General features: G+C 41.0%; 4 protein-coding genes and 1 long non-coding RNA gene across 7 annotated transcripts; 2 read left to right on the top strand and 3 right to left on the bottom strand.

The window, feature by feature from the left end:
- Nucleotides 1–34687: 34687 nt before the first annotated feature.
- On the bottom strand, nt 34688–47617 carry SULT6B1 (sulfotransferase family 6B member 1). Of its 3 annotated transcripts, none has more exons than XM_069852507.1 (8): nt 46865–47617; nt 46194–46277; nt 38750–38862; nt 38410–38499; nt 37391–37517; nt 36622–36716; nt 36206–36362; nt 34688–35252 (listed from the first exon to the last, which is right to left on the bottom strand). In XM_069852507.1, exons 1-8 carry the CDS (start codon nt 46944–46946, stop codon nt 35122–35124), a joined length of 879 nt encoding a protein of 292 aa, XP_069708608.1. In that variant the 5' UTR covers nt 46947–47617; the 3' UTR covers nt 34688–35121. The 3 variants fall into 3 exon arrangements, with proteins under 3 accessions (XP_069708608.1, XP_069708609.1, XP_069708607.1); XM_069852508.1 differs by having other exon boundaries at nt 46194–46299; nt 46865–46942; XM_069852506.1 differs by lacking the exon at nt 46865–47617 and having other exon boundaries at nt 46194–46847.
- Nucleotides 47618–47942: 325 nt separating this feature from the next.
- On the top strand, nt 47943–50406 carry LOC138718198 (uncharacterized). Its single transcript, XR_011337022.1, has 4 exons — nt 47943–48055; nt 49806–49850; nt 50107–50203; nt 50307–50406. It is a non-coding gene; the product is annotated as an uncharacterized lncRNA (long non-coding RNA).
- CEBPZ (CCAAT enhancer binding protein zeta) lies at nt 50205–67126 on the bottom strand. The gene is made up of 16 exons (XM_069852498.1): nt 66953–67126; nt 65097–66616; nt 63822–64053; nt 62681–62855; nt 61930–62018; nt 61372–61425; nt 60567–60669; nt 59614–59682; nt 57261–57327; nt 55773–55873; nt 54317–54377; nt 53052–53251; nt 51929–51994; nt 51395–51456; nt 51227–51308; nt 50205–50407 (listed from the first exon to the last, which is right to left on the bottom strand). The coding sequence occupies exons 1-16, from the start codon at nt 67121–67123 to the stop codon at nt 50268–50270; spliced, it is 3192 nt and encodes a 1063-aa protein (XP_069708599.1). The 5' UTR covers nt 67124–67126; the 3' UTR covers nt 50205–50267.
- Nucleotides 67127–67403: 277 nt separating this feature from the next.
- On the top strand, nt 67404–75154 carry NDUFAF7 (NADH:ubiquinone oxidoreductase complex assembly factor 7). Its single transcript, XM_069852496.1, has 9 exons — nt 67404–67636; nt 67726–67806; nt 70004–70114; nt 71104–71314; nt 71790–71848; nt 72591–72704; nt 73530–73673; nt 74005–74178; nt 74558–75154. The coding sequence occupies exons 1-9, from the start codon at nt 67505–67507 to the stop codon at nt 74768–74770; spliced, it is 1239 nt and encodes a 412-aa protein (XP_069708597.1). The 5' UTR covers nt 67404–67504; the 3' UTR covers nt 74771–75154.
- A 263-nt stretch (nt 75155–75417) lies between these two features.
- On the bottom strand, nt 75418–117221 carry PRKD3 (protein kinase D3). Its single transcript, XM_069852495.1, has 18 exons — nt 116188–117221; nt 103828–103966; nt 102032–102163; nt 101168–101325; nt 99423–99612; nt 97840–97917; nt 96127–96310; nt 94491–94614; nt 92220–92297; nt 90315–90591; nt 87110–87162; nt 86689–86761; nt 83640–83746; nt 82892–83053; nt 82319–82417; nt 80548–80815; nt 79206–79291; nt 75418–78352 (listed from the first exon to the last, which is right to left on the bottom strand). Exons 1-18 carry the CDS (start codon nt 116476–116478, stop codon nt 78179–78181), a joined length of 2673 nt encoding a protein of 890 aa, XP_069708596.1. The 5' UTR covers nt 116479–117221; the 3' UTR covers nt 75418–78178.
- Nucleotides 117222–130253: the final 13032 nt, after the last annotated feature.

A 130253-nucleotide genomic window follows, 5' to 3' on the forward strand; every position in this document is an offset into this window, starting at 1 on the left:
TTGAGTTCCTCCAGGTTTTTTGGATGAGCACAATCTAGCCTTGTTGATTTGTTGCTGTTAATTTTAACAATTTATTCTACAACCTCCTACAGCCACTTCTGTTTTAGAAAGACTTTCTCAAGGGTAACCCACAGGAAGGGCTACCCAGTGTTCCCCTGGCAGGGGAAATCTCTCACAGGCTATTCCATAGAGAACAACAATGCAAGGAATTAATGACATTTCCTTGCATTTGACTTAACAAGTTTAAGTATGCCTCTTATACCTCAATCATCCTTTACTACTACACATACACTGGCAGGGTTTATGCTCCTTATGCATTTGAGGAAGCATGCTAATTATTATAGAAGTGTGGATCCCTCTTAGTAGTCAATATGACAAAATCAAAAACTAAGTACTTTACTGAGATTTGTTAGGACTTTTTTCTTCCTTCAAGCATAACTTCAACTTCTTGACATTTTCTTAATTCTGATAACCTCTGGTTTGGGAAAAATAAATCATCCTAACTTCCCACAATCTCTTCTAATGGGTAAAATGCCCTTAAGTAGCCTTAAAGCCAGTTTAGTGGTAACATGCTCCCTCATTTTATACAATTACTTTTCTCCACATTGAGGACAACTGCAATGCATTTTTTTTTTGGCCTCCTTTGCCCTAACAAGGATGCTGAACCAAGTACAAAACATTACAGTCTTCATCACTGTTTGCAGAATCCAGGACCCACTCATCACTTGGAATTCAATCCAAGCATACCCACACACCTTGCTTGCTTGCTAATTAATTGCTCCATGAATAAGCCATAAATGAGGACCTCAACACTCAATGTCTAGATGACATCTTGTCACCTTCACCCACCTGACAAGGGGGAAACAAAAGACTCCCATTACTGCTCTTTTTCTTGTCCCTTGCAGGCTTTCTATTTTCCAAATGCACTGTGCTGGCTGTTGCATCCTTCATAGAATTTACACCCCACATAAAATTCCTTTTCCTAGTAGGCATTAGCAACCACAGCACATTCCTTCTTAGAAGCTGACTACCTCCCCAGACGATTTATTGTGTTAATGATGCATGTCATGATCAACAATGTAACGATGGACATCCATTCATACTGTAAATAGAAACAAAGGTAACGGAACTCTACAGTAACAACGGAGAGGCCATTAACAGAAATGAAGGCTTGACTACGATGCCAGCCAAAACTGACAAAACAAGTAAAAAGGACAGTGGAAAAAGGACACAGGTGAAAATAACCCATGACTAGATTCATCCTGTTACCTTAGTATTTCATATGGTCTCACTGTGTTCATAATTCCAGTCAGTGGAAGGTCCGTAATAATGTAAGTCAGAAAAACCCAGGAATTCCCAAAAAGTCACGGAGGCTTACTTACAAGAAAAATCCCCACACTCCCCCACACCAACAAGCTCTGATGCAATGGGACACCAGCAAGCTTGAGTTTTAGCTCAGCATGGTTGCTATCTATCTCTGTTAAGACTTTACCAGCTGGACCAGAACTTCAGTGTGGACTCCATTAGGACTATTAGTATTTACTATTAGTATTTCATGAAAAAATACACCTACCAGGAATATGTAAAGAAGATACTGTAAGACTGCTTCATACACTGTGTAATTTGCATATTTCCTGGTGCCATGCTGTTTGAATCTGCTCCTGTTCTGCCACAGAAGTGGTAGTGCAGCTTCACTATTCAACTGGAAAAAAAATTCAGCTTCAAGTCAGTGGGAATAGGATTGTCCCTCATTTTTGTACTTTTGAGCAACACCACTGAAAAAAACAAAGTTGTTATACTCTATTACATGATGAAATAAAGTTAACTTTCTTCTCCGTGGTACACTGGAAAGCATTGCATAACAGTACTTTTTGTATCTTGAAAGCAAGAGTTACTTTCAAGAGGGCAATCTGCATTTAGGAAGGAACATAGGAATTAACAGAATAATAGGAATTATCACGAGACCTCTGGTTCAACCATCCTGTATCCTGACAGCACCAAATTCTACAGAGGAATGTTGTAGAAGCCTCACAGTAGGAAAATATGGGATAATGAAGACCTTACAAGTCTCATGTCTTAAAAGTAAACTACATCAATCAGTTCTTTATTATGTGCTTCAAAATTCTCTTTGATTACAGAGGTGCATTTTTCATCAATGGAAACCAATTCAGTAAGGCCATGCATGCATTCTCTTACTGTACACCATAAAAAAAGTTTTTAAAGCATTTCTAGACCTAATTCATAGTGTGGTAATGACTGAACAATAGCTCTTCCTCAACAGCCTATTGCATGGGAGTTGCAGAAAAGGTGAATTTACTTTTATGTAAGTCCTCATTGATTACAAGTTTTGAGGTATTTGCTTTGTTTTACTGCTTTTTTGAGCCCTGCTGAACACCACATATCCATCACTCTCAGCATATCCATGAAGTATAACAACCCTAACAGACAGGCTACATTAACTTCAGATTGCCTTATGCTCAGGGAAAAAAAACTGAAGTAAAAGAAAACTCTCTCTGCAGGTAATCTTTAACTAATATTATTTAGATACCCTATGGTTTTGAAAATGCAAAACTTCCTCTAGGAATTAATTTGTAGACAAAACATACCCAACTGCCAAGTGACCAAGACTAAGGCATGCTGAGTTTCCTTACTATCTTCACCAGAATCCGTGGCAGGATTTTTCAGCTCTATCTGAAGCAGCCTTAATTTTATTCTACCAACATCCTTACTAGACCAGCCATGAATAAAATCTGTGATATTACCATATAAAATGCCTGTCCCCAAGTCATAGCGCACATAGTCTTTCAGAACACATTTCTTTTATTACCTGAAAGAATTGTTAGCACCCAACAGCTCTTGAGTTATGCCAGCTTGGCTGACAAGGCTTAAGTCAATTTACTGCAGAAAATGCAGTATAAACAAAAACAAATCCTCTAACAATGACAATACCAAAGTCAGGGCCATTTTGCATCGTTTTCATTTATCTCTTTCAGCCTGCACTTTCCAAATTTACTTACAAATAAAATTAGATTAGACTTAAGAGATCAAAGAGAACTTTGTTGCTGGACAGATGTAGGCTAATTGGCAATGCCTTGACCCCCACAAGGGTCTGCAGTCAGCACAGTACATAAACAGCTATTACAGTTAATGGGTTGGTTCTAATTGCAACTATTTTCCCCAAACACCATGCTAAAAATATGCCCCAAGATGACAGAATGTGCTGCTTAGTCATTCACTCAAGACTTGGCATTGAGGAAATCTCACAGAGTGCTTGTAGTAGGGACTAAAGCACAGAACTGTGACATGATCCGTTAAAACTGAAAGATAGCAAATACAGGCAAGGGAGCACATTAAACAGCAGCTGACATTGCTTCTTCCTTTAAACTTCTGCCTCCACAGATGCCACAGATTTCTGGATAGAATCTGCCTCTGTACAGACAATCACTTTCTCATCATCTCCTTGCTCCTGCAGAGTATTAATTTTCAGAAACACTACATTAAGAAACTAACTTATTCGTAAGAAGACTTGAAACTCCAACGTTCCTGCTTACATCCCATCTATTGAAGTCAATAACAAACCAGAGCATGAATTAACCACTAGCCACATGGGAAGCAGAAACCATCATCCTTCCCATCACACCAGTCATCACTAAGTTGCTTAAATCTTTCCCTGGATCAAAAAGTACTGATCAGTGGCAGAAACAGGTTTTCACAGGATGAACCACTAGGATCATCATGACATGGACTCCTTTACTCATTGTAGATGGGAGATGAAGCATCACAAGAGCAGAATGAAGAGTTCAGATTTATCCCTAATGTAATAAGTCTACATATCATAATTTTCAGCCTGATCAGAGTACCAGCCTCTCCGCAGACCGCAGAGCAGACTTATTTGTGTTGTGACTTTTTCCTGTGCAACTTTATTTTAAAAGAACAAGAACACAGACCACATTTGTGACAGCTGTATGAGTCCTACAAAACCTTTCAGGAACCAGAGAATAAAATGGTGTCAAACACCAGGTATTCATCAACATGAAGCTAGAAACAAGATTTAGCCTTTAAAGTTAAAATTTTCAGGTTATTGGTGATATACTAAGACACTTGGCACAGATTTCAGGCACTGTAGGTATTTTTTAAGGCAACAAAGCAAGATAAGCAGCTAGTAATCAAATTATTATCAAAAATGAAATATCTAGAAATGCAGAAGAATTTCCTTCCACCAAACAAAGATTTTCATCTTCCGAGGATGCATACAAACTACTCAAGGCTAAAAGGGGTTCAGTGAGATTAGAAGGGATTAATTTCTTTGATTTGAACAACAATACTCACAGTAGGGTAGCAAAACTTCTTCCTAATCTTCTCCTGAAGTTAAAATACCAGAGAACACAATTTTCCCCCAAAATATGCAGGTATTCAGACTGTTCTAAATGTCCTGATGTTTGAATACAGAGCAACTGGATCTTTCAGTCAACCTGCTTAGACAATGACAAGAGCACTTCTATTTCACACACCTCCTTATATATTTCTTTTCAGCAGCAAACATGCCATATTTCAATACAGTCATAATTTTGCTCTGCAAGCTAAAATCTGAAGTAAACAGCTCAAGCTCAGAGGCAAAAACTGATACTAAATTTGAAATCTAGTAGCTAAGCTCTTGCCATGGGCCCATCCATCTTCCATGATCAAGAGACAATTCCTACCAATTTCTCTGTGGGTGGCTGAGAGACAGTATAAGATTGTGACAAGACATGCTATTCTTTTTTCCTCAGGCTTATATATGCCATGGTTTCAAACATAGAAAGCAATCATCCTATAGGATTCTTCATTAGAAGAAAGCTGACACTTATTTCAAATTGTAAATGCTGCAGGGCTTTCCCCTCCCCCTACAATAAAAATATGAAGTCTCTGTGAAAATCTATAAAAATAATATAGAACTTTTTTCTCCCCATGGCAATTTTAGATTAGTAAATTGTCTTTATTGCAAGAATGTGAGTTATGCACGTATTCCTTTTCAGTTTAAATTTTACAGGCTCCCTCTATCACATGGGAAGGACAGGTCCAAAATCCAGGGCTGAGGATCCTGTTAAGTGTCAAAGTAACTAAAAGCAATGATGGGCCATTCAACGAAGTCCCTGTGAACTTCAGCGCTGTTCACTCCACAACAAACGTAACTTACTACAGTAAGCAGTAAGTAGATACTGCACCAGCAAAATCCTAGGACTTTAGGTTAGTTACTGGATTTCTCAAACAGTGACAAACTTCATGGCCTTTCTCCAGCATCTCCAAGGGAGCAGGGACTAGTTCCAAAAAATAACCACCACATGGGGACACAGTACAGGTAAACACTTCATCAGTAGCAGGCTCAATTTGGAGGGAAAGATCCTAAAGAGATGCACTCCCCAGCAACACCATAACGCATGCATTAGCTGACATTTAAAATACACTGGTTGAATTCCAATCTAAGCCAGATACGTGTCCAAAGACCTCCCCAGGGAGGCTGCTTTTTCCCTTGCACTGCCCATTGCTGGAGGTGGGAATTGAAAGTTGAAATTGCTGCTGCACAGCAAGGTAGCTGGCACTGTTCCCTACCCAAGCTGGGTCTGGGTTTTGCTTACAGCCTTCTCTCAGCTCTGTGTCCCCCACCCTTGCTCCCTAACCACTGCACCAGGCTTGTGCTGCTCAAGACACCCACCCAGCTTTTGTTCAAGCCTGTGATACTCCACAGGTGTGGAAAGTCAGGTTGCTTTATTCAATGCTTTATTAACAGATCTAAGAGCCTTAGCTGGCCAGACCACTTTACATGATATCTTTAGAATCAAAATAACAACCACATATGTATTAGCTTTGTGGCATTAAGCTTATTCAAGGCTTAGACACATCATTTAAAGAGCACAAAGCTTAAAAAATTAGCAGGTTTCTGTCACTTTATAATTCCAGAATCAGTCTAACAGATCAGAATCATTTTATCTTAAAAGATTGCATGTTTTGCCTGACAACCAGGATACTAAGTTTCATATTTGCAGGATTTCAAATGACTGAACCCAAGTCTCCCAAATCAGGCAACATAGAAGTTGATGGGCTCCAGCACAGACTTGTATTTAGCAGCTCCAGTTCCTCGCTGGAGTATCAAAAGGGCACTGGAAGATAGCATGCTTATCGAGCAATGCATTTTCTTCCTCAGCATGCAAGGTTATTCTTAACAGGTAAAACGTGAAGCAGAAGGAACACAATCAGCACAGCATCTTGCCTTTTAAAATGTGTAAAATTATAATAGTACTGGAAGACCAGAGTGTGGCAAATCCTTATGCAAAGTTAATTGAACTTCAGTACCAGGCAGCTGCTTTGTCTAATGATCTGTTTAATATAAACTATATTTCTTGTCAAGGATGCTCCATTTTGTTTATTTGTTTAAATCATAAATCAGACAGAATGACTAAGATGATGGTAGGTCTGTAGGTAATAGCTCTGTAAATAACATTTTGTCCTCTTGCTCTAGCTTCTCTCCCATCTCCTGCCTTAGCATACAAAAGCTCACAAGAGTAGCTTGTATTTTACTTAAATGCCATCTGTAATTAGTCAAGATGATGTTCTGGGAGGTTGACACAAGGCAACTGAAGAAGTTTTTTTATTTATTTCCTGCTCATGGTTGCTGGGTAAGAGCTACAAATGTCAAACAGATGGGTTGTTGGCTTCCTTATTTTGAAGGGTTTTACCAACTTGAAAGATCAAGGGTATTAAATTATTTCCCAATCCCAAACTTTCCCTACAGCTGAGTTGGCGTAAAGACATTCAGTGAGCAGGTTCTCTTATTTAGAAAAGACTACATGCAAACAAACTATACAGAGGTATACATACACAAGATCATCCTACACGGCTGGGAACAAAATTCCACAATAGTGACACCAAGGCTAAATTTGGCCCAGAGTCTCTACATACAGTGCTGAATCTTTCTTCCACTAGTAGTTCATTCAAACGTTTCACAGCTTTATTTTATTGCTGGTATTCCAAGCTTTATATCAGCCCAGAATCTTGTGGGTGGGGAGAAGTGATCAATACAAGCAAAATGCTGATCCTGTCTTCAGAGCTACCTGTAGAGGGAATAGGTCGTTGCTGGCAACGCAGGTATTTCAATGAGCTGAAGAAATCCTCTGTGAGCTTCTGACTTAACAACCTTTCTCACCTTGCATTTTCAAAGGAACTAATTTGGCACAGCATAAAATGTTAATTTCCCAGGTGTTTCCTTAGTGGGAAGCCATGACTTTTCTCTTAATTTAAAAAGATCTCAGGCTCCAAATTGTAACTTTTTTTTAATTTTTAAAAGAAGCCAGGGAGAAAGGAGTGTCACTTACAATTAGGCAGCAAAGCCAAAGTCACAGATGGGTGACCTCCACTGTAGTAAAAGCCCAACGTTCACATCAAGCAATAAATGATAGGAACCTTATGAACTCAGGAAACAGTAATGAAACTGAAGCCCACCACCATTTTTCCCATAACCTCAAGGTTTACAGTCAATTCCTCACAAATCTGGTATTATGCTCTCAGCTACAATTTCTTGTTCTTCTCTGATGATATGACAGGCTCAAGAAAACCCCAGATGCATGGTGAGCCTTCCCTGTACAACCCTGATCAAAGCAAAGGCCAACTTGTGCCTCTCCTTCCTCCTGAGCACATGGCAGCTGCAGGCTGGCAGGGGTGAGTTGGCTGCAGGACACCCTCTGTACCATCTCCCTACCCCAGATGGAAAAAAGCACATGCTTCAAAAAGTCCCTTAAAATAAACATAGGCTTCAAACAAATCTCTCCCAAGCATACTTCAGTTGCCACAGTCTCCCATCCCACTAATATGCTTCATGAGAAATGCCTCTCAAGGGAAAAAAATCTGCAGAAGTAGCCTCGATGCACACAAAAACTGAAGATGGGACTTTCAGCAGGTCCTTTGCACATTTAAGTCAGTATGGCTCTTTTAGGTCTGTGCCGTTTGCCTCAGAAAACAATAAGCTGTATACCATTTCTACTATTACTCCACTGTTATTCCTCATTTTTAGTGAAATAATGTCCCCTCAAAAGAGGGGTCTTCAGATTTCGAGGCTGATGTGGCAGGAAGAAGCGTGCACAAAAAATAAATTGGAGAGAAGACAGGAGAAAAAAAACACAGGAGGGAGGGAAAGAAGAGTGAAAGAGCATAAGAATCAGCTACTTGATTATGCTTCTGGAGAAACTGCTCTAGTAAGCACAACAACTCGATGTTACTTATTTGTATCTTATCACATCCATGTCAGCATTGCCTAATTTATTATATACTTGAATAGCCATATTTGTATTAGTCTCTGCTCCGTACTATCAACACTGCTTGCAAAACACAGGCTACAGCATTTCTCTCATACATCAGCACCACCAATAGCCAGAAAAGAGAAAACAAATTCTGGTTCTGAAGCATAAAGTAGGGCTAACATTTATATACAGCAGAACAAAGGCAGCTGGAGTTCATTTTTCTCACCTTTCAAGACAAAACTGCAGAACTGGCTTTGTTATTCATCTGGACAAGATGGCAGGGACATCACTAAGGAAACATGATGAGAATGCTGCAAGATGCTATCTTACCCCATTGAGTTCTTCCAGGAGGAAGTAAAATGAATTGTACTTGCAAAGAGCACAAGCATTTCAATTTGTGCAAAAAGCTTCAGAGCTGAAGGACCCAGTCCCATCCTCTCTCTGCAGCGTGGCCAACAGGCACTGCAGACACCACATCAAAGCAGAACTAGGCCTTGAAAGAAGTACCAGTGCTGCTGAAAGCTGAAGACCAGTGAGGGAGAAGGAAAGAGGGGAGCAAAGTTCATTGCCACAACAGGCTTTCTGGTACTCAGGCATGGTCCAAACACTGCTTAAATAACTGCTCAGCTCATTGAGGCCCATCATAGAGGGGGCTGGGGGGATCCTAGGACTCATAAGTTGACAATCCCCCCGTAAAAAACCTGACCCCCAATGGAAAATACCAGAACTGAAGCCCTTTATTTATCCTTAAAAGGGCTGGAACAGTCTCCAGGTCATTCCTTTTCTGTTCCACTTAGTTACTAGACATGGTTCCTTGAATCACTAATACACCACTTAAGATTAATGGTTAATTTTAAATGCTTCAGTTATGGATGTGAGCCACTCCCTACACAAAACCAGTCTCTGGTTTTATACAGCGCTGACAGAACAAGGATCAAAGATGCATTTAACAGATATTACCATTGCCTTTGTGGCAGGAAATGTTGCAAGAATCTGGGGTTTGGAGATCTGTTCCAGGGGTTCAAGAAATTTCAGAGAACTAAATTTTGTAAGCGAGAAAGGCTACGCTAAGAAGAAAAGCAAATGTAAACTCCTTCCCCTGTTTTCAGCAGAAATGAACAGTAGGCTGCTCTCTCACTCAGAGAAACACCAGGCCAGCCACATCTGTAAACTATTGACCCAAAAATCAGTTGTCTGTCTTCCTCTCAAGGTCTTACAGAAGTGTCTGTGCCATCTAGCTACTTCACTTCTAGAAGTACAGAGAGGGAGAACCTTCAAACCCAGCCCTGCATTTCTTAGACGCTCAAAAGTTTCCATAACCCTGAGGCACCAGCTCCACAACTCCTAGGTGTCTTGAAGAACATAAGGGGATTTTTTTTTTCTACTGAGCTAAAAAACAAAGGTTGGCATAATTCCTCTCCAGAGAGTCACTTGCTGGTAGTCGTTATCAGCTTTTAATACTGAGCCTCTTTAAGTCTCCAGGTAAATGCAGAGTCACATTAGTTCCATTTTATGGATGAAAAGCAGTCAAAGATGTTAACCTCAACACGAGCAGGGAGTCTGAAACAGCCAAGGTACAACACAAATCTCTTGACACCTACCCACATGCTGCTCCTTTCTATGACCACAACCTAATGTCCCTTCATTAGAGTCACAGAGGAAGCAAAATGCTACAATATATCTAAGCTTCTATAGAGGTAAAGGACAAAGACCCCTGTGGCTTAGCGTACAATAATAATCAGTACTGCTTTCCACAGTCCACTTGCAAGAAACCACTTCTGCAACTGATTTCATGTCTCAAATTTGCCTCTGCATTTTGTCAATCACAGAAGCCTATTTCATGCTGGGACAATCAGGTAATGTTATCAATTTCACTGCTAATGAGCACTGAGGAACAGAACATAGTTTTCAGTAGGTACAAATAAAATTGTTAGGCACTGTTTGTGTTCACTTAACAGGGAAAAACAGTTACATATCCTTCCCTTTGAGGCAGGCACCTGTGTCCAGGAATGACACCACCAGTATCAGCAGGTCCTCTGAATGTCATAATTTCCTAGAGCTAGTTCAGCCATCCTTCCAAATCAGGAGAAACACCACTGTTGCCAGGGCAGGTATATTGTAGTGAAAACTAAACAGGCAAGATCCACATGTGGATATTAGGGCTTCCCTGGAATAAAAGTTTTGTGAGGAGAGATGACAACTGGGCTCCTAAGTGAAGTCAGCTACCTTGAGGCATTTGATTCAGCAACGTGCAACAGCAAGATAAAAGACTTTAAGGACATGCTGGCTTCCTGCTTTTGAAATGTATTTGTGCATTCAGCTGGCAAAGGTAATGGTAGGTGATGTTAGAAGGTCACACTTGAATTCCTATGCACGTTTCAAAAGCAATTCATTCTAAAAAATATATATTTTTAAAATTTTTAACAGGTTCAAAAGGCCTGATCCTAGTCCTGTTAGTGTCTGGGGAAATTTTGTCAATTTTGTCACAAGAAAAGATTAACTAGAGAGGGGAAGGCAAGAAGTTAGGTATCTGTAATCCAGCTACATTCCCATGTAACACACTCCAAACAAGCACATGCTCTGCAACACGAAACAGGATAGTGTGACATAGCATCCTCTTCACTAGGAAGGGGGGGTCCATCCATCAGAGTCAGTGTCAGGTAGCCCCAAAACCATCACTGATCTGCCTTCACTAGCAGGTTCATGGTCTCAGAGTCACTACCCAACTAGAAAATTCAGAAAAGTTTAATGCACACTGGGATATTCTCCTATGCAACCCCTGGGTAACCATGTCCTCTCACATGACGTGGTATATAAGAGATGTTCCCACAGAAGGGGGTCATTTTTGGACCAGAAAGCAAGGAGAATTGTGGTCCTTCTACCAAAAGGAAACTAAAATGCAGAGATTAAGCAATCCATCCAGTCACGCAGCAAGCCCGTGGAAGATCACAAAGATGAAAACACATTACTTTTGTCCCTTCTAATACCTTAACACATAAGCAGCTGAGTGGCAGTTTTCAATAAGGGGGAAGTGATGAGAAGAAAAAAAAAAGAGAAAGAAAAAAGAAATCAGACCTGATGCCTATGCCAACAAATGCCCACTACTACTCTTTCTTGCTTATAACAACCAGCATCGTCTACATCCTTCTCAGTATAAAAGACTATGCACTTTCTTACTCAAACTATTTAATGTTTTCTATCCTTGTGCGATCCCACAGACTTCAGGGAAATGCTCCATTTGATGTAAATCTTCAGATGGAAACAAAAATGGTCCCCACGGAGAGATAACCCCTTCTTCTATCTGCATCTATCAAGTTTGACTCATGACAGAATTATGACCCTAAAATAACATTTTAATAAGCGTTTACATGCTACCACTCCCCAAAGACTAGGCTGATAAAATTCTTCCTCGGAACAAATTACGCTTCAAGACAAGGCTACCCTCGGCGGATGCAGCTGTGAAAAATCAGGACAGAGCTGGACTCTTCTTCGACAAACGCGGGCTCCTCCTTGTGGATGTCTGAAAAAATCGCATGCTTTGCACGTATTCCATGGAAGAAACTGAAGTTACGTGTCAGTGTGCTTGGATTTTCCACGACCTACGCTAGTTACATTAAAAAGATGTGAATACATTGGCATGTCTTGCCTCCTTCTCCCGCCCGTCCTTCTGGTGGGACAAGGCAGGACTGATCTCCATGGAAATTTCCCTTACTGTGGGATTCGGGATCAGAAAGCATTTGAAAGGTAACGCCACAGCAGCTGTTCAGTATTATCTTGTGCTACGAGACTGTGAAGTGGACAAGATCAGACGTTGCCTTTTCAAGTGTACAGATGAGAAAACACATGGAGACACATACCTCAAGATCTGAGGGAGATAGTGTCTTGGTGTACTACATTCCACCCTACACATTTCAGACCAGTTACTACTTGTCCCAGACCACGGCAGCAGCAATGAAACAGAATGAAAGTGAATAGAGATTTAAAATCTTGCCCTTTTCATCCTAACATCCAAAAAAAAGAATGCTGCTTCTGCTGATAAAAGCTCTTCAGCTTGGCAGAGATAAGAGGAAAGATTAAGTCCACGTCACCATTACTAGAACTGCAGTTCAGCTTTTGAAAACTCCACGTCAAGACTTCAGACTACTGCTACCAGTAAATATTTCCACAGCCGCCCTGAAAACAGTAGGCACCTCAAGCACATCTCTTTGAGCTACCCAGCATGCAACTCTAGCCAAAGCAATACACTTAGAGTCACAGTATAGACCACTGTCGCACGACTATTCACTGGAGCATCAAACACTTTAGTTGTCTATGTTTCGGGAATGAAAAGAGCTCAAGAGAACAATCCTCCCACTTTCAACCACATCATATAGTTCATTCAAGAAAAGCATCAATTAAGTTTCTCTTGCTTGCGCTGTACCTATCAGAAGCTCGTCTAGACCTCCATGTTCTGATGGGAGATGACATTTTCCAGCCAGAATGTATGCCTAATGTACATCCACTTGCCCTTTTTCTCCCATGGGTTTTTAGGTTCTCTCTCCTCCTCTCCTGTCATTGTCACCTCTGAACAGTCAGCCTCCCAGTCTTCATTTTGCTGGTTATGCTAACATCTGTCCTAATCTGCATTGATCTCCCTTGAACATAGGGTGAACAGAACTATCAATTTTTTTTTATTTATATATATATATATACACACGCACACACACACATATATATGAGGACATTAAAATTTCTGGAGCTTTAATTTATCCCCATCTTCAGTGTGAATAACTTATCGGAAAGATCCTACACTTACTTTTGATACCAGGATGTCACAGATATATATATACACACCGATGTACACACGTGGTCTTTCCTCAGTCCAAAATCTACAACGTGCAAAAGAAATTCTTGTAAACATGGTGAATCTGGAACAAACAGCTGCATGTCTCTGGGGCTGCTGTCCTCATGAAAGTAATTAAAATCATTTTACAACATTCATCTGCTACTGTATAAGCAGCAAATATTTTCCTCTTCTGCTGTTGGTGAGGTTTGTTATTCTGGTTAGCCTTCAACATTCATACTGTATTTAGAGGAATATATTTCTTTAACACATATATCTTCAATCTCATTTTGATCTGTTTTACTTAAGAAGTAATGTTCCCTGACTTCACTAGTGATTTCTGAAACCTACTCCTCTAATAGAATCTATTTGGAGTGCATAAATATTCTATGTCCTCATCTCTGGGAACTGCATTAGTAGGAGCTAAAGAAACCTCAGGGACAGACTTTTGCCCCCAGCAAGTTTCCTTTTGGAACTACCAGTGATGTTCACCAGAACCTCTGACCAAAAGTGCCCATAACTCTACAACAGAGATCTTGGTGCACACCTGATCTCTCATCCCTCCAGCTCACACCTTCCAGGAAATCCAAATTATCTGCTTTCAGAACAATGCCTGTGTTGTAAGACAACATTTGCTCTTTCTGTCACAAACAGTATCTTACACTATCACATCAGAATTTCAGTCTGAAGTGCATCATGTTCATGTTTAACTCATTTACCCGTACAGAATCTAGAGAGCACTTTTCTCTAAAAAAGTCACGAGAAAAATCATAAATCAACCACAATACGGGCAAAACTGCATCAGTGCACAGAGTCACCATCTCAAAAAAATTTTTAAAGTACCTTTATTCACAATTCAGCCACTACCCTAAGGAGGAGCAAGCATAGCAGCTCCGCGTTGGTGCGGAATGGCCTGTACTCAGACTACTCGAGAGTGATTAACAAGAGGTCTCTAAATAGTTATTTTATTTCTGACATGGTTGTGTAACCTGCAGTGATAACTTATTATTTCATCCTACAGGCTTATGGAAATATTCCCCCTTGGCTAAATAACTTGAGATAGAAAACCTTGAGAAAAAAAGATCATTTAATCTGCTGATTTTAACAAATAAACAAAAAGCTTGCAATAGGAAGATTAGAGAGGCCCTTTCAGCTATGTAATGTTGCCATCTAGTGATCATCTTTAGATGTTAACGCACAAAAGGGCCCATCTGGCTGTCTTTAAATCTCCCTGCCTGAATCACAAGGGAACCTCACACCTGCACCAAAAGTCAGTAAAATCAATTTGTAAGAGCGTTGGGCATTGGAGACGCATCTTTTCCACATATGCAGCATATATGTATACGCACAGCAAATGGATACAGACCACTCTTGGCTCCTAATCCATCAAACAAAAAGGTTTTGTTTATCCTACTTAAGGCTCTAAATTAATGGCAACCTATAAGGACAAGAATAAAAGCAGAAATTAGCTGCAAGTAAACAGTGAGGGGGTAACCACTGGAAAACAAAGTTTTCAAGCACTTATTCCGCAGTCAGACTGAAACCTCAGTAGATAATCATTCATTACGATTACCCTCTGATAAAGGGCAGTTTTCCACAGCAGGAATAATACAGATACTCAAGACATCAAAAAAGGGAGGAGGGGAAGAACAGTGGGCAACAATAACAAAAGGCACCAACTGGAGAAAAACAAACACAGGAACGCCTTTAAGGATGAAAGCACACCGGGATCCACTCAATATGAGCAGCTTTGAAATACCTGGCAGTACCAGCACTGGGCAGTCTGAAAGGCAATATTTGTGTGGTACTGGTTGTGCATCTGCATCACAGGATGTTTTGAAAGGCATGATAATGATGATTTTTATCTACCAGTCTGCCTATGTCTGACTCAGATGGTGGTCAGTGGAGGAGGTTGCTGGAGTTTGGGAAAATCCAGATAGGCCACTTAAATTTACTGCTAATCTAAAATTCTGCTGTGCCTGGGCAAAGAGCAAGTCTAACTAGTTTCACAGGGAGAAAACAAAAGGAACCACCGACTTAAGTGCCTCCCCTGGCAAACCCTGAGCTTGCACATAACACTTTCTTTCAATTAAAAAAAAAAAGTTAGAGTTAAAAAGTGTCATTCAAAAACTGGAGTGGAAGAGAGCTGGACAGTAAAGCTTGACTTCTGACCATTCAACATTGTTTAAAATACCATGGCAGGAGTCAGGACTAGAAAGGCAAACAAGCAAATTAGAGACAAGTCTGAATCATCAAAATTAATAGTCAAGAAGAAAGGCAGAAAGTGAGCACAATAGTGCAATGATATAGACAAAACAATGAAAAGTTGTTTATCTGATGTCTCATTATTCTTGACTATTTGACAAGGCAATTACTGTCAACATTTTGCACTTTCCTATGTCTCCAGGAGACAAAGTTTAATTTTTCATCCTTTTGAGAAAGCTCATTACAACAAAACGTCAATAATAACTAATGAGCCATTTGTAAACAGCAGAAAAACACATTCATAGGGTCAGTTGCATGTGCATACAGCTCCTTCTGCACAAGCTTCTTATTTGCTATCCTCCCTTCACATAATTTGAGCACTTATAGAGAAAGCATAAGTATTCTTCAGAAATAAATAAATAAATACAAACCAAAAGTAAAATAACCTGTGGAAGAAAGATTACCATCTGTCTGCCTTTTTAACAAAGACATGCTGAAAAAATCTGTAATTATCACCTGAGAAGATGCACGCTGCCAGCAAAAGCTAAGTAGTCTTCAAGAAGACAGCACAGCAACAGCTGTAGATACCTGTGTTTCTCTCCCTTCATTCCAAGTATAAAATTCTCATGAAAAGATTACCCAAACACAGATAATGAGCTGATGAAAGTGTATTGTCTATTTCCCCTGACCTAGGATAAAACTTAATTTAGAACAGACTTAAAGAGTTATCCTCTTTCTGTACTTTTTTCTGCTTCTCTGAATACTGTTCTCTTGCTAGCATTTTGAGTTAAATTTTTTAATGCATTTTGGTGCTGTAAGAGAAAGATTCAGCAAACTAGCAAGCACCATTGCCTAAGAGCTTAATCCAAAATACACAAGGATTGACTATATTTTTTCTCACTGCCTACTCCTTCTGAGCACAGAGCACACTAGAACTTTTTTCAACTGCACTTTAACCATTACATGCTTCCTTTTTAATTCTCAGAGCTGCATGGACTCTTTCTTCTAAGACGATTTTTCAGACAAACCAAGTCCATATTTTGGATTCAGCACTAACTAAAATGCAACCAGAAAATACAGACCAGAAGCCAAGCCTGCCTCCTCACAGATACATACCTCAATCACTAAACCACAAACATACAGTCCTGGGACAGAACTTCAAAGGCAACATACTATGTTAAGTAGCAACATTACCCCTCCTCCAAGTGCAATTCAAAAGAAATCGGTCACACAAAACTGTTCTGTTTCCTACATAGACCCACTCCATGAGCACTTGCAGGACCAAGTGGTCCACGAGCCAGAAGCAGAACAACATTTCTGTGCCCTTGGGGAACTTCAATCAAGCAAAGATATCCCCCGTGTAAGTTAGAAGCCTCCAGGATTTAAACAGCAGCTAAGCAAAGCTCTGAGTCATAATTTAGGATTCAAGGACATAAATTTATCCTAAATCCAAACTCAAGCACATAAATTTCAACTTGGCCTTGTCCCTACCACGTCTCCATACAATGAACCTTGAGCTGTATGGGAGGTTCCTAAAGCCTGTGGGACCACTAACCCTGTAACCGCAGTCATAAGTTCAAGTAGGATAACGGAGAAGAGATGAAACTAAAACAGCCACGCAGAAGGAAAACAAAGCCATTCATGTGCAAAAGGCATTCCTCTACAGCAAGTCTGCAAAACTGCATGCCTCAAAATTGCTTCTCTTGCTCCAACAAGCCTGCTATGTAGATAGATGGATAGAGAACCTCTGAATGATCTTTTGTACATGTGATAGTGCTTCACAGATTTTACGGCCATCCAACAATACTCTTTTTAATTCTGTAATTGGCTCTGCTAAATTTCTCACAACCATTTTTGTTCTCTGTCTCTCCAGAGAGTTAAAAGGATTTAGACTTCAACTCAGGAGAGAAATTACACCTCTAATTAGACCAGGTGTGTCTAGGACTGCATTCCCCAGGAAACCTAAACAATCTTACTTTCATTTTACAAATTTATAAATCATTAGGATGCAAAACCTGTAAATAGGAATTAGTCAAAAGCTTAAAACCATACTGAAATACTAGGAATAAGGGCATACTTCCCACTCTGAAAACATCCCACAAAGTATTAAATTCTCAATCCAAAGCTCAGCAGAATTAGTGAAAAGAGACCCATAAGGGTTTTGGATCAAACCTGGAACCCTGCAGGCATACAGCATTTAGCCAGACAGAGCTGCCCTGGCTTGACAGAAACAGCTCCAGAGCAGTAGATTAGCCTACAAAATGAGCTTTCCAAGGCCCATGTAGAGGCTTCGCCTAAAGGATGAGAGCATGAATAAAGCTGGACCTGTGGTGCTAAGTGCTTCTGAACAAGAAACAGTCTGCCTGCAGCTCAGAGAAAATTAAAGTGTAAAAGAAGAAACAATTTGCTTATGGTCACACAGCAGAATCAGAATTACTAAGCGTTGTCTGAATCAATTTCTTGTGGCTCATCTCCTAAGCTCAAGCTCCGCCTGCTGCATTGGAACATTTTGTGCTTTACCCAGCCTCTCTGGATAAAGCTACAGGTGTAGAGAAAAGCAGGTTCCCTAACACCCACCCACCCCCCACACACATCCACTCCCGAGATAAACAGGAATCAAACTCACTCTTCGCAAGAAAGAAAAGGTTATCCTGATAGCTCTCCTGAGCAGACAGATCTGTGGAGAGAGGTTACCCACGTACAAATCAAAAACCTTCAAAGGACAGTGCTGATCATATCTTAAAGAGTATTTCTACACTATTAAATTGGATTGCTTGACTATCCAAGAAAAAACACCCATGGAAATCAAGCAAATGGTATTTTATTTTATGGTATTTCATCTATAAGGATGAAACCCACACGCATTTGTCAGTTAAGCATCCACCAATCTTCCCTCTCATAGAGCAAATTCTGGCAAGCCAGTAATTTAAAAAAAAAAAAAAAAAAAAAAGAAAAAAGGCATTCATCATCCTGAACACATGAAGGTTTAAAAGGGATGCTGTGTCTGCCTTATACTGGATCTACTAAAAGTTACACATGGAAAACAGCTACATACAGTGTACACCTCCAAAGGGGAATTAACGTTTCTAACACTGATTCAGAGTGTATGCAGTTTTCCCTAGGACCTGTTTCCACTCAAATCTTCTCCATGGACAAAGCAACCATAACAGCTAGCAGGCATCTCAAAACATCAAAGCAAAGAAATACTAAAGAAAAGTGACTTTGAGAATCACATGACAGCTAAAGAGAAGCAAGTATCACTTATATTAGTGAAAGGAATAGAGCTGAGTAAAATGAGACTTGGATCCTAGTATTTTAGACAGATTTAGATACACAGAAGAAAATACTGTTAAAAGCCAGTTTTCAGGCTCTATTTCATATTTTTCCAATAATGCAAACAAACAGGAAAACAAATCTCTCATTAAAAAAAATTCAATGCTTCAAGTTGATAGTAGCTGTTATCTCTTCTTCATGCAGTAGCTTCAGCTAACAATACTACCTTTCCTCAACTTATCAAGCTTTTAATAAATGATACTCAGTATGGAATTCAAGGCTGTAGCCATGCTACAATTCTCAGATTTCTTTCTTTCTTAGAAAAAAAAGTAATTACCAGAAATTGATGAAGCGTTGTTTATGTGGTTCAATTTTAAAAACAACTCAAAGCAGATATTTTCATTGCTATCCGTCATCTTCTGCATTAGCCACTGAGATTAGTGCAGACAAAGCACAGCCTCTAGTCCACCTTTCCAGTTTATTACTTACAGGAGATAAACCGTTTAACTGAAAGTAGTGAATTTTTAAACTTCTCCTAAGAGTAGGACTTTGGTCTAGTAGCTATATATAATGATTTTTTTTCCTTTCCAGATTACAAGCTATAATTCTGTAATTCAATTCTGTCAAACACACGGGGAGCATAAGTGGTTCTACAACACCACAGAAGACTTTATATGATCCTTTTACACGTAAAAATCAGATCCCCCGCAGAAGTGGTTCTCAAGATATTTTTATATATATATATATATATGTGTGTGTGTGTTTGTGTGTATATACATACGAACCTTTTGCTTTCTAGCAAGAATCTAGTTAGATCATTCCACTGCAATTCCAGGTACATACATCTGGAAAGCAAAGATGGCTGCAACACAGGTCACAAAATAAATCAATTGGATCTTTACGCAAGCCTGAGATTGCCTTCTGCTCTTTGGCCTCCAGAGTTAGGTGGTGTGGGACTATGGAATTTGCCCGGCATTTGCCAAGCTTTACTGCAGTGGCCTGCCAAAGTTCCAGTTTCCAATACCAGCATTACTAAGCTTCTAAATAAAACAATGGAGCTATGAAAAAAAACCAAAAACCCATAGATGAGGGGAAAAGCAAAGAAAGTCTGTAGTGCCTTTTCAGGTGTGGATACCTTAAAATGCCATTATGGAAGCTCAAACCCATTTGCAGGTTTTCCATAAACACTTAAGGTGGTGATCTCATTCCAGGAGAGGCAGCATCAAAGTCTTAAATAAAACTGCACTGACAAATATAAAGAAAACTCCTTCAAGAACTGAGGAGGTGTAACATACAACTGCTTGTGGAGTATACGTGCTGTTATTGCATACCACAACACAGCACAACAGTGAAGACCTTCACACAGAAATGCACAGAGGCTGCCTGTATGTGCGCCTCTTCTTTGCTACCCAAGAATATTTTGGATTAGCATGTAACATACTGCCTACTTCCTCAGCTGTGGGCTCATAAGCAGCGATCTGCTCCTGTTCAGAGAAGCCACGTGACAGAGCTATAAGGAGAGCCCATGAATGAGCAGCTCAACTGAGGACAGTCCCTGATTTTAAAACCTCTGGCAGCATGCAGTATGGTGGCTTTTCCACAAAAGGCTGGCAGAGGGTGAACGTGTCCTCAATATAGGTTCAACAGACAGAAGTGTTACAGCCTTCTTGGATCAGGAACACAGCCTGACAAAGTCACAAGGCCAGCAACTTAACAAAGGCCCGCTGGTGGTTCTTTGGCTCTTCATGTGAGGGTACCTTTAAAAAAACCAAAACACCTCCTCTTACTTTTATAGGTCATTGTGAACTGCCTAGAAATACTGGACTTCAATACAAATCCCTAATCTTCTAATTACTCCGCAGATTTAGGAAGAAAAATATTCCAAATTCAGCTTCCTACACCTTTCCACTGTACAACAAAGAGGCATCACTCTTCTTGAAGGGTGAAGGTCTCATCTGAGGGTCAAGTCATGTAGTGCACTCATGTAGAGGACACAACCACCAACTTCACCTTGCTCAGCATAGTTCATACAGGGAAACAACTCTGAATTTGACAGCCTTCTAGTGGTAGCCCTGTACTGCATCATCTTCAAATTACAGTCCACACTGGAGGTAAACAGAGGGGAGGAGGGCAAGGACTGACCCTGCAATCAAAATTAAGGTTGCAGCCTGTCATTAGCACTCTCAAGAGTTCATTATATCCCACACAATCCACAGAAAAATATATACATGCATTCTCTATTCTGTTACATATATTTGCAAATGCATAACCAAAACACTTTCCAGTGTTTACCATTTCACATTGTGTCAGAAGGCAGAAGTACTTGACAAAGCACTGTGAGGTACATAAAAGTTTTTTGTACTGGTCAATAAATATATAAAAATAAACACTGGAGTTCAGTTACACTTCATTCCAAAAGTTCACCAAGGCTTTTAAACTGCTCCAGCAAATGAACTGTTCTTGGGATCTTTTTCTTGCCCAAACAAAAAAAATTAAATACCACCCAAACATCATTCTATAGCAATGTTTTGTAATCCTTGACTTTTGGCAGTGCACATGAAGCCTGTGTCAAAACTACATTTGAGCCCAGAGCAAAAGCTGACACATTAAGCCACAAGAACAGCAAATATTTTTACAAGCTCACAAAGCAACTGCATAAGCAATCTGAAGAGAAGAACCACCTGTACTTGACTTAAGGAAGGACAACTAGGATTATATAAGCTATATAAACAAATGCAACTGTATATGAACTGTTTCACTACTATGTATCATCTGATCTTTATCACAGTAAACTGTTAGGGGTTAGACTGAAACTTTTATCAGGAAGAATGCTCGCCAGCAGGTCTTGTAAATCCCTCAAAACCTAGACTAACCTGATTCCAGGTGTAGCCCTGTAGGGGCAACTCCTGTATTTCTGAAGGACAGCAAAAAGAAAAGATACCTTCTGAAGATAAATAACAGAACCATGAACATTCGGTCTCACGCAGTATTAGATGTCATTCAAAAGGGCAATTTCTTCATTAGATCAGGCAATAGTTTTACCCTAAATTTCAGCCTAAAATGTACTGTACTTTGTGTCTTTGCTACACAAATCAGCAGAAGTCAAACTTATTTTCTGAGCAGCTAACACACAGGTGACAGCATAGAGCATAAATTTTTGCTTTGCACTGTGGCATGTATGTTAAGTATAAAAAAACATCACTGGACGTGGATCTTGGCATCTCATGCAGCAGGGCTGAGAAAAAATGTCTTAGAATAATCCAGCTGAAGAAAGAGGAAAGAAGGAAGTCTTTGCGTCTTCTTAGTTATGTTGTAGTTTCACTTAGACAGCTGAGAAGGCAGAGGATAGCTGTTGTGCCAAGCTCCGTGGGGTAGATGGCACCCCTCAGCCTTTGAACCTGGGGATTTTTTCCCCTTCCACCCACACTCATTAATGTTCCATGATGCTCCTTGTGAAAGATGCTTGCAAGATAATATGTATTTATATATAAAACCATCTCTGTATTTATCAGGTAAGAAAAACTATCAGCCTGCACTGGCAGAGTGGCTCTTGACAAACTGGGGCCCAAATCCGAATCCTAACTACAAACATGCTTTGTTAGAATGAGCATGGTTAAAAGTCTGTGTTTACATTTTTCAGCTGGTCGTATTATCTAAAACAGGACTAATCCCAGATACAAATATACCCACATTTTAAGGAATTCAGTGTTTGGACTCCTCCTAATTAGAGATCCAGGGTGTTACAATTCAGGTAACACTAAATCACAGGCAGAACATACTTTTAAAAACTAATGGTATAACTTTGTTTTGATAGGTCAGCAATGCCTTGTATGCAGACAATATTTTGCTGAAATATTATGAGAAACAAGAGGAATTCCTTCAAAACAAGCCTGTGGCCTTCACCCTGCTGTAGGCAGCCATCCCTGGACAAAAAGCAGCAGTGACCACTTCCATCCTGATCCCATCAGAACAGCTTGAGCTCTCCAAGATTAAAGAGCCCAGAGCAAAGGTGAGAAAGAAAAAAAGGCAGTATCAGCTTTAAAGTTGTCTCTGCAACAATCTCCTGCAGAACTTTGGGGTTAACCCACCCTAGAACCACTCAGTTATCCAGAGGGAATATTTTTTAATTATTTCAGATAAAGCAGAGTGGTGGATGAAGGGTGAGTGAGATCATGACTAATGGATTTAACCCAAAAAGAGTCTCAATATAAAAATACTCTTATAATGCAAGGAGAACTCTCATGTGGTCTATGGAGGACCTTAAACTAAGCTTGTTCTCACAATGTTTTTCTGAATAGGGATTGATTTAAACAAGTGCTTTCTCTTAAAGCAGGGTCTTAAGTAGTAGAGAAATCAATAGAAGCATTTACCAGGTAAAGGTAGAAATCAGTTATTTTTAATTCAAAATAAACACTGGGCAAACTAGGTTCAGAGTACATGCTTCTACACAAGCCATATTAAGATTTGTAGTGGAAAGTTGTGCAATATAATTCACTAAATCTTAGCAAAATCTTTCAACACCAGTATAAATCCTAAAATCCCCTTATAACTAAAATGTTGACAAATTTCATTAGCAGCAATATAAAAAAAAACCCACAGTAAGCTCAGAGCTGGAAATAGACTGTTATTTAGCTGGTCAGTAAACATTAACTGCAGCAGCTTCAGCTTTTGTTTAGGGAGTAGTAGAACCAATAACAAAAGCTTACAAGAGAAATAATCCGGTACAAATTGTTTCCTCAATGTACTTTTGTATAAAAACAGCAGTAACTACATACAGAAGCCTTTAATACATACCGTCTTGAAACAACATGCAACTTACGGTGAGAGGAAGTCTTCTGCAGCATAAAGAAATTGGTTATGAAGGTCCTATATTCTTAACTCACAGCCACAAACTCACTACCTCCACCCACCTCTCATTTAGTCCTCCTACCTCTTCCACTTCTTCATCTCACTGCTCCCTTCTGCATCCCTTCTGAAGTAGGTGGTTCATGATAATTAACAAATCTCTGACACCTGCAGGTAGCAGCATTAAGCTCACCTCCACCACCAGGCCTTCCCTAGAGGACCAGAGGCAAATAGGGCTTGTGTTGTTGAACATATTCCCTAGAAAGAATAGTGGGAATAAAAAAGAACTTCAGGAGGTGAGAACTGGGATGCTGATGCTCCTAGGGCTATTGCATACCAAGATTTCCATGTAATGCTGGCACATCTTGAAGCTCTTTAATCTCTTCCCTCCAGAGGAGCTGCAGACGCAGTACAGGCTAGAAATGATGCTGTCTTCTGGTTTGAGCTAAAGTAGATTCAAGTTTCTAACTTCAGCTAGCCTCATCTGAGTAACTTCATTTTCTGAAAGTTAACTACATGTTTTTCAGACAATGTTTATCTCTAGAAGTGATAACACAGGACATTGGTGTGCAGAAAAGCCATTGCTTACACTTAGTCAAGTTGGTGAAATACTGTAAGTGAAAGGAGAGGAAAAGGGTTGCACCTGCAAGGAGGGGCAGCCAGGACAGGTGATCTCAATCTGACTAACAGAGTATTTCGTCCCATATACACCACACTCAGGCTAAAACTCAGGAATCACAAGGGTTGCTCTATTTTCTTCAATGGCTGATGTCCAGTGAGGACCTTGTCTGTCTCTCTGCCCCAGTCCTGGATCCACATGTTCCTGAATGCAGTTCCTGAGTTCAGTTCCCTCCTGCCACTGAGTCCAGCCTAGGACCAGCTTGCTCTGCTGCAACATCTGTTGTGATGCAGTCACTGGGAGCAGTGGGGGGACAGTAATTTCCTACATTTTGGGGTTTGTGTGGGTTTTTTTCTTATCAATAGTATTTTTTATTATTATTGTTATTACATTAAAGATGTTTTAGTTTCCAGCTGACATGTCTTTTTTTTTTTCCTCTCATTTCCTTTTCCTTGCAGGATTGAGCAAGGATGGGAATTGGGACCACTACAACCGCTCATGTTATACTGCCAATTAGACTGGGCAGGGGCTAAACTGTGACACACTATAAACTAGATTTTACCAACCTCATAGAATAGTTAGGGTTGGAAGGGACCTTAAAGGTCATCTTGTTCCAACCACCCTGCCATAGGCAGGGACATCTCACTAGTTCAGGTTACCCAAGGCCCCATCTAACCTGGCCTTGAACACCTCCAGGGATGGGGCAGCCACAGCTTCCCTGGGAAACCTGTTCCAGTGTCTCACCACTCTCCTGGTTAAGAAATTCTTCCTAATGTCTAGTCTGAATCTGCCCCCCTCCAGTTTATGACCATTCCCCCTCGTCCCATCACTATAAGCCTTTAGGAATAGTCCCTCTCCAGCTTTCTTGTAGGCCCCTTTCAGTTACTGGAAGGTCTCTATAAGATCTTCTTGCAGCCTTCTCTTCTCCAGGCTGAACAAGCCCAACTCTCTCAGCTTGTCCTCATATGGAAATTGCTCCAGTGCCCTGATCATCTTTGTAGCCCTCCTCTGGACTTGTTCCAACAGTTCTATATCCTTCTTACGCTGAGGATTCCAGAACTGGACACAGTACTCCAGATGAGGTCTCACAAGAGAGGAACAGGGGGGCAGAATCGCTTCCCTCGACCTGCTGGCCACGCTTCCTTTGATACAGCCCAGGATATGGTTGGCCTTATGGCCTGTGAGCAAACACCGCCAGCTCATTTTGAGCTTCTTATTGACCAGCACCCCCAAGTCCTTCTCTTCAGGGCAGCTCTCAATCATGTCATCCCCCATCGTGTAATGAAATTGGGGATTGCCCCGACCCAGGTGTAGGATCTTGCACTTGGCCTTGTTGAACTTCATGAGGATCTCACAGCCCGACTTCTCCAGACTGTCCAGGTCCCTCTGGATGACATCCCACTCTTCTGGTGTGGCAACTGCACCACTCAGCTTGGTGTCATCTGCAAACTTGCTGAGGGTGCATTCAATCTTGCTGTCAATGTCATTGATAAAGATATTAAACAGCACCAAGTCCCAGTATGGACCCATGAGGGGCACACTTGTCACAGATCTCCATCTGGACTTTGAGCCATTGACAACTACTCTCTGAATACGAACATCCAACCAGTTTCTTATCCACCAAACCATTCACCCATCAAATCCATATCTTTCTAATTTAGAGAAAAGGAAGTTGTGGGAGACCGTGTCAAATGATTTACAGAAGTCTAGATAGATCACATCCGTCAGTTTACCCGTGTCCACTGCTGCAGTTACCCCATCACAGAAAGCCACTAAGTTAGTCATACAGGATTTGCCCCTGGTGAAGCCCTCCTGGCTGCCATTAATCACCTCCATGTCCTCCGTGTGCTTTAGCATAGCTTCTAGGAGGTTCTGTTCCATGATCTTCTCAGGCACAGTGGTGAGGCTGGCAGGTTGGTAGTTCTCAGGTTCGTCTTTTCTACCCTTTTCAAAAATGGGCACAATGTCACCCTTCTTCCAGTCACCAGGGACTTCTGATTGCCATGACTTTTCAAATATCATGGAGAGTGGCTTGGCAACCACATCTGCCAATTCCCTCAGGATTCTGGGATGCATCTAAATTTCTTCTCCTTCTAGGCACCAGTGCCAAGGTGCCACCAAACGCAAAACACTTCTTTCCCTGTGTTTTTTGTGCTGTCTTAGGTGTGTCCATGCTGACATTGAACTGCTGGGACAAGGCAGCAGTAAAGCCGTACAGCGCTGTCACACACATGCCAGAACAGGTATCTTCAGACACGGGTTAGGATGCAGCACAGGCAAGTCACACAGGAGGACAGTTGGACAAAAAAAGTACAAATAGAAAAATGGGTTGTACAGAATTTTTAGCAACCCTCAGCTACCTTTTCCCATTTATCTGTCAGAGATTTCTCTTTTTCAAACTGCTCCAGCCTTTCTGCTTTCCCATTTATTTACCTGCAGTCCTTTTGCTTGTCCTGAGAGACAGGGAGGGGATGGAGGCAGACAGGGTACTGCTCTCGTATCCAGTGAGGATAGGACAGACAAGATGAGGAATTTGCTCAGATAAATGTTACACTAAGGGCAGAAATTTCCATTTGACCTGGGGATTATACTGTTTTCATGCCCATATGACCATGTATTTTTGTTCTCCAATGTCTAAACCTGCCAGAATCAGCAGATGGACATTCACCAACCTCCCTGAGGACTTCACATGCCTGCCTGAAGTGTATTCATAGGATTGTTCTCCGCACCAGGCACAGCAGCAGCTATTTCCATTCAAGAAATAAAGCACAATGCAGAGTTCAGCAATTAATGTACTATTGCAGAATACAAGAGACCAGTAACTTCCCTCTTCTCAAGCTTCAGTCCCTCACTTCCCATCTCAATGCCATGTACATTGGTCAAGTCAGTGTTATGTTCCTTCTGCCTTGCACAATTAATTTTGATTGTTTTAAGTTAAGTGCAATAGCTTCAGCAGGAGAGTGGCTGAAGCCCCCATACATCACAGGAACTTACAACTTGGCACTTCCATTCTGTTTCTGGAGACACAGGTTTGACCCCTCCAGCTGCAGAAGAATTGAACATAGGGATATGATCCAACCAGAAGGTGGTCCCATAGAGACAAAAACAGGTCACTGGCATCATCACTCTGGTTAAACAAGCAGAAAGGGCCAGTCCCTGCTGCATTTTTGTTTTGTGGGGTTAGAGGAAACAGGGAATAGAAGGAATCAATTTCTGACCTGCACAAAGGATCCGCCTGAAGGAACGCAAGACAATTTTTTTAAGAGAAACCAGTGTAAAGAACAAATGAGAAATCTAGTACATTCCTTGTATCCTGTAACCACTGACAGTACCTAGATGCTGATGGCTTCATTCCCAGGACTATTGCCTTGAGGTAAGAACTGATGAAATTATGTACAACTAAAGAGATTTTACTGTCCCTCAGGATTTTCCATGTATTTCAGCATCTCTCTCTTGCAGTAGTGCAAAAATATATTGGGCTTTTTGTTTTTACTCTGCACAGAGAAATGGGTTGTTGCAATGCAAACACCAATCTGACATTGACAGGGCAAGATCATGCCATGTTTTGCTGAAGGGCATTTTGAAAGGTCTTTCCCAGTGCCAGACCCTCAGCAACCCAACCGTGTTCCCATGGCTCAAAACAAGAGCACAATGTGAATTCCCTCCTGCTTCCCAGTAGAAAAGGAGCTGGAGCATTTTCCAGTACACATGGGAGAGCACTTAAGAGGTCAAAACATCCCCACTGGACTGATGCCAATGCCACAATAAGCAGCTGTTTCTAAGGAGAACATTTGTCCAAGAGCAGAAAGTAGCATTGTTCTTATATTTAATCTCAAGATAACATTTAGGGTCCAAAGAAGGAAAAAATAAGGGGTTTTTTCTGTAACAATCCCCACCATCCTGCTACAGTCTCCAAAGGTAAATGCAGGTCTAAATTTTCTCCCTATCCCCAAATTAGCTCCTAATTAGAGAATTAATTGTGTGACAGTTTCATGCAAACAATCTTACAGGGTAAAGAAGAATAAGTTGGCTACAAAGATGTCAAGCACATATCCTCATAAGATGGTTCACTCATATTTAAGGGGACAAAACTCTGAATTCATTTTACTGAATATATGGCAAATTATTCACATCATCATAATTAACATAATTCAAATTATAATGGATTTCTTCAAAAGGAGACTGCTGGAGTAATTACATAAGGCATTCTAAAAGGAAACAACTGAAAATTACAGATATTATTTTATGCAAATACCATAGTTGTAGTTTTCTAAAGAATTCCATTGTGAACTGAATTGTCCATTTCTAATGCTATGAATAATTGCATACTCATTTATTTCTAATAACCTATTATTTTGTGCAATTACTTTTGTCCTTCTAAATGCTACAAAGCCATTTAGAAAGACCACCCATAAGACAACTTATCAATTATCCTTATAAACCTTCGTATTGCTTTGGATTAGTTACATGCACAATTAAATGCCAAGTAATTATTATGCTCATACAAGTTAGCAAAAATCTGTGAACCCCAGCAATATTTCATTTAATTCTAAACAATTGTTTCTAAAAGGAAAGAAAATATATATAATCATCCTAGAATACAATCAAATTACATTCAGGTTTACCATTAAAAAGATTAGTGAGTGCATGTATCAATATTTAAATATGCAAATAACAGCCATTTTGCAGACCACCCCCAAAACAAACTCGTTCACTGCCTTACTCTTCTGCTGCACTGATACTGCAGCCACTCACACATGCACCCCACAGTACACCCATAAGCAGCCCCAGGTGAGACCTCTCCTTGAATCCTGTGTTCATTTCTGGGCCCCTCACCACAAGAAGGATGTTGAGGCTCTGGAGTGAGCCCAGAGAAGAGCAATGAAGCAGGTGAGGGGGCTGGAGAACAGGCCTTATGAGGAACGGCTGGGAGAGCTGGGGTTGCTTAGCCTGGAGAAGAGGAGGCTGAGAGGAGACCTCATTGCTCTCTATAATTTCTCTCTATAACTACCTGAAAGGAGGTTGTAAAGAGGAGGGAGCTGGCCTCTTCTTCCAAGTGACAGGGGACAGGACAAGAGGGAATGGCCTCAAGCTCCACCAGGGGAGTTTCAGGCTGGACATTAGGAAAAAATTGTTCACGGAAAGGGTCATTGGACACTGGCACAGGCTGCCCAGGGAGGTGGTTGATTCACCTTCCCTGGAGGTGTTTAAAAGACGGGTGGACGAGGTTCTGAGGGGCATGGTTTAGTGTTTGATAGGAATGGTTGGATTTGATGATCCAATGGGTCTTTTCCAACCTGGTGATTCTATGATTCTATGATTTACCCCCCATGATCACCTTGGGATACACTTGACATTGCATTTAGCCACTGGGCCACAATTAGGCTCAAGGCTGGCAATTTAGATTACTCAAGCCTGTTACATCCGCACCGTAAGACCTGGCTTTCCTCTGGGTCACACTGCTGAGCACCAGTGCTGCTCAGAGGGGCTGTGCTCAGGCTCTCAGCCAGCAAACAGGTCTGGGGCCCATCATGGTCCACAACAGTGGAGGAATACCCATTCTTGCTGGCACAGTCACACGGGCCAAGAGGCTACCACTGTGTCACATATACTGACTGCCATATCACCACTGCCTGTGCAGAATGAGGCAGCCCTCTGCCTGGTACCCCTGCCGCCTTTATACTAGAGAAGCCAAAGATGCCCTGGCTTCCTTAACCATAGAAAGGGCACCTGGCAGCACCCATCTTCAATCCACCACTTGCTTAAAGGTGGGTCTGGCTACACAGATAAAATGTACTGCCAGCTGGACACCCATTCACAGACACTGGCAAAGACTGTGACGGTCAGTGCACGGCTTCCATGCCTTCAGAGAGTCAAGCCCTGCACTACTTGGCCAGGCAGCTCCTACCTGCCCGCAGACAGAGATGATGGCACAGTCAAGATACCAGCCTGCAACCCCTTGCCTGACAGCATGAAAAGCCCAAGTATTTATTCTTCCATGTTCATTGAGAAAATCGGTCAATATGGGCTTTCAGTGAAAACAGAAGCAATGTAGAAAGACCGTGACAGCACCAAAAAGTGGCAAGGAGAAAACAGAGTTGGCATATGCCCTCCAGAGCCCAGGGAATAATGCACAAGCTTCTAAGTGCAAGCCAATGCACTCTCTCCATCCCACAAGGAGTCAGTCAGGGCAGCTTCCCGGGGGCAGGGAGGGCATAACTATAGCACCCCAGAGTCAACACACAAGAACTGCTTGCTATGGAGAGCCACTTGGCCTAACCATAGATCTAAACAAACCATACACGTGCTCTGACAGCCACCCTGAGGAACGCAACTTGAGAGCAGCCAATCTACAGACCAAGCAGCCCTGCTTGGGAAGTTGACAACATCCCCCATACAGTGAAGTAGGAGACATAAAGCACCCAAAGTTCAAAGCTCATGGTGCCCCGCACTCTGAATGGGGGCAGCAGAGAGAGGTTAGACATCACTGCAGATAACTGCTAGAAAGGCTTCCAAAATGCAGCATATCTGAAAACTCACCTTCCCCCTCCTCAGCAGTAGGCAGAGACAGGGATCTGGAACACAGCACCTGAGGGTATTTCTTGGGCTTTGGCATCTGCCTATCCCTTTAGCTCCCAGCAATTAGTAGGTGCTTTTGCGTCAAAGCAGCCCCTCCACAGATGACTTTCCTTGGTTCATCAGCATCCACCTCCACTGCTGTGCCACCAAAAGGCTCCATCACTATTGTACCCAAGCTAATACTGTCTTGTCTCTTCCTTTACCCTCAGTGATTTTGACTCATTTCTGGACTTCGAGCACTTTTCCTTCTGAAGCAAATGCAGGCTTTTTCTGTTACTGTTATTCTAGAGAGTCTGTCATGCCAGCTTTGTATTTACAGCAATTAGTAATGACATTTATTCTACTCCATTATGTGGTTGTCTTTCTATATTAATGCATTTTTCATCTCTTCAGTGCCCTTGGGCTTTCAGTATACAATTAATTTGTAGACAAAGCACTTGTATGGCCCTATACTGCAAACCATTCAAAATACTGGCAATGAAAAATGCAACACAAGAGAGACCTAGAGGGCCAATACTACGCCATAGAAACTTTGCAATCACCCATATATAAAATGCACTCTCCTTCTCTTGTGCTTCAGATGATTGCTTATTTAAACCAGCAGTAACAAGGGCAGAAGGCGTGGGGAGGCATAAAATGGCCTGCAAATGCAATCAAGTGCCACAGAGACATTCACATTTAATAACTGCAGAAGACTATTGTCCTGCTCACTCCTCCACCGTGAATCATAGAATCATTCAGTTGCAAAAGACTTCTGAGATCATCAAGTCTAACCATACCTGTCCATTACTAAATCATATCCCTAAGCACTTCATCTGCTTGTCTTTTAAATACCTCCAGGGATGGGGACTCAACCATATGCCCCGGGTAGCCTGTTCCAGTGCCCAATAAACCTTTCAGTGAAGAATTTTTTTCGTAATGTTTAATCTGAGCCTCCCCTGGCACAGCTTGAGGCCATTCCCTCTCATCCTATCACCTACCACTTGAGAGAAGAGACCAGCACCCACCTCACTACAGCCTCCTTTCAGATAGTTGTAGACAGTCTCCCCTCAGCCTACTTTCTCTAGGCTAAACAACTGCATTTCTCTCAGCCACTCCTCACAAGAATTGTTCTCCAGTCCGTTCACCAGCTTCACTGCTCTCCTCTGGACACACTCCAGGACCTCCATGTAGTTCTTGTAGTGAGGGGCTCAAAGCTGAACACAGTATTCAAGGTGCAGCCTCACTAGTGCAGAGTACAGGGGGATGATCATTTCCCTAGTCCTGCTGGCCACACCATTTCGGATACATGCCAGGATGCTGTTAGTCTTCCTGGCCACCTGGGCACACCGCCAGCTCATGTTCAGCCAGCTGATGATCACCACCCCCAGGTCCTTTTCCACCAGGCAGATTTCCAGCCACTCTTCACCAAGCCTGTAACTTTGCATGGGGTTGTTGTGACCCAACTGCAGTACCCAACTGCAGTACCCAACATTGAATTCTGTTCAACTTCATGCAATTTACCTGCACCCACCAATCCAGATCCAAGGAGAAAACAGGGTGGATTGTGCTGGGTGACCAGAAAAAAAACCCAGAAAATTGTAGTCAGCATACTTGCCCAAATAATGAAAAAGACCAGCCTGGTCACCTGCAGAAGTTATTCTGATCACTCTCTGTGTCTGAAGAAAAGAAATGAGGAAAACGGAAGAATATAAATGCTCCGGTTTTTGTTGTTTGTTGGGGGTTTTTTTAAATGTTTTTGGGGACATGTGGCTAATGCCTAAGATTACCTTGTGTTTCTTTTTTTCCTCTGAATGTAAATGCATTGCCTATGGAAGTATCAGATATACACAATAATGAAACTATAACTTATTTACCTGCTGGGGGAACACTAATGAGTGTTCAACTAATGAAAATTGCTTCAGTAGCTTGTAAAATGCAAACCAGCAGGGAACTCACTGGAGAACCCACAAGCATAAGTCAATAAGCTGATATTATTCATAAGTATACAAGCCTCCCAAGACATCAGTTTCCCAGCCCCTTGTAATTTCCTGACTGCTCCTGACTACCTCATGTTTTAAGCAAAGTCAAAGACTAATTTTTTATCCTCCTCTAGCCTCTAAATTTTTTGCAGGAGCCAAATGATCATACCTTTCCATTCAGATAATTACACAGCTAATACTTTGCATTATCCCATCTAAAAGTACTACAAAGTGTGATAGCAATATAGGACAATTGTATCTATGACCATAAACATCTGAATGTAAATGGTATTTTACCAGAGTCCTCTGACAATGCACTCACACACAGCACTGGTACAAGATACTCTCATTCATAATGTCGGTGTCCTCTATTTCTCTCCTTTGCATCAATCCCAGCAATACTAATACCCATAACAATCACTGTCTAGTCTCATTTTAACTTTTCCAGTGTACATTGCCAAGCTCTACCATGTGTTAAGAGTAAAACAGAAGGTGCTAATCCCCACCAAAGGGGATCATTTAGCCAAAATTCAGATCAAAGTGTTAGGATTTTAACAAAAAAGCCCATTAGAACCAAGTCCAGGCATTTGCTGTTAGGACAAGATTGTGATGACAGTATTTCATGTCCCCCTTCATTATAAATCCATTTGGCATCCTTTCTAATACCCAGCTACCCTCAGAAAAGAATTATTTGATGTTCCTGTGAATGTCATATGTGCCTTGTACTTTTACTGCACTTCTGTTGTAATTAAACATTAATTATATTTCCAATTAATGTACTGCATAATACGCTGCACAATGCTACAATATGAAATCCTCACATTTTGTAAATGAGAAAATTGAGCTCAGCTCTGTCTCCTTCGATCCCATTTTACTTTCATTATAATTCAATACCAGAATTCTTTTCCTTTTTTGTTTGGGTTATTGACACCCTGAACACACATATGGGAGCCATGTCTCACATACAAAAGATACGTTTATGCTTACCTTTTCCAAGAAGACCTCCAATTTCTCTTTTTCAGTATCATTTTAATATACTTTCCTGCCTTATGATTGTTACTGAACAGCTCATAAGGGAAATGCATATGGCAAAAGTACTAATAGAGCAACATTTACCAATTACCATAAATACCTACAACTGCTAGAAAATTGTAAGTGTGAAGTAGGCTACTCATACAGAAAAGAATGAGATCAAAACTGCAGTCAGGGAGTGAAAAAAAACTCATTTTAAAACCTGAATGATCCAAGATATTCCTTAAATGTATGTCAACAATACCATTTAAGGTTTTACTACTGAGTTCCATAATAAATAGAAAAGTATGAAAGGGAAAATATATATGAAGTATAAAATATATAAGTGGAAAATATACATCCAAAATTGCTTCCGATATGTATGATTGAATGAATATATGGCCAGTGATTTTCCACAATGAGGAGGTTTGTTGTTTTTTTTTTCTGTTAGGTTTGAATCTTGTTCAGTTTAGGTGCTGTCGACAGCTGCAATCATTGTGGGCTATTGGACTTGACCTACAATGCTACCATCCACATCCTCGCTCTGAGATCACATACACTACTGTTAGGCATAAAATAACCCAGGCAAATCCAGAAAACCCAGGCAAAGGCTCCATTTCCAGAGTTATACAAGCAGTACACTTCCTTTTCTCATGTCTAAAAAGCCTCTTCTCCCAAACAAGTCAATCAGATGGTTACTAACCCCACTGCCTCGATACTAGAAAGAAGTGACTTCCCCCCATTCCTGCCTAGGCAGGAGGTCCTCCATGTGCTTCCTCCACATACAAAACAGGGCAGGTGCTTAGGTGACCCAACAATCACAAGGACAAAGCCTGGTGTTCTCAACATACGTTTCCAATTTCTCCCATGGGTAACCCTGTGTTGAGGTTAAGCAACAAAGCAAGCCACCACCAGGAGGGGAACTCCAGCCTCCCTGAACAAGTTCTGTCCAAGGCAATTCTTTCAATTGCTCGGGATGTGATCTCAGACTAACAAAGGAAAGTTATTATTGCAAAATGAGGGAGAAAATTTCAACCAGAGTTCCTTTGATTTTTTCACACGTTTATCAGCACACAGAAAATGGCAAAAGACAATTACAAGACCTTATGAAATTTCACTTTGCATTATGTCATTAAAAATACACATGAATACTATGAACTTAGAAATTAAGAATCAAAATGACACTTGGTGGATTGTTCTAAAAAATGTCAGGAAAATCAGTTTCAACATACTTAATACATTTCCAGTGATTTCAGCAGGCTTAACTACTGCGTATATATTCCATACAGGATTCAACCAGGTAACATGAAATCATAGCTAATGAACAGTGTTAAAAAACACACCATTTAAGAGACTACAGTGAAGCCAATGATAGTAACTGCACCAGCAAGGACTGCTTGTGTAAGTTACAACAGCAGAAACAGGTTTGCAAATTGCCTGGATTTTCAAAATTTTTAAATCAGATATTGCCCTGGTCTATGTTTTATTTCATAAAAGTGAATGAAAAGCAGCCTGAGATTTTTCTGTAAAAGAAATTCAGGCCTTGCAGTACACATCATATTTTAACTTCGCTCCCAACTTTGTTCCTTCTAAGCACTCTTTGAATTTGGCATCCATTTCCTGGTTCTGAGCTTCAGTGAAAAGACTTTTCCAGTCTCCAACAACACCTGGAATATAAAGAAAAATAAAACATTACCCTTGACTGGAAGGACCAAGGAGTATGATTTAAAGCAACAAACCTACCTTGTCCCTCTTATTATCATATCTCAGGATAATCCATTTTTTCTTTTCTTTTTTCTTTGTCCTGCAAGAAAAGAATCCCTGACCCAAGAATATACTCATATATTTGCCTTGTGCTTGGTGTTCTCAACAGAATGTGAATATAAAGTAAACATAGGAAGCTACTGGTCTGCCTTCATAGCTTTCAGCATGTGTCTTGTACAGCTGCAGAAGACTGTAAAAGACAACCAGCAGTTGTGAAACCAACCCAGAAAGTTCAAAGACGTGGCTTTTAACTGTAAGAGCTTTGTGTACTGCAACCAGACACTGTCAAAAGCTACAGTCTACCTTTAATCTAGATTTTGTAGAGTCCACTGTGAGGTTGTCTGAGTCTATAGCTCTAGCTTGATCCATGGCTAAAAGACACAGCTCAGTCTCTGGAGTGTCCACATTCCATGTGTTGACTGAGGTTATATAGAAAACCTAAGAAATCTGTGGAGGCACTCTGTAGACCAAGTGCCAGTCTATCCCCAGTACTCACAGAAATCAAAAGAAATCTTTTTTTGTTTTAATTGCTATTTACTGCATACCATGACTGAACATAACTACCTGTAGAGCACTTCTGCCAATAACATTACATAGGGCTTTACTGGCCCTTGTGATGAAATCAAGTGACAGCGTCCTGAAGCATAGTCAGTGTTTACTAAACTAAAAAAACCCTTCAAAATTATATATAAAGATGAACCATCTACTGATCCAAATTCCTGTCTGCCTAAGATGCAGCGCTACTAAGTTACAGTCGGACTTCATGATCTCGAAGGTCTTTTCCACTTTTCCAACCTAGGGATTCTATGATTCTATGATACTATTCACCACCCTAGCAAAATACAAACAAATTTACCTTTACGGAAAAGATTTGAGCCAACAACACCATGAGTCTCATGAGCCTTTTCCTTCACTGCCTGGAAAGTGGCGTTCTCTGCAATGCACTGGATCTCCTCTGCTGTTGGGGAGAATCCAAAGATTTCAGCTATCTGCTTTACACTGGCAGTCAGGTCCTGAAAACAATACAGTTAAAAGGAGACATGCAATACTCTTCTAAAAAAGGAGTTACCCACTTGGGATGTACATTGCCATCATCTATTAACAATATATACTTCCCCTCACAATATGCTTTCTTCATTACACTGGAGGTCAGCTTTTATATAGCCAGACTCAACTTGATTTTTCTCTTTCAGAAACCCGTGCTTACTGCTGTTAAATTCAGCAGATTTCAAGGAATGTGTTTTGCACCTCAGTACACAGCATCTGCTTTACCTCTTTCAGGTCTTCATATGTTATGACCATAATATTCTCATCTTCAATGTGTTTGTTCCAGATGACTGCACGATCAAAATAGGATCCCCAGCCGACTGTAAAGAAGAGAAAAAAAGCATCAGTGTGACCTTATTTTCTTACAGGGTACTTGTCTCCCTCTGAATGAAGAACTGGCCTCTGTTACCCATCTGTTATGTCCATGCAAACAAACGGAACAGCCTGTCCTTTCCATCCTACCATACTGTACAAAAGAATGATGGAGGCTTCCTCTGGACTTTTGTAAGTAAATGGTTTCCACACAAAAAAAGAATTTAGCTATATGCTCACCCTCTGTTACTCTATTGTCATTTAAACAACTCTTAGGAGTTAAAGCCAGACATCAGTCTACATCTAAAATCTGGGTTACTAAAGAGGTATTTGGCCTCATGTTCAGAAACAGTAAAGACAACAAATGGTCATTTCATTGATACTTTGGATCTGCAGCATTTGTTCCTTCACTAAGCGGCAGAATATTGACCCAATGCCATTGTCAAGCTGCCACGCAATTCCCTCACCCTTACTTGGAAGAGCAAAATACCCAGAAGCAAAGCATCTTTTGGATCTTCTCCCCATTCTGGTATTTAGATGCCTCCTTCATCATGACGTATGGCCATCAGTAAACTAATTATGACACAGCTGTTTTCCCACAGGCCCCATTTAATCGGGTTTAGGTTGTTTGGTTTTTTTTTTCTGTTGCTTCTTCAGCTACATTCAGTAACTATAACAATACCTTTCCCATTCATGAATTCTGAGAAGAACTCATCCCAGGAGCTGTAGCTGGGGACGTTTGGCACATTGTTGTGGAAATGGAAAAACGAAACAGCTGTATCTTTAGGGTTTTGAAACAGCACTAGTATCTGGAGTGGGAGAAATAGATCAACAATTTTACATCACTTATTTCCCTTGGCAACCAAAGTGAGCGTATAACCAAACATTCTGCAGCCAATAACATACTGGGGGCTATAAAATGTTTTATTAGTTAAGGTATGGAGAACAAATTTATAACATGACCATAATAAAGAACTTGTTACTACTTCTAAGATTTGCTTATGTCATGAAGCAAATGTAGAAAGAAGCAACTGGAAAAACTGTAATATTGTCATTGAATACTACTCCTTAGCTACCTAAGACCTGGGAAATTGTAAGGACAATTTGCCAACCTCCTGCTAGGAAAAGCTCTGTTAGACTTTCCTTCAGGAAACTGCAGCTGTTACAACTATCTCCCATTTTTCAAAGCAAGGCAATAACGTTCTTGCAATCCTAAGAGACTGTAAACCTCAGAGGCGCATAAACACTTCTGAAAACACATAATAAACATCTTTTTTTTTTCAGTTGTTATACATATTTTTCCTGTCTCATTCAGGAAAAAACACCGATGAAACACGGAAAAAATCCTCACCCTGTAACAGATTATTTCCATCATCTGTGGCACATCTCCTAAGTGCTATGTATCCACCAAGCACATACTAAAGTTTTTGCATGGAGACAGTTGATGTCCCAAAGATACTGCTGCCACATTCATTCCCAATGTGGTCACGCACGGAAAAGAAAAGCATAAAAACCTAAAGTGTGACACTGCGCCCATTTCCGAGCAGCCTCTAGATCTGTTCTTGTTTGTGTTAACTACAGCTGCTTTCCCCCAGTGCCACCCATTTGGGCGCAAGAAAAGAGTGTAGCCCCAAAATTACTCTTGCATGCTGGTACTGTCAGAGAGATGAGGCTCGTTCTTGGGAAAAGAAAAAAGCCCACCTTGGCTTTGTTCTTGAAAATTGACCTGGGGAGGTAGTCATAATTCAGATGTATTGCCAAAATCCTTGGAGATGGAATGTGCTTCATCCTCTTCAGAAACAAAAAAAGAACCATAAGTGAGAAGTAGTTTATTACATCGATGCGACAATGATCTGTGAGAGTTTCCTATGTGAAACAGTCCCTAATCAAAAGGCATTAGTCACCCAAGATTATATTTTCTCCTCTCTCAGGAGAAATAGCTTTACTTGCTGCACGACTTTGTTTTAATAACTTGCATATGGGGGTGCAGGAGAGAGAAAACAACAGACTTGAAGTGGTTCAATAGTTTCTTTTTACTAACCTGATACTTATCTGGATCTCCACATTCAATAAATGGCAGTTCTGTGCTTACAGGCTTACTCTGGATAGTGGTAAGTATCAAATCACTTAAAATGTGGATAAGCCAGTTCACACCTGCACCAAGAATTCCAGAGAACAAAATAAAAGGTATCAGAGGTTTATATAAGATCTCAGAGCCTTCTCATTATATTGCTTATTTCAGCATAATAGACAGTCATCAGATGACAAATAAGACTAAAGCTCTCAAATGATTATAAACAAAACAATGATTTTTGTTAAAAAGATCCTCAAAAGCTTCTTAACCAACATTCTTGCATCACTTATAACTGGTATGTGGAAAGCACCGTGGGCAAAACTCACTCAGCAATGTATTTAATGTAGTTTTTAATATATTCATAAAACTGTCAGTGACAAACAATATCAGGAGTTTTCCTGTCTTTTGCAGACAAACACCTGGGAAGGACCTGGACAGGAGAAGGAATGAGCAAGGAGCTTCCTCATTCTGCTGAGGCAAGCATCTGCTTCTCTCTGCTGCCCTGGGTCAGGAACGGAATGGAGTCATCTGTTCAATGTGACTATCAATGCTTGTCCTCAGTTGTGCCTGTTGCTGTCTGCATAATGTACAAGCCAGAACAACTGCTAGAAGAGCTGTTACCCACTGGACACCTGCATCCCTCACCACCCCTTGCCCTTGGGAAGGGATCTTGCAGCAAATCCTCCCCTATACCACACCCCATTTCAGCATGAGCTGCACTATGGTTCCTGCTTCCCCAAAGTTTCCGGGACTCACATTTGCTCCACTGATGCTCTGCCACCTGCCAGCAGTATAGAGCAAGGGAGCAGCATGTTCACCTTGGCCTGCAGCACCCTCCCCGTGTCGTTATGGGAGGGAGCTTGGAAGGTTTCCTATTGGGCCCATGAAGATGGAACTGCAGAGCTGTCACTGCTTCCTGCATGTTGCAGATCCCCTATGAATACAACTGCCAGAGGCGCTAACAGGGAGCACACAATGCAAACAGCTTTCATATCATGCTTTCAGTGGAAAGTTATTCCCAGAAAGGAATGATTTCCACCCTATGTTATACAAAGTGCCTCAGGATGCTTGCATGGAAGCAGCTGATACATGTCCTTTATACAGTAATGTGTATACATCATACTACGTCTTATAATACATATAATACATTATCATAGAATCACAGAATCATAGAATAACCAGGTTGGAAGAGACCCACCAGATCATCGAGTCCAACTATTCCTATCAAACACTAAACCATGCCCCTCAGCACCTCATCCACCCATCCCTTAAACACCTCCAGGGAAGGTGACTCAACCACCTCCCTGGGCAGCCTGTGCCAGTGCCCAATGACCCTTTCTGTGAAAATTTTTTTCCTAATGTCCAGCCTAAACCTCCCCTGGCAGAGCTTGAGGCCATTCCCTTTTGTCCTGTCCCCTGTCACTTGGGAGAAGAGGCCAGCACCCTCCTCTACACAACTTCGTTTCAGGTAGTTGTAGAGAGCAATGAGGTCTCCCCTCAGCCTCCTCTTCTCCAGGCTAAACAAGCCCAGCTCTCTCAGCCCCTCCTCATAAGACTTGTTCTCCAGCCCCTTCACCAGCTTTGTTGCTCTTCTCTGGACTCGTTCCAGAGCCTCAACATCCTTCTTGTGGTGAGGGGCCCAGAACTGAACACAGGATTCAAGGAGTGGTCTCACCAGTGCCGAGTCCAGGGGGAGAATAACCTCCCTGGACCTGCTGGTCACGTCGTTTCTGATACAAGCCAAGATGCCATTGGCCTTCTTGGCCACCTGGGCACACTGCTGGCTCATGTTCAGTCGCTGTCAACCAACACCCCCACGTCCCTCTCCTCCAGGCAGCTTTCCAGCCAGACTTCTCCTAGTCTGTAGCACTGCACAGGGTTGTTGCGCCCCAAGCGCAGGACCCAGCACTTGGCCTTGTTAAACCTCATGCCATTGGACTCAGCCCAGCGGTCCAGCCTGTTCAGATCCCTTTGCAGAGCCTCCCTACCCTCCAGCAGATCAACACTTCCACCCAGCTTAGCGTCGTCCGCAAACTTGCTAAGGGTGCCTTCAATGCCTTCATCCAGGTCATTGATAAAGACATTGAACAGGACTGGACCCAGCACTGAGCCCTGGGGAACCCCACTTGTCACTGGCCTCCAGCTGGAGTTAACTCCATTTACCACCACTCTCTGGGCCCGGCCATCCAACCAGTTTTCCACCCAGGAGAGCATGCGCCTGTCCAGGCCAGAGGCTGACAGTTTCCTAAGCAGAATGTTATGAGAAACTGTGTCAAAGGCTTTACTGAAGTCCAGGAAGACCACATCCACAGCCTTTCCCTCGTCCAGCAGCCGAGTCACTTTATCATAGAAGGCGATCAGGTTAGTTTGGCAAGACCTGCCGTTTGTGAACCCGTGTTGACTGGGCCTGGTCACCCGGTTCTCTTGCATGTGCTTCTTGAGAGCACTCAAGATCACCTGTTCCATGACTTTCCCTGGCACTGAGGTCAGACTGATAGGCCTGTAGTTCCCTGGGTCCTCCCTGCGACCCTTCTTGTAGATGGGCACTACATCAGCCAGCCTCCAGTCCAGTGGAACTTCCCCAGTCTTCCAGGACTGTTGGAAGGTGATGGAAAGGGGTTTGGCCAGCACATCCGCCAGCTCCTTCAATATCCTTGGATGAATCCTGTCCGGCCCCATAGACTTGTAGGCGTCTAGTCGGGCTGGCAAGGCTCTGACCACCTCCTCTTGGATCATGGGAGCTTCGTTTTGCTCCTCTAGCTCCTGGGTTTGTACACAAACGGAACAACTTTCTTTACAATTAAAGACTGAGGCAAAGAAGGCATTAAGTACCTCAGCCTTTTCCTCGTCCCCTGTCACTGTTGTTCCTTCTGCGTCCAATAGGGAGTGTATGGTCTCCCTAGTCCTCCTTTTATTATTTATAAATTTATAGAAAGATTTTTTGTTATCTTTCACAGACTTTGCCAATCTGATTTCTAGTTGAGCCTTAGCCCTTCTGACTTTTTCTCAACACAATCTCACTTCCCTCCTGTAGTCCACCCAAGAGGCCTGACCCCTCTTCCAGAGCCCATAAACATTTCTCTTCTTCTTGATATCCCTCAAGATCTCTCTGTTTAACCAAGCTGGTTTTCTCCCCTGCCGGCTTTTTTTCCGGAGCATGGGGATGGCTTTCTCCTGAGCTGCTAGGATTTCCGTTTTGAAGAGCTCCCAGCCCTTATGGGCTCCCTTGCCCTTAAGTACTGTCTCCCATGAGACTTCGCTAACCAGCCTTCTGAAGACTTCAAAGTCTGCCCTCTGGAAATTTAATGCTACTGTCCTACTAACCACCCCCTTCACCTCACCTAGAACAGAAAACGCTATCATCTCATGATCACTTAGTCCTAGGCATCCACCTACTGCCACGTCCCCTACAAGGCCTTCTCTGTTCACAAACAGCAGGTCCAGGAGGGCACCTTCCCTTGTTGGTTCATTCACCAGCTGTGCAAGGAAGTTGTGTTCCACGCACTCCAGGAACCTCCTAGACTGCTTCCTTTTTGCTCTATTGTACTTCCAGCAGGTATCAGGAAGATTGAAGTCCCCCACAAGAACAAGAGGCATTGATCTAGAGATTAACCCCAGCTGTGTATAGAAAAGCTCATCAGCTGCTTCTCCTTGGCTGGGTGGTCTGTAACAGACTCCCATCACAAAATCTACCTTCTGGTGGGCTCCTCTGATTTTAACCCACAGGCACTCAATCTCCTCATCACCACAATCCATCTCAACGGTGTCCAAGTCCTCCCTTACAAAGAGGGCTACCCCGTCTCCTCTCGTACCCTTCCTATCCCACCTGAAGAGTTTGTACCGCACCATAGCTGCACTCCAGTTATATGAGTCATCTCACCACATTTCTGTGATGGCAACGACATCATAGGCCCCTTGCCCTACGACAGCTTCCAGCTCTTCCTTCTTATTCCCCATGCTGCGTGCATTGGTGTAAATGCACTTCAGCTGAGCTGCCGAGCCTTCAGCCCTCTTAGAGGGAACAGAGTTCATTCCCAACTGCCTGGTAACTGGAGTAGCTAGCTCCAGAGTGCCCGTATCTCCCTTAGCACCCCCAGGTGTGTTCTCCCCCACTTTTTGTGTGGTGATGTACTGGTGGTCCTCACCAGCACACCCTCTCTGAATCACCAGTGCCCCACGTCCAGGCTCGTTCCTGTCTAGCCTGGTCTCAACCCCCTCCCCCTTCACATCTAGTTTAAAGCTCGATTTATGAGCTTAGCTAGGTTTTTAGCAAGGGCTTTAGCCCCCCTAGGAGACACACATGTTTCATCCTTAGCAACAAAGCCTGGGGGTGCGTGAGCCACCCCATGATCAAAGAAGCCAAAGCCCCTTTCCTCACACCAGGCTCGGAGCCAGGTATTAATCGAATTCTTCATCCTGGCTTCCCCCTCCTCTCTATTTAGCCTTGGGATGGAGCAGAATACTATTTGTGCCCCAGAGCCCTTCATCATTTTCCCAATGGCCCTGAAGTCATTCTTGATGGTTTTGGTCTTTTTGTTTAGTAGATCATCGTTACCAGTTTGGACTACTATCAGAGGATAGTAGTCTGTCTTGTGGACCAGGGAAGGAAGTTTTCTAGCTACCTCCTTCACTGATGCCCCCGGTAAGCAGCAGACCTCTCTGTGGAGCGTGTCCGGTCTGCAAATGGGTCCCTCTGTTCCTTTTAGGAGGGAGTCCCCTGCAACAATCACCCTCCTCTTCTTCTTAATGGAGGATGTTTTTATCTTTTTCTGAGGATGGTGCAGCCTAGGGAAGGATTCTAGGATGTGGGATCATCCTCATGCTCAGGGTTGGATTCCACCTGCAGCACACGGTACTTGTTCACCAGGGGGATCTGGGGTTTTGCTGTCTGGTTGAGGGGAGCAGGTTTCCTTCGTCTGGCAGGAACTTGCTGCCATTCCCCATCTCTTGTTCCCCCAACCTTGCAGTTTGCAGGTGGATGGTGTTTGGACACACCAGCTCCAGCAGGCTGCTGAGTTAGTGAGAGGGCACTACTCCACTGCTCTATACAATGTCTTATAATACATATAATACATTATGTACCACCCAATATCACATATATAAAAGACATTGTATGATGTATATCACATATATCGCTCTCCCACTTACATAAAGTCGACAGTCAAAAACTCCATGTCCCCACCTGCCCAGTATTAACTGCACGTGCACAAATACAAGTTTTATTTTAATGAAAAGCTACAGTCCATAAACCTAACATTCCTAGTCTCTAAATCCCCTATTGGCTTCCCAACTATGCAGCCCATCCCTGGGAAGTACTGCATGCTGGAACTCCATCATCCTTTATGCCTCACCTCATTAATAGTTCTCTGCATCAGAAGTTTCCTCTTCATTGTGCATACATGAGTTGGGGGGGAATCACCTATATAGTCAGATTTCACTGTAACTTAACCTTCATAATACTTACGAGTACAAGGCATGAGGAGACTATTAAAGCTTCGAGAGACAAAGCATTTGAAGGGCCTCAGTGTGAGTCCTTCATCAGGCGTGTTCACAACCATCTAAACCTGGCAAATGCCAAAGAGTTTGAGGCCTGCATGGAAAATACCTGAGAAGCTCGCAGAGGAAGCCAGACACCAGGACCCCTTGGTGTAAGAGGGAGTGAAGCCTGCAGAGAGATTTTTATTATTGCCTGGTGACTTTATGGCTTGGTGGGTCCAAGCGAGGAATCAAAGCACAAGAGGGAGCCCATCAGTTTCTGATTTCAAACTGGGACAGATAATGTTTCCTTTTCATACTCCCCTCTCTTGCCTTTCCCCCCAGCTTTGCAAACTATAGGAAATTAATACAAGATCTCCATTTTGCATTGTTTAAAAGCAAACACCGAAATGTGAGAAAATTCCAAAAGATCTACCTGCAGATTGCAGCTACGCTGCACTTCACAGACGCAGTATTTTCCCTCCTTCCTGCTTTCCCATTTCCTTCATGCAACCTCCCATAAATGCCTTTCCAGCAGTGTCTGCCAGGTAACAGGATGCTGCATTCCCTGGCAAACTGCAAGTAGCTGTGTATTCCCTCCTCTACTGAACAACTGGCAGTGGTCTTTGGTAAAATTTCCCCCTGCTGCCCTACCTCAAACTGCCTGATACTAACAGTCTGAGATCCCTTTCTTTATCTACTGGTCTGTTTCCCTGTGCAGGAGCAGTTTACCAAGTTAGCTAAACCTCAGTGGCAATCAGTACCACGACTCATGTCTGAACTCATCAAGAAATCAAAAGCCAGTGCCAAGTTATGACAATTATTTTTTAGGTCTTTATAGGGTCCAGCAGAACTCTGGACCCAAACCCAGTGGAATTACAGGCTCCTTAAAATAAACTTGCACATCTCATACTTTGTGCCAGCTCCCTCCTTTTGCATTTTCCCTCTCTTTCTCTTGGTTCATTTTGTCTCACAGCTGCTATAAATTCACCCTAAACACTATGGGTACACTTCTTAAGCCCCTAAGCGCATCTCAGTTTCTTTCCAGATCAGAACTCATCAAACAATGAGACTCACATGTTTTAAATAAGACCTTGACCTAGGACTCTCTGGTTAGAGCCCAACTTGACTGCACGCACTACCATGCTAGTGCGATGAAATCCTTCCCTGGACCTACATTTTCTCTGACAAAACCAAGCTTCCACTGCTTCAGTCTCAAAGAAGAAACATATACTTGGATAGGATTTCCTAGATTAGCAAAACCCATCCCTTCCTTCTAAGCAACCATGTCACAATTGACATTTAATAAACCTGATCAAAATCAACTTGTTGGTTGTTCGTGGGTTTTTTACTGCTCCTGTTGCACCTTTCCGCCTTTCTGCAAACCTCTGACTAAAAGATTTGCGCCTCCTGTACATCTTAGTCCATGCCATTTTGCAATAACAAAACAAAAAACAATGCTGATACTAATACCAAGAAATAGCTTATAATTTTGCAAATAAAGATGTTGTACCATGTCACTTTCTAAACCTTATAAAGTCTAACGCAGAACTTTAATGCTTTTGTAGAGTACACTACATTATGGTACTAACATGCTTTTCAGAATACAGTTTGTCATATGTAATGTACTGGCAGAATTGTCTTGACCTACTGATATATAAAAACTATGTATTTTATTCTTGCTTCTTCAGCCAAAGATATTACTGAACACTAAAACTTATTTTCCTTTCAGAAACATAAATCACATCAAAAAGCAGTGCAACAGACTGCTTAACTAAGACAAAGCAGAACAAAAGCCTGCTGCCTCTGGTTGTGGTAGAAATGTCCAGTATCCTCACACCATGCACAGTGACCATCCGTTGCTTTTCCTTCTTATTGTGTCAGCTAACTAGTTACAATACTGTAGTCTACAACAAGCAATTTATAAGGTATTCACCGCATTTGGGGTAGGACACCAGGACCACATCATCTCTTCTTGCTTCCAGGTTCTCCAGGGCTTGGAACATTTCTGCGCTGCACACTGTGACAGGGTACAGGGTTTCCTGGTAGGAGAACAGCAGGTCCTTCAAGGCAAATCCTTCAGACTTTGCCAACATTTTATTTATCTCATCAATTAAGATTTTTTTATCCTGAGCCATATTTACCACCTTTGGAGTGTGAAATTGTTAGTCTAATGCAGTAAGCACCTTTAAATAGATATTTTTAAGTGGTGGAGTAGAAATTCTTGGCATTACTTCTGCCCTCCTCCTAATCTGATAAGTTTCTTTCTCTCCTCCCTTCCCACAGTTTTGGAAATGGAAGCTGGGTTGATCCTGTCCACTTATAATCTCTGGAGCCGCAATCACTTTAGTAAGAAATCCCACTGAGAGAAAGTAGTACTTGCAAGCTCAGCCACCAGGGAAAACAGGATTGGAAAATGAATCATCCTGTAAGAATGAGCAGCAAAATATTATATCCAATCTTATGTAACATCAACAGGAAAAAAAAAAACACCTCACAAAGATTAGTCCCTAATAAAATATATCCCAAGAGGTTTTATTTTGGCAATAAAATCAGCTCCATGCTGAGTTAAGAGAAACAGAAAAGAATTAAATCAAAACTATAAACCGGAGAGAGCAGTACTGAGAGGGAAGGTATGCTGCCATCTTAAGTTCCAAATCCCCTTACGGGAGCTGGTGTGCACTACCATCTTTTTTCATGTTGTGGCAAACACTTATTCACTGATAAAATATTGAAAAGGACAAAGTCTTCAAAGTAAAGACAATAATATTTTTATTCTACAATTCAGCACTGAATCAGATGCCACTGTAAAAAAGGCATCCCATCTTACAAAGGCAGTAGGTATATATACTAGTTTTAGAGAAAGAATCGTGTAAATCCTAAAAAAAATGTTTATTTTTTTAGGTTACCCAAACATGGCTGGAAACTTACTTCATGTTCTCTGTTGACAGAGAACAACTACATCTTACAAGACAATTAAGCTTACCAATAAATCCTTACAACTAAGCAAGTGCGTATTCTTTCAGGTTACTCATCTGTGCCTGGAGATTGTCTGCATATTATATCTTGATACAAGACAGATTCATATTACAAGATAGTTAAACATACACACCAACTGCAGCAAAACTTATTAATTCTCACAACGTTAAAAGGACAACTCATAGAATCATAGAATGGTTTGGGTTGGAAGGGACCTTAAAGATCATTCGGTTCCACACCCCCTGCCACGGGCAGGGACACCTCCCACCAGCCCAGGCTGCCCAAGGTCCCCTCCAACCTGGCCTTGACCACCTGCCGGGATGGGGCAGCCACAGCTTCCCTGGGCAACCTGGGCCAGTGCCTCACCGCTCTCATGGTGAAGAAATTCTTCTTAATGTCTAATCTAAATCTTCCCCTCGCCAGTTTATACTCTTCCCCCCCTCATCCTATCACCACAAGCCTTTGTGAACAGTCCCTCCCCAGCTTTCCCGTAGCCTCTTCAGGTACTGGAAGGTCGCTATAAGGTCTCCTCGGAGCCTTCTCTTCTCTAGGCTGAACAACCCAACTCTCTCCCAGCCTGTCCTCATGGGGAAGCTGCTCCAGCCCTCGGATCACCCTCGCAGCCCTCCCACGCTGGAAAACGTTCTCACGGAGGCACCCGCTCCCGTTTTTCACGCCCCCCGCTCCCCGCGGCGGGAAGTGACGGGGAGGCGGAAGGGCGGGCGATGGCGCGGCGGGCGCTGCGGGCGCTGCTGCTGCTGGAGGCGGCGGGGCTGCTGGGCGCTCTCCTGCTGTACCGCGCCATGGACCGCAGCCCAGGTGCGCCCCGGCCCAGGGACGAGCCGCAAAGCCCCGCGGGCGCCGGGGAGAGGCGGCGTGCGCACCGCGGGTGGCGGCGCTCGGCCTCGGCCGGTCCGGCGGTAGCGGCGCCGGAGGGAAGAGGGGCTTGAGGGAGGGGCTGGCTGCCAGAGCTGGGAGCCCGACAGCCCCGCTTATCCCTTCAGACCTGGAAGCGACCCCCTGGCTCGCTGGGTCGGGGACTTGACGTTTCCCAGGCAGAGGACAGAGCCGGGTGGCAAGCGGGGAAGGCACCCAGCAGCAGCTTCCCTGCCAGAAGGTCGGGATGTCACCCAGAGGGACCTGGACAGGCTGGAGAAGGGGGCCTGTGAGAATCTCATGAGGTTCAACAAGGCCAAGGGCCTACACCTGGGTCGGGGCAATCCCCGATTTCAGTACAAGATATGGGGTACTCGGCCCTGGTGAGACCTCACCTCTAATCCTGTGTTCAGTTCTGGGCCCTTCACCACAAGAAGGATGTTGAGGCTCTGGAACGAGTCCAGAGAAGAGCAACGAAGCTGGTGAAGGGGCTGGACAACAGGTCTTCCGAGGAGCGGCTGAGAGAGCTGGGGTTGTTCAGCCTGGAGAAGAGGAGGCTGAGGGGAGACCTCATTGCTCTCTACAACTACCTAAAAGGAGGTTGTAGAGAGGAGGGTACTGGCCTCTTCTCCCAAGTGACAGGGGACAGGACAAAAGGGAATGGCCTCAAGCTCCATCAGGGGAGAGGTTCAGGCTTGACATCAGGAAAAAATTTTTCACAGAAAGGCTCATTGGGCACTGGAACAGGCTGCCCAGGGAGGTGGTTGAGTCACCTTCCCTGGAGGTGTTTAAGGCAGGGGTGGACGAGGTGCTGAGGGGCATGGTTTAGTGATTGATAGGAATGGTTGGACTCAATGATCCAGTGAGTCTTTTCCAACCTAGTGATTCTGTGATAATGTGATTAAGAGCTGCCCTGCAGAGGACTTGGGGGTCCTAGTCGATGAGAAGCTCGACATGAGCCAGCAATGTGTGCTCGCAGCCCAGAAGACGAACCATATCCTGGGCTGCATCACAAGAAGCGTGGCCAGCAGGTTGAGGGAGGTGATTCTGCCCCTCTGTTCCATTCTTGTATATGGAGCAGTTGGAGCTGGTCCAGAGGAGGGCTATAAGGATGATCAGAGGGCTGGAGCACCTTCCACAGGAGGACAGTCTGAGAGACATGGGCTTGTTCAGCCTGGAGAACAAAAGGCTCTGAAGAGATCTTATAGCGACCTACCACTACCTGAATGCACCTACAAGAAAGCTGGGGGCTGTTCACGAAGGCTTATAGTGGCAGGACTAGAGGCAATGGGTATAAACTAGAGAGGGGCAGACTTAGACTAGACAGGAGAAATTTCTTCACCGTGAGAGTGGTTGGATAGGGCCTTGAGTAACCTGGTCTAGTGGGACATGTCACTACTCATAACAGGGGGATTGGAACTGGATGATCCTTAAGGTCCCTTCCAACCCTAACTATTCTATGAGTCTATAAAAACACTGGGATGATAGGGCTGCATATATGAGTAACGTGACTATGGTTTGTCATACAACTTTTTTTTAAAAAATTAATTCAGATTATGTTATTTAATTGCAGCTGTAACTAAGGAGCTCAGACAAATTTAATTAAAATTAGTCTAGCTAGAAAAATAGTGCATTTAATTATTTGTCTTAAAATACATCGGGTAAAGTAACTCTGATCTATCTTTCTTGTCAGATTTCAGATATACAATGCACAAGAGGTTTCCTTCAATTCTGGAAGGTAGGTTGTGGGATTCAGAAGCGGCGGCTGAAGTTTCTGTTCCATCTTATGTATAAAACCAATTTTATTATTGCTTAATACTCGCCCCGGGACACTGCAAAAGTGTTTATTCTTATGCATAGGTATGGCTGAGAGTCAGACTGTTGGACAGAGTCCTCAGAAGTGGAAGAGTATACATCCAACAAAACTAGCCACAAATTGGCTCACCTTCAGGCACGCCTAACTTACAGCTGACATGGATTTTCCTATTTTTCAGTGTATTACAAATCCAATGAGTGGTCTGGAATTCACGGCATAAAGGAGAATGACCAAATGAGATGGTTAAGCACCAAGAACTGAAATAATAAAGATGGGTAAGTATTTAAAAAATAATTTTATAATAATTATTTTTAAAATGTCCACATTAAGTGTCCACATTCATCTTTTTGATTTCTTGCCTTTGTACTTGTTTTTCAGCCCTCTGTGCCTGAACTGCTTCTTCCTTTTGATGATGCTTTTCACATCCCTATTATGAAGCCACTTGTCACGCTCTATTTCCCACTGGATCTGTTTGACATCTGTAAGAGGAAAGGTGAAAAATAAGAAGCCAATGCATACCTCTGACTATATCTGGAACACAGATGAATCATGTAAAAGTTAAAACTTGGGTACTATATAAATGTTAATAAAGTGCAAGCTGCCATATTGTTTTTTTGACATGAGAAAAAGTTTTATCATTTCACAAAATATGCCCTACCATCTCAGAATCACAGGGTTTAAGACTGCTCTTGCCATTGCTTTCTAGTTCACTAATGCTAGACGCACTTGTGTTAAGGGTACACAGCATGAGTACACAGCGTTTGAGCGTGGTTGATGACATTTTTCAGGTGATGACACCATTAGGACTTGTAAAAGCTCTACAAAGGACCAATTATTATTCTATCAGTATATACATATTTCATTCATTAGAATTATTTCTGAGAAACTGCTCTTGCTTCACCGATGCTGCAAGGAAACACTCTGGTAGGTCGGTAAAGACAGCCACACCTTATGGTATTCCTTCACAAGAATCCAGGACATTCTTTATCAGAGCAAAATTCACACGAACCCCTGACAAACAGCATAGTGCCCGTTCTTATTTACAATGTGAAAGGGTGACATGATAGCCTTTTCCTCTTTTCTGAAGTGTTATTCACTTCAGTAGTCACAGCAAGTATTAGCACCAGGCATCTCTTGCAACTGAAGAAAACTAAGTCATGTCTTAGTGACATTCAGCTACTGTCCCTACTGTGTGATTTCTGACTGTGTGTGTACTTCAGTTAAAGAAAGTATGTCTCTAAGTACAGAATCTGAAGAGCAGTAAACCAGCATTACAACTACCTGCTATTTGTACTTACTTGCATTATCTCGGTTGGCCATGGCGTTCATTCCAATGTTGTCAAACTTAGACCCAGCATTCTCATCAAGCAGATAGCCGAACTTTAGAGAGAGAAATTTTAGTATTTTGTTACAAAGAAACAAGTAAAATGCTTGATCGCTTTTTGCTAAGCACTGGTCAAACTTACCTCTTCTGCAGATGCCAGTATACCAGCATCTTTGAGTTTTCTCTTCTTTCCTCGGTTGGACCCTTCAAACAAAAAGTACTGTTCTTACATGACAGAATTCTGAGTTCACAAAGACACTAAAAGTGTTACCATGTTTTTATTTTTATTTAATAAGACCATCTAAAATAGCTGTGTTAGTAATCTTTATTCTCCACCCTCCCTAAAAAAAAAACAAACTAAGAACTAAATAGCACAAATCTATTCATCATATTCGTAACAGATGCACAAACCACCAGTATATCTCCATCCCTCCTTCAAAAGTTCCTCCTTTGATTCCCAGTCCTTCAGCAGCTGATTGTCACTCTAAATTACGCCACACTGGCCTGAGGGCAGGAGTAAGACTAACTCCTTTCTGTTAATGATTTATTTAAATCTGAACCCAGATCCAAAACTGTAGATAACTTACTGTACCAAAACCCTCTGATGCCAAAGTTTTCCAGACCCTGTATTCGTATTAAGCCTTCTTAAATGGAAATTATGTCAGTGTTTTCTTACCTTCAAGTGATCCCACAAAATTTATATCTTTCTTTCTCTTGCCCTTTTTGCTGACATTGTTCGCATCTGACGGGAAAAAACACAAAAGATACATCAAGATACACCAACCCCCAATTCTCACATCATATGCATGTATTTAAAGCAGAACAGAGACTAAAATTTCTTTTTAGGCGTATTTGTCAGAATGGTCTGAATCTTTACTTTAGAAAAAAAGCTTAAACCACAGTGCATACAACCAGATCTCGGATTTCTTCAACACAGACAATTCAAAATTTATCAGTGGTGGGCCATTCTTTATGCATTTTTTTTCCACAGCACCAAAAAGGAATGAAATATTATAACTACGATAAAATATGAAGGCTAAAAGCAGATCTTCTGTAAAACTTGAATGTCTGCATGGTAAATCTGGTGAAATAACTCATAAAGATTATCATGTTAACAGGTGTATGAGTAGTTTACCTCCTCTACCCTCAATCATCTTCCTGTGACTTTAAGTTATTAGATTAAATGCTCCCATTCATCTGTGCTTTTCCAGCCACATAAAGTGTATACTGTGTAAACTGTGCTTCTCAGATGAAAAGACAATAAAACCATGCAGGTGCAAGAATCAGTTATTACAGTGGTAATAAAAATTTAGGTGCATAGCTGTATTAGAAGAGAAGGCTGTTACTTATGAGACAGCAATTTACATACAAGTTGTCATGGCTAATAACATCAACATTAACTAGGTCTAGAGAAATAAAAAAAATTACCAAGTATCACAATTTTTTTTCTTTGAGAAACTTTATTTTTTTCTTTGAGATCTTCTAGTACTTCTGCCTGTTGTAGTCAGTGGTTTGTGTATAAAGCTACTTCTGTTACTGCCAATGTTTTCAGAATGAAAGAAAGATGTCTCGTTTATTAATTTTTATATCCAGATGCCTAATTCCCATGCTCACCTAGGAGGCCAAGCCAGGAAACATTTCTCTTAGGAATTCATTGTCCAGAGAAGGACTTGTCACTACTTAAAAGCCAAACCTCCCACCTAGGAAACTAAATCTGAATTTATATGTGTAATTACATATTAAGTAGCCTATCTTTAAAGCTTTTCCTTCTCATTTTTCAATAATAAATGTTATTTTACCTTGGCTGTTATCATCATCAGACACATCCATAAATACACCTCCCTCTTCATCCATATCCTCTTCAAAGTCTTCCTCCATACTTCCTAAGGAGACTTCCTCATCATCCAGATCACTGAATTCATCTTCATCATCAGAATCCTCCCAGTCAGCACTGGATTCTGCGCCCTTCTTACCGCCTTTGGTTTTCTTTTGTATATTACTAAAAAAATTATGCAACCAGCTTAACACTTCATCTGGAAAAACACTGTTTGTATCCAGATAACATCTACTAGTAAACACTATGTCAGAAAAGTTCAACATCATTGTAAAATACTGTAAATGCAGGTTAAGACCTAAGAAACATATTATGCACTCATGTAGGTTTTCAACGTCAGCAGCTGGAACTGTATCATAAAAGTCAGCCATTTGAAGAAGTTCTGGAGAGAACTCTCTTCTGCAATTAACAGAAATTTCAGCTCCAGTGTTGTATTACATGCCTTTGCTCCATATCAGAAAGTCTTTTCTGTAAAACACACAAACTGCTGGTATCCCTACCAAGTCTACTTCACAAAGAAATACGATTTTTTTTCCCCAGGAAAGGAAATATGGTTGTTCAAGTACTGGGTGGTTACTTGGTTTTTGTCTCCTATTTTTTACTCACACCAGTCTGGATCACAAGAACATTCAGGTTTCACTAGAAGTTTAAGCTTTAATTCTCTGCTGATTCAAAAGCTGTCCTACAGATACTTCAGGCAAAAAAAGAGGCTACTTCATCATTCACAGTTGGATTCAATGATCTTAAAGGCCTTTTCCAACCTAAATGATTCTATGACAAATGAAACTGCTGACTTCCTGAGAACTGACTTCTGTGATTTTGGATTCCACAAAGTTTATTTACGGCATTAGGTCCAGTTACAATCAGTCCTTACAGCAGCAGTACCATTATGCCTCATTCTGCTTATTTTTGCAGTTGGCAACTCTCAAAAAGAAACCTGAGTCAATGAAAAATAAGTAAGATTTTACCTGGCTTACCAGGTCACTGCATTGTATAAATAAAATACTACAGGTCTCATGTCAAACCAGCAGACTACAAGCACCATAGGATCATGATGTTCCGTTACGGCACATGCAGAAAAGAAGCACTGCCCAGCGTTCAACTGCTATTGACTTTTCTGCAAGGTGATATTCTTGAGTCTTTTTGAAAAAGGTCTGGTCAGCTTTGCAGAATAAAACTCTAAAGGTGAAATAAAAAAAAAGAGATGAAAGAACCTACTTAAAGTCTTACCTAGCAAAATCAAGGTCATCCTGGCCAACATCAATGGCATTATCAGCAGCTTCAAGTGTATCTAGGGGGAAAGAATTATTTCTATTACAAATAAAATCATACAAAGAAATATCAAGTCATTGCAAAATATATTATATTTGATATCTTTTTCCTGAACAGTTTATATGATCTGCATTAATAACAAAGGGTCCTGATACCAAAAGGTGCTATAGAAAAATACTCCCCAAAACAGCTACTTCAAGGTAACTTCTTCTGAAAAAAAACCCAAACATTTTTTTTCTTTTTTTGAACAATTGTGAAAGTTTTCTTTTATCCAGGATGTAATTTCTGGCCAGAACTAGAAGATGCGGTCAGCACAAACCCAGACGGACACACAATTGCCCAGTGATTCAAACTTAGTTGGCAGGCAAGATATCACATCTCAAATACTTGCTCCAGGTCAGATAGAACAAAGACTCAATTAAGGTATACCCCAAGCAACTGTCCTGTCAGCTAATCTGTTCATTTATTTTCAGGTCAGAACCATTCACTACAATTTTTGATAGAAAAGTAAGCATGAGTCAATGCCTTCATCCAGGTCATTGATAAAGACATTGAACAGGGCTGGACCCAGCACTGAGCTCTGGGGGACATCAACTGCAACTGGCCTCCAGCTGGAGTTAACTCCATTTACCACCACTCTCTGGGCCCGGCCATCCAACTAGTTTTCCACCCAGGAGAGCATTCGCCTGTCCAGGCCAGAGGCTGACAGTTTCCTAAGCAGAATGTTATGAGAAACTGTGTCAAAGGCTTTACTGAAGTCCAAGAAGATACACCCACAGCCTTTCCCTCGTCCCATAGGCAGGTCACCTTGTCACAGAAGGCGATCAGGTTAGTTTGGCAAAATCTGCCTTTCAGGAACCCATGTTAACTGGGCCTGATCACCCGGTTCTCTTGCATGTGCTTCATGATAGCACTCAAGATCACCTGTTCCATGACTTTCCCTGGCACTGAGGTCAGACTGACAGGCCTGTAGTTTCCTGGGTCCTCCCTGCGACCCTTCTTGTAGATGGGCACAACATCAGCCAGCCTCCAGTCAAGTGGAACTTCCCCAGTCAGCGAGCACTGTTGGAAGATGATGGAAAGGGGTTTGGCCAGCACATCCGCCAGCTCCCTCAATACTCTTGGATGGATCGCCTCTGGCCCCATAGACGTCTGGATGTCTAGTTGGGCAAGCAGGTCTCTAACCACCCCCTCATGGACCATGGGAGCTTTGTTCTGCTACAGCAGGTAAGAACAAAATCTGAAAAATTACAGCTGTTCTGTTGCAAAGAGTAAACACTAACAGTGGAAAGCCAGTTTTCACATTCCTTTACCTAGCTCTTTTACACCACAAAAACTATAAAAAGAATAAATTAATAATTTGCAAAAGCGGGAAATATTGGGACAGTTCCTGCAAGGAAAAGCACCACCTTACCCAGTGCTCTTTCAAATTCATCATCATCTACATCTTCTATACTTTCTTCATCATCCTGACGCCTTTGTTTCTCTCTCTTCTTATCGAACTTTGAATAAAATCTGAAATAACATATTGCTCTCAGACACAAAACTACAGGGGATGATCTTTATGACAAGGTTTTCAAAAAAACATCCTGCAGATTGTTTCATGAGTATTTTTTCCATTTGAAAATTATAAGTAATGGCTTCAAATATGTTAACCAGAGATTCACATCATCTTTGTTTTTCACAGAGTAAGCTACTACTTAAGATATAAAACAGAATTTTCACAGCCAAAGGTACCAGAAATTATTTTGAACATAGTAAATTTGTAAAGGGGCATAAGAAATATGTGTAAATCTGTGTTATACTGATAAGGAAGAAACAATTAATTTCAGCTTGAATCAAACTGAGGAGGAAGACCAAAAAAAAAAACATTCACCCATTAAATTCTATTAAATTTTCTCCCATAGCCCTCTTCCATGTGCTTAGTTTTACCTTCTGTCAGTCGTATTAAATAACTTTCTTTCCTTTGTTTCATATTAAAGAACCACCAAACACAGAAGACAAATTTGATCAGGTACAAGAGCAAAACTGTACAGCATTCGTATGGAAGACTTTAAATGCGTAATCTCGGTTTCAGTCATCTTCAGTGCAACAATACTGTTAACTTTTCAGACAAGGGCATGTTTTTAACCTGCTTTTCTTTCATCTCAAAACTAGTACCAGTATTTTATGTAAGTAATCAGTATTATAAAATCAAATAATTAAAGAGTTGCATTAACCTGATACTTCAAAAAAATTTAAAGGCCCCTACTGCAATGAATACACAAAACAAATAAAACCCCAAAGTTCATTAGACAAAATAAACAAACTCTGGTCTTGTAAGTTACAAGACATTCACAGGTAACCAATATTTTGATTTACTAAGAACAAATCTTTGCCAAATGTGTACCAATTCAATTTTGGTGTTACAGCTGTATTGTTATATCATAATCTGAAAGAAAAGCCAACTGAATGGAAAGAACTATGAAAAATAAAAAACTGGCTCCTCTGACTTTTTTTGCACTGTTCCGTTCTAATAACTCATAAAATAAGCAAGGTATATTCCAGGTTTTTTTTTTAAAATACTCCCAGTGCATAAGAACTAAAATCCACAAAACATTCATCATTACCCATCGTTTAAGGCCTCTACCATAGCATCAACTTACTAGATTGTAGACTAGAGCACTGATAGCTTTTGTTCCTAAGTGATATTTTTTCTTAAGCAGTTTAGACAAATGTTGAAATCATGTTCCAAGGGAAGTTCTGTAGTCACAAGTCAATGTGACAATACTCAACCATCTCAAATAAATCAAATTTAGCGAACACTTAGAATAGCAGAGAATACTTATGAAATGTAATGAGTTTTGATGGCATTGCATTAAAAAACAACACTTAAAATGAACATTCACAACTGTTTAATTACCTGTGAAAAAACACTTCATCCACTGGAATTTTGCTTTCATCTTTGGCACGGAATTCTTTACTGTTGACTGCAAAACCAAAAAAAGAACTGATTTTATCTCAAGTTGAACTGATTCTTGTAAAAAGTTAGACAGCAGGCACAGACAGAAGCACACAGATACCCAGTGTCATCCATTAAATAAAGTGAAGCCCATCTCAAAATTTCTTCAAACTAGTAGTTCTCAGTGTATATACTGATACCTAGATGCAAGCAGGCCCCACGGAAAATCTCAAGAGGCACAGGACCTAACCAAGTTCAAATCTATGTATCAGCAAAGGAGGTTTTGTAATCACATACAGCGAGATTGCATTTTTCTTTTTTCAAAACAAAAAAATATGAAATAAGCTAAGCTTGCTGTCACACACTAAAATACTGAAACTGCTTCTGCCCAGCACCCCTAGCAGCAGGAGAAATGCTTGTCAGCAGCTGCAAGAAAGGACCATTCATCAGTTGATCACATCGAAGAAGGGAGGGAGCCTCCATTTCTGAGGAAGTGAGGCAAAATATGACACACTGCAACAAGAGATTGACCAGGCTACTGATCAGGTTCCCTGTGGAGAAGCTTTTTACCCTCACATGTTCCACTTCGCTCCTCCACCAGAGAAGTAAATCAAAGCAGAAAGAGCTACTGCAAGCTATTTCAGAGGGCACAGACTATAATATTTTCTAAGTGGCAAGGGTCCAAGTTTCTGAAGCCATATCAGCATACTCACATGACTCTTCAAATGAATAGTAGAAGGTACCACAGGATTTGCAATCTCAGTTCTCTAAGCCTCAGCAGAGCCTAACTACATGCAACAAGTGCAGATTCTTTTATCCATATTAATATACTCATGGTTTTTATATTGTATGCTTCATTTGTAGAACATTTAATTTCCTCAATTTCAGTTCCAAATGTTGAGTCTGCTCCTTCGACTCAGAATGAGATAAACTGTACCTTTAAGTTTGTTCGAGGTAAAAATTCCTACTTCAAGATTTAATAGCCATAAACCCATGCATCAGTAAACGTACATCAGCTAATCTGCGTAACTCAAACACTCTGTGCAACGCAACAGACCTAAAGTTACAGGAAAGCACATCCCTGGGAATGTTCCAGAGGCTCTACCTCAGAATATCGTACCTCTTCTGGAAACAGTGGGACTAGGCAAAAGGTAGCCTCTTTCTGAAGGCAAGAAGACTCTTAGCAAAATAACAGTGCCAAAGATAACTTGCACTAATCCTAACAATAGCTGCAGCTGTGGTATTGTATGGAGTAATCAATATTATTTAATGAAAGAGCTTAATGTGATTTAAGTAGTTACATAAATCACTTTTCTGAGAATTTAAGTTATTTTTCAATCATACCAAGCAGAATAAAAGCAGCTGTATAACAAGTTGGAAACAAATAAAAACATGAACTACACAATACTACCATATTAACTGCTGCTGGATCAACATACATTTTGAAGTTTTGTATATAATTTTAGATATTAAGAACTTGAAAAACGCTATTCATAAAACTAGAATGCCAGACATAAAAATGGCATGTTTGTAAGCACAAAATTTAGTTGTATTTTATAAAGTCACATAACTCTGAGGTTAGTACCCTAACACACTGCTCTTCTGGAATAGATTTTAAGGCCTTTTTTTTAGCCTTTTTTTTCCCTTTAAGTGGTCACATTGCAAGCTACAAATAGATTTGTAAAAATGTTGTAAAATTTTAACACAAGATTGCTAATCAATTCCTTAGCCAGGGGTTGTATTTCCTTTAAGGAGATGCAGGAAAAACTATAACTTAACATAAGAGAAGCACAGAATACAAGGCATAGTTTTCAGCAGCTCTGTCCTTTGCTGTTATACATTTCTTAATGGAATGGCAGAAGTATGACCTTGTACAGGTCAAACACAAGATACGATCTTCATCATGCATTGCCTAGGGAAAAGGAATTACTACAGTAGAAAGTAATGGACAATTTTTGGAAAAAGAGATGGAAAAGAAAGGTCTTAAAAAAAATTGGTGTGCAGCCAAGCACTGCAGTAGAAGACAAAGCATTTTCATACTCAACAGGCTAACAGTTGAGGTAACTGGCTTTCTTTATGTCATTTACTCTTAAAATGATTAAATGGATCCAAAGTTTCAGCTGTGAAGTTTCCATGTACCCCTACAAGATTAGACCTGATCCTGAACATCAGGCACCACCACTGCACTTCCAATGGACAGGATTTTCTTTTGTTGCTAACAGAAACAGCACAGATAGTGCAGATGACACATCTACAACAACCAGCCAGGCATGTTTCAGCCATCATAATCTTATCTGAAAAGGCGCTGGCTTACCTGCAAGACTGTGCGTATCTTTCATAAACTGCTTCTTCTTTGGCTGCATTACCACACTGCTGGTGTTTTCTGTAGAAAAACACAAATCAGAAACAAATTACTTTACTTCAATTGTTACAAAACTGTGAAGAGTAGCTGATACACCAAAGGCTTTTGCTGCCACCCATAAGGTGGTCCCTCCCCTCTGCTCAGCACTTGTGAGACCACACTTGGATTGCTGTTTCCAGGTCTGGGCTCCACAGTACAAGACAGACGTGGGTGTACTGGAGAGAGTCCAGCAACGGGCCATTAAGATGATGAAGGGACTGGAGCATTTCTCCTGTCAGAAAGGGCTGAGAGCGATGACTATACAGCTTGGACAAGGAGGCTCAGTGGGATCTCGTCAATGTACATAAATAACTACAGTGGGGTGTAAAGAAGACAGACGCAGTTTTCAGCAGTGACCGTGACAAGGCAAGATGTGACAGGCACAAGCTGAAATACAGGAGGTTTTGTCTGAGTATCAGGAAACACTTTTTCACTGTGAGGGTGACTATGAGCTGAAACAGGTTGCCCAGAGTGGCTGCAGAGGCTCTATTCTTGGAGACATTCAAAAGTCACCCAAACAGCCTGGGAAGCCTGCTCTAAGTAGCCCTGCTTGAGCAGATGATGTCCATAAATCTCTTCCAACCTCATCCATTCTGTAGTTCTCACATTCCCTTATCACTCTGCTGATTCCTGCTAGGTTAGCCATTTCAGCACTGCAGATGTTAGAGGCAGCAGTATGTGACCGTCAGCTGGTTCTGAATTGCAGACATCTCTCTCTCACAGCCCTGAATACTTATCCCACTCCCCAGCACCTCATGCACCCTTAATACCTGGCAAGCACAAAGGGTTACTTGGCAATCCGAGAGAAAGAGAGCTGGTCACCATCAGTAATCAAGACCACAGGCTATGTACAGAGAAGTTCATACCTTTGCCTTTATGAAGTTTGGGATTTCTGTACACAAAGCGATCCAGGAATCTCATCAATGTGAAATCCTGCAAAGGGTCACCAGAGTACTGAATGTGATTTCCCTGAAATTAGAAAAAAGACAAAAATTATCAAGGTCTTCATTTCAGAAAGAGATCAACTAAACACAGAGGACTCAAACAGTCCAAGAACAACATTAAACCACACTTTAAAAAGACAAAGACTTGGGGATACTCCATCACATAAGTCTGCCCAGTTAATACATTCTTGTACAGGCTCTTGTTTTTGAAATATTAATATTTTCTTAACTAAAACACATCTCCTTCACTTTGTTTCAGTGATGAACTGCTTTGCAATGTACTGTGCTAATAGCAGCTAATAGTCAGCACTATTTGGATACTGTATATTCATGTGAAATAAATATTTTAAATACATATTTGCATAAGTTTGAGCATTTTTGGCACAATACCACAACAGCATTAAAAAAGAATTTGTTCCAACAGTAGTGTTCCCCACATAAAAAAAAAAAAACATGTTAAATAAAAAGAGAGAGACCAAGCCTCTAAAAAAGCTTTGAAAATCATGTAATATCTCACACTTCTACCAAGTTAATTACTTCTGTGAGCATCTCCTTTAGAAAAAACACTGAGAAGCTCTGCATCTGAGTGTACGTTACAGTGCTGCAGAGCTGCTGGTTATCTGCAGAGTGCAAGGAGGCTTTATAAGGTATTTTTTCAACGGCAAAAGACAGCTAATATAAAAAACACACTTCCAAGTTACAAATTAGTAGAAGTAAAACCACTTACTTCTAGAATTGTTTTTGCGAATAGGGCCACAGATGGATGAAAATGTTCAGAAAGCTGAAAAATATGAATCATTTATTTCTACTTTAAAAATAAATGCAATCATTACTCATGTTGATGTATCAGACTCCTGACACCACTACTATGTCACAAAACCACTCTGTAACTCAACAAATAACACAACACATAAACATATGTGGTAGTGCAAGGCTCATGTGCTCTCTGCCCTTGAACAACTGAAGAATTTTAAGTTCTAATCTTTTGTTTGTGTTAACTAAATATATTCTCACCCATAATTTTCTTTAATTCAGTACTAAAAAGCTTTAGTGATACAAAGCTAAAATCCTAAAGTCAAAAAAGATGATTATTATCATCATCATCATCTAAATCTCCACTTACAGATGTAAGTAACATACAAACTTAAAGATGAACAACATGTCATTTAACCTTTCTGTTATGTTACCCAGGTAACAGTTCCAAAAATACTCAAGTTAATTTTCTTCTCTCAGTATATAGGCTGCACTAAGAAACTCAGTGAGTAGCAACATAAGAATGCCTTACTTTCTTCAGTTCCCACAGGCTTGTACTTTCAGCACCACAGTATAAAGGACTTCGATGCATAGGATCATACGAAGCTCCACTCTTCCTGCCTGAGGGGCAGAGGAGATTAAAACAACTTAAATTTCCTCAGGCAACTTTATGAGAGTATTATTTTCATTTCATCATGACAGTAACGCTGCCCATCGTTCTTAGATGGACAGGCCACACACTCATTCAGTAACAAGTAACTGCCCTTCCCCAGTGTAGGATCAGGTGCACAGGTGAGTCCCTACATTCTCCTAAGGAAGCTCCTGAAAATCCCTGCTCTGCTGCAAAAGGTCATCAGGAAAGAGTGAAACCAGAAGCACATTCATAGAATCATAGAATCACTATATATATATAATTACAAATTTTTTCTTAATGTTCAGCCTAAACCTCCCCGGCAGAACTTGAGGCCATTCAAAGCTAGACAAATTGTTCTAGCAAGCTTTACAAGCAAATGAGCTTGTATCTTTGGCTACATCGCTTTGACAGTGCTTGAACATGGAAGCAAAAAATCTCGAGCTTGTTTATTGCTTAGACACAAATGCAATAACTTCCTAAAGTGAAGCACGCTAGCAGATTCATAGTCTCTTCAACACTGCTAACAGGTAAATAAAAATTACTCTGACTAAAATAACATTTTAATTACTTAATTTTGCAAGTCTTGATCAACACTTCACTGTTACAGAATGTCACAAGTTAAATGAAACATATTTCCTTGCTAATTTACCTCCCATATTCAGATGATGCACCCACGAGGCTGTTGAATTTGACTTGTTGGTTTTAGCAGAATTTTCTGTTGCGCTCTTCTCTTTCTGTCCTACTTCTTTGTCTGCATCCACAAATTTTTCCTCACCCTCTTCTGCCTCTTCTTGATCCTTAAAGCACTCTTCATCATCCGACTCCTAAACAACAAACAACATTAGCAAACAGCTTTTCTTTTCCAGTTTTATTCAGATTTATTAGAAAAAACAGGCACATTGTTCTTAAGAAGCTACTTACAAATATATAAGCAAATGATGGCCAACATTTAAGCAATGCAGAGTTTTGGCCTTGATACGAGACTTAGAATTGAATTTGACATCTTACATCACACAAGTGTAACGGTCCCTCCCCACCTGGAGAAATTAAAAAATAACCCAGTCCTGCCTAGCTATACCTCAGAGACTGCAGAGAGAGGAAACAAATAGCCTGAGAAGAAACAAAGCTTTTGGGTGAAGAATGTTTACCTGCTTACTTACACAGCACTTAGTAAAGTAACGCTCTCTCCATGAATGACATCCACAGGACCCACTAGAATGCTTAAAGCACCCTTATCTATGCAGATTTTTTATGTAGTTACGAGAGAGAGCTGGGGGTGTTCAGCCTGGAGAAGAGGAGGCTGAGGGGAGACCTCATTGCTCTCTATAACTACCTGAAAGGACGTTGTAGAGAGGAGGGTGCTGACCTCTTCTCCCAAGTGACAGGGGACAGGACAAGAGGGAATGGCCTCAAGCTCCACCAGGGGAGGTTCAGGCTGGACATTAGGAAAAAATTTTTCACAGAAAGGGTCATTGGGCACTGGAACAGGCTGCCCAGAGAGGTGGTTGATTCACCTTCCCTGGAGGTGTTCAAGGCACGGGTGGACGAGGTGCTAAGGGGAATGGTTTAGTGTTTGATAGGAATGGTTGGACTCGATGATCCGGTGGGTCTCTTCCAACCTGGCTATTCTATGATTCTATTCTATCACTGTTTGTTCAAGCACTTTCTACCATAACATATTAGCAACATGTTAGCAAGCCCTCAGATTGCCTAAAAACAGGTTAGGGAAAGGTGCTTATGAAACTAGCTCTTAGTGAAAAAAACAATGAGATAAAGAAATCATCTTATACCACATGATCCTGTAACTGGACCCTTAATTCTGGCTTCACTTTCAGAAGCTCAGACAGAAGGTACAGGGTTCCACAAATAAAGGGTGGCATTTGTCCACAAGTGACTTGAAGCAGCCTCTTCACAAACGCCTTCACGCGCCGTAACACCACATCTGCCTTCAGAGATTTATAGATAAGATTAAGGAACATGGATGGCTTTGAGCAGGTTGCTAAAGCAGGATCTAGAAGCTTCCTGTAGAAAACACACAAGAAAATATTGCTGATTGTCACAATGCACACAGGAGAATTAACAAGTTATCTACATTCTTCAGAGTGCAATCTAAAAGACCAGTGACAGCTTGTTCCCCAGTACTCAAAACTATTACAATCAATCCTGACCCGTCAATAACTGTAGCATTTCTAGGTATATACGAGACAATAAAGATTTTAAAAAAAACTATTCTGATCAAACAAAAAAACCTAAGAAAATATAAAGAAACTGAGTTCAACTGAAAACAGTTTCAAAATCTGAGGTGAAATTCAAAGTGAGAAACTGATTTCATTCATTTCGACGTTAAAAAAAAAAAATAGAAAGAAAATGGTTAGCAATCAGCATGCTTCACAATCAGAACAGATATATATTTTGGCAAGTTCATTTTCTACACCACCTTTTTTCCAAGCTGCCAGGCACAGGAAGGCCCCTAAATACACTGCACATTCTAGGGGAACTTAGGTTCCCTCTTTAAAAAAATCAGTAATTTCTCTTTGGTCTACTAAACAGGAGCCTATAGGGATGCTACAAAGGGTCTAAACAATCAGCTGAGATAAAAATGAGCTCATTTTATAATACACAGCTTTGCAACTACACAAATTAAATCTTCTAAAGAATTTGTTAACACATTCTCCTGCACACCCAGGAAAAAAGGAAATAAGATTTTAGGCTACTACGTGACTAAATCACAGCACTTACAAAAATTATCTCAGAAGAAGTAGTTATCTATTAGTTTCAAATAATATCTGGAATTAAAACATGCCACCAGAAAATAGCGCAAAGGAGGAAATGCATATGCTGTGTTCTCAGGACCTGCCACTACCATTTGTTTTATCCACGTGTTACATCAACGAATCGATATGCTTTTTCTTCTAGCTCATACAAAACATCAGAATTTTTTCACCAATGAGACACAAAACTTGAAAGATCTTCAAAGCAAAATAACCATTTCTACAACTTTAAATTAATGAGGACTACCTCAAAAAAAAAAAATTTATATTCAGAAACGCAAACCTGACACTTACTTGTATAGTGCTGCATAGTACCTGTCCGACACAGTCTGCTCAGAGTCCATCACCTGGAACAATAACATCAGGGCCTGGACACTGGTACCAAAGTTCACAAGATGCAGAACTTTAAACAACGTGTCCATTTGTTCTTTCACTTTCTCATCACCAGTCTCAGCATAAGGGTAAGCCCTGTTTACCCCACAAAGAAGAGCACTGAGCATTTTGGATTCAACATCTTTTTTCTTAATGCAGTTCCGAAAAAATCCAAAGTACAATGTTATCAGTTTGTTAGCCAACGCACTTTCTTCATGACTGAGGACAATCTGATTTAGAAAGCAAATGGCATAATATTGAGTTTTCACATTAATGTTTGACCGGTACAAAAGCCTCTCCACCTCACTACACACTACTCCCTTCATATTTGGATGCTTGTGAAGCAGCGTCTCTAAAAGATATGAGGCTTTGGTGGCAATTTTGTTCTGAGGGTCTCCCAGTTTATTTACCAGCTGAACAAGTAGAACTTTCTCCTGCTCAGGCTTGTTGCAGAGCAGCTCGTGGGCAACTGCCAGCGCTCGGGATTTCATTGTCATCAGAGAATCGTGACTCAGAGCCTCTAATGCTTGCACAAACTCTGCCACCTGCAGTTTCAGGTGATGCTCAAAGTACCACAGTATCAACCGTCTGTCTCTTGAATCCCTGTTGCCACTTGACATCTTCTCGATGTTGTTAAACGGTCGCTGCGAGAAAGACCATAATTTTCGATTGTCTGGTAAGAGATCAGAAATGAGAAGCTCCTTGAATGTATCCAAAGCCATAAGGCTTTGTTGCTTGCTGCCCTTTTTCTTTATGAGGTTTACCAAGTTCTCAACAAACTGGAGACTGTGGACAGCACTGTCCTGAATGAGAAGGGTCATCGCTGCCATCCTGTCAGCCAAGGTACCTGACGACACGACAGTTTTCATCCACGCCGAAGAGGCACCCTTCTGATAATCTGTCTTATTCTTAAACAGATCTGCCTCATGATGGTACAGCTTTTCAGCCAAGGCCTTATACTTGGTCAGGAGCATCTGATTTTGTGGCTCTGAAGAGAACTCGTTAGTGTATTCCAGATCATACCATCTGCCACCTGGTTTGACCAGTATCACTTGCCTTGCATGAAATTCAAAATCTTCTACCAGCTTCTCTTTCGTTGCTGAAGGGTGTTGGTCCTGAACACTGCCAGCTTGCTTCTTCTTTCTGTCTTTCACACCACTTGCCTTTTCCTCGATGTTTTTTTCTTTTTTCCCTTCTAACGAAGGGTTAGCTTTTTTCTTGCTTTTCTCGCTCTTTGGGGGCTTCTCTTTCTCCTGGCTGTCACCACCACCGTCCTCCTCGTCTTCCTCCACCACCAGGCAACTTTTCGCATACTTCCCAAGCCCCAGGGAGCTGACAAATGCCTCCAGCTCCCCTTCCTTCAGGTCATCGATCACATCCTTCTTGCCACCATCCAGAATTTCCTCCGCCTCATCCACAGCGCACAGCATCACATAGTCTTGCTGGGGGAGGCAGCACACAGCCATTAAAGGTGGACCTGCTGCCAGGCTACACACCCGCAATGGTCCCCAGTAGTTCCCAACAAGCCTCTACAGCCTTCAAGACCCACCAACACCTCCCCCAGTGGCCCCCAGTGACTCCCAGCACCTCCCAATGCCCCTCAACTCCTCCCCCAGTGGCTCCCAACACCTCCAACGCCTCCCAATGGCCCCCAGCGACAGCCAATGCCTCCCTCAATGGCCTCCAGCGACTCCCAGTGACGCCCAACACCCCCCAACGCCACCAGAGATCCATCCCGGGGTCCTGACAGCCACGTGTTCCTGCTTACCCCCGCTTACCTTGGTGCCGCCGAGGCGCAGCACCTCCTCCAGCGTGAAGCCTCCGTCGTCGTCACCACCACCTCCTCCTCCTCCTTTTTCTTCTTCTTCTTCTTCATCATTCTCTTCCTCCTCGCCCCAGCCCGCCGCCTCCTTAGGGCCCCTCACGCCTAACTCCCTCCGCGCCGCCATCGCCGTCGGGGCTCCCACGCGCTTCCGGCTTCCGGCGCGGGGACGGCGGGAGCCCGCAGGTCCTGTCAGGGCGGAGAGAAGAGGAACAAAAAGGTCTCGCCGAGGGCCGCGGGTTTGCCCGAGACGCTCCCCGCCCGCAGTCGCGGGCGGGGAGCGTCTCGGGCAAACCCGCGGCCCGCAGCGAGGCCCCATCAACGCTTCCACCTTCGCGCAAGCGCCGGCGCGGTGCTCGGCTACCGAGCTGCCAGGACCTGCGAAGGCGGAAGAGGCGCGGGCATGGCCGCCGCGGGGCTGCTCGCCGCCGCCCGCGTGCCCTTGCGGGGCCCTTTCTCTCCGCTCCCCGCGGTGGCGGCGGCGGCGACGACTCGGCTCGGCTCGGGGATGGGGACAGCACCGGGTGGCGACGGGAGCGGCGCTACCGCTGTGCTCCGGCACTTGGCGCGGAAGCTGCGGGCCACCGGGGCGGTGACGGTGGCCGAGTACATGCGGGAGGCGCTCACCAACCCCGGGCAGGTGCGAGGTGGGACGGGACGGGACGGGGTGAGGTGAGGGCTTCCCTCCTGCCTCGCCTCTCACCCCCTCCCGGGCTCTCTCCCCTGCAGGGTTACTACACGCGCCGCGGCGGCGTCGGGGAAAGCGGGGATTTCATCACCTCGCCCGAAATAAGCCAGGTGTTCGGAGAGGTAACGCGGAGCTCTGTGTGTCTTGAGTAATTTCGCCTCATTCTTCGTCGTGGAGGTGTTAAGGGACATGTTGGATGGGGCCTTGAGCAGCCTGCTGTGGCGGGAGGTGCCCCTGCCCGTCGCAGGGGAGGTGGAAATGGATGATCTTTAAGATCTTTTCCGACCCAAACCATTCCATGGTTCCTAAGCTTCGATTAAGATGCTTTTGGAGGAGGAAGAGGTGTCTTGTTCGATACAAAAATCACAGAATCACTAAGTTGGAAAAGACCCACCGGATCATCGAGTCCGACCATTCCTATCAAACACTAAACCATGCCCCTCAGCACCTCGTCCACCCGTGCCTTAAACACCTCCAGGGAAGGTGAATCAACCACCTCCCTGGGCAGCCTGTTCCAGTGCCCAATGACCCTTTCTGTAAAGAATTTTTTCCTAACGTCCAGCCTAAACCTCCCCTGGCGGAGCTTGAGGCCATTCCCTCTTGTCCTGTCCCCTGTCACTTGGAAGAAGAGGCCAGCACCCTCCTCTCTACAACCTCCTTTCAGGTAGTTGTAGAGAGCAATGAGGTCTCCCCTCAGCCTCCTTTTCTCCAGGCTAAACAACCCCAGCTCTCTCAGTTGCTCCTTGTAAGACTTGTTCTCCAGCCCCTTCACCAGCTTTGTCGCTCCAGAGCCTCAACATCCTTCTTGTGGTGAGGGGCCCAGAACTGAACACAGTATTTGAGGAGCAGTCTCACCGGTGCCAAGTACAGAGGGAGAATAACCTCCCTGGACCTGCTGGTCACGCTGTTTCTGATACAAGCCAAGATGCCATTGGCCTTCTTGGCCACCTGGGCACACTGCTGGCTCATGTTCAGTCAGCTGCCAGCAAATAAACTCTCTAGGACTCCTCTTGGAATTCAAGAAAGCGAGCATCCTTTAATCAGGGCTGGACAACAGGAGGGAGCGACCTCCATCAATCCTGTGCAGCGAGACAATTGCTGGGGACAGAATTTGTTTCCCATTTACATGCACATGGATAAATTTTCCCAGAAATCTTATACGTATTTTATTACTTTCCAAGGACTAATTGTAATGTTATTACGAACTTCACAACAGTCAAACCTCTTGCTAATTTGGAGCTTTGGAGCCAGCTGTCCCTCAGCTCGCATTTGAGATGGGGAAAGGCTGCAAACAGAGGTGATCAGAGAAGAGACATCTGTTCATCACAGACCATACTGCCCACCAGATGTTATCATCTCCAAAGAATGAAGTGTCTGGAAAAACACTGAAAGAAAACACACTGTCAGAGGGGCATTCTGTCTGAGTTTCAAAAAAATACAGTTACTTAGATGAAACTTTACTTTAGCTTAAATAAAAAATTTGAACTTTTTGTAATAGTAACTACTTCTTGGATCCTGTTTTTCTGGGAGATCAGGGAGTCCTTGCAGTTGTTACAATTTGGGAGACCACCTGTGCTTAGCAAGACTTTTACATTCAAGTAGAATTTAGTAACAAATGTGGTGGTGTTTAAGGCCAAGATGGATGGGGCTGTAAGCAACCTGATCTGGTGGGAGGTGTCGCTGCCTACAGCCGTGGCATTGGAACTGGATGATCTTTAGGATCTTTTCCAACTCAAACTGTTCTATGATTTTATTATTTTGTTTTTCTGGAAGATATGGGAGTTCTTTTGTCTGTTATAGTTTGGGACGCCATCTGTGCTTTGTAACACTTATTTTCATGCAAAACTTGTTTATAAATAGAATTAGTTATGGCAGTTTCCCAGTGTGAAAACTCTACTGAAAAATTAATTTCAGGTTTTGGCCTGGTTCGCTCTGGTCTGTGCATCATTTCCAGTTAAAGGCTGTTCTCAATGACTTTTTGATAAATGCAGTGTCATGAACAGCTGCTCAGAGACAGCTGTGCAGTGTCCTGTGTTTGAGCCTTAAGGAAAAGGCCTTGCATCAACTAGAAAAGAGTCCTATGTGCTTACTGGTGGCGAGTTGCTTCTGCTGGGTTGAAAGCAGTCGGTCACTATGTTAATACATAAAGACAGCACAGTTATAACAGCACAGTTATGCATGATTTTTCTTAACTTTAAAATACAGAGAGAAAATATTGTATAATATCTTGGTTATTGTCAGGCAAAAGGCAGATACCACTTTCCACGGGTTATCAGGTTGTTACCGTAGCTCTTACTTTGTGTTGTTTCTCACTGTCAGTTAATAGGAATATGGTATATCAGTGAATGGATCGCCACGGGCAAACCGAAAGCGTTCCAGCTGGTGGAACTGGGTCCAGGGAGGGGAACTCTTGCTGACGATATATTACGGGTAGGTAAAAACTAATGTAAACATTCTCTGTTTCTGGATTTGTGCTGTGGCTACATTGAATCCTCAAGGAATGAGGTTTTGCTGTTAAGGTTTAACCTTCCCTAGGAACCAAAATAGTTTCGGTCAGGAGATTTGCAGCTTAGGCTCTAATTCAGATAAATGTGTGGTTCTGAAACCAGGTTGAAAGCAGAACACAGGTCAGTGTGTGCACACGGCACACATATGCATATGAGCTTTCATGCACTACGTGATAGAAAGGGAGGGCAGGAATATTCCATTACAAGTTGTTTCTGTATAGGGGAGCATTATCCAAACTGAAAACCAGGAAGGAGGGTGCTGCTGTGTACCTCTGGGCGTGAAGCCTGAGTGCAAGGACAGTAATACAGGGGTGAAGCTGTGTCATTTTCTTTGGAGATTTCAGGGGCTTGGTTCTTCTGAGTTAACCCTTTTTGTTCAATCATGCTTGCATGGCTGTCTATTAATTAAAATAATACTCATTCATAAACTGATTGCTAATGGCATTTAATACCTCAGAAGGATTTTATTCTATTTACAGATGTCAAGGAAAAATAACTTTAATAACCACAGAGAAAGGTTAGGATATTGAGCACTTTTTGTCTATGGTTTCTGGGAAAACTGAACTATTTTTCTGCTAATGCTAAACCCTCTGCAGTATTAGAGGAGGTACTCACTCTCAGGCTGTTACTGTTCTAAATCAGCACGTCATGTTGCTGTCCTTACAGCTGTATAGTGTGCTGTATTTGCCAGCGTTATTAGAAGCATAGCAGTTTTTATTAAAATGGATGAAGGCATCCCCATTTCCTTCTGGAGGAGCAAAATGCAGTCTCTTTCACTGGGAGTATTTTGTTAAATGAAAGCAAACTGTATCTTTTATCTTGGATATAATTAATGAGACTAAAGGTTAATTCTTAAACCTTGACTGTATACGGCTCGTGGCTGTGCCTAATAGAATTCATCTGCCTTTATAGGTCTTCAAGCAGCTTTCCTCTTTACTTAGTAAATGTGATGTCTCTGTTCATCTGGTAGAAGTGAGTCCCAAGCTCAGCGAGATCCAAGCGTTGACGCTGACAGGAGGGAAGGTGCAGTCAAACCCCGAGGACAATTCTGCTTACATGGAAGGCATTAGCAAGACTGGAATTCCCATTTTCTGGTACAGAGACATTCAAGATGTGCCACCAGGTAAGGAACTTGAATGTCAGATTACAAGGGTGCCATCCTTCCTCCATTTGCAGCTTTTGATAAGAGAGGAGATCTCTGCTACCCTTCATAATGGATAGAGAAGTAGTTAATATACGTATTTGTTCTTACTTCTTGTTTGAGTCTGAGGCAGGACCTTGATCATTTTCATAACTACTGCCTATTCTGACTACCTGCATTTTGGGATTACTACTTAATTTTATATAATCTGACTTTGTCTTTTCATGGGAAACCATTTACTGGCTTTGCCTGCATCTCCTTTCATGAGATACTGATCTCAAGCTGGGTGTAGAAATGCTGCCTTTGATGTATCCAAGTTGGAAGTAACAAAATAGTTATTTCACAACCACATTAAAAAGCTCAATTCATTAAAATTCATAAAAACTTTTTAATTTGCATCTTGAAGCTTTCATGGAAGCATTAATAATTTAATGCATTCTTTTTTACCTTCCCCCAGGTTACAGCTTTTACTTAGCACACGAGTTTTTTGATGCCCTGCCAATACATAAGTTTCAGGTATAGCAAGAAGATTATTGTAAGTGTGACAATCTACTCATATGTCTTTTCTCTTTGAGAAAGAACAGAATTAGGGTGCCAAATTAGACACATGCATTGTCCATGGTGATAAAGTATTTCTAGCTGAACTTGGATAAAAAAAAGACTTAATTCAACTGAAAACTGTAAAATTAGTAAATGTCCTTGAATGGAAAATCTTGCAGAAAGCTAAAGATTTATTTTTGCTTAGAGAAGTCTCAAGTTTATTTCTTATGCTACATTAATAAGTTTTTAATTTCAACATTATTTTATTCATTGCTGCTAACAAAGACAGTGCTCTGAAGGGCTTCCATTTGAATGGTAATGAGAATAGCAAAATAAAGGCTAGTTCGGATTCAGAAGAAACTTTCCATTTCAATTTGAGAATTTGTAGAAATCACTGTAGAAGTTTATTTTATTTTCATAAGTTAAACATTGCACTGTCAATGGGAGAGGTCGCATTTTTCTCAGCAACATCGTTCATTCCTTTTAAGTATAATTAAACCTGTATTTGTTGACACTAGAGAAGAGTCTCTACCATGAGCTTTTTTCCAAGGAAGTTACTGGAATTAAAGAGGAATTAATAATTGTTGTTAATCACATATTCTGTTATGAAAACATTTGTGAAATTACTAATTAACTAAACACATTAGCTCAATCAAATAAACAAGGTACTTTTGTACCCGTTGGAGTTTAAAGTGAGTGCTTTGGGATTATTACACAGAGAACAGAGAGAGGCTGGCGTGAAGTGCTTGTTGATATAGATCCAGAAGTTCCTGACCAGCTTCGGTTTGTCCTGTCACCATCCAGTACCCCTGCGACAGAAAACTTTATTCAGGTAAGGTTATGCCTACCAGAGTTCATACTTATATCTTTACTGACTCTTCAACTACATTTACTGCTTCTGAGTTACTTTGACAGTGAGAGAAGGGCTCTCAATCTATAGGTGAGTAAGTACAGTTCACCGTTTCCATCCTTCAGAATTTCCACAAGCATTTAACTTTGTACAGTGTGAATATATAGCACAGAAACAAACACGCACATCAAACTTTGCAAAATCAAGAGCTTAAACAGGCAAAACACTTGTGAGAGCAAACTGAGGCAGCAGGTAACAGGCAGAATTCTGTATTGCATGTGTCATGTCACCATCTCAGCAATGGCCCTGCCTAAGCCAGGCTCTCAACCTGCTGTGTACGTAGTCGGTGCTCCTGTGCTGCGCTGATCTGTAATGGAAAGGGCCCAAGACTGGTGTTTATTCTAAAGGTCACTGGATGCCTAGAGATACAAAATGAAGTAGTTGAGATTAAAACCAACTACAGAGCTCCACACAGAAAGGCCTTTTTGAAGGGTATGCACAGCTGAAGAGCTATTTTCATTCTTTCAGTACTGCAGTGATGCAGTTTCACCTGAACAAGTATTCTTGTCAGAAAAAAATTGATTTCAGTCAACTATAGAAGAGATGGCTGAAATCCATCGTGCAGAAAACGCTAACTGAAAATGACGGTTAGCAAAATCTGGTTCAAGCTCCAGGTAGCCCAGAATACACCACTGGACCTCTGTGCCCCAGTGAAGTGACAATAATCCCAAGACATCAAGTGTGAAGAACTCTTGCCCTGTACTTGTTTGCTAACACAGTTGTTTTGGTCTTTGAACTCTGCTTTAGCCTGAAGAAAGGAGAGATCATGTGGAAGTGTGTCCTGAGGCTGGTGTCATCATTCAGAGGCTTGCCTGTCGTATAGAAAAGGATGGGGGAGCTGCACTGGTTGCCGATTACGGTCATGATGGAACCAAAACTGACACTTTCCGGGTACGACATTTACCCTGAAATAGTAAGCCGGAATACTCTTATCTTTATTTGTCACTTGGATCATTAGGTTCTTGCAAGAGAAAGGTCTTGGGTGGACATAATAGCAAAAACTGCAAACATAAAACTGAGTAATTGAGTTCTTATTTTTAATCAGTACCCATCAGGGTTTCTGTCACAGGGAAAGGCTAGTCTGAGCCCTTGCTAGACTTATCTGAAATTTTTGAAGTATTATTTGAATTCTCACCCCTCACATGCACAACTCAGTCTTTGCTGGCCCAGCTGTGGTAGCTAGGAATACAGCTGAGTTTAATTTTCCCATTTAACTTTTCAGGGTTTCCGGGATCACAAACTTCACGATGTACTGAAAGCTCCAGGTACAGCAGACCTGACAGCAGATGTTGATTTTAGCTACCTTCGGAAGATGGCACAGGGCAGAACAGCTACATTAGGCCCCATAAAACAGCGGGAGTTTTTAAAAAACATGGGCATTGACCTCCGAATGCAGGTACGATGTTTGCAGATACATAAATTCTCCTAACGCTACAAGTAGTAGCAAGAGAACTTTTATAAAAATCTGATTTTAAAAGAACGTTGTTTAAAACAGCACGTACATGTGAGATCAGAGTTGCATCTCCTAGAGTTATGCTACTCTGGATCCTTCAAACTAAACCAGATGTACTATATTTAGGAGTATTTAACACAAAACTTTGCTACGTACACTGATGTGTGAACTCCACCAGGGATCTTACCAGTTCTATTGAGTACTATGGCACTGTTATACTAGTGTAACTAAGTGAAAAGGATGCAGCAAGAGATTTCAGGGATGAGGGAATTTGTAGGAAAGCGGGAAGTGCTATAACTTACATTGCTTTTTTTTTTTTCAGGTGCTCTTGCAGAATTCACGCGACACAGCAACTCACAAGCAGTTACTTCACAGTTATGATATGCTGATGAATCCTGAGAAAATGGGGGACTGTTTTAACTTTTTTGCCCTGCTGCCCCACCACAGACTTGTACATCCTGACAAGAAACAAAAGCCAGAATCAAAGTCTCCCATACCACCTGTTGCTGGATTTGGTGAACTCTTACTGAAATAATTTCAAATACTAGAGCAAAATGTCTCATAGTGGTAGCTTTCAATAGCAACTCATTAAAAAAAAAAATCAAAGTAAAAGAATGGAGTTGTGGGTTTTATGGTTTCACAAACAGTTTTTCAATAATGTAATCTGCATTTAGCTACATACGCAGTAACATAAGAACTAAATATTTTGATTTATCTTTGATCTGAAAGTACATGAAATGTCACCTTACTTTTCCAGGCAATTTTTCTCACACCCATCTGCACTTCAGGGCCAAGGCACTTTTTGGTAGGGAGCATTAATCCAGAGCCTGTCCAGTGCAGCACGCAAATCCTGTTGTCTGACCTACTCAAAGCAGTATTCATAGAAATCAAACATTGCACAGACAGAACCAAGAGTACACAGAAGAGAATTAACAGTGTTTCTGGGGTCTTGCCATAGAGGTGAGGGCTATCAAGCTAAAACTTGTCAGTAACAAACAAACAGATGTGTCAAGGAGACTTGAGATGTGCTCAGCTTTGGTACTTACATAAAACACAAGATACCTTGACATTTTTAAAGGTATTTTTGTAATGAGAGTGGTGACAGGGACCACACAAAAAGTTACTGGTTCCAAAGCACTGCTAATCGATTCCCACAGCAGGGTATATCTCACGACAAATCCTCAAACAAATCCAAGTGTGAAGAAGCATTTACTTCTAGGAACATTTGATTAGAGAGATAATTCATGTAAATAGAAAGAACAAGTCTGATAGGGAAATAAATTTTATTTTTAAGCTTATCGGAGGATATTTACAAACAAGGGGATGTATAAAAATATAAAAGTACTTGACAGTGTCCTTTTGAGGCTATAAATTTTACACAAGCTTTTTTTGTAGCATCATGGTAGCACTATTTCTTGAATGAGCGCAACATAATTCTCCTAGGGGTAAGGATATGAAACACTGTAACCTACTGCTGTCAAAGTCTGCAGTAAAGGTAGAAAAAAAAGGGAATATAAAAAACTTTTTTTACTATTTTTACTATTCTGAAGACTTTACTCCTAATGTATGTCTGATTTTTGGTTCCTTGACTATTAGCTGCTTGTGGCTTCTTCTATTATCTGTCTCCATATGCATTGTCTGCATATGTGATCAAACAATCTCTGCCAACAGCATTTTTTTTTTCCTAATACAACTTTAAAAATAAATAGCTTGTATAATATTTTGGAGCAGAGCAGACTGCATGGGGAGAGACATCAGCCAGATCTTCTGCTTCATTGTTGTCCCCTCCTTCCTCTATTCCTGTTGTGCTTTTTCAAGTGGCTGAGCACTTTTTTCCTCCCTTAAAACAACATAAACAAAAAAAAACCCCACAGGAAAACCTGAAATGACAGCTCAAGTATGAAATTGGAAGTTTAAAACCAAAAGCCTAAGCAAAACACTAGACTACCAACTTAGCAGGTGGTTCCAAATATTAAAAACAGTCCCTCTTGGAAGAATCAGTCCTGAAACCTGAGAAAAACATGTGCTAGCAGAGAGGATGTGTGGTGGTCAGAAGGGCTGAAATGCCTTGCTCACTGCTGACTGTCGAAACTGCCATAGAGATTGCATGAACATTTTGTATAAAGTTGGGTCTGTCCTCACAGGGAAGCCAGAGTTCAGCCTTTACCAACTTTGACACCTATAAAATCCAGTGGCAGTCAGATTAAGGCTAACGGGAAAAGAAAAAGCTGTGTTAATGACCTAGATCTGCCTGTGGGTACGTACTTTTGCAACTGCCGCTGACTTTACTGCTGGGTCACTGTCATTGCAAGCAGCTGCTGGCCCTGAAATAACTGTGTAAAATTTCATGTATATCTAAGAACTTAGGAAAAAAGTCTGCTCAGCTGCTTCCTTACCTGAATAACAATAGTAGAAAAAATACTTTTCTACACACACAGAGAAAAGAAAATCTTTGTAGGAGGGAGAGGAGATACCCCCAAAGCCACTCACTGTGTTTGCAGTTCAAGCCTGTAACAGTGCTTTAAAAGCTATTTCGAACCAAGCTTCAGTTAATCAGTTCTCATGGCCTCAAGCTTCTTGGAAATACCATGAACTTTAACTGTTACGCTGTCCTCTGATGGAACCGTTTCCAAAGAGTATTGCTGCTTCATCTCTATTGCTCCATAAGTCCAGTAAGTAGCTGGGAATCCCAACAACTGAGGCATTTGTCTAAAAAACCTGATTTAGGAGTTGGTTTTGGACTCTTCACTCAGTTCAAACAACAATGCTGCACACAGTAAAGAGGGTGGGAGGGTCTGCAGGTTAAGGTAAGCAGGAAAAGCCCTTTCTCCTAAAATCCAGCTGCCCTGGCAGAAGCAACAAGCGATCTGATATCTGCTGTTACTTCTAGGTTTTAGGCAGAATTAAGCTACAAGCTAGCAGGCTACAAATTCCTCCTAATGGGAGTCCAGGGAACCTCAAAAAATTAGAAAAATCTTAGAAATATTTAAAAGTCTAATTACTCAAAACAACAGAAGAAAGCTGCATGTATTTTTCCCTATTCTTCCAAATTCTGCTGGAAGCTGTTCTTCCAGAGTGAAAGGATATGCTACATCAAGTCTTGTGTGCTCCCTGTGCATTACTTGTTTAGTTTTAAGGCACAGTGCCTTTGGTATGTATCAACGATGTGTGCTGGCCTTGCACAGCAACACACTGTTGTGACTTATTGCTCTGTTTTAACAAGACAAAATAAAGGATCGGCATAGCTTTGATTGTCGTCTCTTTAGATTGTCAGACAGCATTTCAAGAGGAATGTGAGAAGTTACAGGGTTTTTTTTGGGGGGTGGACATCTTTTGGGACATTTGAAAAAAGTTCAATTGCAGCAAAGACACAGATCTTTAACTGTCATAACAGCAGCAAATTATTCTTTCATCTACGAAGCTGTGTGCTAAACCACCGTGTTTTGCTATTAGCCAAAGTATTCTGCACCAATTCCTCTTTGCAGTCTCTTTTCACCATGCAGAGTTTAGGAAACGGGAGATGTATCTAAGTAACAGAAAACAGTCCTCTATGGCCTAGTAAATAGGGATTAGAAAACCATTACAAAATTCTTATTGTGTAAGCTATGGAAAAAAAAAAAAAAAGCAACCTTGAAAAACACACAAACCAAACCATTCAGTCTGTACACATTACACCTAGTAATGGCTTTGTAGCCACACAGTTTGGTGAAATGTTACCCAACGGGGCTTATCCCACTGTCCAATAACTACTCATCGTTTAAGTCAGAGATGGAGAAAAGCTTGTCAGGTGACAGTCTATTCCCATGTCAATGCAGGATCCTCTGGGGCTTTTTACACTGAATAATGTGTAAAGCATTCAGAAAGAGCAACAGTTGTCCCAAAACTTATCTTCAGTTTCTGTCTGGAGCGCCCTCCTTTGCTGCAATTTAGCACAATGAATAAATCAAGGGTCTTCTTCCATGTCATCTGGATTAGGAGCCATAATAAAATGCTGGGGATACTCAAGGTTGTGTTCATAAGCATGTTCTTTCCAGCGTGCATCATCGCTTTCATGGGTAATGTAACGCTCTCCAATGCGCGTTTCGAATTCTCTGAGGTCAAGCCAAGTCTGGTAATCCTAAGGAGTAAGAGAGATTTAAGGAAGCAGTTTAAGAAACAGCAGCACTATATTCCCACAGATAAATTCTGCAGTTTATCCCTACCGTGAGTATAAATAGTCACAGGATATAATCAATGAGACCGTTTAAAAAAACAAAACACACAAAAAATAAAACCCCACCACCCCTTCAAAATACTCCACAAGAGCATCCACGAAGAACAGTTCAAAATTAAACTGGCCAGTACCTAAGGTTGTAGTACTGTAACTCATGAAAACTTTTTGCAACGAGACAGCTATTTTAGCTTAATTATAAAATTAATTGTATAGATACTCAAAATTACTTGGATCTTCCCCTTAATGTCCTTTAAGTTATTAGTGTACAAAGATACATGCATACAGCATTGTGAAACTGTTGTGAAAGGAACCCAAATCAAACAAGCAAATTAATTCCATTCTGAACAATTCTCTTCTAAAATAACTACAAGTTACAGCACACATCAGCTCATGTGTCTGCTTTAGCACTCAGCAATATTTGCCTCGATACTGATTTCAGCGGGGCTCCATGCACTTATCTCTGCCTGCATTCAGGAGAGATGCCAGAAGAGTGAAACTCTATGCTGGTGTCAGACAGAAAGTAAGGGACAAGAGAGACAGCAAGATAGAATTTTCCTTGAGGAAAGAAGCCACAAATAGATGGGCAAAATCCTGGAGCACACAAAACATAAAGCAGAAAACAGAAACACTCAACCTTCCATGAATGCTTGTTAGCAGACTGCGACAGTAGTTTTAATAAGCCTCTGAAGGATTTCAGGCAAAAAAAAAATCATTATCCATCCATTAAAAGTACAGTAACAAAGGCAGGTGGGTTTACCTGTAACCATGGGTGACTAAGGGATTTGTCAACACTGTAACGTTTTCTCATCTTCACTTGAAGCAAATTGTTTATTAAATCAATTGCTGACAAAGAACACAACAAAAATTACACTGTTTAAATATTAATCAGCTTCATAATCATTCATGTGCTTCAGTGAAAGTGAACAGCAGTGAAAGAGAACCTTTTTATATATGTGTGTATATATCTCATTGAAATCCTTTAAACTTAATCAAGCTCTCCAATTTTATATTTAGCTTTGCTTTTCTTCTGGTAAATGAAGTTACAAAACAGATACGCAGAAAGCTCCCCTCAATCTTTGACGGAAAAACTAAAAACTTTATTATTTGTCCATCTTTTTCCCTACTGGATTTCAGTGATTTTCAAAAGTGCCTAAATAACTTTAACATAATCCTGTGTTCGAAAAATCTGTAGGTAGATCCCATTATTGTATTCTTTTGTATATATCCTTCCACATCTACGCGTGTGTTAATCATATATACATTACTAATAACAAAGCTGGCACTTGTGAGCTCTAGAGACCACCCTCCTAAACCTCTAGATTGTTCAGACCTGACTTTTAGACCCAGTTTTTGTGTCATCTGTTAGTGTTCAAAACTAAAATTCCAGATTCAACTTTGAATCATTTCTGTAATTACATTTTCAATTAAGTCAGTTTTGAGATCAGCCTTCAGCAAATACTCGCACATGATTTAACTTTTTATTGGGAATTTTGGGAAGTTTCAGGTTATTTATACCACACCTCCTACATGCAATTCATTTTTCTTGTGAAATCTACTGGCTCCTGCTACCTTGAAAACAATCTAATACATTACACTTGACAATTCATCTTGCACAAATAGATGCCAGCTCATATTTATCCATTTTGTCATAGTCTACTAAACTCAATCATAGACTCATAGAATGGTTTGGGTTGGATGGGGCCTTGAAGATCATCTAGTTCTCCTGGATCAGGTTGCTCAAAGCCCCATCCAGCCTGGCCTTGAACATCTCCAGGGACAGGGCTTCCGCAACTCCTCTGGGCAACCAGTGCCTCATCACCCTCACAGTAAAGAATGTCGTCCTATTATCTAATCTAAATTTCCCCTCTTTCAGCTTAAAAACATTACCCCTCATCTGATCAGCACACTCCCTGACAGAGGCCCTCGTCAGCTTTCCTGTAGGCAAATTATCAATACTCAAGCTATCAAATAGCAATAATATTTGAACTCAAACTATCAACAATTCTCACATTCCTATATGAATAAACTTCGAGCTTTAAACATTTGAATATGTAATCAACGTGTAAAGACATCTTAATAGAGAAAATTAATTTCTTTACCTTCACTAGAAATTTCCTTCCAAGGATTTGGTGGGTACATAAAAGCTGCATTTTGAATCTGATCATTTATATCCTCATCTTCATTAAATGGGAATGTACCACTAAGGCTCACATAGACAATAACTCCTACTGACCACATGTCTAGGGAGCGGTTGTAACCTTTACTCCTGAGCACTTCGGGAGCAAGATAAGCAGGTGTCCCAACCACAGAGCGCCTGAAAGACTTTTCACCGATGATACGTGCAAAGCCAAAATCACACAGCTTCACCTGCAAAAGAAACATATTTTAAATGGAGAAATCTCTGCTTGATGTCCAAAGCATGCGAATGCCCAAGTTCAGAGTGATATTTGATACCGTTTCTGCCAGCATGCATTCGATATACGTTCAAGTATAAATTCTGATACCATTTCATTTAAACATTGTATGCGCTAAAACAGAGAGAAAACATTAAATAAGCCAGTCACTTAAGGTTTTAGGTTGCTGGTTTTGCAGACTGCAGATAGAGCATGCTTCAGAGTGAGACCTGGCCTTGCACAGACTCAGGTCTGATGCAGCCAGTGCAGTACATGGCCACAAGTACACAAATAAGCACAAAAAGCTTGACTTGAAGCTCAGCTCATTTCCAGAGGCAAATCCCTACCCTCATAAGGCACAGAATCAAAGTTGAAAAAGCACATGAATTCCAACCAGGTTACATTCCTCTTAATCATATTCCCAAAGCTGGAGGCTTCAATACAGAAACCAGACTATGGGTATTACCTAGAACGCGGACCCAGCCACCTCTGGACAGAACAGTCCAATAATCATCCAGGTAAAACACCAAGAGCTGGTGCCTGCACTGATGCTTAAATCTTCATGGTTCTGGAATGGTTCCTTAACCTGAACACATCATGCACTTGTACAGAAAAAAGGATGCAGATCAACTCCAGCACCAACCCCAAGTTAATAAGCCCTCCTTAGGAAAAAGCACTGGACTAAAGGCATGCGAGTGACCCTCATGAAGTCCACTGCACTATGCAATAACATCATGGGACTGGAAGCAATTCCGCTCTTGCTGCCTCGTAGCTTTTAATTGCCACATAACCTCCACAAAATCTATACTATCCAAAGTATCTGGGTTAAGTGTTGTCAATACATAAATACTAATAATGCTGAACAGCATCTCTCTTGCAGAAATTAGCTGCTTAGTTTATATTACAGTGTAGTATCACACAAACTGATGATGAAAATCCCCAAGCAAGACTAGTGACAGTCCCATTTCACAACAGATTATAAAGCAAGACAGACAAGAGCAAGGAGGAGAAGGAGATATGCAACAGGGAAGAAATTGTTTCCCAGGGTCAAATAGCACTGGAACAGAAACAAGACTGGTCTTGAAGCTTCTAGTCGTGTGCCTTTTCCACCAGACTATTCTAGTTAATCCAGAATACCAATTTCCACGCACTCCACGCAGCCTTCTGCTAACTGTTGGCAGTAGCTGTACTTCACAGGTTCCTCAGAAGAAAGAATGCTTGTGCACAGCACTGTTGTGTGACAAGATCTAAGTCTGAGGTAAAGGAAACTGAAATGGACCACTGAGCATAAAGCTAGGCTAAGGGTTGAAAAGGGGAAAAAAAAAAGTCAACTATAATACACCGACTTCAAGTAATTCTAGACTAAGTCAGCTGAACAAGCCCACAATAGCTCAACTTTTAAGCTGTAATGCCTGTACTCCTTGAAAAAAAGAACAATGAGAAGTGATGAAAAGAGTATTTTTTAATCTTCACTCACCTGAGGGAATGGCTCTGCTGATGCTAGTAGTACATTTTCTGGTTTTAAATCACAGTGCACAATATTCTTGAAGTGTAAATTCCTCAAAGCAACAAGTATCTACAAAAAAGAAAGACAATTTTCAGTGCTATTCAAGTGGATCAAAAGCGTCAAAAGTCACACACTAAGCAATACAGTCATTTGTACCAACACAGTCTTCAAGAATTAACCCATATATACTGTGCAAGTACTACTTCTTTCAAGCCCATCAAGGCCTGGAACTGACAGCTTTGCTTTCCCTTTTTTTTTCCTGTCCCCCTCTTCTACCTTTCTGCCTTTTTGAATGCTCATTGTTTTCATATGTATCTTTGGATGTCCATAATGTTATGTCTTGGGAAACAAGGGCAAAAAATAATCAAACATAAGTAACATTTTAAATTCTTTCCATGTTTATTCAATATTCATTAGATGTGCAGTCCTCTGTGCTGTCTCTTTTAGATAATACAGAAAATCCCTTCTTCAAACTCCATTCACATATAATTACAAAAGACAAATCTAGCCTTTCCTCTCAAAGAAGGGAGACTGAATGTCAACCTGAGTGACCATGAACTTCGTGATTCGTTCTGGAAGCCGACTTTTCTCGCTGGAAAGAATCATCTCTAGCATATCTCCATGCAGCTTTTCCATCACAACAAAGACACGCTCTGGGGTTTCAAACATACATTCCAGATTCACAATCCCAGGGTGGTGCAAATTCTAAAACAAATTAGTATAGGTACAGGTACATCATTAAAATAATTCTGTATGAAATACGCCAAATTACACAAAACTCTTGTACCTCAAATCAAAAAGCAGTTAAGTGGAGAGTTACAGATGAAAAAACATAATGTCTGAGGCAAGAAACTAGCTTGAAATATAAATGTCAATCCATGAAACATGCCAACTACCACTACTAAAGTCTACTTTGTTTTAACACAAATTACTCATAATGATTAATTTTTACAGTTCATATACTCAGTATCTTCAATATAGAACATGCAAGAATAAGACTGAGGAGCCAGTAGTGGAAGACAGCCAAAAATAATACAGTTTCCTGCTACCTGCTGGACATGAGGAGCCAAAGCAGCTGTCTTCAGTGGATCCCCTATGTGGAGCAGCTACCACTCCCAAGTTATCAATTCTACCAAATACTCAGGAATCCCTGCTCTTCCAAGACTGCCTCTTCCAAGAAAACTCAGAAATCACATACACAGATTTTGAAATCATTTCAGAGCGCTTACACACATTACAGAACCTTATTAATGGCTGAAGACTCCAATGTGATCCAAAAATACTTTCGTACCTGGAGAATGGCTACTTCATTACGAAGCTGACTTTCTTGTTTAGTTGGAAACCTCATCTTGTCAATGACTTTGATAGCGACATCTCTTCCAGTCTTCCTGTGTTTTCCTAAAAAGAAAGTCAATGTCAGCCATCAAGACGCAGAAGCAATTAATAGCTATTATACATTACAGCTTTAACGTAATTCCTTTTTGGGGAAACAAATATATTCTGTACAAAGGTACAATATTACTATATTTATACTTAAAGCTGCAACTGGTGTAAGAGTAACAAGAACTGATTAGCCTCAATAGGAGAGTTATAGAGGAATTTAAACTGGTTAATACTCTTTTGCCCGGTATGTACATTGACATTAGAGGTCACTGACGATATGTCAACTTTCCATTTGTGCATATTATCAAGTAATACCTACTGCCACAGAATACTGGAGCTGGAAATGCTTCCCCTGCTTCCTCACAACTGCTAAACTGACTTCTATCGCAAGAACAACAGACAGGTTAATGGGTTCACAGACTACAAGTCTTTCATAATCTAAGAGATTTAATGCTAAACTAAACCAGAACAATAAGTCTGCACCAAAGATAAAAAGTCATTATCAGTGAAGGATTTAGAAGCCGTTCAGGAAAAGGGACAACAAACACAACTACAGTGGAAGCGGCACAGAGAACTCTACCAGCACCACTACAGAGAGCCCAGCTATGCCTCACTAACCACCCAGACAGGCCTCTCAGGTTGCCCTGAAGATGGTACTGGTGGCCAGGGCTTAGGCAGGGCATAGGGACTGCCTCCAAAGGCTGCTGCACCAAGCAACTACTACACCTGCCTCAAACATCAGCAGGAATAAAGGATCAAAACCAGGCTTATCTCCACCAGACAAGGGCAGTTAATGGAGACATCACTCACTGTCCAAAAGGGTTTACGAGGTTACCAAATAGAACTAACAATTGGAGAGCAAAATATAAATTTTAAAAAGGTTACATTACTCCTAAGGAAGCATATACCCTATACTGGATTGTGACAGACAACAGCATAGAGCCAGAAGTCTCAAAAGAGAGTTCTGTCATTTATTTCTGAAAGAAATCAGCACGTTTAGGCAAAACACTAGAAATCACAGCACCCAGTTATAATTTAAATAAAATCCTAGATTCAGGGAAATTGACTCTGGCTCCACTAGACATAAAATTATATTGAAATGTAGCAGAAATATCATCAATTATGAACTAAATGCAAAATCCAGAAGACAAATGCTAAGCTGCAAGAGAACAAAAAGCAAAACCACTAAACACTTAACTGTAGAAGCTAGAGTAGAGCTAAAAATTTAATAATGAAGATAAGACTAACAGAAAAGCAGCTTGAAAATTCATTTTCCTAAGCAAAACACAAGTTTCAGGGCTAGTTTCACATCAGTAAAAAACCGTTAAGAATTTTTTTTTCTGTCCCCATTTTTCAGACCCTTCAAAATCAACCAGACAACTGAGAATTAATCTGCTGTCACTGAAAGAAACATGAGTTGGATATCAATATAAATAACTTCTCGATTCACAATTTGGAAATGTTTGCCCAGAATAAAGGACATAAAAACACCCATCAAAAAACAAACCCCACATCAATGTAAGGAACTTGATTTCACCTTTATTTAAATAAAAGGTTTTGTTACCATTATTGCAGTAAGCCTATACAAGTGGGGAAAAGCCAGTATTGGAAGTTACCAGATATAGATTCCCAAACACCAGCAACAATAGGCAGCATGCAGAGCAACCCAAACAATACTCTTTACAGTTACTTTTCTTGCACTTTCAGCTTGTGTGATTTTATCCTAAGAAATCAAGTATGTACAACCTAATAACTGAAGGCATCTTTAAGAGAAAATATTTAATATAGCAAAAGCCTTTAATAAGCATTTGCTATGTTTATAAGCACTGAATCATGAAAAATACCAAGCTGAGACTTATCTAAAAGGCAATTGAGGAGAGTATATATAGAAATAAAATCAAACCATTAAACTACTATCTGCATTTGTGTATATTCTATTCATAAAAGAGGGAGGATACTTTGATTCATACTGGGCTTTAAGAAATACAAGGGGAAAAAAACATGTCTCCCAAGAGTGATGTAAAACCAGACCATGAAACTGCACTTTCATCAAGTACTTCAGAAATAATAAAGTATTTAACTACACAATTAGCACAAAGGAAAAATATAGCCACAACACTTCCTGGCTAGAAAGACAATATGACAGAAGCAGAAATGTTACCACTTTTAAAATGTTAGATTTAACTTAGTCTTTCTTTCCAGATTTATGGTCTGTGGTTTTCTCAACACTTGAGATAAAACATAAGATTAAAAAAAAAAAAAAGAAAGCAGAGAAACAGTTCATATGAGGCATTTCTAGTATTTCTTCTTTTTGCACTTCCATACTATAAACAAGTTATATGTTTCAACAGAAGTTTTTAAAAACTAGAAGTGACAAAGCTACAGTTGCAACCTAAAACTGAGTCCTCTTGACAAATAATACCTCCCCCTACTTTAACCTGCTGATGGAAATCTGTAGCAAAACTTTTGCATAAAATATGTCAATAGTATGTTTGCAGAAATACTGTCAAAGCATAAACTATGTATTTTTTCCAATTTCTTTTGGCCGCATCTCTCAGACATCATTAAAAACAAGTATAACTTACAGCCTCCTTAAATACACGATTCTGAATAGTGCATAATACAGACAGCTGTGTTAGAATTTACAGTTAAAACCCCTCACACCATTAACCAATGCCAAATTCTGGCTTGAGATCGCTTTGTATTTAACTGTGGTTAAAATGCAATGAATATGCTAAACCAAGAATGTCAATGGAAACTCTAAATGCAAAAATAAATTGTAATAAATATTGTACATAAAACTGCAGAGAGGCACAGTAATCCAAACAAAACTTCTAACAAGATAAACATCACCTAGACATTGTAGCTGTAGCTAAGTAAATATGAAAAGGCTATTTATATCAAGTAGACAGACATTCTACCTTAATAAATGCCTAACGGAGTCTAAAGTAACTTACCTCCATATACAATACCAAACTGACCAGAGCCTAGCACTTCATCAGCAAATATTTGGTACACAGAGCTGATATCCTAATGCATGAAAGAAAGAAATCACAAATATTAGGAGTAATCAAAATGTTGATGAGCATATCAGTTAGTACTGGCTAAGCTGTATTCACGTTTAACATTAATCAAACTCAGTAAAGAGTGGCATGATCACCCTGAATGGAAAAATCCTGAAGAGGATCCGCTTCAAGTATGGCCACACATTGATACAAACTAACAGCTGTACCAGGCAGGTAAGATTACCTCCTATATAACAGACTTCTTTAGCCACAATACCCTGCTGTTGCGTTCTCATTCAGACACTGTTACTACCAATTACTTTGTAATACCCAGGTATATAAACACCATTATTATACAATGCATATGACTCACCACATTCTCCTGGACCTGGCTATTTGAAACAGAGATGCTTAGAGATAATTCTTCTGCAATAAAGAAGATAAAACTGAGTAAGTAGATAGGAAGAGCAGGCTTTTTCTAGTAAAAAGGGGAAAAAAACTCAAACCAAAACCTTCACTGGCTTCTAACTCAGTTATGGTGAAACAATTTTGATTGATGTTCTGCAGAAATATCATACCCTGGAACTCAAATTTCACAGACTGATTCAGATAAAGAACCCTGGGAGTCTTGCTGGGATTATTTGTCTATTTTTGTCATATCGCTGATTAGAAAAATAGTAGAACAGTACAAGTGTGTACACAATAGAGAGCTGGAGAACTAAAGCAACAGTGATGTGACAATTGTATTAGAGTTCATTAAACTATTAAGAATTTCTGGTAGCAATATAGAAAAAAATAGGGAAGAGAATCAGGTAGCTCCCTTACAGTCAAACGAATGTGGTTACTGATTTTCTGTGGCATCAAGATATACACAATTAATGCATAAGAAAAGAAAATAAATCAAGCAAAGCAATTAACAGAAGTCCTGATAATTAAAAAAGCAATAAAACCCATAATAAAAATTTTGTTTCATGGCTAAATTACAGAAGTATATCATCTTCTGGAATATAAGAGTACATCTAGGAAGTGTAATCTGCAAGTAAAAGCATCAGATAAAGCTTTTTTCAACTTGCAGCAGATGTTGACATGAAGTTTTTGTCACAAGAATAACATTATGATGCACAGACAAGAAGAGATACATCAAGAAAGGCAGAAAACAGCCATTTCCTTTGTCTTCCAAGACAGAAGCGAAGCCTCTCAGACAAAGGGACGCTTATCATTTGTTATGTTAACTTCCAAAAAAATGTCGAACAAATTCACACACAAAGTGGATAGAAGATACACTGTAGAATTACTAGCACTTTGAGGATGATAAAGGCTCTTTTAAGAAAAGCCTTGAGCTTTAAAACCACAACATTAGAGAGGAAAACATCTGTATCTTATTTTTGCCACCTGTGCTGTACCTCAGAGAAGGAATTTACAGACTTAGGAGAGCAATAAATATCAGTTCTCAAAGACATTCTGAATACTGCATCTGAAATACAAACTCGAATTACAGCCTCACATATGTCCACCTCTTACTGACTTTAGCTAACTCTGTATTGGAATAACAGTAGGGAATGCAAGGGAAAAAAACAAGACATAAGGGAGAAACAAAAGCTACTATGGTCAAGGCAAACTGCAGCAAGGTTGAAACAAGGCAGCTAGAAAATGAAGATACAATTTTTGAAACTGTTTGAAGAGAACCACACTGAACTCTTCTCCATAGATGGCTACAAATTGCAAAATACCTGGTAGGTAGAGACTGTATTACTCCTTCCAAATAAATCCACTATTCTAGTGTTTGAAATGCATAAGAATAAGGGCTGAAAAACTGTCATTTCTGAAGAAATCAGTAATGCCAGGATTCAATATGTAACCTATTCCAGACAACAGCTTGTTAACCTCATCTTTCTCATCTCAGCTCAGAAATATTCCACAAAAACCTCCCACTCCAGTCACCAGGTACAAGGTCAGAAAGGATCCTTACCCTTGGGTCCTGGAAGAGCATCCTCATTTCTAGCTACTTTCTGACCAGAATGTGGTATAAACTGACTATAAATTGAGCTGTCTTGTGGACAGGTGGACACTACAAATTCCCTGCTGTTGCAAGTGCTTCAAGCATTAGCAATGCCTCCCTGCTCTTTTGGTCTTTTCACTTAAAAGAACATATTTGACTCTTTATAGGTGTTTGTTTTTTCAACTAGAAGTCTAACTTCCTTAAAGGTTCTTGGTATACATTTCACAGCTCACAGTGTGCAGGAAGAAAAGGGATGAACTGACATTTTGTAGGCTTTTTTGGAGTTTAAAAACAAACCTGATGAATTGTCTAAGACTATGGCAATGCATTCCACAATCATAATAGTTTCTTATAATCCCACAATCCTAAACATGCCAAAATACTTCCTCCTCTCTGTACCTATCCTTGCAGCTCTATTCCCTACTAATGTCAAGTTTTAATATAAAAATGTTATTATTTGTATCTGAAAAAATATTTATTTTGGTTAAAGGAACTGTCTTGCACGTCTCTCAGCAACATTAAACCTCAGGTTCTAGAAAACCAAGCTTTGGCGTATGTATATTTGGAACTAAGAATTTCATATCTTAAGAGGCTTTTTACATATGTATAAGGCCAGTTACAAGGTACCATCTTACAGGTAGGTTTCTTCACTGTAATTAAACACTGTAAATAATTACCAGTACTGTCACTGCATAGTTTACCATTTCAGACCATGGTTGTATTTTCAGAAAGTGCCTTTACACCTCAGACTAGCACTTACACATTCTTAACTTTGCTGATGCACAAAACCAGATATCAGAGATGAAAAATTAATCTCAGACTCCTGCAAAAGAAAAGTTCACTAAAGAAGATGAAAGAGTAGCTGGAAGATGAAAGAAAATTAAAGAATGAAAGCATAATTCTCAGTACAGAAAGTGAATGAATGGCGTTGCAAGGAACAAAATGTCTGAAGAGAAAGAAGACAATATATAATTTAGTAGAGCCTTGATAATTAATACGATCCTATGCCAGAGAAAGAAAGGGAAGATGAGCACATAAAAGGAAGAATACTTTTCATTACTACCCACAGCTCAGCATCACTGGCAGGATCTATAATACATTACATAACTAACTCCTTTTCTTCTCTTCAGATCCTGACATCTAACAGATACAAAATAATATACAGGGGATAACACCACAAAGCATCCAAATTAAGTTCTTTCAGATTATATGTATATAATCTGAATACATATATATATTTTCTAAATTTATTAGAAATATCTATCTATAATAACTAGGTTTCTGAATGAAAAATGGGACCAATGTGTGAGTTCTTAATGCTCCTACAAAAAAGATCTGCAATATGCATTTATATTACAAATCTGATTCTTGACTACTATTTCCTGCTACAACAGGTGAAAGGATTTGCCCACCCTCCACAAACCTGAGCGTCGCTTTAGAGACTTGCAGAAAATTACGGACCCAATTCAGCATAGAATAGACATACTACACTTCACTCTAAATAAGCACTTTTCTGAAAGGAATCTCTACCATCAGCAGCTTCAGAATATGAACATTAGCGCCTTGTCTCCCTGCTTACTGTGATCTTTTCCTTGTCCTGCCGCAGTGCAAACGCTAGCTTGAGGAGTGACTGGCATCAAAGCCTGACGAATGGCTTTCTCCCAGCCCTGAGCTACGTCAAGTCCAACTCCGGTGGCAGCAAGAACAGGACTGTGATGACTGCTGCCATTGTTTTCGCCAACAAAGTACACCATCGTGTCAGTGATGATCTCAAAACAGTATGGGTTGCTGCCCTGCACCACGTTTGAAAAATCTCGAGGTTGAGTCACCTGGAGAATTTCTGAAAGCGGAATCTCCTGAAGAAAAATATTAAAGATTAAAAAATGAAAACGCACATAATCTTTTAATATACTGATATTGAAAACTTAACGTGTTTGCAAAGAAATCAAAGCAAATATATCAAAATACCGAAACAAAAATACCAAGCTTCATAATTAATGTCAAACTGTGCATGACCACTGCCCACCCACAGGTTTCTGAATTCCTCTGTACAAGCCTAGAGACTTCCAGCCTCACCACAGTCCCCTCTATACAACTGCTATTCTCTATTCAGATAAACTGCATTTATATTAAGCATGACACACAGCCCCACTGCATACAAACGATGTACAACTACAGAATGACCATTTCTTCCCCGTAGTTTGTATGGCTTAGCTAGAGAAGAACATGACAGGGGGAAAGATGTGAAACAAGGCAACACAAAGAAGAGGATGTGGTTATATAAGCCAGTCAATAAGCACTGCATCATGTATCAGAATCTGTTTTGGTAAAGATTCTCTTTCATATAGATATTAATTTCTACTGACTCTTCTGTCTTTCCAGTTTAAGATCATAGTACAGGCAGTACTAGAGAACAGATCTGGAGGAAGAAATGTTTGCAAGTTCACACTAGCTGGAGGAAGACATTCCACATACACAGGAAGGTGTAAAGGTGCACATCACTTGCAAGAGTAGTGTACAAGCAGATGAACACCAGGTTGGTATTAGGGGCACAAGAGACAGTAGCTGATTAAGGTGAAGAGTAAATAAATACAAAGGCAACAACTGTGAATTATTCTAACAACAGAAATAACTTGAGGTTTAAGCAGTTAAAAATAGGGATGCAAAGGGGCAAGTCAAAGGACTAAAAGCAGTGACACAACTGAGCAACAACCAAGGAACATATTTTACCAGCTGTGTTTTGAACGTACAGGGCAATGCAAGTCTCAGGGAGGTCTGAGAAAAGACTGCATTGGTCAAGATAGGGATGAAAAGGATCTGGATAAGTTTAGCTGGGTGTATAGACAAAAGGCTTGATCTTAGAGATGTTATAAGGAAGAAGCTGCAAGGTTTGGAACCCCACCTAAAGGTGTAAGACAAAAAGGGAAAATCCTATTTATACATTCAAACACATTTTTTGAATGTTCAGCCACTGAACACATTACTATATTAACAATACACTAAACTTATTGCTAAGTTTTGTTTACATAATGCCAGGCTACACAATAAATTCTCTAAATCTTGCTTGAAACTTTCAGTTGAACAATTTGGAATAATTTAATTTTGGGAACCCTGAAGCAGGCAAACTTTCAGTCACTGCTTCGAGAACGCAAAAATCCAAGCCTTTATTAGACTGGCGACCAAACAAATCCTCTGGTAATCGTCAAGAAAGCTTAATATGCTCAGCAATTCAGGAGAACAGTACACATAAAATGTAAGGAGAGACATATTCAAGGGAATTAGAATAGAAGGTGCAAGCGACTTCTCAAGAGTTAGTCTTGGTTCCTCTCACTTATAAGCTTTGGCCAACAACTAACCTGTCACAGTTTTGATTTAAAAGGATATGGAAATAAAGACAATATTTATACTGCTCACAAGCAGATTTCAAATCTACAAAGCACTGAGTAAATCAAGTGCAACACAATTAATACTCAATATTAATTACCTTGTAATATTTTGTTCCAGATTCATTTTGAAATAGCGTGAGGCATTTGCTGTCCAGTCTCCAGTAATGTCTTTTTCGCTACAAAATACACATAAAGGAATAAAATCACTGGTATGGTTTTGTTATCCAATTATTTAAATGAGATAAATGCTTTAAATGACTAAGACAATCAATTAACATTAATCTACAGCTGCATCTTAGACTAGATACATGAAAATAGACACTCTGGGAACAAAGATTTTATTTTTAACTTAAGAAAAGACTCGTAAAATTATTTCCATATAACAGGAAAAAAACCCTACTTACCTTACAGTAATAGCAGTGACAAGAGCAGTTATCCCCTACAGGAAAAACACTTACCTATACAGGTTTCACTCCAGGTGCATGTGCTCACAAAACGTGAATTATTTTAACTTAGTAACAACCGTGGGAGTCAGGCTTTCTCCCTCTGTGCCCTCACACCAAGACTGCAAGAGTTCAAGGACTTAGCAAGCCTAACAAGTCATTAATTCTTTCAACAAGACAGAATTTTATAGGGTCCAAAGCCCATAGTGTCAAGACAGACGGAGATTTCAAGTGGACAAAATAGCTGGGGGGGGAGGGGTGGGGGCTAAGAATAAAAATCAAGAGAGGCTAAAGGGCCATTTTCTAGAAGTCCCCACGACTGAGAATTATCTTCTACACCAAAAAGTAATATGAATAAGCTGTTGCACATAACTGTCTTGTAGTTTTAAGCAGAGGAATATCCCTCAAAACAAAGAATCTTTTAGACAGCTAATATTGCTGTCTACGACCTAACCTACTTGGCTTGCATCAAGCTCATGTAGTTAGAAACCCATTTTTGGTTTTGCGTGACAAAAACTCAACACTCAACTCTAGCCTAGCATGTCAAAGTTTGAAATATAATACAGCAGAGCTTAAAACACTTCAATCATGGGGAAGTTAAGACTACCTGCAGAAGGTAGACAAAGCAAGCTAGGACATGAATAGGACTTCTTTTCAAAGGCCTTTTTCAGTAGATGTCATCTAGGTAGCAGCCAGACTGACAGAAAAAAAAATAAATCAAAATCAAACTAAGGTAAGGTGTACAATCTGATCACTGTTCTACAGGGACGTCCAAAAAAGTCCATGGAAAAATGGACTGGCTGTACTGAAAGATTAAATCACAGCCAAATAACAGATTTGCCCTGCACAGTTCTGCCAGAACTTTCATCTGCTACCTGGCCTTAGTTTTTCCACAGCCAGCTAATGACAAATGTGATGATAAATCTCATCTGACATATGCCAGATACTCATTTTGGTTTGTCATAAATACACCTAGGTATTAGAAAACTCCACTTTAAAGAAATGTTTTGTAAGGCAGTTTATGATCAACACAACTTAAATAACAGTTCCTCAAAGTTCCTTAAGTCCCCTTCAATCAGACTCTTGCACAGAGGCAAGAATGCAGAAGTATTCATGCTGTCTTGCAGCAGCAGCCTCAATAAGACACCCTGTTCTTCACAAGATCTAGGAACTTCTTGATTTCATCCTTTTCATTCATCTACCCAGAGACAAGAGGACTCACTCTCTCCCTTCTTAGGAAACCAGTTTTTCTTCCTAATCTTCCTCCTAAGCTTACCCAAGAAGATTCAACTAATTATTGGTAGCACTGGAAACAAACAACAGTCTTTTTGGAGGATGTCTGCATAGCCAAGGACATGCAAGTCAAGCCACAACTCTTTATTCCATCAGTGACGAGAAGAATAGTGAGTTTAGGTGGAATGGTGTTCCATAATGCTTACTCTAAGAGTGAATTTCCAGAAGAATGAAGGGCTCCCATATCTACACATAAATACTTATAAACACCTAGATTATTCGAATAATAGTGTCAACCATTTCAGTACTCATTATTTTAAAGAGACTTGCACCTTTTCATGTAGTAGAATAAGAACCCTGATACAAATGTTTAATTCAACTCCTAAACAGAAATAAGACATAGGAAATGATTCCAAATTATTATCTCAGGAAAGCTGAAATCTTAAATGTGCGATTCATCCAGGACAAGTTAAGAGAGGGAAAAAGGAGAAGGAAAAGTACTGTTTAATCATGACAGGAAGAATTTTTAATAAACTACAGCTTCTCCTTTGCACCAGATTTCTTCATAATGAACAGCATGACTAAGTTATTTGAAATGATACTGTAAATCAGAATAGTTAAATAACAGAAATAAAACACATCAGTTTAAAGAAATAATTTAACTTAACGTAGGAAGAAGCTAAAGTCACTGACCAGATTGTCTCTACTAGTATAGTGGACCATCCATCCTTCCTTCACCATTGTACTGCTCTTCCTCTTTGTGTGCTTGATTGACTGTACAACTCTCATGAGAGGAATATTATTGCTTGTTGAAGGACTGAAAAAGATATAACAGTTAATAACAAGTTAAAATACAAGAGTATTGCAATCGTACCAGTACTACACAATTAGCCCATAATTTTCAGGAACAGGTACCTTTTCCTCCTAGAGAAACTATTTCATTGATAGATAAAATTGATAAGGCATCTGAGCTCCCACTAGCTCTCCTACTGCAAGTACTGCAGTACTTAAATTACTCTGTGGAACACAGAAGAAACACACTGGAATGAGGACACCTACAGAAACTATCCGCCCTCAAAACTATTAGCTGAGACCGCTGGTCTTAAACCAGCATAAAAATATAATTAACATCACCATTGCTATTATTTTTTCCTGTCTGTGTAAATTGACTATGCTACTTCTTCATATTGTAATTACACTAATAAAGTTCCCTATCTAGGTGTACTTTCAATTTGTGAAAATATCAAGAGGGGTGCGTTAATTCAAATCACAGCTGCACTGGAAATTTTATCAGTCCTCAGGGATATTAGCTGTCCCGCAGACAAAGATTTGACAATCTCTAACAGTATCATTAGTTAAATGCACAGGTTCCAATATCACTGAGATGGAGTCAGCCACTAAGTCACCTGCTTAACAGAGCTCCTACATGTGACACTAATACAAACATTTGTAAACACACAGAATCACACGGCAGATTCAAATCCAAAAGTGTAAGGATGCTTTAACACAGCACACAGTTACACTGTAGAATTGGCTGCCACAGAATACTGTACAGGCCAAAAAAACTTTAATTGCTTCAAATGCAATTATAAATAAAAGGAATAATCCCACCTAGAGGTGGAATACAGAAAATATGCTACTTCCAAACAAGGAAGTCCTTGAGCTATAAATCACTGAAAGTTGAGAAGGTATCACTACATACTCTTCCTTACAAACCTGTTACTAAGCACTGAGCTAAAATGACCTTTGGTTTGACCTAATACAACTGCTCTTACATTATTAAGAATGACTTAAGTAAATCAGGATGACACTGTTCCGTACAACACAGAAAGTAAAAAAGAACAGACTTGATTAAAGGAGTTAGGTAATAGTTGTTATATACAAGATTTCAGAAAAATCACATTTTTATTAAAAATGAAAATTTCTGCCTAAAATGTATATACACTATGATGTGAATATTAAAATACTTCAAGTTATTGCTTTTAAATCAACACACGTAAACCAGTAACTAAATTAGCCTAAATTCACAAAGATCTTACTTGTATCTTAGCCATGTTAAATTAAGACATAAATTTCACCATGTTCTTTCTTTTTTTTTTATCAGTCATAGCAAAGCACTTTTTCCAATTAGAAAAGGCTAAATTATTTTAATTTATTTCTGTTTCAGATTTGTTTGGGACAGAACAACTTCGCAAAGCGTTTTCAAGTTAAAAAAACACAAAGGGAAAGATTACACTTCAGATGGTAGAACTGGGCTAATAAGAAGTGTTTTACTCTAAGTTTTACTTCACGGTACTGAGGAAACTATGTCCAGAGCAAGGAAATCCACCTGATGGTTTTGACAGCTTCCTCATCTTTGTCTGCATCAAGGTCCGATGGATCCATAAAGAAGATTTTGTCCTCTGGAGGAGAGGGCTCTTCAGCATCATCTAGACCCCGACTACCATCACTGTTCATTTCACTGCTATCAACTTCCATTGGCATGTCCAAGTCCTGGCCTGGGCTAGCAGGTTCTGGAAACAACACAGGATTCAGATATTTCAAAAACACAAAAATAACCCCACATTAAAACAAAACAAAACTAAGAAACCCCCAACAATTCCACAAAAATTCTTCTTCAGTTCACATTTATGGAAGTAAACAAAACAGTACAATCAGAATATACAAGATCCTCCACTTATTGCTAAATGATGCAGAGTATTCTAAGGAACATTATCACTTTTCTTTGCTAAATGCCAAGGCAAGAGAGACCAAATCAAAACAAGAATCCTACTGAAAGAAATAGAGTGAAAAGCTTAAGGTCTAAACCTAAATCTCATTAAGTAATTCTTTTCCACAGGTAATCAGTACAAAGTAACCTTTTGATGGCTAGAGATGACCCAGAGAATTATTCCACTGCAAATGAAATTCTCCGTCAACAGAAACCCAACTCTGTTCTTGCTGCCCTTGTAGCCCACAACAGCAAAAGTAAGAGAGAAAAATGGGGCTATGCTATTGCAGGAAAAGAGAAAAGCAGAATAGATCTTATTCATATCTAACTCCTTGCTGGCAGAAGTTTAAAGTTTCCAAAAGTTGTACAATTTGCACTGTGCAAACCAAGAAATAAGACATACATGGAGGTCATCTGGTCCAACAATCCCCATGAGGCCCTTTCTCCAGCCTGTCGAAGTCCCTCTGGACAACAGCACAACCCTCTGGAGTATCAGCCAGCTTTCCCCGTAATCAGCAAATTTGCTGAGGGTACGCCCAGCCCTATCATGCAGATCATTAACGAAGACATTGAACAGGATTTGACCCAGCATTGGCCTACGGGGTACACCGCTAGTTACTGGCCTCCAACTATGCTTTATGCCAAGGATCACCACCCTCTAGGCCTATCCATTCAACCAGCTTTCAACCCACCTCACTGTCAGCTCATCGATCCTGTATTTCATCAACTTTACGCTGCTTCAAAACTTGTAAGAATAAGACTCTAAACTTTCTTCACATACTGTTCTCCACCTTCCCCTTTCAGGTCTGTGAGGTCTATTCAGAAGACAGTCATATTTAACTAAGGTCTTAAGAATTTAGAGTGGGGCTTTTTGTATTGTTCTGGCTTGCCTTTTTCCCCTTCTCCTTTACCTCACAAACTGCTGGGGCTCACTCTGGCCACTAAAAAGCATGGCTATGAGAAAGCCACAAAAAAATGCTACCTGTCTTCAGAGCTTAACATTTAAAAATATATACTTCATGGTGAACAATGAGCAGATTGGTCACAACATATGTTTAACTTTTGTACATCGAGAAGGCTTCTTCATTTTTTTGTCTTCCTTGAGCAGTCTCAAGCAAAAAATACTGAACTTGCCAAGACTAATTAAGTAAAATTAAAGTCACCAGAGTATAAGTTTTACAGTGAATAATTTTTAATTGTCAGTGATCTCAGGTGAAAAAAATGGGAAGTAAAAAGATGCAAAATACTCAAATAGGGAGTAACCAAAAGCTAATGCATCTTGTTAAGCCTGTAAAGATCTGTCAGTATTTGAAAACATGTCTCTCATCTTACCTCCGTTGAAAGTCACCTCTCCAAGACAGTCTTTAGGTACTTTAGACGCACAACGTTTGTGGCAGTTGAATCTGCAATCTACAACAGAAGATAAATAAGCCCATAATACCAGAATCTTACTCCTATTCAGACACTAGCATTCTACTTCCATGACAAGCTTCAGTTCAGATCCACACATTTGCATGTAGATGAAGACAGCACCGATGAGGTCACTTCCAGAAGGAAATCAACAGTATTGTCCTGATGTCACACACTGATTTGCCCCACCATCATTTATTATGTCAGCACTTCCCCTTCCAGTACAAAACAGTTGTCTACCTCTCTGGCTTTTTCTGTAGTTATTTTTCCATTATGATGCAATTTTTCCCATCCTCTCATCTGTTCCACACCCTTTTTTCCATTGCTATGATTAAAATGTCTCATCTCTATCATTTTTTCCCACCTGTTGTTTAAGACTTGCAGCCATCAGAGCCTCCAGGTTCACATACTTATATCACAGAGCAAATAAGCTCTGCTGTATATCCTCTATTATTCAGATTACAGATTTGCCTGAACACTGAAGCCCCACTTCTGCCAGCTGAAACAGAGTAGACAGAATAACATTATGTCCAGAGCTGGCCTGATGTGGAGATGGAATCTAACTTGGATGCGTGCCATTTCTCCATCAGAGGTATCAGACACCGCCTACTGAACAAAGTCCAGCACACAACATTGGTGATATTAACAGGAATTTCCTTTATTAGCAGCAATACCGATAATTTTCAACTTTGTATCAAAATCATACATTTCAAAACTCCCTACTGCACCCACAAGGGTTTTCAAACTGATGTTTTAGCCCCTTTCGCTATCCAAAGAAAGTTCATTGTGCTTTCCTTTTAAGCCCAGGAAAGAGAAAAATCATTATCTCCCCATTTTTCAGTAACAGCGAAGCCAAACCCTGGAGCAAAATACAATCCTGTTCAGCTTCTGAGTGCTTATGAGGAAGCATCCTAGGAGACCAATGAACTGTCCTTTCTATAGCAATGTTTTCAGTCTATATCATGGAATATGGTTAATTCAATGGTTACTTCACTTGTCTGAAGGGGGCTGGATGAAACAGACATTTCAAATCCTACAAGGAAACCACAAAGACTAAGAGCAAGTCAATCCTAATAAGGCTGAGCAATGGAAAGACCTCTCCATATCAGTGTTTAGGATTCATCATTACAGTTTTCTTTCCTGTAACAAAGCTGACAGATCTGCACTATCCAGCAATAAAGACCTTAAAAAAAGAACTTAAAAATTCTTTAGTAATGAGTCTGGGAGACAGACACTGAAGTATTTTCCATTTTTATAAATCTAGAATTATCCTTCTAGAAATTAAGGTGTTACCAATCAACATGTGATTAAATCTTATTTTTCAGAAAATGTACAATGTACAGTCTACCAAAAAGAAAATGACCACTCCTGTAATCCTCTTAAAAATTAAATTGCCCCATGTCACATTACACCTCCTTCTGGCAATCAAAACATAAACTGAAATCAGTTTTAAACGTAAGATCTTTACTGAAAAATTTCACTGCAGCAGAAAATTAAATGTTTACCTTTACACTGCATTCCTTGGCGAAAAAGGCCCTTGAGCAGCCGTTTGCAATACTGGCATATGGTGGGTCGAGTATAAGAGTGAACAGCAAACGTGTGTGGAACCTTCACTCTGCAAAGCACCATCTTTTCCATCCAGATGGGACGGCCACTCCAGGAGGGAATCCTCTTACTAGGTTCTGGGCAGCAACGCTAAAATAAAGAAGGTATACACGATTTGCGCCAAAACAGTTTTGAGAGAACATTCTGACATCATAAAACAAAACCAAGCCTTGCAGAGAGAAGGAAAGTATGTATGAAACTTAACTTCCACAGATGTTAAAATGTTAAAAATTCACTCTTAGGATTTTTTTCTTTTAAGCAATCTAGTAAGGTTCACAGACAGCTCAAACAGGCCCTCACGTAGGGGTTGAAATGGAAAACACTGGAGGTAAACAAACCAAAATCCAATCACTACCTCAAGTCATCAGCTTTAAAAAGCAAAGTACTGCATGCCTGGACAGCTTACTGAGTTAGGAAAAATATTCAAAAAATCCACAAACAATTTTGGAAATTACACCCCCAAGAAATCCTTGAAGCTAAGTTAAAACAAAAACTTTGGTAATTAAAACAAAAAGGACATTGAGTATTCTACTGAACATTCAGTTGGATAAATATAGTTATGTACACTTATAGAAAAATGTAAAGGAACATGGTCTTGTACATCTGACATAAAGCATTTTAAGATAGCAGAAAGATGAACCGTAAATATGAGAATATATTACTGATCTTCTAAGCCAAGTATTCAAAAGGAGACAGCAAAGAAGAGGTGTCAAAGAGGTACTAAACAAGCATGTAGAAATCATAAAGTTAAATTTCATAAGAGGACAAATGCTTACAGTTCTACGTTCACTGAATAAATCTTACCCATAGTTATAAACCTCAGAATAAATATTTTTCATGACTCAAGACTAAGCTTCATAGCCTCTAGCTACAAAAATTATGTTCTCGAACCAAGCACTCTATACAATTTATATTTTAAACCATTGTAAGAATGTAAGAATTGTTATACCTTAAAGTAATAGAATTAGATAGGTAGGAAAAAAGAAGTGTCAAAATTATTGCTTTTACCCCACAACGAAAGCAGCAACGAAACAAATCACTGCCTGCCCTGTCTTAAGATCCCAATATGGTTGCAGTATAATCACTAACCTCTCAGCCATCATCATAACTATTATTACAAAAAATATTATGGATGATGTTTTCACTGTAAGGCTTTCATCCCCTACACCCTCCTTGATAGGGCCTGGGTTTTTTTTAGATAAACTCTGTGAAAAGCTTAAGAGTGTATCAGAAACACTCTCTTCTCTCCCAGCATAAAAGCACACAATTTGTACGGCTTTAGCCAAGTAACTATTCTATACTTATACCACATTTATAAAATTAATACGTGTAACAAAGAAGACAAGGTGTTTTATCATACCCTAAACCAAAGTTCTCAGAGTTAATACAATCACGAGTAACAGGCTAATATCAAAATCATACACAAAAGTTATAATTGACTTCCCGTTTCACTTCTTATAGTAAAAATAGTTATCAGCAAGCGTCACAGTCTAAGACTCGCCAAAATTAAAAATTAACTAAAACCAGTCATAAGGGTTAAGCTCAACTCCATTGTACTCATTATGAGCCACTTGCAACACTAGCAAGCTCCCCAGAGGGAGAAGGATTTAAAACCTGAAATTATTTCCCCTTTCACATTACGTACTTCTTCGGAGGCAGAGGATGTATGTTCAGCTTGTGCTGGTCTTGGAACTGAAAGCCCTGCTCCTGGTAAAGACACATTTGACAGACGCCTCTTTCTCACTCCACTGCAGTTATTTGGAATCTTGAAGGCACATCGCTTATGGTAGTTTAACCCACAACCTGAAAGAGAAGGTCTTTTAGACAAAATAGTCTCCCAACATTCAAAGTCACAAAAATAGTACTAGTATTTTGATAAAGCAGCTAAAAAGATGATCCCAGGAAATGGGAAAGATAGAAACAGATCGTTCTGTTAAATTCTCTTATTTTAGTGTTCTTGATGAAATTCACAGAAACAGCTTCATTTGCACTACTCGCCATAATACTGTTCTGCAGCAAGCCCTGCTCTAGAAACATGGTCTAAGATCCTGAAGCAGATGACTGTCATCATCACTTCTCCCTACACCAGGCGGCTTTCATCACTCACTTTAGAGCACAAGAGCCAAGGAGAAGCCAGTGAGCAGGCAGCATCAGTACCTGACAGCAGGCTGCAGTGCTCTGGAGCCAGCTGGACGAAGGCCATAAGGAAAGGGATTCCCCTTCAGGAGACTCGAAAATATGGGCTCCTTGTGCAAAGAAACACCCTTGTAAGCTAGCTATTTTTTTTCAAAATGAGAAACAAGAACACTTCTTAATCATTTGCCCAAGGTCACACACACTTTGCATTAAAGCCAGGGCCAGAACTCGGGCTTCCTGATGCACAACCCCTTCCAACTCTGTGAAACAGGATGTTTATCACATGCTATCATGTAAAATAAGACAAAATTTCTTCTTCCTGATCTTATATAGATATATATACACAAAAATACATTAAAAATCCCAGACGTACCTTCACATTTTAATCCTTGTCGTACCAAACCCCAAAGCATCTCTCCGCAGTAGTCACAAAAAGTAGGAGCCTTGTAGGAATGCACATAAAGTGCATGAGGACGAATCTGGAAATCTTCAACTGTAGCCAAAGCTTTTAAGAAATTGCAGTAAGTTATGGTTCTTGCCACAGGATCAACAAGGATTTATGGAAAGAATACGTTGTTTTAAAAACAACAGATTCAAAGAACAGCAATAAGCTGTTTAAACATTGGCATTTTACTGTATGCCATTTAAATATGCATTTAGACGATTACATATTTTTCAGTAAGCGTATTTATTGAGGAAAAAGATCCAGTGGATTGTGTAGGCTAAGAGGCACAACTAATCAACAGTATGAGTCACAATGTTGAAAACCTCACTAAGCTGAGAAGGCAAATGAAAGCTTTGCTAAAATCAACTTAACAGTAAACATATGAAAGAGCAACTTCATTTTCAAGCTGATTTGTAACCTACAAATTTTCAAACAAAGGACAGTTCTACAGGCTAGAATTTTATCTTTTACAGGACTTCTTCAGTAAAAGCTTACTAGATTGAACTCTGTATATCAAAACAGAACTGCAGATAGAGTTTCCACAGGAAACTGGAAACTTTACTAGTAATCACCTTTTTCTTTAACAAGCATAGATATGTTTAAATGAATTTTTGACCTATTTCTTGGAATGTTTTTTAAAAGGTGGTGTTTTATACCAACACTACTTTGACGTGATAGATACTATTCTTTGATCAAATACATACTAACACTTCACATTGAGATTCTTATGTTCCAGTTTTAAAACTCTATTGATGGAGATTTACGTCTTCAAAATGCCTCTGTTCATGTTGGTCTGTTTGTTTATAAGGAAATAGTCAGAGATGGTCAAGAAGAGGGACACACAACAAATTTTCCAAATATGCCACTCACCAGAAACAATAAAAAGGTCAAACCCAGATCATCAACTACTGAACACCCTAGAGATGCCTAGAACAGTAGGCAATGAAATGCGGCCAAGGAACTCAGCCTTATAACTCTGGAAATCATACATTATCGATCCAATTTACAAATTAGAGTCCATCTTTTATTTGTAGTTTAACTACAGCTGGCTTTCGGTTGAATTTGACAGGGTATTGATGAAACACAAAATTCAAACCAGTTGGCATGTGGGAAAGGGTGTTGTCCTGGTTGTTGATAATCACTACTCTAAGGACTTTATAATTTAAAAGAAACAATTTTCAAGCACTACAATAACCCTTAAGAGTCTGTTCTTATATGTACGATTCAGCAACTCTGTTTATATGAAGCCTTTTAGCCATATAAACCATCAATGCCTGCTACAGAACAAAAAGACAGACCTAAGCAAAAGAAAGCAAACAGCAGGGTTGGAAGAGTGAAATCTGAAACTGATTTCAGCTTCAACAATAAAAATAATAAACATATATTATAATTATAAATTCATTTTCTTATAATTCAAATTTATTTCTAATAGTTAATCTGAAGAAGATGCCTGTGGGGCTGAAACTAGAAGATTTTTGAGGTCCCTTCCAACCCAAACCATTGTATAATTCCATAAAACATGAGCATGAAACACTAACAAAACTGAGTACTGAAGCATCAGTACCATTTGGATTTTCTTGGAAACCTCTACCACAAAACAGTGACACAGTGACACACAGTGTCACACTTAAAGAGTGCCAGTCAAGGATGACAACAATGTTCCATAAAGTCTTGTCTTCTTTTAATCTACTAAATCACTGTTCCACTGTTACAACAACACCTACCAGAGAGCACAACCTCAACAAGATCTCCCTCGTGTATCTCTTCTGCTGACGTAATTCGTTGCAAAATATTATCTGAGTTCAGGTCATGACGGAAGAGGAGAATTTTGTCATACATGCCAAAGAAACCACACTCTGGGAACTGAAATAAAAAGCAAACTCTACATTAAGACATGCTTTTTGATAATCCTATCCCTAAATGTTTTTAAAATCAGCTTCAGAACTTCAATGTTTTAAATGTTCCACAGAAACAAAACTGATCTGCTTATCATTGTGGAACTGAAGCATTTTCTGAACTGAAATGTAGCTTAAAAAAAAAAAAAAAACACACAAGAAAACACTAACCACCACGCCAAAACTAAACATACAAAACCCACCAACACCAACTTCTTTGCCCTCCCCACCAACAGTGACACTGTTTTTCAAACCTGAAAAGAAAAAATGTTAGGATTTTTGTTTCTTTGGGGTTTTAATCTCTCAAGACTTTCATAATCATTCTGGCACAATGAGAGTCAACACAGATGTTTTTAAGTTGGATACAACCACATGTAACCCTTACTTCACAGACATTCTAGTCAGGCAGGTATTCAGCTCAAGACACTCCAACAGGACATTTTTCTTTAGGGCCAAGCCAAGAGAGGCTCCATGTCATTGTTCTACAACAGTTTAGATCTGCAGATGCAAGAAAAGGAAAACTCATTTCTTCACAAGGACAGAAGATAATACTGCAAATCCTTATAGGGAATAGGTACACTAAGTAACAGCCTGTTTTTCCATGAGACTTCACTGAAAATAGCTTTCATATTCTGCACTTCCACCACTTCACAAAATATTGTCAAGCGTGAGCAAAACTTAAAATGAAAAGCTTAAAAGTAAACAGACAGTTCACAGACAAAAAGAGCAGGAATAGACCCTGGAGAAGAATAAGTAGTGAAGAAAACAGGTCCTTTGACCTTTTTGGTTTAGCCAGAATTCAGACTTCAGGTAGGAACGCACACATAGAAGTGGTCCACAGAAGAAAACAGAAAGAACGTGGGAAAAAATATGGAGAAGTACGCAAAAGACTTTCACTGAATTAGGTAACAGACTATAGTTTGGTAGTTTAGATCTTGTACAGTCAATAAGTAACGGGATCTAAACTGCATAAAGCTTGTGGTATAGTAATTGTCCCCAACAAAAGCACTCAAAGACTTGCTTCTATCAAATGAAAGACATAGTGAAGGGACCTGTCATGCCCATCGTTTTCACACTCCCTCTCCATTCAAAGAGAAAATAGTTTCTTCTTTCTGGTGCCATTTTTTTTAAAAATATTAAATTTGGCATTCTCTGTTTTGGTGTGCACATCCTACACATTTACACTATACATAATCCTGAAGAATCCCCATGCTCCGGAAAGCATACTGTCTCTTTGGGCAATCACAAAGAAAGGCAGAATTTGTGTCATTTCACAGAATCACAGAATCAATAGGTTGGGAAAGACCCACAGGATCATCGAGTCCAACCATTTCTATCAAACACTAAACCATACCCCTCAGCGTCTCGTCCACCCGTCCCTTAAACACCTCCAGGGAAGGTGACTTTATCCCATGCAAAAGCAAAATACAGACCTGACAAAATTATATGGACACCAGTACTTATTTAATTCACAGAACCAAGAAACTGATTTACTAAGCTGATGCCAAAGTAGCAGGCAGCCTCCTCTGCCTCCCAACCCACTCTTAGGTTCCCTACACAAATCTGAAACTCTCTTGTATTCCGTACAGTACTCAAGACAGTACAGATACGACAGTAGTATTGTATCCCCCTAAACGAGTCGCTTTCTAAACCCTTATACAGTAAAAAAATGTTCCTTAAAATCCCTTAGGTCATCTGGAATTACCTGAAAGAACTCCTTCCTTGTCATACTATAGTTCAGTGTACTCAACCACTGATTCATCTTGATAAATAGCAAATATTTATGAATATTCTCAAAATTACATATTTCCAATCTTCCAAAGGTTATTTGTATAAGGAAAGCAAGTGCAAGGCTTCAGAATTAGCTGTGCTGCCCAAATATGTGTCTCAGTATCACTACAGGGATGCACAGGATTTGATTTTATATTCAGTACATGCACACTAGTAATTCTTCCAAGGGAACTGACAGTTCTTCATACCTGAAATAGTGCATAAACGTGCTTTAAGATCTAACCCAAAATTCCACTGTGCCTCAGTTAACAAGAAAACATGTTATATTTACACCTTTTAATAAGTGCTGCAAGGTTTTATTCTTTGATACTATGTACACTATTTAGCCAGGTATCACATCATAATACTACTATCAACAAGCATTATGCTACCGCATCGATGCTATAATCAACTGTACCCTCAAGATAACTTCTATTTATAGTCTATCAACTGCATTATGCTGCTGAAAACCTTAGTTCCAACAGAAGGGAAATTAAATCAACATAAATTGGTGTATATCTGCCTGGAGATAAACATGACACTTTTTATTAATGGTGATATTAATTTCAGCTGCCAGGCAAACAACTGATGATTCAGAGAATCCGTGTGAATTATTGCCTCTTTGTATTAAGTTCGCAGAACCACCTACAAACCACAGAATTTAAGGAACCTCTAAGGTAATTCGTAGGTTTAAGTCTCCTTCTTTTGACAAAAATAAGTCTTTATTTCTTTTTTTCATTCTTTGAGACCATAAACTTATCGTGCAGCTGCCAGAATATCCCTACATATAATTCCCCACCTCAGTAACCAAAGGTCACGTACCAAGAAGTACTTATTTTACATGCTATGACCATAAGTATTCTGCATGTGTATTATTTACCACTCACATACAAATCCTGGATTTGTTAAAATGTTTTAAGCATACTATATTAATTTTGGTGAATAAAAAGCATTAGCTCACACAATAAACAAGAGTTACAGATGAATTTTCAAATACCCTTTGTGAGAGCAAGTGTAACCATTAGAGACCTTAGACATTACATTCCTTAGAAAGCAGCATCAACATCAATTCCAAAGTTTGTAAATCATAGTATAATGCCTATAATTAAGATTTCATTTTCAAGTAAATTCCAGGCAACGGCTACATTAATTTCTATGGATAAAAGCATCGGAAAAAAAACCAACCTATAATATCATCCATTACAGATTGTCATAACTGCCGGCATCAATATCCTCATTTGGTTCTATGTTAATTGAATTGACCTTTTAAGCTGCCTATAGTGAATGCTTATGATGCTGTAGCGACATGTTTTGCTGATCTCTCAAAACAGTCACTGCAGTTGCTACAAGGTTTTCCTGAATCCACAACAGGCACAGGCATAGCTGAGGAATCTTGCAACAGCTCCCCTCCCTATCCTGCCTGTTAGGTTATGTGTATGTCTCCAGTCCACGAAGGAGCCAAGAGGAACAAGGCAGGCTGGGCAGCCCGTATGCACCCTGACCAGCTCCTCCCACGTTCATTACAGGAGACACCAGCCCACCAAAGGCCCATCTCCATATGCCTGAGGAGCACAGAGGCAGGTAGGGAACACAAATGTAGGACTCCAAGGAAAAGGCCCCTCCCAGGGCTATCGCAGAAGAGCCTCAGCCCCAGTTTCCAGCCACAAAACCCATCAAGGTATGTCAACACTAGAACACCTTTTAGACTGACAGGGGTTGCTGTCCAATGGCATGGGACACATCATAAGACGCCAGGGAACTCAGACTGTACAAGACTTATTGTGAGATGTTTATTGAAGGAACCAAAGGCAAGGAAAGAGGCAATTCAGGAACAAATTAACATGGGGAAAACATGGAGGCATAAGAAGATGAAAAAAAGGTTGGTTGGGCACTGTAAACAGGGACTGGTCAAAATAATTGTCTGGCCATGCCTTGTACCTGATCAGCACCACCTGTCCTATCTTTTAATTAAATTCCATTTCTAACTATTTTCCTAGTTGATAGGTTCTCAATTCTGAGCACACATGTGTGTACAGGGGGAGGTTGTGTTCAGTTTTGGGCCCCTCCCTACAGGAAAGGCATTTTGCTGCTGGCACTTGTCCAAAGGAGGGGAGCAAAATTGGTGAAGGCTCTGAAGCACAAATCTTATGAGAAGCAGCTGAGGAAACTAGGGTTGTTTAGCCTGCAGAAAAGGAAGCCAAAGGGAGACCTTATTGCTCTCTACAGCTACCTGAAAGGAGGTTGTAGTGAGGCGGGTGTTGGTTTCATCTCCCAAGTAACAAGTGATAGGACAGAAGATAATGGCTTTGAGATGTGTTGGGTGAGGTTTAGACTGGATATTAGAAAATATTACTTTACTGAAAGAGTTGTCAAGCATTGGAACAGCCTGCCCAGGGAAGTGGTCAAGTCCCCATCCCTGGAAGTATTTAAAAGGCACGGAGATGTGGTGCTTAGGGACGTGGTTTATTGGGGCACTTGAAAGTGTTAGATTTATGTTCGGACTTAATGAACTTAAAGGTCTTTTCCAACGTAAACAATTCTGTCATTCTGTCTGAGTGCCAGAAAAAGACAGACCACAGGTCAGAGGATCCATGTGTCATGATGCCAGTGGCTGTAGAGACCAGGGTGAGTGAAATCAAGAGCTTGAATATCCAGGTGCCAGGAACTGGAAAGACCAAGAACCAGTGGATGCTATGGGGCAGAGAGTGCCTAAGCCCAGCTGCTGAAGTCATCCAACTTTGTTGTTGTTGGGTTTTGGTTGGGTTTTTGTGCAGTGTGTGTGTGTCCGCTAACAGACTTTCATCCTGAGCCACCAGAGAAGGATACAGTATGAGACCATTGGTGCTGCCTGTGTTCATGCGAGTGCTCTATGTGCCTGCCTGTGTCAATCTGCGCGTACACACACGTCTTGTACACCTGTATCCAAGTGCCTGTGCTTACTGGGAATACGTGGTTAGCCTTGCTATTGGTTGGACCCAGAGCATGGAGCTGCAGCAGCCTCGCCTCTGCCAGGAGGCTGTTGGATTTAATCACCCCTAAGAAAAACTTTTTGAGTTTGATGAACAAGTCCCTGCCCTTTCCTTGCACAATCCTCCCCACACACGATTTCCCTGTTACAAAAGACCCTAACACAAATACGCCTCTGACCGCTCCTTTCCACACGCTTCAGCTTAGATTACTCTCCTCTGCCCCCACTGAAGTCCTGTGCGCCCAAAGCAATGGAAGCGCTGGCTGGCTGCCCTCTGCATGGCCGGCCCTGATGAGCTGCAGGTGGCCCATCAGAGCCTGTGTCTAAGGCACTTGGCCAGGCTTCAATGCGGGGAGCTGTGCAAGCACAGCTTGGCTCCTTACAGACCTGAGGCGCCCTGCTCTCTCTTCCGCTCCCCAGTACATTTGGGAATACAGCATTCCTTGCTAGCACCTTAGCCAGAAGGCTATGTGCAGACTGCTGGCCAAGAATAACCTCATCGATTAACAAGGTTTTTATTTCAAGTGGTACCTTTTAACAGAATATCTACACAAAGCTCAAACTATGTTCAAGTTGTACACTATCAAATTTTTCTCCCTCTTACTGCAGCAAAGTACAGCTTTTATAGCTTTCCATAGGCTCAGTGACACGATGCTACTAAGGAAGAACACTATCCAGTTCCTTTGAAGTGTTAAGAGCTCATAATATAAATTTGAAAACAAAACTCAAAGCAGAATTTTTTAAAGCCTGCTTTATCTTACAGGATTATACAGCTATTACTTCCCTGTGTAAAAGCCTGAAGTATCTGCACAGTGACTCAGATCATATAAACTGCTAATCCCAATATTACTATGCTTCCTAAAAGCAAAAAGGAGACTGTTCCCAGTGTTAATAGTTCCAAAAGAGCATCTAACTACAGAAAATTACTTGCGGGAAGTCTACGTATGCAATAGACTGTGCCAGAATTAATCTCTGCTACACCAATATCATCAGCTTTCGTAAAGAATGTATGCAGTCCTTTGTACTTGGGTGGTACTAGCACAAGTAATCTTACTAGTGCATTATTGCAGTTACACTGAGAAAAACAATTGGTTGTTATCTAGAATGCTTACACTGTAAGTATCACAGTATGTCTAGTTTTAATTGACAGTGCATTACACCATTCTTCTAACCCAGAAGAGCTCAATATACAGGGGCCAGTACTGCTGGATGAAAACACAACTCAGGCTTCTTTCTGTCTTGGCAGTAACTGACAAATCCCTCTACTTCAAGTTCCAGGACTTACTTTACAAAGTTCTGGACTAGTCGCCAAAAATTCACACTAGGGAAAAGTGTAGGCGGATATTGTTTCAAGGTCCAATATCTCATGACCCATCATAACTCAAAACAAATGCTTCTAACCACTGGAAGTTAATTCCAAAGTCTAATGGTGCAAAACACCCACTACCTTGGAAAGTATCTTCGTTCACTGAAATCACTCCAATCTATTATCCTGCATCCCTACCCAGCTATTCACTCCCACTCTTTAGAATCATGTGCCAAATCACATTATCACACAGACAACCAGCTTCAAACGTGTTGCATGAGATCTTCCCTTCACCAGATGCCTCAGTACAGACATACTTGGACTACTGCTTGGCTAGGTTTTCCAGCACAAAAACCTATTACAATTCTGGAAATAACTAATCTACCCCACATACGCTAGCTCTGTACCTCCAGTACTCCCCAGGTCCCATATTTTCACAGGCAAGTTTGCTCCTCATGCCTCAACTCTATTACTCCACTTTCTTGTTTATAACAGGTCAAAGACAGCAGTTGACAAGTCAAGAAGGCAGACCAACAGCGAGGGAGGTGGGAGAAGACTTGAATACAGTTGATGAATACAAAACATGATTTGCAAATATTTTAGACCAATTCAAAAATAAGAACCATGAACTACTGCAAGCCTAAACTGGAGGAAAAACCCAGAAGGATAACTGCAGTACTGTTACCTATTCATTACACCAAATTCAGCAGTTACTGCAGAGTTGTGGAGACACATTTGTAATATGGATAGGTTGTAATATGATCTCTGTAATATGATTCTTTTACTTCTCAATATTTTATTAGCAAAACATCTGTTAACACTTGAGAAATCATAGTAAGCTTCAAGTTGTCACCTCTGCCACAATTTGCTTAGATAGTTCCCCATTACCAAGACAGTGTCCAGTCTTTTGGAAGACAGCTCATATACATTCCACATGTTTTGGCCTTTCCACAACATAACAATTTAAAGTATTTTAAAATAAACACTTTCCCCCCACCTCTTCAGCAGCCTTCACTGAAGAGCTAGCTATCCAAACCACTTTAATACAGTCCCAATAAAACTCGAGTTCCTAGGTATATGAATAATAGAAGTGCACAGTTAATTGTCACTTGCTTGGAAAATCCTACAGATAATTGTGTGTTCTCCATGTCAGGCTTTTTTTCCCCTGATCATCAAAGCAAAATGTCTCAACACATCTCATTCCTCCCACCCCAAGTCTACTTCATCTTCAAAGGAAGCTACCTAGTTTCCCAGACAACTCAAGAACTTCAGTCACATTCCAGTTAGCAAAAAATTAACACCTTCCACAATCCTGAAGAAATAAATACAAGTGTGTACGTGTTATGTACCTGTGCAAGTGGTTATTGACAGATTAAGGCCTGATTTAAAGCAAGTCAAAACGAGCAGGAAACAATCAGGGAACTACAGCTAGTAAGAAAGCCTAAGTACAGTTGGGAGAGAAGGCAACATTTAAGGTAAACAACAACATCTTATTGACTCTGCCTATGGAGAGAAAGATGACCAAAAAAAACCTAACATGGAAAAAATCGCCAAAAAACAAGATTAAATATGAAGGAAGCATATAGGACACCAGTAACCAAGTAGAAATGTGATTATACATAATCATGAATTTGCTGTTGAGACACAGAGAAGTATACGTGCAGCTGAAAGACAGTTATTTTAGGAAGAAAAATGAAGACAACAAAAATATTGCTAGCAAAAGCAAAGACAGCAAACACACCAGAGTTACAGGAACCAAGATGAAAGCAACAGGTGCTAGATAAGGGTTTCAAGCCTATACATAAGCAAGACAATTTTGAAACTACTTTGAAGAAAGAAATGAAAAAAAACCAAGCTATACATGGAAGAGTGCGGCAATAGCAGAATTGTAAACATTGTTGGTGAAGAAGGGTTAAGAGCAAACCTGAAACAGGCAAAAAGGAAAAGAAGGAAAAGAAGGAAAAAGTTACTTTTGCAGGCAAATGAAATAAGGCACAAGGTAGACAAAAAATACTAGGCTGGATCAAGTTTGATAAGGAAAAGATAAGTAGACAGGAAACAAGTGCAGTAAACATGAATGAAACTAGAAAAATATAAGGACAGAGAAAGAAAAAGAGGAGAGTTAGAAAATAAGTCTGGCTTGGCTTTTATTTTCTTTTTTGAATTTAAGGCGTATTGAGAGCACCCTGTTAAGCAAATACGTAAGACAAATCCAAGAGAAGTTTACTAATCAGTAAGACATAAGAAATACCCCTTTGACTTTGCTGAGTGGTGACCGTTTGGGCACAGTGAAGCAGAAAAACTAGTTGAGAAGACTAAGAAACAGACTGTAAAGCTAAATAGTGTAACACTAGTCAAGTCAAATAGAAGGCAACACAAAGGATCCCAAGAATTTCAGGCAAACATCCTACTATCTTAGGCATATTATCCTTAATATCTTAGGAGGGCAGTCAGTCTATTTCATAACAAAATGTAGCAGAGCCATCGGAGGAAAAGTATGCAAAGGAGGAGAATGCAGAGTATGACTGAAAACGAAAACTATGAAGGACGGGTTTGTAGATGTAAAAGATAGATAAGGGAAGTTACAGAATCATGAAAATAAAACTCCTAAGCTTAAGAAAAAAGTTAACAATAAATCTTGCAGGTACAAGTAATGCAAGTAATAAGCACAAACAATCAAATTCTTATTCGTGTATAGGTATTAGTTTAACTAGAACGAAATAAATGAGCTAGAATAAAGCATTTATAGCACACTGTCCTAGATTATTCTCAGTTTGTAGGCAGTGGAGCATCAATGTGTGTGTGTTTCTAGCTTTGAGATAATAAGCCCTATGGCCTACTCGTGTCAGGAATGAAGAAACAGTATTTAACACAAAACAGGATTAAGAACTTGCCTCTAATACCTGATCATTGTTCGAGGACAGATATTGTCCATCCACAACTTAGGCTACACATTTTTCTGCTTCTAAACACTCTACTCCAGCAGTCATATCTGTGCATGCTTTGGTTCCCCTTCAGACTTACCCCTGAGAACTGTATGTCTGGTACTTTAATATACAGCAATCTAGATACAGAATGAACAGAGAAGATTGAGACTACAATCAAGATTTTTTCTGAAACATTCTTACAAAGTCTAAACTTCAGTTTTATCTGAGGACTTCTGTTAAGCATTCTGATATACCATATCCCTGACATAGCGCCTCACAAATTTAACTTTACACTTGATACAAGTTTTGCTCTTCTCCTTATGTTTGGAACACTTTTAACAGAGCTAAGAGACACATCAAATACTTGCAGCCCTCATCTTGCTCTTCCTGCGGACACATGCCTCTTTAGTTTCAGTTCTGCTGAAGCTACTTTTAATTACTGTTCTGTAAAACCCGAATAAGCTGCACCGAACAGCAGTGTCTGAAGCAGGAAGCTGACCATCAACAACACAGCAAGACTGGCAATACAGAAAGCACTATGAAAGAGCAGTAGGTAAACACGATACTTATTTCCTAACTAAACCGTTCTCCAACACAGGCTTTTTCAGGATTGTTTTCCCCCAGTTCATTACTTCACTGAAAGAAATAAAGACCATACATAGTGTTGTTTTTCTGAAAACTTGTAAGGATACTATAATTACTTTTACAAAGGTTAAAATCCAGCCTCCTCAGAGATCTGCTGCAAGTCCTAATCAACATTCTTGATACTGCAATTGTAGCCTTAAACGGAGTTAGGCAGGTATCTCAAGCTCACAAGCAAATGACGAAGGATACCTGAAACAGGACAAGAGGGAATGGCCTCAAGCTCCACCAGGGGAGGTTTAGGCTGGACATTAGGAAAAAATTTTTCACAGAAAGGGTCATTGGGCACTGGATCAGGCTGCCCAGGGAGGTGGTCGAGTCACCTTCCCTGGAGGTGTTTAAGGCACGGGTGGACGAGGTGCTGAGGGGCGTGGTTTAGTGTTTGATAGGAATGGTTGGACTCGATGATCCGGTGGGCCTCTTCCAACCTGGTTATTCTATGATTCTATGATCCTATGAAACTTCTTTGTTGCAGATATGTTGAGAAATAGAAGTCTAAAATGTGATTTAAAAGCAATACTACGAATAAGTATGGAAACTTCCATTTAATTCAAGTAAAGATAAGAATCAAAAAAGAAGAAAGGCCATAGATGATTCCAAGTAAAAAAATATATTTCTCTTTTTTTCATTAAAGAAGTGCAACAATAAGCAGATACTGCTAACTACAGGACTATCACTTCGGTACCTTGAAGCTGAGAGCTAGGCACTGGTCAAGAAAACACAGCTTAAGCAGGCTGTGAAATACCAGAAGAAAGGGAAGCTTTAAACACTGTAGAATCTCAACAGCATACCCATAGCTTCAAAGCTTTCAACTAGAAAAAACAGGCAACCATATTCATGACGCTACACAGTTCACAATTTTTACACAAATACAAAAGCATGCAAATCAATACTAGGATATTAAATATGACTGCAACAGCCACTAGATCTAGGAGAAAAGAAGTCAAGGCAGGACATACTGCTGTCAAATACAGGGTGGAGGGAAGATACTGCCACTCGTACACTGGCTGCAAAACTACTTATGAGAGATGAATCCGCCAAACATATGGTTGTTTCCCGATCAGTTCACTGCTTGCAAACGTGCTTTCACACTGAGCAGTCATCTACTGGTAGAACTAGCTGCAGGAGAACATAAACTGAATCAAAACCAGACAAAAAGAGGAAAACTGACCGTGAAATCATCGGTTTTGCAGTAGTTTAGGCTCAGCATAAAAGAATTTTTTTTGAGGTATAACAAGAACTTAAGCTAAACTTTTAGCTGAGCCTGCTAAGAGACAGAAAGGAAAAATAAAAGTGTGACTATATTTGTTTTCATCTTTCTTCAAGACAGAAGACAGGAAATATGCAGATGCAAAGAGGAGTTGATAAAGAAAAAAAAAACAGCCCCTAAAATGGCTGCGAAAAAGTACACCTAACATGTATGATACAAAAAAAAAAAAATTGACCCAAATAACTTGCCTCCTCAGAAAGGAACTACCACACTGAACTGCATTTTGCTAGCCCATAAACTTACTCAGAAACCAGCTGTTTTGCCAACTAGTTTATAAAAATATGGAAGATGCAATAAGTTATGAGATGGCAGAAAACAAGGTACGCAAACATATGCAAATGAGAGTTCATATAATATTTGCATTTATGTTCTTTCAAGCTATTAAGTAAAAAAGTATTATCTTATAAAATGAATCAATCATAAATACCAATCACAACAATGTAAGACATGGAGAAAACAATTCCCTACAAAATAACCTACCTTAGACTCCTTCCCTTCCAACCACCCAAGGCCTCTCCAAGGAAAAGAGCATTTCTTAATTATTTTATTAAACAACATTAGCTACCTCTCAGGCTGCTTAGTAGGATCTAACCCACCTAACCTAACTAGAGATAAACTTGGACACCAAAACTGCAAGATCAGTGCTATTTCCTTCCTAGAGAGTCAGAACTTGCAACAGCTTAACCAAGGCGCATCTGAAAAGTATGCCAAGATATTTTTATTTCTTGGTCAACCCACTCTTAATAGAACTTATGCTGATAACAGTCCTCTTGTAACAGAGTAACACATGTATTCCTTAATTGGAAAAACAATACTAGGACAGTATTAGCCGTTTGGTGGGGGGTTTAACTATTAACAAGAAACAAAAAGAAAAGCCAGTATCATGCAAGTCTGCAGGCCTGCAGTGCATTTCTGTACCCACAATTGGTCCTTTCATCACAGCTGGCGATACGATTCCCAGAATACTGCTTAACAGTAGTTAGCATAAACTACTAAAAACCTAAGATATCAGTGATAACCACTGAAAGGAAGAAAACACACCCTCATACTGTGAAAACTAATTCTTGCAGAAAAGTTACTACTGTATCTTTTTTTACTAGATTCCACAAGAAAGAAAGTAACAGGAAGGTTTACTCCTTTTAAATCAAAAGATTCTATCTTGGGAAGTAGCAAAACTTAGTTGTGCATACATGTGAATGTATAACGTGGATCTTTGTGGCATATTCCAGTCACACTTTGTTATTACTAGCAGCCCATTACAAAACAACATTTGCCAACAGCATAAAGTGGTAGTTTTATATCATACCTTCTGGTAAACTATAGAGCACACGAGGTCTTTAACAGCAGAGAGTGACAGGTCCTGAGCTTCAATCGTGACAGTCTCTCGCGTGAGACCAATCTGCAGGAGGAAGGAGACCCCGTGCATAGAGCCCCGGGAGTTGGTGAGGCTCTGAGTACTGAAACTGCCATTGGAGAGTCGACTGGAGAGCCCCGACTGGGGACTTGAAGACAAAGTTGGGGTTTGTGGTGCAGCAGCATGACACGTAGGTGGGGAAAACTTCTGTAAGGATGGGGGAGAAGAGTCGTTTGCTGACATCTGACTTGCTTTACTCTGTAGAGATCTCCCTAGTAGTCAAATTCTAAGAAAAATATGTTGTCAGTTCTTGTTTTGAAATGAAAACAAGGATCATGTAACTTTCCCTTTCTTAGTTCAGTAAAGCACTCCTGCCCAGTAAAACTTAGTTTTCCCTTTCATTCTGTGCAAGCCAAGAGTAAAATAACTTCAGATGCAAGTCACTTTAAATTAAAGGTTCTTTTTCCACAGCTACAATCAGCTGATCAAAAGCAGATTGCCTGTCCTTTAGCACCATGTCCGGACAACAGAGGCTTACATAAAGGCCTCACAGAAATACATCAGCTCTGCTGTTTTATACTTGTCCTTCATTTTTATATATTAAAAAAGATAAAAAGCTGGAAACACAGATGTTAATAAACACTGGTATTAAAAGTATCCTCATTCACCTAATTCCACAGATCATATCTTAAATGCAGACTCATCTTCATGTACACAGTCTTTTAGACTGAAAAAATAAAAAAGTGTATCCTTCAATAACAACAGAACTCCACGTATGTGATGAATCTATTCCTCCTTCAGAAAGTCGTCTCTGAATTCACAGGACACAATTAACCTGCAGATCAGTGAAAGTATCCAATTTCATTTTTATAAAATATTTTAGCTCATGAAATGCAGGAGCAGAACATCTGAAGACGCAATCACATCAAACGTAATCTCTAGCTTCACCCAGATAACCTCCAGCATTTTGAAACGTTGCGCTCTGCCTGTAGGGGGAAAAGGATAAAGTTTTCATTGCATATGAAATGTGTGCCATTGCTATGCAATTTTATTAACCACTCTGCTTTGAAGCAGCACAATCACCAATTCCTTGTACTCAAATATGCTATGTCAGTAACATCTTGTACTTATAATCTGAACTTAACTGTTTCCCCACTTCATGATACACAAGACAAATCAGACCTAACACTGCCCAATATGTTACCTTTGAATTAACAGTAGAGCAGAGCAAATCATTTAATAGTAAAAAGGGGGAGCAGACCACAGCTCTGCTCTGTAGGTGTATACGGAGAAGCTGGTGGGTAGGGAAGGAAATACAGTAAATGCATTGAAATGTCAAAAAAAACCCATAATATCAAAACTTAAAAATCCTCTAAGTAGCGTGTACTCAGGATACCATTTTGATACTTTTATTCAAGCCAACTGAAGAACATGTTGCACAAAAATCTAACTGTAGGAAGATACACATAGCATACAATTGAGCAGTGGTTCCTTTGGAAAAAAAATATCATATAACACTCACAGATCTGATTTTAAAAGTCTGCTACAGCCTTTTAAAACAAATAATTTCATGAGTACGGGCTCAAAATACTTTTTACAAGATTCTATGTTACCTGATCCAATATTTCAAGCATTTCATGAGCAACTGAAGTGCTCAAAAAGAATCATTTTTAGATTCCCCATGCAACTTGTGCAACGAGAAAGAAGTGGTTCAAGTACATAGACACTACCTATCACTAACAGTTTTTAAAGGAGTATAGGTCCATATTGGACACCAAAATCAATAAGCTCATGTATTTTTTTTCCTCCCCTTACATACAAAAATATAAAAAATCTCAGAAAAAAGTATTACTAAGATTAAATTAAAAGCAATTTTAGAAAAGACATGCCACATTTATCACACACAATATAAGCTGTCCTTACTAGAAATAAGGCTGATAGCTGGTAAAACAGTCCAGTTAGTACACACTCCTGGTATTTAGCAGTGTAATAACTCAAAACCCCATGGCCACTGCATTCTAAAAGGCAGATAAGGAAAGAAAGGTACGTGAATTGCAGTACTGGAAGGAAAATAAGTTCTTGGCTCTGTGATAAAAATTCCTAACACAGGGGCTCCAGAAGAGAGAACAAATTGATACCTTCTGGATTTTCAGCACAGGTATTTACAAACTGCTGCCTTCAAATACTCAAGAGTTGCTGGCCATTTACCAATGACACCTGGAAAGACAACTCCTGTCTCAAAGAACATACTAAACATGACATAGATGAAGGCTACACAAAGAAAGAATAAGGTCAGCAACAGTAACACTTAAGCAACTTTCTCAATAATGCAGCTTTCACGGTGCCTTCAGCTTTGCTTGAAGATGACTTGTTTTCTACACATTGCTTTTCTCTCCCTCACTTCTCACAGATACCAGAGACAGCAAATACTAAGCCTCGGGGGTGGATTTGAATTAAAATAATGCCTAACCAACATAATAGAAAATGTAAAAGCCGTATGATGCGGAAGAATTAAGAGGTCTACTAATCAAGTTTAATTTAGACAATAAAAACACACTACAAAAGCTCACCTACAGCTGACTAATTAGAATGCTAATTGTATTTACCAAAGGTACGATGCATATGCATCCACAAAGCTTTTACACAACAAGTGTATTTGCATGTAAGCCTTTAATGAAATTTATTTCTGTTACTTAGCAGATAAGGATAGCTCTTCCTAAGAAAATAAAACCATAGAAACTTCTCACTTTGCAGGCAGGATAAACTGATTCTGAACATCAAATAAAATAAGTGTACACTGAAATTTATATCCAACCCTACAATTCTGTATTTACTTCTGTAAAAACCTCCTACATAGGACGGTTTGGGATCTTAAAATCCATCTAGTTGCAAACCCCTGACATGGGCAGGGACACCTCTCACTAGATCAGGCTGCTCAAAGCCCCATCCAACCTGGCCTTGAACACCTCCAGGGATGGGGCAGCCACAACTTCCCTGGGCAACCTGTGCCAGTGCCTCACCGCTCTCATCGTGAAGAAATTCTCCCTAATGTCCAGTCTAAGCCTTCCCCTTCCAATTTAAAGCCATTCCCCCTCGTCCCACCACTCCATGCCCTTGTCAGAAGTCCCTCCCCGGCTTTCCTGCAGCCCCTTCACCTCCCTAGGCGGAGGCGCGGGAGCCACGAAGGGCGCCCGCCCCCCGCCCCACAGCGCCCTCCCGCCGCAGGAGCGCTCCCCCAAACCACACGGCCCTCGGGCAGCTTCTCCAACACCTCAGCTCGCCCTCCTTTCCCACACCCCGTCCCCGTTAGATGACACACGGGCTCGGAGGCCCGCTCCCTCCAAAGCGACTTCCTTCCCATCCCACCCCGTCGCCCCCAGGTTTTAAATCCCCGCCGGGCGCCCCGAGGCGCCGCTCCCCGAAGCTGATGTGGCCCCGGTACCCCGGGACGAGGCGGAGCTGCCGCCCTGACGCCGCTTTCCTCTCCCTCCCCCCCCCTTCCATCTCCTCGCAGCCTCGCCGGGGCTGGGGCGGGGGGGGGGATGTCGCCGCTCCCGCCGGGGCAGGAACTTTCCGAGCGCGCTCCCGCCCTTCTCTCCCCCCACCACCCCCGCCCCGCGGCGGAGCTGCCTCGCGCGCGTCTCACCCGCCGCGCAGCACCGCTCGCTCTTCCAACTCACTCTCCAACACCCCCCCCACCCCTCCCCTTCCCTTCCCCAGCCCCGCACACGCCAGCGCCGCCCGGGATGGGCTGCGGGGAGGGAGGGAAGGAGGGTGAGCGAGGGAGGCGGGGAGGATGCCGGGAGGTGTAGTCCCGCTGCCCTCCTCTCACCCCGGGACGCCGCGAGAGCGCGAACTACAAGCCCCGGCGTGCCCCGCGGGGTGAGGGGTGGGGGGGGAGGGCGCGGCGCGAGGCGGGGCGGGGCGGCGCGTGCGCGGCGCCGCCCCGCTGAGTTTCCGTTAGCTCCGGTGCCCGCGGCGGCCCCTGCCCCGGGGCGGCCCCGGTGTGTGTGTCCGTCCCCCCCCCGCCCCCTTTTCGCGCCAAAACACGTGTTCGCACCGGCCGTCGTGACCCCGGGCCTCGGCCGGGCCTTCCCCGCGGCAGCACACGCCGCTTCCCCTTCGCCCCTCCGAGGGGCGTGGGCGGCGGGGATCGGTCCCCGGGGCCTGGGACGCGGCCCTTCCAGCCCCGCGCAGGAAATGCTTGACCGAATGTGTCACGGCATCGCCCCGGGCTCCGACCTGGCAGCTCGGAAGGGCCGTCGTGCCTGCCGGGCTCCCCGGGGCGGTCCCCACCGACGAGCTCGTCGCCGAACGCAGGAGTTCTCCGGGCCCTTTGGGACGTGGGTGTCCCTCTCTGCCACTACGCTGCAGCCCCTCCCTCTAAAGCTCTGATTCACCCAAGTCCCGTCTTCCTGCTGTGCATCAGTGGTGCCGCTCTTGAATCGTCCCCAAATCTCTGCACGCAAGATATTCGGCAAACACGCACTTAGCTAAAGTCCCAAATAAAACTGGTCGCAAGGCAAAAATTGTGTTTGTGACCTCCCTCCGGACACAAAGCTCCCTGTTAAAAGGCAACCTGTAGTCTTCCTTCTTGAATTTGGATTTGGTTTGTGTACTAGTCTTAAAATAATGTCCACAACTGTTAAGAAGCTGCTGAAGTTTAAATTATACGCCAGACTGAAAACACTCGGAAAAGAGAAACTGTCAACAGAAATTCAAAGGCTTCTCAGCTCAGCGAGACACAGATGGAGAAGCAGATTAGTGCTTTGTCATTTATAGCACTGTTTGTAACGTACGTTTCTCATTTCCTTCATCTTACACTCCTGAGGCCTGACCTAAAACCCACTGAAGCTGAATGGAGTCTTTCCACTTGTTTCACCCTGTTTTGCATCAAACCTTTACACTGTGCAGGTGATACAGAGTGTAACCAGGTCTGTGTTCTGCCTGGAGCCACCTTATTTGATAAATTATTAGCCTGCAGATTCTTGTTGAAATCTGGAACCACTTTAAACTAAAAACTGTAGCACTTAATGATTGATTCTGCTTTTAACTGGTTTTGAATGCTAAAAAACACCCTGGGATTTTTAATGAAGGTTATTCCATGAATAGAGGATGTTCTTGCCAAAGCTCTGTACCAGATAACTGAGCAATGTTCGTTTCCTTTTTCCTCTGAAGTGGGACTCTCACACGCCACCACTGTAAACATAGAGCTTGCCTCCATAAACATGATTTTTGATGTTTCGCACAGCAAGGAGTTATACTCTAGAGTATTTAACGTGCAGCGAGCTTCTCACATTCTGAGTAACAGCCCTAAAAATAGCTGTTAATGGACGATACCAGATGGATACTGGGTATTACCACAGTCACTGGGCAGCGATTATACTTCATAAAGAAGCTCAGCTTTATACCATCCAATACGGTTGGTGCCATTTAATTTCTGCCCTAAGCCATAATAGCTGCTTTTTCATAAATTAGAACAGAAGACGGATTAGTTAAAATCAATTTATTACAGAAGTCAGGACAGCATCAGCCAAAAGGAAGCAAACTGCTGTATTTCTGTGGCGGTACTTTCCACTAAACAAATACTCCTGGAGCATCCCAAACCTGTTCTGTTTCTAAAGACCTTTGAGTAAAGAACATCTGAAAGCAGCTCTGCATTTCAGCATCCATGAACAGAGCAGCACACGGGTCTGTGGACACGCAAAATTGACTTTGTGTGACTCTCTGGCACAGCATCATGACAGCATTCACCCTCTCAGCACCAAATGACAGGGCAAGCGTTCCCGCTTGTTATTTTTGTGACTACCATCATTAGTGATTGCCTGTGGATCTCATCAAGCTTTTTTATCTTTTATCTGAGCCTACATAATTCCCTCAGATGGTTAGCTTGTTTTCACAGCTCAGAGCTTTCCCTGCTGAAGGCAGCTGCACTTTACAAATTACTCTTTTTTACAGCTGCAAGATACCAGGGAACAGGGCTAACATTTATAAGAAAAAAAAATGGCTTTTTTTAATTAAAAAAAAAAATAGTTTCATTCCATACAGATCACTAGGTCTACACTTGGAACACCTGTTCTATAACTCTAAAAGTACATCACGTTTTTCCAGTTTGAAATTAATGGTTAGTATTTGGATATTTTGTATCTGAAAATGGAAACAATATGTTCATTTCTACGCATCAGTCTGGTGCATGGATTATTCTGGTATCATCTAACTGGGTTCCTGGGAGACTGGTGCATTTTTTCTGAGAAATTCCATAAGCATGTGCTGCTGTGATTATTTTTCACTGCTTTTGACACTGATCTTGGATAGCAAATGCCCCCATTCAGGATTGGCAAGATCTGCATGTACAAAAAGAGGAACTAATATCTCTACAGACAAAATGTCAAAAAGCTTTTCTTTTCATGGTTTCCTTTCTCCCCACCTCCCCATAAGAGAACTGAAAAAGAGTTAGGAGTTCAGGTTTGGTTTGGATAAAATCCTGAAATATGGATGTGTCTCTGAATTACCTCATCGTCTAGGTTTGAGCCCTTGGCTGAACTTTGTCCTAAAATCCACCTCTAACAAAACAGTGAAAAGTTTAGTGTAGGCTTAAAAGACATGGAATAAAAATTTACCTTGGTATAAATCCACTGAAAACAAAATAGATATTTACATTATTTATTATATGTAAGTGACCTTTTGGAATTCACTTACCCCCCACTGGTTTAAAGAATGATCTCACTGATCTTTGTGCCTACTGAGTGGGGAGCCTCATTCATACCGTATAACACCACTGTACCAACTCTGAAATAGACATAAAGTTATTTCCCTAAAAAATAAGTGTTTAGGGCCAACCTGTACATTTCTCTCATAAAATTTTGCCTGTGAATACATTAGCCCGTGGAAACAGAATCTCTTAAACCTGAAACACCAAGTGCGATACTTCCACAGGCTGATAGAGGCTGTGATCCAAAACCCACAGAGATCAGCCGTGGACAAGTCAACCAGGATGAATGTGAGCACCAGGCACCTGCAGGCCCATCTACATCTTTGTGAACATCACCCACACCACCCTTTCCCCCTGGGCTGCAAGAACTGCCTACAGATTTTTGAATATGCAGCAGCCCAGGCTGCAAAACAGTGGAAATCTCAGACCGTGTATCGTAACTGCTGGCAAATCAGCCACAGCTCAGGTACTAAACTGCCTCCTATTAGGTGGATTTAAAGCACACCAAACCACACTTAATGTTCACTCCCAATCATGGGCCTACCAGCTGGGAGAGCTGAGCATCAAAATCGTATTTTATTCAGTGGAAGGTGCAAGAGTCTCCTGTCTTGAGAAAACAGGCGCGCATGAAGTCTGCAGCATCTCACGCTGCATTTTTGCAGAGTTAATAAGGAAGGTAATGACAGAGCACGCAGCCTCAGTTCCCGAGAGGCGTTTCGAGCTGCAATGCTTACACGCTGCAGTGCCAGCACAAGGAAAAGCATTTGACAGTGCTGCCTCTAACATCCATCCTTCGGGACTTCAGTAGATGGCACTGTCACACCGGCTGGGTTACAGGAAAGGAACGATGTACAGATTATATTTTCACACATAATATATGGTTTTCTTCAAATAATCTACCTTTTTTTCCCCCTCTAGATAATATGTGGTTACATCTATTTGATTTTTCAGTGTAATAAACCATGTAAAATGTATAAAATAAAGGAACAGACCACTAAGCAATTTATTGACCTTTTTTTTTCAGTTTGGTAGTATGGAGTAGGACTGAGCAACACGATTTTCCTTTATAAATCCCTGGTAAAACCTTTGATTAAAATCATCACCTTTGGTTAATTTCTTTTTAACTTTGTAATTTTGTGTTAATTTTTACATAATTCTCTTTTCAGCTGTGATCCGCTGTGTTTTCTGTTGTATTTCAATAGATTCTTCTTTTTTTTTTTTCCTTCTCAGTCTTCTTTTCTTCTGTTCACTCTCTCTACATATCTGATCCTGGACTTACATTTCTATCTGTGTTTCCCATGTAGGCAAGACCAACACTGCCCTAAGCTGAATTTATGCTCGCCAAACTCTTAATCTATCAAAGCATTGTAGCCCTTGCTGGGACCACAATCCCTTAGGGGGAAATAGTGTTAGCTAATCCTGAATCAAACTTATATTCTTGGCAAATTTCTCCTCTAGCTATTGTTGGTTTGGTTTTTTTTTTTTGCTAAATTGCATGAGAACCCTTGCACATCAGCCAAAAATTTTGTCCAGCAGCTGGATTGCATAGTCAACAACAGGAAATTTGGTGAAGGGGCAAAAGATTTTTGTTCTGTTGGGTAGTCCTGTCGGGATCACTGTCATCTCAGTAGGTGGATTTAGACTAATACCCCATGACTTGATCTCTGCTGACATGGGGCTTTTGCCTACAAATCTGTGAATCATGCTTATTTTTCTTGGTAATCAGATGGTTGCCCATTTCTCACTATTTACCAGTGGCTTGGCTTTGCATTTGGAACAATTTCCTAACAAAGCCAATGTGCCGACTCGACTTTCGAGAGGGGAGAAAAAAAAAACCCAAAAAACCATTGCTTTAAATTAACCCTTCATTTCCCAATACACAAAAAAAACTTGGAGACAGCCACATTCCTAGTATCAGATAGAAGGATGCTGGATCTGCAGTAATATTATCACCACCAGAGATTCCCCCCTGCGTGCTGAGCAGCAGATCCACCAGGTTTTCTAGGAAATTTGTGGAATCTGAGTCAAGAACCTGCAAGTCAACAAATTGCTCCCTTTTTGTAATATTACCCTCATGGACACTTTGAATATTTCACGGAAATGATCACTGAGCATTGGATCAGGCTGCCCAGGGAGGTGCTTGAGTCACCGTCCCTGGAGGTATTTAAAAGACGGGTGGTTGAGGTGCTGAAGGACATGGTTTAGTGATCGATGGGAATGGTTGGCCTTGATGATCCAGTGGGTCTTTTCCAACCTGGTGATTCTATGACTCTATGATTCTATGAATACTTGCAAAGCTGTGCTTTCCACAGGGGAGGTTTAGGCTGGACATTAGGAAAAAATTCTTCACAGAAAGGGTCATTGGACACTGGCAGAGGCTGCCCAGGGAGGTGGTTGAGTCACCTTCCCTGGAGGTGTTTAAGGCACGGGTGGACGAGGTGCTAAGGGACATGGTTTAGTGTTTGATAGGAAGGATTGGACTCGATGATCCGGTGGGTCTCTTCCAACCTGGTTATTCTATGATTCTATGATTCTATGATTCCAGGATACAGCTTTCCAGTACGAGACTGAAGAGCAGTGCAGTGTTTCTCTTGCTCCCTCCCTCCCTCCTTTCTTTTGTGTGTGTGTTTTTTTTTCCTTTCAATTTGTTTTAGCATTTAGACTGAACTTTAAGAATCATGTAAAAATTGGAGATTTTGAACAGACTATCTTTGATGCAGAAGTCAGATGTTTTCTACACCACCGCAGAGCAAGGATGGTGATATCAGATGACCTAAAGAAGGGCTTGCATGCTCAGAAGCTTATCTGTTTCCTCTAATAATTTTAATTGGTTTGTTCCAAAACATTGCCTCGCCATGGATTTTTCTTCATCGGAAATAAATGGTATGATAGAATTTAAAACGCCTGAAGACAGGACTGACATTTTAGGAGGCACTGTCATTTTAAGCCTAAAAAAAAGATCACAGGAAGAGCTTATAAAACAATAAATTAATAATAAATTCGCAACTCCCTAGGTCTTTGCCTTTCAAGACCCTTCAGGGATGCCCCTTTCAGCGCCCGGCGATGGCGACAGCCCAACCCCAGCGGGCCTGCAGCTCCCCGTCCGCGCTCAGCGGTCACACGGACCCTCGGTTCATTTCGAAGCCGCCCCTAGAAACGCAAACCGAGTTTTCCTCGTGGGAAACCGCAGGCTGCGGAGTTCCTCCGGGCGAAGGAAAACCCCGCTCCCCGCCGGCGCCTCCGGGGGAGGCGGGACGGGGCGGGGGCTGAGCCCTCCCGCTGCCGCCACGGGGATCGCTCCCCGGGGGAGACGAGCCGGGAGGGGCGGGCAGGGCTGCCCCTTCGCCGCCGCCAGCCCCGGGGCTCGGCAGGCGGAGGGGAGAGCGGAGGGATGGCGGCGGGGCTGCTCGGCGCGCTCTGCCTCTGCTTCCACCTGGGGCTCGCGGGGCCCCCGGCGGCGGGATGGACCTTGCAGAAGGTGCGTGGCGTGACCGAGGGTCCCCGAGCCTCTCCGCTTCCTTGGGGGGCGTCTCGGTGTGTCTCTCTCTGTGTCTGTGTGCGTGTGTGTGTGTCTCTCTCTCTCGGTGTCTCTGTGGGTCTGTGTGCGTCTGTCTCTCTCTGTGTCTCTGTCGCTCCCTCTGTGTCTCTCTGCGCCTGTGTCTCCGTGTGTCTGTCTCTGTGTGTCTGTCTCTGTGTGTCTGTGTGTCTCTGTCTGCGTGTCTCTCCGTGTATCTATCTGTGTGTCTCTGTGTGTCTCTATGTCTCTCTCTGTATGTCTCCGTGTGTGTGTCTCTGTGTCTGTGTGTCTGTCTCTGTGTCTGCCACTCTCTGTGTCTGTCTATCTCTCTGTGTCTCTGTCTCTCTGTGTTTGTCTATGTGTGTCTGTCTGTGTGTGTCTCCTCTGTGTGTCTCTGGGTCTCTTGTCTCTCTGTGTGTCTTGTGTCTCTCTGTGTGTCTGTTCCTCTCTGTGTCTGTCTCCCTCTCTGTCTCCCTCTCTGCGTCTGTCTCCCTCTCCGTGTCTCTCTTCCCTCTCCGTGTCTCCGTCTCCCTCTCCGTGTCTCCGTCTCCCTCTCTTGTGTCTCCTTCTCCCTCTCTTGTGTCTCCGTCTCCCTCTCTTGTGTCTCTGTCTCTCTGTGTCCGTCTCTGTCTCAGTGTCTGTCGGTCCGTGTGGCACCTCCCCGGGTCACAGAGCTCCGCAGCTGCTTCCCGCACGCCGGGTTTCCCTGCGCCCCCGTCCCGAGGAGCTCCGGCTCGGCGAGGCGGGGAGCCGGGGGGTAACATGGCTTCCTCCCATCCCACCTAATGGCTGCAGGGAACATCCTTTCTTCGCGGGTTTGGAACGTCGCTGGTGGCTTTCACACCGCCTGGGAACCGGCACCTACAGCTTTCTGCTTTGTCAAAGGCGCGTAGGGAATTTAGGAGGAAAACCGAACGGCATGAGAGGGATCAACAACCAGAATAATAATCTGTGTAATATTCTACTGTACTCCAATTTTCAACGTGATTATGGTGGACAGTGGCTTAGTTTAAGAAAACAAATGGCTCTTCCAGCAGTGATGTGCATTTATCTAGGAAAAACAAGTAGGGATGGTGTTGATAGCTACTGCACAGTTGTTTGCAAAGTATTTAATATTTCAGTGTCATAGAACCATATTATATTGGTTTTAATTCAAAATGTTGTGTTAACTACTGAAGAAGATAACATTTAATTAAATGGTGATAAGCAGTAAACCCCTGATTTATCTGTGCAACAATTCTTAGTGGTTGATCGTGAAACACTAGCATAGTTTGTTCATGGAGAAGTAAACCACACGGAACATAGGAGAGCATGCAACTGGAAATTATATTCAGGAACTATATATACATATAGTTCAGGAATTTCCAAAGGGAAAATATACTTCCAGGGCCTATCCCCAGGTGTTCCTAGAAGAGCCGAATGCAAAGTTCAGCTAGAACTGACTGAACTCTGCTGATCCAGTGCACTGTTCTCTTCACCAATAGATCAGAGTCCAGGACAAACTGACAAAATTAAGCTTCCCTCATGTATTTCCACTCACTTCCCCTTAGTTAATCCCTTTCTCCTGGATTTTATTTACTCCAACTTCAAATAAGTGTTGGTTTGATTCGGGTTTTTTTTGTTTGTTTTAAAAAGAGAAACTTTGTCATTCTATTCTATTAACTGTATCATACTATAGCTCATATATAGACTACATACCTGTAACATAATACATCTATAGTATGCATAATACTTGTATAGGTACATATAAAATACATGTATAGGAATACATGAGGCTAAATCTTTAGTCACAGTAGTCAAAACACAGCTTGTACCCAGTGCTCCTTTTTCCAGCCCTCTTGAGCCACACCAACACACTTGTTACCTCATTTCATTCCAGCTAGCCAATCTGCTTGCCAATTACGTAATTAGTGTCATCTAACCACAGAACCATAGCATCTGAACTCCTCTGCCCCTGCAAACGCTAACCAAGAACCACTTCCTCTTTCTCATCAAATTCTTGTCCCTTGACAACCTCTTTTCCTTCTCCCCAGAGAGATGCAAGCCAGAAGTTGAAAGTCTTAACAGTGTACAGATCTTCCCCTCCTCTCACTGAGGAGGAGGAATCGGGTCTTAAGAGTTCTGAGAAGTTAACTTCCATTGCCACTGAGCCCAGTATACCAAAATTAGCAGGATAAGTATGGGATTCTGTAGAAGCTGAAGTCTTGCAATTTTATGCAGCTTAGTACAGAAGGTTTAACGGTCACCCAGGCTTAAATTGCTCTGCCTCCTTGCTGTGGCCATGGAGGAAATAAGGATTGACCAACACTTTAAGGAAAAAAATCACCTACAGGTCTCATTCTGCTTCTCTTTTATTTATTGACCAATTTTTTAGTTCCCTCCACTTCCAAAATTTGAAGCTAACTCCATTATTAGAAATGGGAATTTATTGCTCTCTTCTGAAGTGCTTACATACGTTTGTACTTTAATAATAATAATAATAATGTTTCTTTGCAAAGTGATTCAATGATCCCAATTACTAGGCATGCTTTATGATTAGAAGCAAGACAATTCCACATTCTAATTTTTTTTCACCTGTTGAATCGAAGGTGCATTTTTTTAACTGCCTTAATTAAATTGTCCTCCTTCACACTTATTAACAATACTTCTTATAACAATGTTCATCAGTCAGGATGATTAATATAACAGGTCATTATATAGGATTGCAGGAGATCTTAGGGTCACTACACTCTCTGGACAGGTGATGAGTTTCAGCAGTAATTTCAGATAAATGTAAAATGATGCAAACAAGTGAGTGGGAAAGGCAGGGGAATGATTATGTGTTTGTTAATGTATACAATGATGGAGTTAGAGTGAATACATCTCTGAAAATGTCTGTTTAATGCAGGAGACCAAAAGCAAGTCAACAAGCCAATGGCATCTTGGCTTGTATCAGAAACGGCGTGACCAGCAGGTCCAGGGAGGTTATTCTACCTCTGTACTCAGCACTGGTGAGACCGCTCCTTGAATCCTGTGTTCAGTTCTGGGCCCCTCACCACAAGAAGGATGTTGAGGCTCTGGAGCGAGTCCAGAGAAGAGCAACAAAGCTGATGATGGGGCTGGAGAACAGGCCTTATGAGGAGCGGCTGAGAGAGCTGTGGCTGTTCAACCTGGAGAAGAGGAGGCTGAGGGGAGACCTTACTGCTCTCTATAACTACTTGAAAGGAGGTTGTGGAGAGGAGGGAGCTGGCCTCTTCTTCCAAGTGACAGGGGACAGGACAAGAGGGAATGGCCTCAAGCTCCACCAGGGGAGGTTTAGGCTGGACATTAGGAAAAAATTTTTCATAGAAAGGGTCATTGGGCACTGGATCGGGCTGCCCAGGGAGGTGGTCGAGTCACCTTCCCTGGAGGTGTTTAAGGCACGGGAGGACGAGGTGCTAAGGGGCATGGTTTAGTGTTTGATAGGAATGGTTGGACTCGATGATCCGGTGGGTCTCTTCCAACCTGGCTATTCTATGATTCTATTAAACAGTTTGAAGAAAGGAAAAGAATAAAACAGAAAATACCATTATCCTACACTAGAAGCTGTAGTGCACTCATGTTCCAGTTTCCCTTCCTTTCCTCAGCTCAGAAAGGATGAGGTAGACGGGTTACACTGAAGGACAGCAAGTCTGATCAATCATGTAAAGCAGTTCTGGTCAAAGAACAAAAAAATAGATGAGAATTTTCCAGTAGGAGAAAGAGAGGAGTAGAGGGAAGTCCCTACAATAGAAATAAGGAATTGATCTCATAGGACCATTGTATGACAGC

This window comes from Phaenicophaeus curvirostris, chromosome 2 (genome assembly GCF_032191515.1).
Source record: "Phaenicophaeus curvirostris isolate KB17595 chromosome 2, BPBGC_Pcur_1.0, whole genome shotgun sequence".
Classification (NCBI taxonomy): domain Eukaryota; kingdom Metazoa; phylum Chordata; class Aves; order Cuculiformes; family Cuculidae; genus Phaenicophaeus; species Phaenicophaeus curvirostris.

What these genes read in the sequence shown, in the direction of transcription:
- SULT6B1 (XM_069852506.1), bottom strand. Translation starts at nt 46,395, where the DNA reads ATGGCTCAGGATAAAAAAATCTTAATTGATGAGATAAATAAAATGTTG. An exon ending in GAGATCCAGATAAGTATCAG is followed by an intron (nt 38,500 to 38,749) that starts GTTAGTAAAAAG and finishes TTGTTTCTGAAG; the next exon opens with AGGATGAAGCACATTCCATC. An exon ending in TTTTCAAGAACAAAGCCAAG is followed by an intron (nt 37,518 to 38,409) that starts GTGGGCTTTTTT and finishes CTCCCACTCCAG; the next exon opens with ATACTAGTGCTGTTTCAAAA.
- CEBPZ (XM_069852498.1), bottom strand. Translation starts at nt 67,123, where the DNA reads ATGGCGGCGCGGAGGGAGTTAGGCGTGAGGGGCCCTAAGGAGGCGGCG. An exon ending in TCCAGTTACAGGATCATGTG is followed by an intron (nt 62,856 to 63,821) that starts GTATAAGATGAT and finishes TTTGTTGTTTAG; the next exon opens with GAGTCGGATGATGAAGAGTG. An exon ending in GCATCATCTGAATATGGGAG is followed by an intron (nt 62,019 to 62,680) that starts GTAAATTAGCAA and finishes TCTGCCCCTCAG; the next exon opens with GCAGGAAGAGTGGAGCTTCG.
- NDUFAF7 (XM_069852496.1), top strand. Translation starts at nt 67,505, where the DNA reads ATGGGGACAGCACCGGGTGGCGACGGGAGCGGCGCTACCGCTGTGCTC. An exon ending in CCAAAACTGACACTTTCCGG is followed by an intron (nt 73,674 to 74,004) that starts GTACGACATTTA and finishes TTAACTTTTCAG; the next exon opens with GGTTTCCGGGATCACAAACT. An exon ending in GCATTGACCTCCGAATGCAG is followed by an intron (nt 74,179 to 74,557) that starts GTACGATGTTTG and finishes TTTTTTTTTCAG; the next exon opens with GTGCTCTTGCAGAATTCACG.
- PRKD3 (XM_069852495.1), bottom strand. Translation starts at nt 116,478, where the DNA reads ATGTCAGCAAACGACTCTTCTCCCCCATCCTTACAGAAGTTTTCCCCA. An exon ending in AGGACAAGGAAAAGATCACA is followed by an intron (nt 87,163 to 90,314) that starts GTAAGCAGGGAG and finishes TCTTTATTGCAG; the next exon opens with AAGAATTATCTCTAAGCATC. An exon ending in GCCAGGTCCAGGAGAATGTG is followed by an intron (nt 86,762 to 87,109) that starts GTGAGTCATATG and finishes TTCATGCATTAG; the next exon opens with GATATCAGCTCTGTGTACCA.